At 43.0% G+C, this 144,179-nt stretch overlaps 1 protein-coding gene and 1 long non-coding RNA gene across 6 annotated transcripts; one reads left to right on the top strand and one right to left on the bottom strand.

The window, feature by feature from the left end:
* Positions 1–64,356: 64,356 nt before the first annotated feature.
* On the bottom strand, positions 64,357–127,525 carry LOC142013650 (uncharacterized). 3 transcript variants are annotated; one of them, XR_012645744.1, is made up of 9 exons: positions 127,456–127,508; positions 116,099–116,281; positions 112,868–113,045; positions 101,877–102,040; positions 98,962–99,047; positions 95,284–95,420; positions 84,970–85,123; positions 74,009–74,134; positions 64,357–66,977 (listed from the first exon to the last, which is right to left on the bottom strand). It is a non-coding gene; the product is annotated as an uncharacterized LOC142013650 (long non-coding RNA). The 3 variants fall into 3 exon arrangements; XR_012645743.1 differs by lacking the exon at positions 84,970–85,123; XR_012645745.1 differs by lacking the exons at positions 84,970–85,123; positions 116,099–116,281 and having other exon boundaries at positions 112,868–113,041; positions 127,452–127,525.
* Positions 127,526–128,744: 1,219 nt separating this feature from the next.
* NR2F1 (nuclear receptor subfamily 2 group F member 1) lies at positions 128,745–140,343 on the top strand. Of its 3 annotated transcripts, none has more exons than XM_074995331.1 (4): positions 128,745–128,853; positions 129,829–131,601; positions 133,900–134,427; positions 139,355–140,343. In XM_074995331.1, the coding sequence occupies exons 2-4, from the start codon at positions 131,157–131,159 to the stop codon at positions 139,633–139,635; spliced, it is 1,254 nt and encodes a 417-aa protein (XP_074851432.1). In that variant the 5' UTR covers positions 128,745–128,853; positions 129,829–131,156; the 3' UTR covers positions 139,636–140,343. The 3 variants fall into 3 exon arrangements, with proteins under 3 accessions (XP_074851432.1, XP_074851433.1, XP_074851431.1); XM_074995332.1 differs by lacking the exon at positions 128,745–128,853 and having other exon boundaries at positions 129,604–131,601; positions 139,355–139,542; positions 139,627–140,343; XM_074995330.1 differs by lacking the exon at positions 128,745–128,853 and having other exon boundaries at positions 129,609–131,601.
* The last annotated feature ends 3,836 nt before the right edge of the window (positions 140,344–144,179 follow it).

Raw genomic sequence — 144,179 nt, 5'->3', positions numbered from 1 at the left:
GATGCTTGCGTACACTACAGCCACCAGCACTGGTACTATGTTGTTTGCAGTTGGAGTTTCGGAGCTTGCTGCTCTCCGTAAGGAAGTGAAATGTTGATAACACCTCCCCTTCCTATTTAGAAGTTGATTATATGTACAATAGTTGTCTTTTCTGCAGAACATTTTGTCACGGAATATTTTGTTGCCTTTAGCTGTTATCCAAATGCGCAGAATAGAGGGTGCAGATACTTACTCAAGGATAGAGATTCCCTTGTTAAATAATTAATAACAGTTCTTGGTGTCCACAGTCTCCTTCTGCATCAAATAAAAATAACATTGTTATATTTTTATAACAGAAACATTATCAATTAAAATTATTTTTCAGACTTGAGGAAAAAGAACCTGCAAATCTTTTCTGTCACATTACCCAGTTTGTACATTTCAAAAAATATACGAAATGGCTGAAAATAGTGGTGTGCATGAGAATATATTTTTATCTATATCTCCCAAAGAGAAAAGCTTGCTGAAAAGAAGGCCTCTCTTACAAACAGTATATTTTCTATTTCAAAAGTTATGTAATAAAGTATCTATTCAGCCCCACAAATAATTTTGCAGGTTATTGTTACCCTGCAGCTCACTGAAATACTAAGAGAAATTGCCTTCATGGGTATTTCCTGTTAAAATACTAAAAGAATGTTCATTCTGCTGGTATTTTAGTGAACTACAAGTTGGCGGCAAAATGATTCTGCTCCAGGAAAGAGAAAAGATTCTATTTAATTCTGTCAGGGTATCCTAAAAGAATCCTGCATGGCAATATTTATTTCCACTGGGAGACATACTAGATACAGAAAGATTCCAGGCACAGTGCAAAGACAGAGAGGCAGCTCTGAACTCAGGTACCATTTTTTATGGTAGCTACTAAAGTAACAGTATTTTCCTGCTAGGAAAGAAGAGAAGAGACATATCTGGTGTGACTTACTAATACTGCTCCCTTTCATGTTTGCATATTTCAAATTGTTTAATGAAAACAATATATTTTTTCAGTGAATGCAAGGTGTGTGAAGGGTTGCTGCAGAATAAGTCCTGGCATATATTTTCTCTACAGATGAAATACAGAAAGGGAAGTGTAGCAGAGTGGTTACCCCACTCCAGGAGGACAAAGAGTTAAACTCAACCCTGGGATTGGGCTGAGGCTGAAAGATCCAGTAGCTGGGGCAATTAGCTGCCAATTAGGACAGCAGCTAAGTAGAGCCCATTTGCGGCTGTATAAAGAGAGGGCATCTTGAGGTGGTGGTGGGGGAAAAAAGGGGGTGGATTCTTACTGTGGAGTGGGAGGGCCTTAACTTCCATGAAATCTAGGGTCTTCCTAACACAGAGCAGGGCTGGGGGAGCTCTGGCCAGGCAAGCTCCCAGGCTGCAAGGCTTCATGTGTTAAGGATGGAGGGAGGCACCCAGGGCAGCAGAAGGCAACAGATCCAACCCCTTGCCAGTGGTATGTGGCCATCTCAGATTGCAGTCTGTCCCTGAGATAAGGGGTTAGGTGATCACTGGAAGAGGGTCACTAAGGCAAGTGGGATATAGGGAGGGGTAAGCAAACCTTCTGAGGTGGCATGCTAAAGTTTGGTCTTCTGACTTCTATGGTGCAAGTGCTGGTGATACTTTTTAAAGTCACTAATAGTCCTAATTACAACAGCTTCATTTTTAAATAAATTAAGATGAAGGCTTGGCTGTTTAGATGGTGGTTAGTAGCATTAAGTGCTCTTTTGTTAATCCACAGGTGGCTTTGAGCAAGCTCCCTGCTGCATGGGAGAGAAGGGGCAGGGGTGAGCTTCTGCCTCATCTGTGACTCTTGGCACCTTGCTGCCCCCTGGGCTAGATGATGACTAGAAGTGGGTCACTGAGGCAAGGAGTGGATAGGGGCTTGGCGTTCCCTGGGAGAGGATAATCACAGAGTGTGGGGCACTGCAGCAGGGCAGTGACCTGAGGGAAAGGATCCTGTGATGTGAGAGTGCTGTGGGTGGAGAATAGACAGGGTGGGTGAGAAACTGGCCAGAAGAAGCTGAAGAGAGAATTCCTTGAGTAATCCACAGGAGGTGCCACGTTGGAGAGTCCTGCCCTGTTACATGAAGCAATCAAAACTTCTCACACCACCTTGTCAGTGTGCCTTGCTGGTTTCCGGCATGGTTTGATTCAGCTTCTGTATCGTTTCCTTCCCCTAAATTCTGGCTTTGGAAAGTTCTGGCAAAATGAGTACAGATCTTGACATCTTTTCAATGTCCATTTCTGTGGCTTTGTGTTTACACAGATACTCAGTTTGCCTGACCGCTTCACTGTGCCACCAACCCAGGCTGTATCAGTCTTCACATGTGTTTTGGTACCCCTGAGCTGCAGAATTTTGAGCTCAATACATAATACAGGTGTGGGGTTTATTTCAAAAAGCCCACATCTATACATCCAGTCTGTGCTTCTACTGTGTTTGATTAGCTTGTAGCACATAGCTTGAAACCCGTAGCTTGAGTTGAACATGGTAAACTTTATTAAAACCTGTGGATTGCTCTGTCCAAGTGGCTGAGTTCCTTCCAACCCTGTCAATTCTGTTTCCCATGCATCTCCTCGGAAAGAGTCCCTCCAGAGAACATGGGCTATCTGACTCTAGTTTCACTGATCATGATACATACAGTAATGACTTTTGATCCCTACCAACCTAAGCCATGTTTGATTTGGTGAAAGGCTTTGTATTTAATTGACAATTCTTTCTAATTTATTACTATTCTGACACTTTTTGTCATCAGGTGTGAATCCCGTTTTAATGTTTTTTCAAATATGAAACTCATTTGAGACTAGAGACTCATGGGGAAAAAATAACTTTGATAAATTTTAGGATGTGAAGTTCTATGGGATGCCTTATCATGCAAATGATGCAGCTAAAGTAATACCTTTTTGTTAAGAATGGGCTCTGAACTTTGTGTTCCCTTTGACAAAATTAGGAATCCCTATGGGCAAGTCTAAACAACACTAATGTTCACATCTTTAATTGCCTTGTCAATCCCTGCAGATATAACCGTCACTGGAGTGTTACTTTCAAATGCAAATCGTGGAAGGCAGACCAAACCAAACAAAAATATAAATTAGAGCTTGATGTTAATTGCTTATGAATTAGAACTTTCTAAAATGCCATAATTTTTATTCTGTCCAGATTGATATACTAAATAATAATTAGGGAGCTCATCTCCAAGGCCTGGCAAAGCTCAACAGAAGGGTGGGACTTACAAAGCTCACTAATGTGCTGCATTCAAGCTGTCCTGCATGGACCATGCTACCACGCACTGCAAGATACCTACTTAGTGTCAATGTAATGGATATGTTAGCATGTTTTAGGCACCCACACGAGTCCTGATTTTATATGATTGGACCACGGAGTGGTCACAGAGGTAAATCTCCAAAAGCTACATTTTATTTGATGCAGAAGGAGATCGTGGACTCCATGGACTGTTATTAATTAGTTATCACGGGAGTCTCTAGCTTTGTTAGTATCTGCACCCTCTATTCTGCACATTTGGATAACAGCTAAGGGGAACAAAATACTCCATGGCAAAATGTTCTGCAGAAAAGACAACTATTGCACAGGAGTCTACATGGCGCAGTGAGAACACAGCATGTCGAAGCTCTTCACAAACCACCCCTAAAGTGATTTATCAAACTTAGTGTCATTCACTTCTAGCCTCTGACCATCATAGGATAGGGACACCACTCCCACCCATCCTGGCTAATAGCTATTGATGGACCTCCATGAATTTATCTAGTTCTTTTTGAACCCTGTTAAAGTCCTGCCTTCTGTCAGGGACTTCCACAGACCTTCCGTGCACTGTGTAAAGAAGATTTCCTTTTATTAGTTTTAAGCCTGCTACTCATTAATTTTATTTGGTGATTCCTAGTTCTTATGTTATGGGAACAAATTAACTTCTCCTTATTCACTTTTTCCACACCAGTCATGATTTTATATGATTGGACCAAGGAGCGGCCACAGAGATAAATCTCCCAAAGCTACATGCAACTGAATAGTTACAGTCTAGTTATCTGTCATCTTTAATCCAGTTAACTATAAATGTTATGGAGGAAGAGAAGAAAAGTGAGAGAAAACACAACAATTTGTAATCTTATATGGCGTCATTTTAAGATGTAACTTTGCTCAACATGTAAAAGACTTGGATGACATTGTCCAAATTATTAAACCAATGCAGATCTTGTGCCCTGTGTGCAAGAGATGTTCATATGCAGGGCTTAATTTAGTCTAACAAATTACACAGGTAGTGAAGCCAAATACCATATTTAAAAGTAATCTGTGCTAATTTAATTCACTAGAGGCACTAGTTTTTTGACAATATTCTTGAAATGAAAAAATATTGAGGGCAAAACAATTTTTATTATAATTTTGCTCTTACTTAATGTATCCTCTACTGCCTGAGTCAACATTAAATTTGATGGATAGCCTGCCTTTTAATAGGTGTTATCTGGGATATATACTTAACTGTAAAATGTCTTTCCTCTTCCTGTTTGTTGTAAATGGGAATATGCTGAATCATTAGGTTAGGGATGTTTAAATCAGCTTTGTAGCATTTGTGGCTTTTCTCACATTTATGCTAGCCTTTTCCTTTAATTATCTCTACATTATTATTCTTGGCTAGGTTGCACTTTCCATCATGAACTGTTTACCTTCCAAACAGGCCTTGCTTCCTTCTTATCTTTGCTGGCTTATTGATATTTCCTATTCCAACAGCTCCTTTCCTCTCTGAACACTGTGCATGAACATTCTTCTCCTAGGCAGCCATATCCTCACCTTCACAACTCACTTCTCTCCCTCTTTCTGTCTCTCTTTTGAATAACAAGCTATTTCCTCTCTCATTTCCCCTCTCAGAAGATGTTTTTGGATCCATTCCCAAAAATCTCTGGCATTAAATTATGCCCATTCCACTTCTGTGTTTCCAATGGGCAGGCTTCCAGATGTGTTTCACCAGTGTAGGCCTCTTTGCCTGCAATCCAGGGATATGGGGGGTGAGAGGTTTTTAAATCATGTACATATCTTGTTCAAAATTCCTGGCAGCCTGGGACAGAAGTGACGGGGGTTCGGTGGTGCTTGTCCCCTGGCGACTGGCTTTGTGGTTCATGTTTTCAAATCAACTTCAAGAAGTCTGTTGTGGTATAATATGAAACCTCAGGCTTCCTTTTTTTTATTACAAGTGAAAAGGCTATTAGACTGAGGAAGGAAAATGCTGAATCAGTTATATCTACCCAGCTAAAACACATTTTTCAATTTACCGAATAAGTGTATTATCCAATTATCTTCATATCTCTAACAAAGTTACAGGTCACCTGGAAATAAGTTTGACAATTTTAGTCAAAATAAAAAAACCACCAGTGAAGAGGAGTGTTCTGTTAGATAAAACTAAAGGCTAATTCCTTGGAAATGAACAGTTCTGGAAGACGACACATTTAATTTACTTTTGTATTTCAGGGAAGTTTTATTTTTTTTCCTCTTTAGTGCATGTATAAAATGTAAGCGAAAATACAAACTTTGGTTTGATTATCAAAGCATTATTTTTAAATTATCTCTTTAGCATGAATATCATAATTTATACGTAATTCTTGATAGCCATATAAATTTGTCCATGCACCTAATAATAGCATACTATTATCACAGTAAAAGCCAAGGTCCTGTCCCATCCATATAGACAGGGAAGAGGGTGTGGAAAGCACCTTCATATCTGAGGATTTTTATGGTCCTGATCTTCAGCTTCAAATTATGAGGGAGCGAACTTGCTTCTGGAGGCGCAAGAAGAGAAACAGGTCAGGCAGAAGGGTGCAGGAGAGGGTTAGGGGCATGGGTATAGGTAGGAGGAAGGGTGCAGAAGGGTTTGGGATAAGGTGTCTGGGAGGTAGGGAGTCGGGGTGGAGGGTGCAGGAAGGGGATGGGCCTTTGGGGGTGGATGAAAGTCTAGCCTCTGAAGTAGAGGCTAAAATCAATGACCCAAATATACACATGCATTCATTTTTATGTGTATATTTACCACAATATATTTCACAATTCCTTGGGAAAGTTATACTTGAACACCTAAACTACCTATTTTTGTTAGCTCTTCAAACCCTACCTATTTATATGTGCAACTACCTGGCATGAGCACACAAACACCAGTGGGAAGGCACTGACGTACCTTGCACATTAACTGTGTTCTCCATTGAACCTTGCTTAAGCAGACATGACAATTCTTATATCTGCATCGATTGTGTTTTATCTGGGAGGCCTTGGACTTTCCTTCCATATTCGTTCCATCCCGTATCTTACCCAACTCAGAGAAATTTCTACAAGTATTCATAGAAATTGTGCAAATTTAGGACTGGAAGGGATGTTGATGGATCTTTAATGCAGGGGACTGGACTAAGTCAGGACTAAGTATTATCAAGGCAAACGATACTCAGACCTCAGTGGGTCAGGAGAGAAATTAGTGATCAACTTTACCCAAATTTCACTGTTTCATATGCATGTATATGAAACAATGAATATATACTCTCACACAAACATAACCAGCAAAGTGCCTGACCAAGTAGTCTACGCTTGGTTATTAATGTAGCAAAAGCATGCTGATTGGTTAATAATTAAATCAGTTTTTAATATCATGTGCTGTAAAGAGCCACAGATGACACTTTAAAGAGCTATTTGCAGCTCTCAAGTTTCAGTCTGAGTGTCACTGATGTAGACGATTCCTTACAGGTGTTTGTCTAATCTATTCTTAAACCGATAGGGTGCATGTGCACTACAGCTCCATTTTGAAAGAACGTCTTTCGAAAGGGAATGTCAAAAGATTCTCTTTCTAAACGGAGTGTCCACACATGCCAGCAAGGACTGAAGTTTCAATCTGTTATCTCGAAAGGCTCCCAGAGCAATTTCTAAAGGGAGCGTCCACACACATCAAAGCGCTCTTTCGAAAGAGCAGGGGCAGGAAGCGCCACGGGCAAGGTCACATGGGGGACGAGCCCTTCCAGGACCACCACCTGCCTCCCATGTCCCCTTAAAGAGCCTCCCCAGGCCTGCCCCCAGGCAGAGAAGAGAGAAGAGAGAGAGAGTGAGTGAGGAGCAGGCATCCTAGGCCCCCATGGACCCCTAGCAGCAGCACCCCAGCATTAAGGCCAAGGCCAATGCACTGGCCGCGGTCCTGGCCGCTATGCTCCAGTGGCTCCGGGTGGCCACTCTGCTAACCGCCCTTCCGGAGGCCATCCTCAGGGCATGATGTTCCCAGCTGGTCCCGCCAGGTCACCCGCCTCCTGTGGAGCTTCCCCACAAGCAGCTACTAGCGGGACCAGCCAAATGGGTGATGGGGGGGCAGGGGGTAACTATTTACAGGGGTGGAGAGGCCCTGGGTGGGCCCCCAGGAAAGGGGCCACTTAGTGTTCCTGGGGATTCAACAGGAGTGATCCCCATCACCTACACCCTGCCCGTCCCCCCTCCCCTTGTCCGGAGGCCCTGTCAGGGCCGGACCAGGGCCAGTGCCACGGGAAGGTAGGAGTGCACCTGGGGTGCGGCTTCTGTGGGCTGTGCAGGGTTAGCACAGAGGGAGTGGGTGGTGGGAGCCTCCCCCGGCTGGCCCTCGCCAGGAGCATGTGGGCCAGCTGGATGAGGTTGGCCGCGGGCAAGTGGGTCGGAACAAGGGCAGTGAGGTCGGGCATTTGGGGGGTGGTTCACTGTGGATGGTGGGGTTGGAAGGCAGACCGGGGAGTGGGGGAAGGTTGGAAGGAGGGAGGCCGAGCAGGGAACAGGGGAGGTCGCAGGGAGAGAGGTGGGGGAGCGTGTGGGTAACTGGTGGACAGGGGATGGTTGGGTGGTGGCGGGAGGGGCAGCTGTGGGAGTGGGTGGTGATGGGGCGGCAGTCGGGGCTGGGCGGCAGGCCATGGCTTGGGTCAAGGTGTCAAAGTTAGCTGCCACCTGGTCCCAGGCCTGCCGCTCCATCTCCAGCCACTCCTGCAGCACGCTGGAAAGGTCCCACAGTGCTGTGGTGCAGGCAGCCTCCCCTGTGCCTTCCTCCCCACCCAGGTGGCACCAGTGGATGGCCTGATGGCAGGCCCACGCAGGGACAGCGCGAGGTCTGGGTAGCTCCTCCTCACCCTCGGTGGTGGGGCTGGTCCAGCCACTGGCTACAGGAGCTGTGGATACAAAAGGGGAGAGTGGGGGGGGCCACAAGTCCCAAGCACTAAACCTTGTGCCCCTCCACCAGATGCCCTGTGATGTCCATGTCCCGAGGTTCCCTGTGTAGATGGCAAGGGCACAGGATGCCCCATGCTGCCCCCCCCCGGTCCCTCCACAGCCACCAGTCTGTGGTGCGGTCCCACCCATGTGGTTCTGAGTGCCACGTGTCAGTCCCCCATCCAGGCCCAGGGAACGCAGCTGTCTGGAGTCCACAGGCCCCAGGGTTGAGGGCATTTGCGGGGGCTGCAGCATCCCTGGGTGAGACCGGATGCCCGCTCCTTAGTCCCGGGTTGGCTGGTGTGTGGGCCACTTACCTGCGGGTCCCTCCAGGAAGTCAGGAGAGGTACGGATGGATGGGGCCCGGATGGGATGTCGATGATGAGGGCTGCCTCACTTGATCCCTTGTAATCGCTGGTGGTGCCCAGCCTCCATGGGCACCTGGTGCTGGGCACGGGTCCGGGACAGTCCTCCCCCTCTGTCCCCATCTTGGGTTCCTGCTCCAACTCCAGGACCATTGTGTCCAGCAGCATGGCCAGGGGTCCCGCCTCCTTCAGCCCAAGGAGGCAGTCCAGGTCTTTATAGTGGGGGCAGCTGGTGGGCCCTGCCCCTGACTGCCAGGCTGTGTCCCAGGCCCTGAAGTATCCCTGGTGCAGCTCCTTCACCTTGGACCTCATCTGGTCTGGGGTCCAGGTGGGGTGACCCCAGCCCTTGAGGCCTGTGGTGAGGTGCTGGAATGCCACCACATTCTTGCTCCAGACCCTCATCTGGTGCAGGACCTCTTCATCTGCCCAGAGGGCAAGGAGGTCCCGCACCTCAGAGTCACTCCAGGAGGGGGCCTGGTGCTTGGGGGGACTGGCTGGTATCTTTAGGGGGCCCCTGGGGTGGGCAGGGGTCAGGGGAGCTGGCCATGGTGCCGAGGAGGGCTCTGGGCTGTCTGGAGCATAGTGCCAGGGAGCAGGCTATGCAGCAGCATGGGGTCCCTGCTGCCTGCACACTCTCAGCTTCCTGCCTGAGGGTTTCTGGGAGCCTGCGTACTGAAACGGGGCCAGACACTGGAACCATAGAGCTCCGCTTGGGCTGGGAGTGGCACTGTCGCCTGCCAGCTGATCGCAGCCATGGAGGACCCGCTCTTTCAAAAGAGCGGGCCACAGAGCATCTACACTTGCGCTTTTTCGAAATAATCTTTCGAAGGAGGGTGCTTTTCCCATCCCCAGAAGGGAGGGCAGACGTTGAAGTTAATTTCAAAAGAGCTCCGTGTGTGTAGACACTCCGTAGGTTCTTTCGAAAGAACTCGCTCTTTCGATCTGGATTTTGAATGTACTTGCTAGTGTAGATGCATCCATAGCGGTGTGAATTCCACAGTCTTCCTATGTAATTCTACCTGAAGGAAGTTTTTCCTAATCTCTAATTTAAATCTCCATTGCTGCAATATAAACCCATTGCTTCTTGTCCTGTGCTGCGTGATTAAGGACAACAATTTATCACTCTCCTCTTTATAACAACCTTTTATGTACTTAAAGATTGGTATCATGTCCCCCCTCAATTTTTTCCTCAAGAAAAATTGATTTGCTTACTTTTTCCTTCATGTTTGCTAGACTTTTAATCATTTTTGTTTCTCTCCTCTGGACTTTCTCCAGTTTGTCCACATCTGGACAAGTGTGGTACCTAGAACTGAGCACAGTATTGCAGATGTGGCCTTATCAGTGCCAAGTAGAGTGGAAGAATTACTCTGTGCCTTGTTTACAGCACCCACGCTAGGACATCCAAAAACTGGTTGCTTTTTTTGTGCAATAATATTACATTATTGACTCATACTAGTTTGTGATCCTCTGTAGCCCCCAAACTTGCTCCCTTGTACAGTCATCTCCCATTTTCTATTTGTGCAATGGATTATTCCTCCCTGAGTGGAGTTCTTTAAATTTTGCCAAATGAGGCAGGAGGTGGAGCAGAAAATACTGTCCCGTATTCAGGAACATAAAACAATTTAAACTATTTCTACTACATCAAGATCAAGCTTTTTGTTCTCCCCAGGAGCAACCATTCCCCGCCCCCCATATATAAGAGCATCCATACTGGGTCAGACCAATGATCCATCTAGCCCAGTATCCTGTGTTCTGACAGTGGCCCATGCCAGCTGTTTCACAGGGAATGAACAGAATGGACAATCATTAAGTGATTCATCTCCTGTCACAAACTCCCAGCTTCTGGCAAACCAAAGGCCAGGGACACGTAGAGCATGATTTTGCATCCCTGCCTGACCTTATTAATAGATTTTCATGGACCAATACCCCATGAATTTATCCAGTTCTTTTTTGAGCCCTGTTATCTTGACCAACGAGTTATCTTGGTCGACTGTGCATTATGTGAAGAAATATTTATCATCATCATCATCATCAATAACTGTGGGCTCAGAGCCTCTTGGTGTCTGATGCCTCTCTCACTATTTCCTTCCATCTTTCCCTGTCCGGTGCGGAGGGGCTTCGTTTCTGTAGACTAGCTCCACACCAGTCTGCTATATCATCTATCCATTCTCTGTGGGGTCTTCCTCTCCTATTCAAACCATCCATTATGCCGAATACCAGGGTCTTGATTTTTCTTTCATCATTCATTCTGCAAAGAAATACTCACTTTACTTTATACCCACTCTTCCGTCTTTTTGTACTGCCCTGTACCCTTTCCAGTCACTAGTTTTGCCATCCTCAACTACACATGTGCCCATTTCTCTCACAAACATCCTCAAGTTTTCTTTTGTCACCCCTCACTCCAGAATGCCCTCTGGAAACTAGTCCATAAAGCCAAGATCCATGTCTGGCAAACTGCCTTCAAGAAATCATCTAATCATTGCTACGTGTAGGAGCAGTGTAACTTACTGATCTTTATTTACAGATGTATTTTAACTTTCAAATACTTCACAGCCATCAAATTATTCACTTGAGTACTTACTGTCATGCTTGTCCTCTCTCTCCATCTTTGCTCCTATTGTTTGTCATGCTCGCTCATTGGATTTTTGTCTTAGAGTGTGAGATCTTCATGGAAATCATCATGCCTTCTATGTGGTAGACGATTTTTTGTTTTTGTTTTTGTTTTTTTAATGAAGCACAAAATAGTAGGGTGATAACCTCATGTGGGGCCTTTCCATGCCACCATGATATAAACCATCAATATTAATGATCTCTGAATAATTCATTCATCAAACATACCTGGGATCACATATTGCACAGCAGCCTCATAAGTCTTCCTTTAACATGGTCCCTACTTTCCCTCCCTCCTTCCACAGAAACAGTTCATAAATGTTCACTTCAATACTTTTTTGCACATACAGGGTATTTTAAAAGCATTTTCTCACCTTTCTTTTATGTGATAAAACAGAGTATTTTTAACCTCTTTGTTAGGCACATTATATCTGAAACTCGCTGTTGCATTAAACATTTTTGGAAAATTATTTAAAACTTTTCTGGGGAATTTTAAAACACTGGGGAGTAGGACAACCCAGATACAATGAAACATTTTTGCGGAAAACATTTAGTTTCCTTTTCTGATAATTTGCTTCTGACTCTCAATCCCATCTCCCATAAGGCATGTTCCCTCACAGAATGACAGAATGTATAGTAATGTCTGTGTGGAAATATCTGGGTTTGTGAAATTTCTGCACGCTTGCAGATGGTGCACTTACAGGAGAGGAGAGGTGTGTGGTGTCAGAATTGAGCAATGGCTTTCAAGGACTGTACTAAATCATGAGTGTGGGAGCTGAATGACAACAGGGAGAAGACCATGAAATAACAGGAAACTTCAATGAGTGTTGCAATGAAGATGTATGCATACATAATGCTGACTCGCCCTCACAAGTGGTGAATAGACTAAAAGCACTCTGGCCCAGCCCTGCAAATGATTGTATTTTTAGTAACAAGAACACCACCCTTCACTTGTGCGGCACCTTTCAGCCAGACATCTCAAAACACTTTCCAAGAGTGGCTAAAGTTTATTATCCTCATTTAAAGATTCAGTCACAGATTAAGTGACTTGCTGAAGGTCACAAAGGAGTCAGTGAAAAAGATGGGAAAAAAACAGATCATCTGACTCCTAGGTTTGTGGCCCATCTACTAGGAAGCTCTGCTTTTCCCATCTCAGGAATGTTTTGGTTGGCTTTTTTCAGATTACAAGTAAAGTGTGTGGAGGGTTATGTTATTGACGTTTGCTGCTACATGCTTTGCAAATGTACACAGAGCTGCAGTACTTTGCGTGGAATACTGAGACTGCTGCTCAGTAATTTCTGTTAAAACTGCAGAATGTTTTCTAAGACAAAGATCATGTGACAAATATTTTAGTGCTGCTGTTTTGGGTTTGTTTTTTGTTTTTTGTGGGGTTTTTTTGGCACTGAATATACTGTTTAAATCCTGAAATTAACAAAATACATATATACCCTGCAGGCCTGGGGTGGAAGGTAAGGTAGTGTCTGGATTATAGTAAAATAATTTTCCTTATCATCAACTACAGAGTCAGACACCTAGTTGGCTTTCAGGATGGAAAATCCAGAAGGGCACAAAGAAAAGATGGGTAGTAGATGGGTGGACTGCCTGCAGCTCACTGAAACAAGTAGTATGAAAGTCGCAATCCTCCTGGAGAAGGGAGATCAGGGTTTACAGACGTAGCGCAGAACGGAGAAGAACAGAAAATAGAGATAGATGAAAGAGAATGGAGAAGTCCTGTAGTTCAGCTAAACATTCATGTTATTGGATAGATGTCTGAACTCAGGTTCCAAATTTTTGAGGTTCACTTATCATCACAAATTCAAAAAACAAAGATATAAAGCATTTAAATGCATGTGGGGGCGGGGGTTGAACTGCAGCATGCAGCTGTTCTGTTTTATGTTGGAAAGAGAAAAAAATAACATAAGGAATTCCTTGACTCTGATTTTTTTTTCACTGCTAATGGGAACTTACAAAAACATTGTTTGATAATCTGAAAACACAGGTATATTTTAATTAGCACTATCAACTCAGAGGTCTAGTGTCCCCAGTGAATGCTAATGTTCATAGGAATTATTCCCATGCATGAGTGAAACTCAGAGGCATCATGTTTGAGCATAACCAGCAGCACTCAGTTTAAGACATGAAGCAGGTAGAACTTATCATGAAGGTAGACTTATGGATGGAAAGGCACTTAGTTAGTGTTTCTGAAATAGGGTGCTCGCCACACACTTGTCCTGAAATGGTTAATGTAAATTGAGAAGGAGGCTGACTAACCTGAAAGGCCACACCTGAGAGGATCCAGGTAACTAAATAACCCCTGACTGACAAAGGGAGCCCAGCTGAGAAGGAATAAGTGGGACTGGATGGGTGTATAAGGACAGGAAATTGGTAATAAAGGGAGATGCTGGGGAAGTCCAAGGTCTGGGAGAAGAAAGGAGTGTTTGGGGGCTACCAAAACAGTTACTCCCTGGGAGGATGGAGTTAGGAGGGTTGTCAGCCTCAAAATGAGGAAATGCTGGGTGGTAAAGGAAGGGCTCACTGAAAGGCATAACGTCCTGGAGGGATCAGACCTTGGCTGCCAGTTGGAAGGTTCCTGGCTCAGAACCCAGAGTAGGTGGCGGGCCTGTGCTCCCCTACCAGCTGCCGAAAAAGTGGTGCTGTTCCACAGTGAATGGGAAGACTGTTCAAGATTTCAGAAGAAAGACTTTGGTGCCCCAAAAGGGGAAAACGTACCATGATCTGGCTGGAGGGCCGTCTCACAAAGCGGCAGCAGCAGCTCGGGGACTAACAGAGAGGCTATGAACCACGACAGAAGGGAGCAGAATGGCCAGGGCAGTGGGGGGTGCCATCCTAGCAGTGAGACATGCTCCCCATCAGCTTCTTGTTAACTTTGTATCTGCTGAAGTTTATTACCTAATCTCTTTTTTACATCAGTTGATTTGTACATTCTTTATGGAAGAATTCAAAGAGCACTATCTTTCACATCTTTAATTATTAGCTTCTACCTATTATGCTCCTCTGGTTTTACAATGTGCTGTGGTTTCACAATGTTGTGCTTTTACTTTAGTGGGACTGACTCCTTTGTTTGCTTGGAGTGATAGGCAGAATGAGAGAACCTTTTCTGAGCTTAGCACTGTTTGTATGATGGGAAAATGCTTCTTTCCAAGGGGAAGAAGGTTTCCTCATCTCACACAGAGGGTTTGAATTTTATTTGGTAACACAAGTAATGTTGTATTCCTACAACTAAAATGGAAGAGTTGAACTTTAAACATGAAAATGCATCCCTAGCAAAATTCCCTTAGAGTCAGTGATATATTTGTACCAGTGATACAATTGGCCTTGTGCTTGAATTTAATGGGGATAATTTTGACTATTGAAATATTAACATCTTCTACTTTGCTCTGTAAACATACCCCAAGATACAAATTGATAGATCTGATGGCTAAAGAAGACCATTGTGGTTGTCTAATTTGACCTCCTGCATAATAGAGACCATAGAAACCCCACAAAATAATTCCAGAAAATTGACAATGCACTACCAACTTGTTTAAAAGTGTTCATTTTCCTGGCTCAAACATAAATGCATTATCATTTCAGCCACTTTCAAGTTTGTATTTTCCATCAATATAGCAACTAGGATCAGTAATGCGGATATTTAGAGAAAATACTTTTTCAGCAGTTAGAAGGTTCCCTGTCAATGGTGCACACACAACCAAATGGTACTTTGAGACTGGTGTTCTAAACTAGTGAAGTTTCGAAAATGAGCTAGTGAGCTTGCAGTGTGCCTGAAACCTGAAGCTCCAAGCAAGCTCAGTGTCATTCATAGCAAAACCCAACTTTCAACTTAGAAAATTCTTCTTTTCTTCATGTGTGATATGCAAAGCAGTTCCCTACTTACCCACCCTAAGGCCCCAATATAAACTTAGTGTGTTGCTTCTTTGCTCCAATACTGCCAAAACAAAAAAGTAGTCATGTAGCACTTTAAAGACTGACAAAATAACATATTAGGTGATGAGCTTTCATGGGACAGACCCACTTTTTCAGATCATAGCCTTACCAGAACAGACTAAATATATAAAGCACAGAAGTCCAAATATTGTTGTCAAGGCTGCCCAATCAGAAGAGCAAAGGGGCAGGGAGGTGGGGGGAGTTAAGAATTAGATAAAACATCAAGCTATGTAAAAGAGTCTTTATAATGTGTCAGGTAATTGCTGTCCCTGTTCAAACCATGTGTTAATATCTTGAATTTGAGTATGAATGGTAACAGAGCCGTGTTAGTCTGTACTCCAACAAAGCAGCGGAAATGTAGCACTTTAAAGACTAACAAAATGATTTATTTGGTGATGAGCTTTCGTGGGACAGACAGATCTGAAGAAGTGGGTCTGTCCCACAAAAGCTCATCTCTGAATTAATCATTTTGTTAGTCTTTAAAGTGCTACATTTCTGCTGCTCTGTTTTGTTGAATATGAATGTTCTGAGCGTTCCCTGTGTTCCCTCTTGCTCCAATACTTTGTCTTGAGTTTCAACTTAAAATGTCTGATTTTGGTGGTCCTCTAGATTGGATCTAATTACATATATTTTTTTTGTTTACATTGGAGGAAAAGTTACAGCAAGTTAGTCAATCATACAGAGGAGCAAGTTTAAATGATGTTTTGACTCAAGTTTCCTGTTCAGCGGCAGAATAGGTAGAGTATGCTTAGTGCAGTGTAAGCTCAAGTTCAGTGGTTTTGCCTCTTAGCTAGGTGTGTTTATCCTCTCTTGAGGAATGAGATAGGAATGTACAATCCAAGCTCAGTTGACCCTTGGCTTCCTTCACTATTAAACTCCTCAACATCATGAGTGACTTTGAAATGTGCATCACTGATTTTGTGGGCCTGGAGAGAGAGCATCAAACTCATTGCACTATACATGCTATTCTAATCCAAAAGTTGAAAATACATTCTTGCTGCTGAATTGGAATGTCTGTAAATGGCTATCAAGCATACTAACAAACAGACGTATAGATAACTGATTTGTTCAGGCTCTCAAGTAAATTACTAATGTTCTTTAATTTGCATGCTGCTTATTCAGACTTCTATTGGTGCACCTTGCTACAGCCAGATTAGGAGCATGTTGCCAAAAGAAAAAATATAAAGTCTTCTTCAAATTGATCAAAACACAGAATAGTTCGAAATTTCATATCTACCTGGACTGGTGTGTACTTCTGCAATGCTTAATCTAACTGACATAAGAGGAGCTCCTGGAAGCTTATTACCCCTGAAAGTTCTTTAAAAGCAGATTCTTATTACATCAAGAGGCAAGAGAGATGGAGATGAAAAGAGGTATATGGTCTACTGGGTCTTGCAAGTCAGAAGAAAATGCCCTCATCCCGTCTACCACCAGTGAAGAGAGGTTTTTTTAAAATATTTGAAATAACTATAGATACAGGTCTAGTTTTCTCTTCACTGTTCAAAATGTGAGAGATTTTATAAACCCCTTGCTAGACCAGCTCAATACCTGATTGAAATAACCTTAGAGGGGGAGACATGTTGAGGGCTGAATTCAGACTGCTTTGTGGAAGTACCTCTGTTTTATATGAGACACGCAATCTGTCTCATTCCAACCTCCATTTCTGGGTCACTTGAGACATTTAAACTGAACTTATAATTAACAGCTATTTTTAAACAGTGCAAAAATAGAGCACTGGTAAGGTACAAAAGCATTAAAATTGCCCCAGTTTTGCTTTTCAATAGGACACACAACTGCAATATGCTTCAAGATCAAAGAGAGCTCAGAAAAAAGAGACAGGCCGATCAGTGGGGATAAATTGTTCCCATTATGATGGTGTAAGAATAGGGTTCTTTCAATTGAAACAATTTAATAACCACATTCATTACATTGGTGTCCACTTGGTTTTATCTGAGCAGTTTTTGCATAACTGGGGAGCAAGTTCAATTGAGCTTATTCTCTAGAAATTAAGATGTGCAGGCTTTGACATTCAGAAATTAAGCACTAATAGTCAGCAAAGCAGTTGTCTTGAGATTCCCCCTGGATGTAGCTAGATCTGCCTACTGCTAATTATGTCAAATGCAAATGCATTCTCTAAAAGATAGACCAAAAATTTTTCATTAGCTCATTTCAAGGCATTTAAGGTTGCACCAGAATGATAACAGATACAAGGGCTTTGTATTTGGAGTGTATTTATAAAATCACTATGCAAAAGCAGAGTTAAAGAGATCCAGTGTTATGTCTTGGAAACATTTTCATCCACCATCAACAGCTAAAGCATTTTTAGTGACAGTCTTTAACATCCTAAGCAAAGCAAACAAACAATGTCAGCAGGGTAACATTTCCAGCAACAACTTCATGAAGAACAGGGCAGTCATTGATAGATTTATTTTTAATTCAAATGCTGACCCCATCGTCAGACACCTACGCATTAGAAAAGAGTTGAATTCTCTGCCAACCATTCTTGGCTGAGAATGATTAAGTTTGCCAGTTCTCAACTGCACAGCAAAGTGTAATGTACAAAGTGAAATACAGTTTATCTTGAAATACTTTAAAAAGAATAAGCATACTTCTGCACAAATGTCTCAAAAAAGAACCAAAGCTGGAGTTTACTCATGACATATTCAACCTACCCTATCATTTTCTGTCTGCCATCCTCACTAGGAAATGAAATGTACACAGGAACATTTAAAAGACATTTCCCAGTGTACACTGAATCCTTTCTTGTTTTCTCACTGCTGCCAAAGCAGTGAAGAGTAAAGAACTGTTGAAGCATGCATTGGGTGGCAACTTCATAATAGCACCATTTCTTCTCCCTCTCTCTTTTTTTCAGAAGACAAAGTGTAAAAACTGTGAAGTTATCCTTGCCTCAGTGAAAGCTTTTAAATGGATGGCTTTTCCAGAAATAACAGTGCTTTCCTAACTCTGCTGTTTCCCCAGAAGGGATTTGCAATATAAAAACCATACATGGACTCAATATTGAGGAAAAGAAATAGAGAAAGATAAATATGCCATATAGATCAATATATGAAAGTTAGTTCCCCCACTCCAAAATCTAGCTACAGTAATCCAAACCAATTAAGATGTTGTTTACTGCTCATGTGATTGCTAGTTTGATGCTCTGCTTATTTATTTTTGTGCTGTAGGCATTTTTGGTTGAAAGATATAGACGTGATTTATAAGTAGAAAATTATAGATTTTTTTCTTATAAAACTATTAATCTGTGGTCCATAATAAATGTATACTATGGGTTTTTTTATTTAGACACATCACTGGTATAATTAAAGTATGCTATCTTTATTTTTTCAGTAAAGTCACTTCCAACTGTAGAGCTCAAATAACTGTTCAACTGCAGCATGCAATGTGGTTATAATAGCCTGAGACCACATTTCCTGAAACTAAAACGTAGGAGATAATAGTGTGAAGGTACAAATTAAATGCAAATAAAACAGATTCCCCATTGTTGCTAATCCCCGGATTGGATTTCAGTGAGGAAATTAACTGTAATGTTTAACCTCGTTGTATAGTAATCATTGACATATTATCAGTTACATTTTCAGAGTTTACACAGAAGTTATTGAATAGGGATTTAAGAAAAGCCACCTGTCCATCTCTTTAATAATCAAATGGAATTGTCCTAAGGTAAATAAAATTGAGCTACCTCAGAATGTTTGACACCATACGACAGTGATTGTCTAATTTTCTGACTGGTAACTAGTTGATTATCAACCCTTTTTCATTTTGAAGGTGAAAGCTACATTAGGACTTGTCTAAACATAAATTTACCAACATCTTTTTAGCTTAATCAGTGCAACTCCTAATGTGCAGATTTTAAATTGGTTTATACCTGTTTAGATCAATGTAGCTGAACTGGGTAATTTATGGAGTAAATATCAATCAAAGGCAAGATTAAGTTGATTTAGGGGTTTCCAGGTTTTAACTAAATAGACCTTAAAATAATTTAGTTAAACCTCTTCAACTTTTGCATATAGACAAGGCCTTAATATTAGAGGGAGGAGTTGGGAGGGTTTAGAAAATTCCTATCTGGGGTGTGATTGCAATTAGAATACCTTACATCAATGTGAGAGTCTTTCTTTGAGCAGTTTTTACCTTCACCATGTCAGAAAACCATGTGCTGTGAAATTGGTGGCACAGCTTACTTGGGCTACATCTACAATAGAACAAAACTTCGAAATGGCCATGCAAACAGCCATTTTGAAGAGTACTAATGAGGCACTGAAATGCATATTCAGCACCTCATTAGCATGCCGCAGCTCTTTCGAAAAGGATGAGCTGTGCGGCAGCAAAAAGCAGCAATTTTGGAGAGTCGAGGCCAGCGGCATGCTAATTAAGCGCTGAATGTGCATTTCAGCGCCTCATTAGTAATCTTCGAAATGGCTATCAGCAGATAGGAATAAGGGGATTTTGAAGTTGGCGGAGTCCCTTTGAAAAAGGACCCTTGTCTGCACAAGCCGCACAGCAGTGAAAAGCGACAATTTCGAAGACCCGCAGCCAGTGGCATGCTAATGAGGTGCTGAATATGCATTTCAGTGCCTCATTAGTGATCTTCAAAATGGCTGTTTGCATGGCCATTTCGAAGTTTTGTGCTAATGTAGATACAGCCCTGGTGTGAACAGATATGTTAATGGAAAATATATACTATTGGAAAATAATAATATGTTGGAAGACTATGCTGTGTCAAAGCTTTGATGCTATAGGTATGTCTGCACAGCAGCCTTATTTCCAAATAAACATTTCTGGAAGCCTACATCTTGTCTGTTTCTAAACATGCCACTTTCTCCAAAAGTGGCATGCTAAATAATCAGCCCAAAATATGCTAATGAGGCATTGATGTAAATTTCTGGTGCCTCATTAGCATAAGGTCACATGATTTAGAGTCCGGAAGATGCTCTTCCGGACTCCAAAATGGTGTGTAGAAGCATGGACTCCGGCAGGCTAATGTAGCTTTCACCTTCAAAGTGAAAAAGGGTTGATAATCAAATTTTTGGGAAGAAAGGGCCTCCAGAAGGAGAACTTTCTTCCAGAAAACTTCCTGGGGGCCATGCTTCTACAAGCCATTTTGGAGTCTGGAAGATTGTCTTCCAGACTCTAAATCATGTGACCTTATGCTAATGAGGCACCAGGAATTTACATACTTGCCTCATTAGCATATTTCAGGATGTTTATTAGCATGCCACTTTCTCTGAAAGTGGCATGTGTAGAAACAACCCTACAGTACAGAGATCTTTCAAAAGAAGTCCTTCCAGAAGATCTCTTCTGAAACAACTTTTGAAAGAACGCATCCACACACAAAAAAAGCAGCTCAAAAGAGTGATCTGCTCTTTCAAAAGAGAGCATCTGCACATAGTCCCCACTCTTTTGAAAGAACAGACCAGGGATCAAAAAATCAGGCTCCAAGAGGACTGCTCTTTCAGAAGAAGGGCCCTGAGAAGCATCTACACACATTTTCTTTTGAAAGAAGATTGAGAAAGGGTCGGGGGGGGGGCGCTCTTCCTGGAAAGGGAAAGGAAGAGTGATTTCAAAAGGAGTACCTCATTCTTTCAGTTTATTTTTGAATGAAGGCTTTTTGTGTGTAGACGTTCTGCTGGATCTTTCCAAAGAGCCCCCTTCTTTCAAAAAATCTTCCACAAGAACGTGTTAGTGTAGCCGCAGCCGAAGAAATATTGTGGAATAGCTTATTTCAAAATAACACTGCTACACACAAAAATACATTTTGAAATTGCACTTAGCTATTTCAAAATACAGTATCTACTCACATAGAGCCTATTTTGAAATAGACTCATTGGACGCACTATAGGTTATTTCAAAATAGAATATTCCCTGTCTTAATAGCACTTATTTCAAAATATGCACTATTTCTCATAGAATGAGGTTTGCCAATGTCAAAATAAGCCAACTGCTATTTTGAAGTAATTTCAAAATATAGGTGTTGTGTAGGCAGCAGTTATTTCAAAATAATTTTACTGTGTAGACCTGCCCTAAGTCTGAAAGTCTCATTGGGCAACTTTTTCTCTGAATTCTCAACTATAGTGTCGTGAGTGGAATGCAAAATACGGATTTTTATTTTTTTGAACGTACATCATGATTTCTTTCCTTTCTGTCATGAACAGCTTCTTTCCAGACTTCTACATAATAGATTTAACCTAATAATTCTCTATCTTAAAGCTCACTTTTGACCACTTGATAAATTCAAGGGTTAAGTCCCATACTTCTAGGTGCATCTCATAAGCAACAGTTGAATTGTGTGAATAATTTTTTTTCACTGCTGGCAATGGCAAACCTAATATAAAATCACTTGAAGTCCTACTAAATCTGGCTAGTTCATCATTTCTCTGAAGAAATTTCCCTTTCCCTCTCAACTCCTGTCTTGGTCTTCTATAGGGCCCTCGATCATCAGGACACCAGTAAATTAACACGTAACATTTTTTTCAGATGGTAGTGAATTAGTGACCTGGTCCAAAGCCACTAAAATCAAAGGAAAGGCCTGTTGCCTGTTTTTGACCCAAGTGGCTGTCAAAGTTCAGGGCCATGAGGTTATTTCAGTCAAAAGTAGAAATTCATTATCTAGTATTTTCTTTGATGCCATCTTACTTACATACAAGGAATGTGCTACATTCTGCTTCTCTGAATGCCTGAATACAAAGAGCCATTTCTTAGCTTACAGCCCCCAGGCCTTTGTAATCAACACCAGGCCTAAAACCTGCAGGTTCATGGCCCCCTTTTATCTTAGGTAGGGATGCTTCAAGTTAACTCATTCTAACAGTTAAGTTAATTGAAGGGTGTGGTCATATCCAATCTTAAAGAGATTTTTGATTGGTTTAGTCACTGGTATCTTGCAGCATAACAAGCTTTAGAAACAAGGACAACCTGCAGCAGTCACATATGCTGTAGTGGAGTATTGGAGTTTAGCAGGAAAATTGGATTAAAGCTAAAGAAACCCCAGTGCAGAGAACAGGAAGTGATGACCTCCTGAGGTCCCTGCCAGTTCTATGAGGTGTGTGTGTGTGTGTCTTGTAAATCTCTATCCCTGCCCTTCATTACACTGAGGATGTGATAATCTGTACCCCATGTTTATTCCTTTCATAAGACTATGGTAAATTTTGTAGAGACTGCAACTTTTAAGACACCATTTGAAAACTTATAATTTGTTGTTATTGTTATACTGATAAAACGTGGCAATTACAAGTAAAATAATAAGATTCTGCTGTAATATGCTTAACAACATCAGACAAATCTGGGAAAGCAACCATAAACCAAGTCCCAAAAGACAAAAGGTAAACTGATGGCTTAGGCAGGTGTCAATGAAACTAAATGGACTATCACCCGATTAAGTAGCCATACTTCAGAATCAGAATGATTGTGAGTGAGGAAATTCACATCTTGACAAAGAAGCAACTGGTGGTTCCCATTCTCCCAGACTCCACCTAGAGAGGACTGACAAAGAGGAAAAATATGAAAATAGGGAAAAGATTCCCCAAATATCTCCTTCTCTATCCATGGCAGCCACAGTGCATTAAGAACAAAGAAACAATTTGGAGTAAGGGAGGAATCTCTATCGAAAAGGCGTTGACCCAGGAAGATTACTGAAGTGGTTGTGAGCAAGAGCTTTTACATAGCTTGCTGAGATAGATTTTACCTTTTTATTTCACTATAACAAATTCTGACTTTATGCCTGAGTACTGTTTGTAGTTAATAAACTTGTTTTACTGTTTAATCTAAACTAATATGTCTGGATTGAGATGTTTGGGAAACACCATTTGGGATCACAGGATTTGTGCATATCATTTTCTGTTAATAAAATGACAGACTTTATATGAGCTTATATTGTCCAGGTCAGGGTTGAGCAACACAGGCTGCCATTTCTGGGGATAGTCTGAGTCTGGAAATTTGCTAGTGTTGCTCTGAAGAGCAATTCATGGCTGGCCATAGAACTTAAAGAAGGTAGCTGGGTGTAACAAACATGCAGGAGACTGTGTGCACGCAAACCAGGAGCAGTTGCTCTAACAGCAGAGCAATACAAAAGCACGCCAGGCTGGAGAACAAGGGACACAGCTCTTCAACAGACCAGATTACACACAGCATAATGTCACAGAGGGAAGCAACATCACTAGGTATGTATGCAGTTCCACAGGAGGGACAGACTCTTACATAGAATAAACTGTTGACTCTCACAGGAATCCGACTATTATGGTGATCTTGGAGATACAAAATGTTCCCCATGTTCCATTAACTATCAGTCAAGTCTAAACATTATATATGCTATTAGCTGTGTTGGAAAGCTTACATAGTAACTGTGGTACAGATGCCACAATGCATGCATCCAAATGTCTGAAATTCCTCTCTAGGAAGGTTTCAATTGTTCTGTTTTTTGGAGGGGTGGGAGTTGCCTTCATCCATGGTTCAAAGGAAAGTAGTCATCATTCCTGAGTTAAGGTCTGTGTTAAAATTGGTCCCTTATTTAGCTGTGTATTGAAAGATCTTGGGGAAATTTTATATATACGAGAACCAGCAAACTAAGCAGAAGGATGGTGCACAGAACTCAAGGAATTTGTCTGGCTAAGTGGAAAGCTATTCCCTCCATAATACTGTGGTGATCAAAATCTGTCCCATCAAGAATCACAAAATGGTCTTCACTGTACATAGTATATACAGACTATATAGTTGGTCGATATCATGAGAACGAATGGGGAAATTCATTGTGTCAATTATTAATAAAATACCTAACATTGTTTTGCCCAAGCAAACAGACTGCTCTTACATCCTGCAACACCAGGGCTTTCCAATTCTGCTGTCATATGTATTTGTATGAGGAAAGATAAGGCCTCAGTTTACCCCAGGTACACATAGCTGAACCCTTGAAGTGACTTGCTGGCAGAAAGCTGCCATGTCAGGGCCCAGACCATTTTGCTGATAGAATGCTATCAAATAATATGTTTTGTAAATCTTGGTTTTGTTTGTTTCCACCCTGACACTATGGCCTGTGCATTGGCCAGCACCTCAAGGACTTCAATGGATATTGCTTCTTCATTCAGATCTGCTTTTCTATCTGACTAGCTATTCCCCTCTCTTGTGTTCCCTTGCATGAACAAGATGGGCATGTGTTGCTCTGGCCTACCGGAAATCTGCTGGAGGGTCTACCAGGCAGTAAATCTCCATAACCATTTGTGTGGTAGTTCTGTGGGGCCAGCTGATACCAGTAACACCCTGCAGCATGGTTATCAGCCAAGTAATTTCACATCCTTTCCTGGGAACAGGTATGGGTGTGTGCTTCTGTATTAACTGTTACAATCTTTATCTTCCAGATTTCCAGTATACTCAACTGGGGAGTAGCTCCTAGAGTCACAATGTAAGTAGAGAGCATACGCTTTCCGGCATTCTCAGCTAGCTATTCTGTCTCGCTCTCTGATATGTCATATAGTATGCAGTTATAGCATTTTTTCAGCAAGGAATACTGTGACGTTTTTGAACCATGGATTTTTTTTTGAGTGGTGATGGTTGTCGTCATAACTGTCAGTTGTTGTTTTTTTTGCATAATTTTCTATACCTTCCTTTTTAAAAAAAAATGAGTTGTATTTGTGGTAGATGGGGTGATTGTGTATGTTTGCAATTGCTGAGCAGCTTTATTTGTCAGTCTGCTGGTGATAGAAGAATTGAAAGTACCCTGCTGAATAAGAGCAGCCATCAGAGCTGCTGAAAGGGAAGGGGAAAGCAGAGGGACCACAACAAAATCAAGATTAAAGTTGTGTATGAGTAAATGAAGAGCTAGGATTGGGAGCTGACCTAGATCTTGGTGAATCAATGTATACATTACAAGGTGGAAAAAGTGCTCACTCTCAGTGCCACATGCTGAAACCCAATCAAAATCAATCACCTGGATGTATCTAACACTTGTGAGATACAGTGTTCTACATTACTCTGGAGAGATCACAATCAAGCTGAAACATTAGCACATATATTCTGGTACTACATCAAGATTTAGAAATTATTGGGATAGATGATAGAGGAAAAATAATTCTGATATGGAGTATTTGCCCCCTGACTATGCAAAAGAAGTCATTTTGGGATTCACCCTGTCCATTGTTTAAGTTAAAAATGAACCCCCAGAAAGATTATATGACTTTATTTGCAGCGAAATTGGGCAATAAGGGAGGAGTGTTGCACTTCCAATGATCAGGTGGTTACAATAATCAGAGACTTTGGCTTTATTAAATAGTTATTCTTCATAGGCAAAGAAAAGCTTTCTGTATTTCTACAAATCTGTGACTGAATTCATGACAAATATTTGTTATCCTGTTATAAAAAGGCAAGCAAAGATGGTCTACACATAAAATTATAGAGCGTCTTTTCCCCACACTTGTCTTAATTGTTCTTGTATATCAAAAGTCAAACATCACAGCTGATGTTTTCTGAATTACTGCATTATTATTAGAGGTATCAAAAAAGATCTGTGTTTGTATAGGGTCATTCTGCCATGTTGGTGTGGTGAAAGCGAGGGGATCTGCATTTATTCTACCACAAGAAAAAATATAAACTGGGAGATAAAGTCAAAAAAGAATCTCTGTGTGATCTTTCATAGTGTAAAAAACACACTTCTGCTACAATGCAACCTGAGTTTTCTGTGTTCTCTTCTTTTTCAGTATAATTTCATCTAGTTTTAAAATGAGATACTGGTAGCTTCAAGTACAGAATTATCCACCTACGCCATCAGTGTGGTGGATAATTTCATACCTGCCCTTTTACCTATGTGTGGTGCATTAATACTTTTTTTAGTCTCTGCTTGTTAAGGTATTTTTAATTCCCTTTTGTCTTAATTTTCCTTTTAGGATTGTATTTTTTTTAACATTTTAAGAAAAGGTTTCCAATGACTTCATTCTTGCTATACAGTCCCAGCAGGGCAAAACAGACTGAAAGCAGCCTGAAAGGTGCAGATGAGGGTATCCAATCCAGGAGAATTATCAGGGCACACAGAGCTCCCTTTAGTGTATTCCATACCACCTGCTCCTTCCCCTGCATATCATGAGATGCAGGTTTTGGTGGGAGGCTGGAATGAAGCCACCAAATCCTGCAGCATGATTCTCTGATAATGGTTTAGTTTTAGAAAATATCTAACACACACCTGAATTTTAAAGTATACCAAAAAAACAAAAAAATCTCAAATGCTGCACAATAAGTCAAATCAATGCAAACAACTAAAAGCCAAGTACCCAGTTTTAAATAGCATAACAACTCGGCTAGTAGGCAAGATTTACATGTGGCAGATAATTTTCATCTTCTTTCCTGGTAATGGATTCTGTCCAGGAGTCTCTATATTGCTTAAGAGCGTCCTTTAAAAGGAAAAGATTTTTCATTGTGGTTGCCCCAACATGTAGCAGGTGAGATGCATCTGTCCCTGCCTGAGGAAAAAACTTTCCTTTCTTTTTGCTTGAATGCCTGGAGAGAAATTGGGAGAAAACTGAAATGCTACCACTTAACAGTCAACTCTTAGAATATTAAAGATGTATATAAGTACCTAGGATGAAGGAGCAGAATCAAATAGTTAGCTCCCTTCCTCATAGCTCAGAGCTGTCCTCTTTCCTTCCTCATTCTTTCAACAATCAGTGTCCTACTACTTACCCTGATTCCAGCCTTGCACATGTGCCAAAAGATGGCCCATCCCAAGAGCTCCTCACTCTAGCTCCTCCTTGCTCTTCTGCCAGCCACCCATAAAGTTTCTTCTGAGGACTACACCAGAAAGTTCCTGCCTCTGGTTGCAGTTTTTATAGCTCTGCTCTTCCCATCTCCTGTTACCTCAGGACAATAATAAAGGAACTGACATACGAGCAGACTGAAGTGGACTGAAGGCTAGAAGACGAGGGGGGGCCTCTGAGGAAAACATTTTGGACTGACTGTGCAGGAGCCTTTGCTCTTATCAAGCACTGTTCTTTCCTGCTATGGCATCTCACTGGGGACCCCCAACAAATTAGTAAAATGGTATGTCCCTTGGCTAGCATCATAAGTATAAAGTTCTGCTCATTCCTGGTGCATTCATTCCAGTATTGTACCTGCTGTGGTTTCTTCTCTGTACACTAATACACTTTTTCTATATATACTGCATTCTTTTAAGCTTCCACTTTCAATATCCTTGGGTGTCCAATACTCCGGAAATCCAGTACCATCACATCATACCTCTGGTAGACTCACCACCTATACATTACTTAAATGCATTGGATTTTTTCTGTTGATTCTAGGGTAAATTTCAGCAATATGCTTTCCTTCCTAAGCCTTTCCCGGCTTACTTTGCATGTGTTTTCTGTCTCTTTGAGGGCTTAATCCTATATGGTGCTGGGCATTCTGGCACCAATCTGGTAAACATACTTGAATATACACTTAACTTTAATCATGTGAGCTAGCCATTAATTTCAATGAGGCTATTTGAATGCTTAAAACAAAGAAGGTGCTGGATCCTGCAATGCTTAGGGTTCAGTCCCACCATCTTGTGGGACTGCATCCAAAGTTGGTACTGATATGTCAGTTAACCTTTTGAATGGGTCACTCTGGAAGCCATCATGTCTCTTTCTCAGCCCAAACAATTTATCCTTATTTTCTGATTGAGGAACTCTGGATAATAGCATGGCTGGCGCTGGTAATAGATATAGTAAAAGGACCACGGATAATAACATAATTCTGAGAAGGTGCTAAACGTATCAGTAGTGTCAAACGTTCATGTCCACTAAATGTAGCTCAACTTCCTCTTAGTAGATGCTGATACCAGGCTGTCAAGTAACTACATGTCTCAAAGAATTTTTAAAAAATGTGAAAAAGTTATCCCTCTGAGAATCTGGGGCTAAATTTTCAACTGGCTTATTTATTTCCAATGACCATGTTACAAGAAAATGTGGCACTTGAGCTACATAGTAGATGAGAAAATCTATAATAATGATATTCTGTACATTGTATAGGTGTGTCTCTATCTCTTTAGACTCCATCCTAATTTTTACTGATATTCATTTGTGGCAAAACTAAGGAGTCACTTATTTTGTAAGTGTGGCTTTTATCCCATTAAGTAATTTCATATGCAAAGATTAATTTACTGGTATGCAATGCTATATGACCAGTATGAACTCTTGCCATTAACCAGTTTTGGGTCATTGGCTATCATAGTTTATTATGCAGAATCTGTTTTTCTCTAAGTTAAAGGTTTAGGAATATCTCTTTTTAAACCATTCCAATTTTATAGCCTTTGTTTGTTTAATTAACTTAAGAAGAGAGTCAAAGCTGTTTTCAATAAAGCATTTCACAGGTGCCATTGTGTAACAAAGTTGTTTAAGAGTATGGGAAAAATGCAGTACAAGGAAAATGCAAATCTGCATAAGCCTCATTGTAGTTTAACCCTTTTAGAACTGAGTAGAGCATAAAAGGCTGACATTTTTTCCCCTGCAGATGTATACAGATTGCACTGCAATCTGAACCCTTACTTATTCTACAACCTTGGTAATACTGTGTTCATTTAATCTGTACAACATAGAATCATCCCCTCAAAAAGTAATTCACTTCTTTAAAAAGTAGGAGGAAAATAAATATGGCGCAGTAAAATTGTTGAGTAGAGGAATCTATCTGGACATTTCACAAAACATTTCATTATGCTGATAATTCCCAGAAGTGCTCTCAAGAGTGCTTTAAGCTGAGGATTACTGCACTGGATCTGATGGACTTTTTTTGTAGCCCCTTTAAAAGGCAGTGAACCGTTTTTCTATTTTATTTAAATAATGCCCCTTAAAATGGATTTTTAGAGGTATAATAACTCCTTAAGAGTCAGTTATGCTAAACAGTTTCTCTTGATAGAAATGTTGTAAAACTCGTTAACTGCACAATTTCAGATGCCGGTTTGGTGAACACTAACTGACATGTGAATGGCCAGAGTTTGTAAAATAAATTGAAATAGTTGTTGTATCACACAGCTAGCAATGCACAAGCTGTAGGCCACAAGGGGCTCAAATCTGACAGAAAATTACTTCAAGATGAATGAAAAATGCTTGTTTCTCTTTATTAGTTTTTAGACAACAATGAAAATGGTGAATTGTTTACAGAAGGGCTGATTAAATGTGGGCAGTAGGGCCATGGCCCTACTGCTGTTAGCCTTCCCAACCCCCAACCCCTTCTCTCTGCCACATGCATCTTCTTAGAGGCTATTACGGTCACACATCTGTGTGTGAAATGTGCTCATTTTGACATTCCACTGCTGCTCTGAGCTGTTGAGGCCTTTGTTAGGTAAAACACTGTTGTCAAGCCTAACAAGCAGGTCATGCAATTTGCTGGACACTGCAGCAGCGAATAGCCTGCTATGAATTGCTTCAACATCTAACAATGCTCAGTTCAGTGTTGGAATACATATGTATTTCTTTGTTCAGTCCTGATACTTGCAATATTTTGGAAAAACAATTGCAACTGAGAAAAAATCAGTCCCATGTACAATATTCCAATGCATTCTTTTGTCACTTATCAGAGTACTGAAGTGGGAGTGGGCGAGAGCAGAGATTTTTAGCTGTACTTTTGTGACCTAAATTCATTTTAAATATTGCACTGAAAGCACAGTGGGATGCTAAGTGCTATCCAATATTTTGTCTGATCATTTGGTCCCCTTTCAGAGTAATTCAAATCAAGGCCTTAGAGTCGTTTCATGTGCTAATACAATCTGCTATAGTTCTTCACATGATTAAACTTATGGAGTAATTAATAAACATACAGCACAGCAAAAAAGTAGGTCCCTTTACAGCACTGATTTTAAAAACGCTGCTAGTAGCTCATGTTCATTTAACAGAAATCAGAAGAGTAAACACTGGTAAATTTACTTTGGTTACTACTGTACACAATTGTCTTCTTTGCACCATCTCCTTCCTTGCTCTTTATCCCCTCCCCCATCTCAAAACTTAAACATACACCATGGGGGGAAAAAATCAACCATTAACATGTGAGACTTTGAATGCTATTTGTGGCATTCTGTCACTATACATAATGTACCGCCCCACTGTGAAAGCAGGATTATTTTTTCCTGCAGCAGAACATGCTTTCCAGGCCTATTATGTGTATAAACAATGGCATATGTAATTACCTTTCCAGGGTGGCAATTATTTCTCCAAATCAACAACAAAAGTTAAAGCAGGATTTCACCCCAGCACCCTCCAGGAAAACATTTGGGGATCAAATTTGGGTTGGTTATATCAGCCTTGGAGGGGACATAACTATCAGTCCAGTTGTCAAATGTAAGTGTGATCTTTAATAGTAATTGCTTTACTGTTGGAGACTTATTCACATCAGTGTTTGCCTATAAGCTACTTGCTATGCCCTCTACCCCCTCTCAAAACTTTCACGCTTTTGCTAGGGAGGATTTCCTTGGCAATTCTGCAGGTATGAAAATACCATACCTGTCATGTCAAAATGGCTGGATGGCGAGAAATATTGACCTGATTCAAGCTCTGAGCTGTTTTGCTAGCTAGGAGGAAGGGATCGGTTTTCCTTTGAACTGTTACATGTTTACTTTGCATCAGGTTATAATGCTGCATGCAACTGAGGAGTGCCCACATGTGCATCTAAACATTATTCTGTAACCATTTTGTTATAGTGGACAGGTTCATTTATGTCAAGGCTTACTCCCTTTTCCTTTTTTCAACAGAGCTTAATTCTGCTGAGGTATCTGCTATAAGTATTCCCATTGAGTTCCTGGTTGGTTCTTGGCAATTTTAGGAGATTTACAATACCCAGTAATATTGGAATCATACTTAGCTCCAAAACACAGTTTTTCAAATGCCCCATTTTTTCCGTGATTTACAGCTTTGTTCCTGTGGAATCCAAAACACAAAGTTGCTGGTTCAGGAAAGCCAATAAGCATGTGGTTATGTCCTGTTGATTTCCACTGAATTTAAATGCCTACTTTCCTGACTAGGGAGTGACTTAAGCATACACTCAAGTACACTCCTGAATGAAGGAGAAAATGAAGAAGACTCTTGAAAGATCTTTTTCCCATTCATGATGTTTAGTGTCATGATAGGTTTCAGAAATACTCCTTATGTAAGCAAGAGGATGTTTCCTTACATGTGTCTCCATCTACACTAGCAAGTTCTTTCCAAAAAAATGGGCCTTTTCCAAAAGAACCCCCAGAGCATCTATACACAAAGTACACTCTTGATCTGAAATTGAAAGAATGCAGCACTTTTTCTGGCAGCCCTCTCACTCTACCAGATGAGGAAAAGTGCATCTTTTCAAAAGATTCTTTGGGAGGAAAAATGTGTGTAGATGCTCTGGGAGCCCTTTGTTAGAAAAAGCAGTCCTTGTGGCACTGGATTGTTTGATCCCTGGCCCCTTCTTTCAAAAGAGCAGAGCCTGTGTTGGTGTGCTCTATCAAAAGAGTGGATCGATCTTTCAATCTGCTTTTTTGTGTGTGGACACAATCTTTTGAAAAAAAAGTTTTCTAGGAAGATCTCTTCCGAAAGAACTTATTTCAAAGCATTGCTGTAGTATAGACGCAGCCATTATAAATTTGAAGTGCTCCTGTTTCCAACCCCTGGGTAAACTGTCCCTTTCTCTGACTCAGTCACAGACAATGGAGGCAGCATGAAAGAAAAATGTCTAGAATTATAGATAAGAGCCAGTAGCTGAGGGATAGCCATGTTAGTCTGTATCTGCAAAAACAATGAGGAGTCCTCTGGCACCTTATAGACTAACAGATTTTTTGGAGCATAAGCTTTCGTGGGCAAAGACCCGCTTCATCAGATGCATCTAACAAAATGGGTCTTTGCCCACGAAAGCTTATGCTCTAATGTGTGTGTTAATCTATAAGATAAGAACCTTCTTTAGCATCTGAGTGACTTTTTTTTTTAACTTGTGAAAGTAGCTAATTGACAAACTCATGGATCCAAGTTCTTCATTCTGTTGTGGAATAGGAACAACACTGAGGCAAGCGGTTGAGCAGGTGACAGATTACTTTCCAGGTGAATGCCTCCTTTGCTCAATCTCACCACTCAAATTGCCCTACTGAAAGGATTAGGCATAGTGGGATCAGTTAGGCAAGTTCCCAGTCCTAGAAAAAAACTTACATGATACTAAAATTGTAACTGAACCAAACATGAAGAATATTTTCAAATATATGCATATAATTTTATGTACATTATGGGGAAAACAATTAGTCTGCTTTTTCTGTCTGGTAAAGGAGTAGGGGAAAATCCCACACCAAACAGAAATCACAAATAGTTTGGTTGGAGAATGCAAATGCAGTTTTGAAACCTTTCTTTCTTTTATTTTTTAATAACCATGAACAAAATTCTCAGAAGCCAAACTATGGAAAAATACTTATGCTGCCACCAGTATCTACCTTCAAACTGTCTGACAACCAGTTGAGTAGGTGGTTTTGGAGTTACTGTGGGTGCTGATTCCATCTTTTCTTGGACTACTGTCTTGACTAGACAACATTTTCCTGTGTTTCTACTACAGTTGTTCTGAGTCCCTCATCCTCCTTTAGCTCTGTAGAAATAACCTTTTATGGTTTTGATTAAGGTTCCTTAAAGGCAAAAAATGGTATTATAAGGGTTTTTTTGTGTTAGTCTCTGCTCTTCTCCAATAATACTGTGCATTTCTCTGGTCCCTTTCACATGAGGATCTCAAAATAATTTGCAAACACAAATTAAGCATCCTAACTCCATTTTGAGGTAAGAAAAAGTTTTATTCATTTTCGGTGGATAAACTGAAGTGCAGATAATTACAATGAGATGGATACAAAGAACGAGGTGAGTCATTGGCAGAGCTGGTGAGAGAACCCAAAAGCCCAGATTACAGTCTTTAAACAACACTTTAGGATGATCATGCTAATTTACACGAGTATAAATCAGGAGTAACATTAGTGTAGTCAATTAACTTGCCCCAGGATTCTCTTCCCTAGGTATTTGCAGAATCAGGGAAATGGCTGTGAAAACAAATTTCCAACAGCAACCTATTGCAAGACAGTTTAACTGAGTCTAGACATACAGAAACAAAAGCTGGGGCTACGTCTACACTAGAAGCATCTGTCTACAGAAGTTACTGTTGGAACAGATGTTCTGACAATACTTCTGTCCACGGATCATGTCTACATATAAAAGCAGATCGATCTTTTGACCTACTCGGTCAAACAAAGTGCCCCTGGAGCATCTACACTTTTTTGTTTTGTCTCGTTTTGTTTTGTTTTGTTTTCCCAACTAAAAGCATTTTGTATGGAGATGCTCTGAGTTTTGTTGACAAAACCCCAGTTTTGTTTATAAAATTCTCTAGTGTAGATGTATCCCAAGTGTCACCTGTCCTTGTTTGTCTTCATGTGTTCACTCTGAAACTTGCGTTTGTTTTAAATATTAACTCTTTCATTACTGATCATTTTACAGAAGCATTGAGCTGGTCTGGGACTTCTTAGAACACACCGCATTGTTGGCTGTTCTTGGAAAGGGCAAATCCACTGTTCCTCTCCCACTTTCTTCTTTATTAATAAACCAGGCATGCTTCTGTTTTGGAAGAGTGGCAGCCTTTTCTGGATGGCAAACGGATTCTGAATCTTCCTTGTTTGTAAGAAATGAGGTTGAATATCATAATAAAGATCATGTTTCTCATTTTAGGAAGTTGTTTCTGCTTCTGAAAAACAACCTAGATGAGAGGTTTAGTGAGACACAGGCTTCTCTTCTTGGAAAGTACAAGTACCGGCCTTCTTTTATTTCACTTGAGTACCACCATCAGTTGTTGAAGTAATTCAATCTGATCAGTTCAGGTGATGGGTTTTGACAAATTACTAAACCTGTCATTAAGGGGAGGACAGGCAATAGTGACTGCTCAGGACATTACAGCACTCTTCATTGTTTACTGCAGATAGGATAATCTAGCACAACAGGAGAGAGGGAAGATGAAAGTAAGGTTAGTAAAGGGTGTGTGTGTGCATGTGTATGGTTAAATTTATATAATTTCACTGAGTTCTAGTTAGCTCTTGTGATGCTGATTAGTGGACAATACAAAATGTCTGTGACAGACAAAACCATAGATCAGGGGTCAGCCCTGCCTCTCCTCCCCCATGCTAACATCCACCACCTAAACAGTAAAGCTCTGCATCTTTATTTATTTATTAATGAAGCTGTTGTAAGTAGGACTATTACAAACTTTAAAAAACATCACCGGCACGCTGACATTTTGACCTCTAATACAGTTAAAATTTGACACTATGCCTCAGAAAGGTTGCTGTCCCCTGCTGTAGATTTTATAAAAAGATATGGGGCAGGGGAACCAGAAGTGGCTTCAGTCCCTGTGTACAATAATAGTTCAAAATTAAGTCCTTTGGCTTCGTGAACTATTTTTCTTCACTTCTGACCGGTGGGCATTTTATACCTTTCTACAGCTCCTTTACTTCAGTTTTCTTACTGGCAATTACTTACATTTTATTTCAAATCCAATTTCAATATTGACTACTAGATTTTAAGCTCTGTATCAAATACATATATTTTTACACATGTTGTTTCTATTAAAAGCACTGACAGCCTTAAGGAGAGTGGAAGAGAAAAATCTCTGACAAGTGACGGTAGTGAGTCAATTATGTTAGCTTTGCATGGCCCTCTGAGCTCACATTAAACTCATATTGCTTCTGGTACTTTAAAAGGAACATGTATATTAAAATTTAAAACCAGATAAGAGGTGCCCATAGTACATAACATAAAAAATGCCTTTTTAATCTAGATGTGGATCGCCGGTTGTCCCTTCATATAGGGAATGAGTGCCCCTGCCCTAAAGGTGCTGTTCCTTCATCTGCGCTGTCACCCTTGCCAGTTTTTCATGGGGTCAGCACTGAATGGAGCTTTGAAGAAGAGGGCAAGCTACTTCCTCTGGCACTGTGGCCTAAAGGCCATGTAGAAGACCAGCCAAGAGTTAATACAGTTTGGAGTCGTGCTGGGTCTTGGTACATCCTCCCCATAATTGTTACTTAATAGTTGCAGGTGGATCAAGTCCACAGGAAAATGGTCCCTACTGTCTAAAGAGAAGTGATCTACATTCATCCACCTACATCGTTCCCTGCATGTAGCTTAAATTTACAGAGTGGGGAGACCTCACTTTCTTCAAGGGGCAGCTGTTTTCAGGAAGGTGTGTTACAGGAGACTTCCCCAGGGCAACCTGACAGTATTTCTGCCTCTCATAATTTTTTTTTTCCTGTTTGAGGTGAGGGAGTCATTTTGACTACATAACCAACTGCAGCCACAGTGACATGCCACCCAAAAATCAGTAGAGAAAGGACAAGAGATGGAGTGTACCTAAATAGCCCACATGTATTGCTAATATTTAGATTTAACTTTGTAGTAACTTACACCCAGCTACTCACACTGTAAGCTTTTGGGGGGCAGGAATCATCTTTTTTTCTGTGTTCATACAGCACTCAGCACAATGGGGTTCTGGCCTATTCCCTGGGCTCCTGAGTGCTACCGTAATACAAATGCATAATACGTTTAGAAAAATGTGGTCTATTCAGATCACTGAATCCATTATGGATTCCAATACTGTCCAATTAAATTGTAGATAATTACAGGACTCCAGAAATCTATTGCCAATAACAAGTTGACTGTTCATAATTAAAGGTTCACAGATGGTTTTCTGATCTCAATAGCAGGCAGTAAAATGATCCAGTACAGCACTGTGCTATCACTATAGTCTGTTCTGTTCTGAAGCTTTGTTTATAATGCAGAGATTCCTTCTTATTAAATATGGAGTGCATTCTGTCACTCTTCATGGAGGTATTTCTGTTCTCTGCTCTTACTATCACTGCTTCTGTAGAGGTGCTTTCAAAGAGAATATCTTTCTACCTCTTCCACATGTCTCAATGAACTCTGTCTAGTTTAGTTTGAGGGATTTCTCTGCTCTCTCTTTCAATCATTTCTATTTTCTGATACAGGAGATTATAAATACAACTATTTTAGCTGAAGGTGAGCAAAAGTATTGAAGGATACTCCCATTCTCCTGGTTAGTAGCATCCTGAAGGCAAGAAAAATATGCCATGATCATGTATGTAGCTGATTTTCAGACTTAATAGGCTGATATTTCTTGTAATGAGAAGTAATAGATTTAACAGGATTTTGTGAGCTGATTGACTAATCACAGCTACTTTCCTGTGGTCAGGACTAGCTTAAGAACTTTTGCCTGGTTGGGTACCTCCTGCTGACAGTAGCTCTGCCCCTGTGATGCCCTTCCTCTTCCTGGGACATATCCTTCCAAACTCTTTCCCCTTTCAGGTAGTCTGTGAACAAAAAAGAAAGGCAAATTAATGCTCACAAAGGCTCTATCTATACTGCAGAGCTATTTCGGGATACCAACGTATCCCAAAATAGCTACTCCGCATCTAGCGAACATACCCATTATTTCAAAACCTGCCTCCCCCTTCCTTCAGGGAGGGACCTTTGTGGTCATTTGGAAAACTCCTGCCTTCAGTCTTCCCTTTCCTCCAGAGCTGGAAGTCTGTTCACTTGTCCACCAGCAAGTGAACTCTTCTCCTTCCCTTTTAAGCTCTGACTTTAGTTTGTGCATGCCTTGCAAGTGTGGTCTGGTGCAGCAAACTAAGCTCAGAGCAACCCTTTAACCTCTTATTGTCTAGCGTGTGGCTTTATATTCCATCCGTTCATCCTGGACTTTACCGAGGTGACTGTTCAGGTCAGTTGCATATCAGCAGTCTCACATGCAAATAGCAGATTCACCATTCTTTGCCTGGACCTGTGGTGCATTTCCATTGGTACTTACATAAAAAAGAGTCAATACCAATGATGTAAATGACTGTGTATTTTATTCATTAGACCTGTGTACATGTCCACTGCCGATCCAGTTCATTGAATGTATAGACTGGGGTCAGCAACCTTTCCAAGGAGGAGTGCTGAAATTTGATCCTTTGACCTCCTACATATGGTCTGAATGCCAGTGCTACTTTGTGGCCATGTCTACACGTGCCCCAAACTTCGAAATGGCCACGCAAATGGCCATTTCGAAGTTTACTAATGAAGCGCTGAAATGCATATTCAGCGCTTCATTAGCATGCGGGCGGCAGCGGCACCTCGAAATTGACGCGGCTTGCCACCGCACGTCTCGTCCAGATGGGGCTCCTTTTCGAAAGGACCCTGCCTACTTCTAAGTCCCCTTATTCCCATCAGCTCATGGGAATAAGGGGACTTCGAAGTAGGTGGGGTCCTTTCGAAAAGGAGCCCCGTCTGGACGAGACGCGCGGTGGCAAGCCGCGTCAATTTCGAGGTGCCGCTGCCGCCCGCATGCTAATGAAGCGCTGAATATGCATTTCAGCGCTTCATTAGTAAACTTCAAAATGGCCATTTGCGTGGCCATTTCGAAGTTTGGGGCACGTGTAGACGTAGCCTGTAAGGCATTAATAATCCTACTTACCACAGTTTCATTAATTAATAAATGAAGATGCAGACCTTTACCGTTTAGGTGGTGGTTGGTAGCGTTAGCTGATCTTTTGTTAATCTACAGGCAGCATGGCTTTAAGCAGACTCCTGCCTGCATGAGGGGTGGAGCTGCAGGGCTGAGCTCCCACCTCGTGTGCCAATGAAAATCAGCTCATGTGCCCCTCTTGGCAACCACTCTGGAGGTTGCTGTCTCCCGATATAGACTGTCTCTCTATATCCCATGGCCTGAATTCTGCTCTCGCTGATGTAGATCCAGAGTAATTCACCAGAAGCTAAAGGAGTTACTCCAGATATACACCAGCATGCATGAGAGCAGAATTTGGTCCTTTTTTAACCATATGTAAGCTGGTCAATACCTACCCTGGCCATACAGGTATATGAGCTAGGGACAACCCTAGTGTACCTCAAAGCTAAGTCAGACGTAAGACACACTCTTGAGTAGTACGGCAGTGTGGCTTGGCTCCACACTCCACATTGTGATTGCTCCACTAACTAGGTTTCTATTTTTTTCCCAGTTCCATCAGTCTGGCCCCCGAGATCCCACCAGGGAGTGGGGTCAGGATAGCTTTGGCAGGAGGAGTCAACCCAGCTGCCAGGCAGTGTGGCAAGCAGGGTGATCTACCTCTTAGGGAGGCTAGCCCCCAGCCTTTCCATTTCTGCTCTCTTCCTCCCAGCACCTAGCAGCATGCACACTGCCCCAAAGCCCTGAGCAATGACATAGCAGCTCCAGTTGGGAGACGCAGCTGCAGCATCACCAGCTCTGATGCTCCAAGTGGCGCAGTCTGGGTGAGGGAAAAAAGGTGGTTAGATGGGGGTAGGGGTACCGGGGGGGTAAGGTGGGGTCATGCTTGGCTACTCTGGGGGAGGCACAACCTCTCCCAGCCTTGTCTACTCAGCATTCATGCCAGTGAGCCCAACTGCTGGGCAGCACAGTAGGATCAATGCCAGACTCCTCACTCTTCAGCTAGTCACTGGGGACAGACCTCTGAGCCTCCTATGGCCCTACCCTGAAGACAGAGCCTTGAAACCTCCCTTATACAGCCCCCTTCCCCATACCACACTGCAGAAAGGCCTTCTACCCCATTTTGGTAAATCCACAGTCAGGGCGCTCCATATAGTTTCTGTTACCCAGGTGTGGCCCTCAAGCCAAAACGTTTACCTGTCCCCGACTTACACCTATCATTGGTGCATATGTTAAGCAACAGCACAAAAACACTTGTACCTTCCTAGTTTGCTGTGGAAGAGGTCACCAAATAGGTAGGAGCAAAGGACAGTTACAAGGGCAGGCCAAGAATAGGGCCACAAGATTCCTACTGACACCCAATCATGTTTCACAAATGCCAGGCAGGCAGACTTCAGACACCCGCTCCAGCTCAATGCCTCTGCCAATCCCAACCAGACACTGAATTTATGAAAATGTCTTAAAAATCATGAGGGTTTTTTTTCCCAATACCATTGCTTGGATTCTTTTTGCTCCCAAGTCCTTGAACACTTAGAAGTCACATTTTCAAGCTGTTGTCTGAGAGCTATCAACTTTTTCAAATAAAAGCTGAGAGTCTCACTGAATGACATCATTACAAGCTCTAAGAAAAAAACATCAAATATTGTAAGATCTGTGGCAAAATTGTGGGAGTTGACAGCATTGTTTCACATTGGTAAGGAGTCCTCTACTCGCCTGTCTGGCTGACATTTTAAAGTACTCTTATATACGGTTTGGACAATTCCAGAACAGTCTCACCTACAGCTCACTGAACTTGGCGTCAGCCAAACAGCTCAGCTGAACCCTTCATAATATCAGGCAGGGATCCCTAAGGCAACTCTGCAAAAATAGCCAAAGCAATTTTTGCTCTTAAAAAATGCTATCGTAAAGCAGCAAGTAGTCTTTTAAAGGGTCTGAGGGAACGGACACCAGAAAGATCTTTAGGCTTTTCATTGTACTTTGTCTTTACAACTGGTTATTTCAGTTAGCCACAGTCTTTGGTATGCGTTGCTAGTTTTCTAGAACTTGTGCAGAAGGGCCTGCCTCATCCTTGACTAGCTGCTGTTAAGGTTGTGCTGGCATAGGAGAGGATCCATGGCTGATTATCATGCAAATCAGTCTCCTCTGCTGTTTCCAAAGAGACTCCCAGCTTTGCTTCCCTGTTGATTTCTTTCATTGTCACAGGGATAAGTCTAATCATCTCTTGTGACACCACAGGCTGCAAGGAGTGGTTTTGCGACAGTGATGGGTAGTCAGAAATGAATCTTTCACATAGGATAGAAATACGATTTTATTTAAGAAAATAACCATTCAAAATTGGGCTTCTGTCACTTTAAATTTTAATGGGGATAGTAGTACTGAGGCGTCTGGAACTTTAAATTACAGCTTTCAGTGGCTTCACACTGAATCTCTCAATTATTCTTCTTAACTACTTTCTCAAAGCATGTGCACCATGACATTGATATCACAATTCAAATCTAAATTCAAAACTGACTGCAGGGCTGTGAGGTATGTACTTGCATATATTCTGCCTTGCTCTATCACTGAAGATCAGAGAGACAAAAGAAAGAGTATCATTCCCAGAGCTATAGCCAGCTGTTTGCCAAAGATTTGAACTGTGGCAGACAAACCCTTGTAGTCTAACATGAAAAAGTGACAGTGACCCGCACATTTCGCCCATTAGATTGGCGTCTAGTTCACCTGCCTCTTTCACACTGATCCAACAAGGGGCAACACTCAACTAGCTTTGTCCTGTGTCATGAGCTGTACAAAGAAGAGCCTGCCAATTTGGACAAAGCATTGGGAGAGGTTGGATTTTAGTATGATTATTTTTGTGATAAAATGTTCCTGTTAACCATGCCTGATACAAAGAGCTGTGTTAGGAGTTTTGCAGCTGGTCGGCAGGGAGCAAAAGGGAAAAGTTTTAGTTCAAATGTATGCCTTAATGAAAGGGTCCAATGGAAGTTTTAACTAGGTCACGGTTCAGTGCAGATTATTATTGTGTTAAAACGCGCTCTTCGTTGTTGTGGTCCTAACAGGTTTTGTATGGGAGATTGTTCTTTTAAAATATGGACAGAAGGCAACAATTCTGCACATGTGCTTACCTTTACACAGGTGAGCAGTTTTAACGAGGGCAGCACCCCTTCACTAGCAATCCCAAAACAAGGGGCATGCTCTTTTCCCTCTGTCAGGAACGCCCCTCCCCGCCCCCATTGCTTTCCTAACTCTCTCTCTGTTTATTTGTTTATCCAAGTTTCTTCAGCTCTAGAATAGCTATGAGGCCAAGACTTTCCATTGTATATAGGAGCAATCCCTGTTCAGAGCGCAAAGTCCCAGAATTTAGCAAATGTCAGACTGGGCCTATGGGAAGAATTCCTATACAGAGGGAAATATTTGTGAGTGGCATGTTTGGTGCCAGTCACAGGACTTGTGCTCCAGAGGCTTAGAATGGCTGAGCCTGCAGCTTAGGGTAAGTGGGAGTGTGTGGGAGAAAAAAGACCACATCATCCCTTCTATAACCATGCCTAGATAACTAGGAAGCTGCCTGCAGTAGGTTAAAATCCGTTCAGGTGGCTTGCTTCTATTCCCCTCCTATGTGGTTTAGATATAGGGCAGTGCCAGATGGGGGGAGTTAAAGGGGGGTGCTCACATAAACACACAGTTTCGAGGTATCTGCAGAGTCAGAGCCTTCCTTTTAAACAAATTCAGTTTCTAGGATAGATGTTCATAAGGAAACCTTGCAAAGGTGTACCCAGTGGTGTACCAAAGTGATGCTCTGGAATTTGTTGCAGGTGAAGAGGGGAGCAGTAGTGAGCAGAAATGATTCCTGATAATGCAGAAGGGCAATTTTTTACACCTTATTAAATCAGATTTTTACAGTATTTGCTGAAAACATGAGGTGCTGAATTATATTTAGATAATCGTTCCATAAATAATTTGTGTTTTCTCAGCAGTCACAAAGTCTGGAATTTATGTGCTAATTACAGACCCCAAATCATCTCGCCACAGATTTGCAATTAAAACTGAAATATTTTCATATACAATGTGATCCCTGTATTCAAAGCAACAGCACTGAGACTTGCTAGGTAGTATTTCCTCAATAAGTTTGAATATCTTATGTTTGAAAACAATCGTTTCGCTTTTGCTGTCCTTATGGTTTGATATTTTAAATGCTAAAAGAGTTTAAAGTTTAGTACTGAGCTTTTGGGAGGAAAGGGTTTAGATGAATATTCTTCTGTAGTAAGTCATATACTGCATGAATCCAAAGGAACAAATGGAAATTCAAAGACATTGAGAATGCTATCACTCCTGTGCATAGTTGTCTTTTCAGTATATTGAAAAAAGCCACATACTTTAAATACCATGTCCAACAGCAAAACATGGCAAGAATGCAAATTTAGGGAGAACACTGAATAATTCACTAGCTTGTTACGTGAGGAAAGTTGATTGGTGCCCACTAAAACTTTGCCCATTAAAATTATTTCCTATGATAGTATTGGCCTAGGGATAGAAGGTTTCTAATGTCAATAAAATGGGAGAACAAGGCTTACTTGAACTAATAATATCAGGTTGCGCAGAATGATTGATGTTCTTTAAAAAGTCCTAGATTGGTTTCATCTTTCTTCAGATTTTATCATTGACTTGTTCTTAGTCATGTGCAATCACTAAGGCCAAGAGAGGTAATAAGTGTTTGATGTATGATACTTGAGCCACTTTTGTCAGAACTGTATTTATTTTAAGCTGCACTCATTTTTGATACTCCTAGCATGTATATATGTGTTCCCTATGTTTATTTTTTCCAGATGATGAGATGGGTCAAGAGCTAAGCCAAGCCCTTATAATACTAATGTTGCCAGAAACTGTAGTAAAAAGAAAACAGATCCTCCTCCTTGCAGTGGGACCATTTACGTTACAGATTAAATGTACTCAGAAGTGTGCAGGGCTAGCATCTCCCTGAGAGGACTCCTAGAATATATTATATGTTTCATTTCACTCCATCCTTCACAATCTGCAGCAAACCACAAACATTCCTTTTATGTCAACAGAAATTTCAGTGGGGGAAATATAATTAATTTAACCAGTTGGATGGAGGTGGGGTGTGAATGTCATTTTAACTTCGGTTGTTTCTGAAATCTTTCTCGTCTTCTACTGATAAAACCAGATACCTGAATGAGTTCCTGGTAACATCCTTATCAGTAAAGTTACTCATAAGGGATTGTAAATTTTGTGAGCTACAAAATATTTGGCCAAGAGAGGGAGGAAGGAAGGAAGGAAGGGTTGATCAGTTTTGTGTTGTATCCCTATTTATTTTGGGACCATTCTCTCTTCCCTACTCTCTTCAGAAGAATAGCAGATCAAATTTCTACTATTGGATTTAATTGATTGTATCTCATATATGTTGATATTTTAATGTATGAATTATGTAAAGAATGTGTATGTACAGGCATATGTTATAAAAACTCATAGGCTGTTTCACTCATGATGATGATTTTACCTCATGTAGTTTAATGGTCTCTTGTTCTGGCAGTTTAAACAGTCTCAAAATAGCTGGACAAAATTAAATGCAATTTTTGGCAATTAATTTCTGCAGTCAATAGTATCCTCAAAATGGGCAACTTTACTTGGAACTGGGAGCCACAACAGAAAAGACTGCGTGAGTGAAAGAGCAAGACAATTTATTAAACAATTCTGCAGCAGCTCAAAGTGGCGGGGGATGTCAGCCCCTGTTCCTGTGCTTCAATACTAATGAGAGTCATTGCATATTCATAACCCTAAATAGTCGGCTTTTTATAAAAACTTTTTTCACTGAGGCTTCGCAGCGAGTGCAAAGCATTGCGATCTTCATGTTGTGGCACTTCCACCAAGTGAGTGCAAGAGCAAGATTGATTGTTTTGCAACGCAACTTGACAGGGAACTAAGAGATACCGTCCCAAGGGTCCTGAAACTAAGCTTAGTTTGATTACAGGGCCCCAAGTAATCAAAGAAACAAAAGAGGAAAAAAAGTGTTGGGTTTATTTTTATTTTTTTTACATAAAGTAATGTGCTGATGATATAGTTTTCCTTATTGAGTGTTCAGAATAATTGTCCTTTAAGAGTTTAAAAGAGTCCATATCAATTTTTATCATGGAGGCAGAAGAATGATAGTCTCTAGCTAACTTGTTTCCATGTTGTATGAACAGTGCTGCATGTCTCAATAGATTCAAATCTCTGAATGTATGAAGTTTCCCATCAATATCAATAGCAAAGATTAGTGAACTCAACCTGTCAGATATTAAAATCAGTTCTGCCAAATGTTGTGCTACCCAGAATTCTCTCCTTGCAGATTTCTTTTCATTTTCTTGTCAGTTTCCTCTTCTTTCCATAATTATTACTATTTTTATTATTCATTTTGAGAAACAACCCATCTACTGTGCTCGCAGTCAAATCGTGAGGGTCCACAGCACTCCTAGCCTTTGACCTCTCAGTACCTGTCTGCTGGGGCAGCTATTAGCATCCCTGGAGTCAAAAAAGGAAAACGTATGTTTCAGCACCCACTTTGAAAAAGCCTTGAGCATTTTCTCACTCATAATGATATCTTCAGCTGGAATGCCTGCACATTTCCACATCTTCTTGACAGGCAAGCAGACTATAAAATATACATAAAATTAAATAAAACAGGACATTAAAACAAAGGTTTCAAAATCTGATAACATGCAGGGTTGGAGATTTTAAACAATTTCCAAATGCAGGCTCTCACACGAAAAATCTTCGTGGCTGCAGATATATCATGAAATATTAGTGCTGAGGAGGTTTCTCACTAAATTGTTAAATATTTTAGTCATATGTATACAGACTTTGAAAACAGAAGAATCTTGTGGTTGTGATTGATTGAGGTAACTGATTATCCACAGATATTTTAAGTGTTGAGACATTAAATTGTCAGCCATATCAGTTTGATTGCAGTAAAACATGAAAACATTGACTTTTGTCTAGTTAGAGAAATTTATTTTCCCCAGAATGACAATCCTTTAAGTAGAAACCAGGCAGCCTGCCAGCTCTCCATGTCATACATTGAAGTTTGCAAATGCAACCCATATTTTCAAATGTTTTTCATGGTTCAATTAATGGTGCATAGGTCTTTTGCAAATAGTCCTGTAATAAACAGATTCCCAAACACTGCTTCAATCTTACTTAAGCCTTGTGTGGAATAGTATTTATTCATTATGAGTGAATGAACAGCATATATAAGGGTTTGCATTCAAGGCATACAAGCAGGCATAGCTCTTTGCTTATGTAAAACATTTCTCCAAAAGAAACAGTTACCCTCTTTGGACTGCAGCTATATGAGCAAGTTTGATTAATATGTTTTACAAGTCTGAAGTAAATGCTCATCATAACTGTCAGCAAGCTGACAGCTTTCAAAAAAAGCCTTTGTTCCAAGAATGAGTAATTTGTATGATCTCCTTTAAGATACCACATTCAGAACCTGTGAGGGAGAAGGTATTACATTCAAGTGAATTCCACTCAGAATGTGATTGCTGTTAAATGAGCTTTGTATTCTGGATCCTTGATATATATATATACACACTACCTGACAGATTAGCAAAAGGTTGGGAGGGTTTTATTTGTTGTTGTGGCTTGTCAGTACACTGGTGCATTTCATTATACCCATGTATTCATGGAGTTTGCTACCTGGTTAGACGAATCACAAACATTTGATGCCACATATAAGGTGTTTTAAAATAAAATCCAGGCACTGGGGAATTACCTTGGATCACAATAATGATATTTTTGGTGTCTGACATCAGCTACTGAGCAAGCTGAAAACTGAGGGGAAAATAGATGTGGAACACATGAGATCATCTAATAAATATTTTTTTCTCAACTGTTACCATAATCAGTGTAGGAACACCTAATGGAGGAGTTGCGCTGGTGGAGCAGACCACTGGCCCATCTAGTCTTAGATTCTACCAGAGACAGCCTCCAGAGACAGCCACTGAGATCCCTGTGAAAGTAGAAAATGAGATAATCCACTACTGATCAGCTGTGATTGTGTAGTGGGATTGGAAATATTTCCTTCCTGATCCCTTCAGGCAAACAGAATACAGCTGCAAAGGTGGAAAACTATTCAGTTAAAAAAAAAAAAAAGGTACTCCAGATTTACATCCATGCTTCTGAGAGTAGTTACAGTTACATGTGCTTTTGCTGTGGTGCACTTTTGCATCATAAAGTGCCTGTTTGTCCTTATGTTATATGATTGAACAGAATGTACCCTGGGTATTTAGCCTGATGTAAATCTATGAGAGTGTTTCCATTAACACCAATGAGCTTTGACTCAGGCCATCACCATTTTTTTTTTTTTGCAGTGTGATGCCAGACCTGCCATGTTTCTTACCATTTCAGCTCTTTTCAATCCCTGCCCTCTCCCTCTTAAAGTGAGGTGTCTAAAACTGGTTGCACGTTTAGCACGCATGACATGGCATTGTTTGACATGACATGGGCCATGTCTACACTAGCACAAATCTTCAAAATGGCCATGCAAATGGCCATTTTGAAGATTACTAATGAGGCACTGAAATGCATATTCAGCAGCTCATTAGCACACCACCAGCCGCAGCTCTTCAAAATTGCCATGTTTCTCTGCCGTGCTGTTCGTCCAGACAGGGCTCTTTTTCGAAACACCCCCCCCCGCCCCCCGGAGCTTCGAAATCCCCTTATTCCTATCAGCAGACATAGCAGCAGATAGGAATAAGGGGATTTCAAAGTTCCCGGGGTCCTTTCAAAAAAGAGTTCATCTGTATGAGCTGAGCAGCAGTGAAGCGCGGCAATTTCTAAGAGCCGTGGCCAGAGGCATGCTAATAAGGCACTGAATATGTATTTCAGCACCTCATTCGTAATCTTCAAAATGGCCATTTGCATGGCCATTTCAAAGATTTGTGTCAGTGTAGACGTTGCCATCATGATAATATTTTCTGTCTATTTTGCTGTTCAGTAGATGCAAGTATGCAGTCTGTTGTTGTGGGGGTTGGGGAGGAGACTTTTTTGTTTAACTCTGCTGCTGTTCACTAGGCAGACATTTTCAACAAATGTCTCCTCAATCTTAATCATCAAATGTACCTCCAACTCAGGATTCTAGCACTGTATGGAAGAAATTTAGACTATAGTTGTGTTTTCCTCCCATTTTCTCAACTTACGTTCTCTGCCAAACTCCTCCAGCTTCTTTAAATCCACATGGAGTTTCCTATAATTTATGGTCACAGACCTGCAAGCTGTTCTGCATAAGCGGACCTTCTATAGAGGAGCCCCATTGACTACAATAGGGTTCGACATAGGTATAGGAGACCATCCATGCAAAGCAAATGGCAGTGTCAGAGCCTATAAGTAGCTAAATCAACTTAGTATTGTAAGTCAATTTCATCAAATCATTATCAGCTTCCTCCTTCATATCCTAATATTGGTAAGTATATTAAAAGTGGGAGGCATGATCAATACAGAGGAGGAATATTATATGGGAAGATCTGGAGAACAATGAAGATTAAAGTGATAGAAATGGAATGAAATTCAGCAGTACAGAATGCAAGTGCGTGTACTTAGAATTTAATAATAATAACTTATTTTACAAACAGAGGGAACCTCCTCATTTGGAAGCAACAGAAGAAGAGAAAGATCTAAGTGTGTGAATCAATCACAGGATATCTATGAGGCACCAAAGTGGTACAGCTATGAAAAAGGCAAAAGTCATCATACTAGATGCCAGGTGAGGGATTTCAAACTGAGAGAGAGATGCACAAGGCACAGGTAAGACCTCATTCAGCATTCTTCATACAATTCTGTTCACTCATGTTCCAGAAAGATGAATTCAAATTGGAAGAGGTGCAGAGAAAAGCTACTAGGATGACCAGGGGAATGGAGGGCCTATTTTATAAGAGGAAACTGAAAGCACATGGTTTGTTTATTCTAACATAAAGAAGACTGAGTGGGAATATGATTGCTCTCTACAAATAAATCAAGGAGGTAAATACCAGGGAGAGGAAAGAGCTATTTAAGCTAAGGGGCAATGTTGGCACAAGAACCAATTCAGGATGGAAGTTAGAATGTTTCAAACAATCAGAGGTGTGTGGTTCTGAAACAACATCCGAAAAGCAGTTTTAAGAGAGAACCAGGAAAATTCATGAGTACAATAGTGTGAAGTTGCATTTGATGGTGGGAGACAGCAGCCCTGAGCTCACTTCTGATTTGTCTTGCATTTGTAGACCATCATGCTTTGGGGTTTCAGCTAGCCACCTACCAGGGTCAGGAAGGGATTCCCCCCACCCCCTGCCCCAAATGTCTTCAAAGTTGGATTTTTGTTTTGTTTAATCTCCTTCTTCTGAATCATCATGAGTGGCTATGGCTAGAAATGGTGCAGTGGAGTGGATAGGAAAGGGCAGAACCAAGTATTCTGTCTCTCAGATGGTTTGTCACATCCTCAGGGTCTAATTGATTCCCATATGTGCGTTTGGCAAGGTCTTTTCCCCCAGGTCAGATTTGCAGTTACCTTGTGTCTTTTTCACCTTCCCCTCCAGTGTATTAGGTGCAGGCCACTTGACAGGATTATCTGGGTATATTTCATTTAATCATGTCCCTGCTGCACTGGGAGACTCAAGCACTTATCAACCTTGATCTCTCCTGAACTCTGTTTGTGGAACATAATAGTCTAATGTCCTCTGGGCTGTAAAACTTTTCCTTAATTTTGGTTTTTAGGTTTATTGTGTAGGTTCTGGGTAGTGCTGGTGACCTGCGATACACAGGAGGTCAGACTACATGATGTTGTAGTTCCTTAGGTCCTTAGACTCTGTGGCTCTGTAAAGTAACACTGTTAATCCTTGTGTTCACATCCTCTGTTAAGTTCCCATCCCACTGAGGAGAAACCACTCTCTGCAAAACTTTGTTTCACATCACTTAACCAATTTTCCAGGAAAAGAATCTGTCCCTTTCTCAATGGATATTAATTTCCTTAAAGTTCTCTTTTGATATCTCCTGAACATTTCTGAAAAATCCAAATAACTGGATCACCTTTACCTGCTGTATTATTAACTATTTCTCTCGGTGAGGAAAGAACAGGTTATGAGCTACTTAGAAAAGCTAGACACACACAACTCCATGGGTCCAGATTTAATGCATCGAAAGGTACTGAGGGAAATGGCAGAAGTCATTGCAGAGACTTGGAACTATATCCAAGGAACTGTAGATGGGTCAACTTTACCTTAGTCCTCAGAAAAATCATGGAAGTGATCCTCAAGGAATCCATTCTGAAGCACTTGGAAGAGGGGAAAGTGACTTGCCAAGGGCAAGTCATACCTGACCAATCTGAAATAGCTTCTGTGTTGAGGTAACTGGCTCTATGGACATGGGGAAGTCATCGGATGTGATATACCTTGACTTTAGCAAATCTTTTGATACAGTCTCCCACAACATTCTTGCCCATAAGTTGAGGAAGTATGGATTGGATACATGGACTGTAAGATGGATAGAAAGCTGGCTAGACAACTGGGCCCAAAGGATAGTGATCGGTGGTTCTATGTCTGGCTGGCAGTCAATTTCAAATGGAGTGCCCCAAGGTTCAGTTCTAGAGCCGGTATTAATGACCTGATGAGGGGATGGATTGCACCCTCAGAAAATTTGCAGATGACACTAAGCTAGGGGGAGAGGTAGATACATTGAAGGGTGGGGGTAGGGTCCAGAGTGACCTAGACAAATTGGAAGATTGGGCCAAAAAGAAATCTGATGAGGTTCAACAAGGACAAGTTCAAAGTCCTGCACTTGGGATGGAAGAATCCTGAGCATAGTTATAGGCTGGGGAATGAATGGCTAAGTAGCAGAACAGCTGAAAAGGAAATGGGGGTTACAGTGTATGAGAGGCTGGATATGAGTCAACAGTGTGCCCTTGTATCCAAGAAGGGTAACAGCATATTGGGGTGCATTAGGAGAAGCATTTCTAGCAGATCTTGGCAAGTTATTATTCCTCTCTATTCAGCACTGGTGAGGCCATATCTGGCTTGTTGCATCCAGTTCCGGGCCCCCCAGTATAGAAAGGATGTGGATGCATTGGAGCAGGTTCAGCAGAGGGCAATGAAAATGATTAAGGGGTTGGAGCACATGACCTATGAGGAGAGGCTGAGGGCTTTGGGGTTATTTAGTTTGCAGGAGAGAAGAATGAGGGGTGATTTAATAGCAGTCTTCAACTTCCTGAAGGGGGGCTCTAAAGAGGATGGAGAGAGTCTGTTCTCAATAGTGATAGATGGGAGAACAAATAGCAATGGTCTGAAGTTACAGAGGGAGAAGTGTAGGTTGGATATTAGGAAAATGATTTCACCAGAAGGATGGTGAAGCACTGCAATGCTTTACCTAGACAGGTGGTGGAATCCCCATTCCTAGAGATCTTCAAGGCCTGGCTTGACAAAGTCCTGGGTGGGATGATTTAGTTAGGGCTGATCCTGCTTTAGGCAGGGGGCTGGATTAGGTCATCTACAAAGGTCCCTTCCAGCCCTAGGATTCTATGACTCTATGACTTGTCCTGTGCAGAGAATCATCCCCGAGTTGAAGTGCTCAGCTCAGCAGCAGCCTCCTTCCTTCCCCCACTGCCTCTAGTTGGGCTTTCGTTCTGGAAAAGCCCAAGATTTCTGGGTCAAGCTACAAAAACCCTGCACAGAACTGGCATGGGGAGCCCTCATCACCCATTGCTAAGTTCTGGAGTGGTGTTGGAGGGGAAAGTGAGTTCCAAACCTGTTCATGCCCTGAACTTGCAGACTCCACAACAGCTCTTGAGGCTCAGAACCCATCTCACCCAATCCCTCCACCCAGGTCTTATCCCCAGGGAGCAGGGTCTGCTCTGTTCCATAAATAACCTCCCCTTCTGAGTACCTCTCTGGACAGTTAAGTGAGCCCTTGCAGCCAGGTTACCCCAAAATATAGTACACAATTCATCCTTAAGGCTTAAAGCAGAGGGAGGCAAACTATCTCCCATGGGCCACATCTGACTCATCAGACCCTTCAGTCCAGCTGCAGAGCTCCTGCCAGGGTGCAAGGTCTGGACAGCCTTCCCAGGAGGGGCCAGCCCTAATCCTTGGCAGCATGATGAGGAAGGAAAGCTAGTCCCTGGCCCCTCCACTTCTGATCCCCTGATACACAGCCTCAACTCCCCCAGTGTCTGTCTGTCATGGTCAACACACTGTCAGCTCTAATGCTCTGGGCAGCATGGCTGCTGCTCTAGCTGAGTGATGTGGCTGCAGCCCTGCTGGTCTCAGTGCTCTGATATGGTTCAGGGTGGGGAGTAGGGGGTTTTGAATGGGGGCAGGTAGTCCCAGAAGGGCTGGACATGAAGAAGGGAGTCCTGGAGGGTGATGGTCAAGGGGTGGAAGCAAGGGAGAATAGAATGGATGAGCTCTCCTGAGAGGTGATAGAGGGAAGGGGAGGGGGTGTGGGCACTGGAGCAGTGCCTGTCTATTTAGGGAGACCCAACCTTCCCCAGCAGTCACTACCCTGGTAGCCATATAATTCTTCTACCCAATATGGCCCTCAGGCCAAAATGTTTGTCCACCCCCTCTGTTAAACCATTCCTGCTCACACTGTAGCTCGGAAGACAGGAGGCAGCTGGGTTGTGTTGGTGACTAGCAGCAGCCTGGAGGTGTTAGCTGCCTTTTGACACTGTAAGCAGGGGAAAAAAAAAAAAGCTGCTTCCAATCATGGTGGGATGGGGGAACAGAGGAGAAGATATGAAGGCAAATAAAAAGAATCCAATAATGCAGTATTTTTTTTGAGCAGAGGACTCAGTCAACTTGGTGTTAATTTGAACTTTTTTGCTACATAGGTCTAATTGGTTGCTGTGGAACTCACTTGAATATGAGTAACTTTATGAGGGGTTCCGTATTCAACATACGGAAAAGATGGTCACCCTAATATTAGCTTTAGGTGCCATCTAGTTCAGTGTGAAAAAAATGATCAGTGTTAGTCCAGCATACACTATTCAGAACAAAACTAAAAATCCATTGCACACAATAACAATTATTAAACTAAATTGAAAAAAATATTCACTATCCTACGGGAGGATAGTTTTCAAAGGCTTAACTATATTTTAATTGTAAAATGAAAATCTTCATCCTATAACTTCAAAATGTAGAATTAATTACCTTTTCTTTTTTGAGTAAAAAAATCAAACAAATGATCTAATTCAATTATAACAGTTTCCTGTGTATCTCATGTTCAGTCATTTTTATACCCCAAATTTCACAAAGATAGTCACAAAATTACTAAGAAAACAAAGTGATGTAACTGACTAGACAAAAAAAAATCTCTGAACAAGTAATATTACACTGTTGTAAACCCACAAAAGAGGAAGGTCATGAAGCAAAGATGACATTCTGTCTTTAACTCATGTTGTTGTGTCTAGATTTTGAATTTTTTTAAAACTTTTTGGATGAGAATATTCTAACATCATGTACAGAGAAGAAAAAAAATCCCTCCCTTCTATAATTGTTTTACGAGTTACAAAAGCATTACGTAATTGTTTTATTAATCATACATACAAAAACCAAAAAATCCACATAAATTAAACCTAAGGTGCAAATCTTCATAAAATGATACTTTTTTGTTTTACATAAATTATTTTTTCTCCAATGTTTCTCCATATTCATAATCTGCTCCAGAAAATCAGTTTCCAGTCTCAGCCCTCCTCTATGACATGTTTCTTTGGACTTAACACAGGCAAAACTCCCACTAAAAAAAAAAAAAGAGGCCATATTTTTATAGGTTTTCCCCTCTATAGGTTAGCCGGATGTAGGACATCGGTACACCCAATGGGGTAGGTAGCACACAATTCAATTATCTGACGCACATGTGCAACTACCTTTTTATCAAGTATACCTCTGTGTTGACTACCTGCCAGCGGAGCATGTTTAAATTGAGCTGATGCAAAAAGGCATTTGATGAGTACTCTATCTTACTAAGTTATCCTATATTGATATTATTTTCCAGGTAGTTCCAAAAAATTGATGACTGTTACCCAACAACATGCTACTAGATGTCATGCAAATAGAGTGCACGTTTTATAATCATTCCATGAGCAAAACTACATCAGTGAGAGTTTTTCTGTAAAAAGACTGCTGGATTGAGACCAGAGTTTTAACCCATCCATTATTCATATAAAACACATTCTGGAGGGGGTTGTGCTTCTGGGTCAGAGGCATTTATATGCCCTTTTATTTTCTTTTATTTTAGCAACTATGGGAACTACGGATGTAGCACTTGCTAACTTCTCCTGTTCTTTCATGCTTTAACGTCTGTCTGAAAATGAGTCAAATCCAACCTCTGTAGCTGCCTAAAACATAGGGGTTACAAGAAAAATCCAAGTCCTGTTCTGCAATAGCACGTTACAGACTTGCAAATGAGCTCTTTGCCACACACACACTCCATAATTCCCAAATCTCAGCCCCATCAAAAGGAATATATTCAATGTGCATGTCTTCCAATCTAGGGAGTTGTTAATTTCCTTTTATGGCCACACAAGGAGGAATGCGCAGCTGCACAGTTTGGCAGTGTTTGATCTGTAAGAAAAAATTGCATTGGTGTTAGAGGGTCTTCCCCCATCCATCTTATTCTGTTGGAGAGAGTCCTGCATCATTGGTTGAAAAATCCTCTGGCCAGCCTTCCAATCACTTACTTTGGTGGGACAGGGACATGTGCTAATTCCAGTGAGGACACACTTCTTCATCTTCCTATCTGATCTCTGGAATGCATCTGCCAACCAAGAAGAGAAAGATAACTGTGGGCTAATATTCTCAGTCACCCTAAGGAAACATAGGTTACTGCGTATGCAAAAGTGATCAAACTAGGGGACACCCAGGCAATACAGCACTCTGTGAGTGGCAAGCAGCTAAAATGATCCCTTCCAAAAAGTAATATCTTCCCAGGGTGCAGGGCCCAGAAAAACCGCAGACGCTCTACAGATCATCAGCCACAGAGTTTCAATCTGTCTAATAAAAACAAGAAGTCCTGTGGCACCTTAGACTAACAGATATTTTGGAGCATAAGCTTTCATGGGCAAAGACCTGCTTCATCAGATGCCCAAAAGGCTTATGCTTCAAAACATCTGTTAGTCTATAAGGTGCCACAGGACTTCTTGTTGTTTTTGAAGATACAGACTAACTCAGCTACCTCTCTAAATCTGTCTCTCTTTTTTTAGCAATAGAATTAAAATTAAAAGATAACTTTATACAAAGTCCAAAAACATATAGCTCCAGTTTCCCAAATAGTCAGCCTCATGCCCCATATTGATTCAGCAGAATTAAACCTGCAACACTGAGGCCATGTCTAGGCTAGAGGGATTTGTCAGCAAAATGGGTATTTTGTCAACAAAACCCGCCAAGCAACCAGATTCCCAAGGGTGTTCTGTCAATAAGACAGAACACAGCACTTTTGTCAACAGCCGTACCCTGCTCACCACAAGGAAGAATGCTGCCGTTGAAAAAATGCCAGTCTGGACATTCCACAGGGCCTTCTGTGGACAGAAAAGGCTTCTGGGATACAACTCAACCCTTTCTGCTCTGCTTGCAGGTGTCCGTTTTGCTGGCAGAGCAGCTGGGTAGTCCAGACGCTCTCTGTCTGCAGAACAGATCACTCTTTCAATCCACTTTTGTGGTCTGGCCACTATCTGCCGATAGAGACTTTGTCTCAAGATATCTTCCGACAAAAACTTCTGCCGACAAATCCCTCTAGTCTAGACATAGGCTGAATGTCCTGAAAGATAAGATCCATTAAGGCTCTGTCTAGACTGAGGGCTTCCGTCAAAAAACACTTCTGTTGGCAGACATTTTGTCAACAGAGTGCACGTCCAGACTGCAGATCTCTCAAGAGAGAGACAGCGTTCTTTTGACATCCTGTACATCTTGTTCAATGAGGCAAAGGGGGTGTCTTGATATAGGGGGGCATTTCTGACATTTGAGAAAGGCTGGAAAAGCCTCTCCCAACGGAACTGTCGGCAAAAGATACGCAAACGCACTGTGCAACTTGCATATCTTTTACGGACAGTTCTCAACAATCTAGACGGAGCTTTAAAAAAAAGCAACATATTTCCTGCTGAAGCCCTGCATCTTCACTGTGTTTTCTCTATAACTATCTACCACACCACCTCTCTGGCAGCCTAAAACCCATAATCAAAGATGTTTTGATTTGTATTTTATTTTTGAGAAGTTGTACGTGATATTGTTTTCCCATTATATGTGGATTTTTTGAGGAGGTACTGATGTGGTCTTTTAATTTGATTTTCCATTCTGGGTTTACTGATTGTTTTGCTGGATGTTATAACTGGCTTCATTTGGTTAATTATAATAATTTTTTCTTAAATATATGAAAGTTTCTCAAATACTCTACTGTAATTAATTACTACTGGTTGTCCTATAGTTAAACATACTGTTTTGTTTGGGGAATGCCATTTTTCTCATAAAATTCTGAGATGATTCAACACACTTAGTTTACATACTGTAGCTTAGGAAGTTAAGCAATAAGATGCCACAGAATTACCATTTTTTAATCCACTGATGCCAAACACTAACCAACCTATAAATGCAGCTATAAATCCATAGCCATATGTAGCAATTATATATGCTGTCTGATCATAATAACAAAGTAAATCATTAATCAGCAACAAATGTGAATATCAAATCAAATATCAAGGTTATTAATGCAGTTTTTACTCAGTTCTCATTGAGGTAAACATCCACTGTCATAATTTAAACAATTAAGTAAAGACTTAAGGTTTTGGCCCTGTGCTAATAGATATATTCCAAGCTTTCATCTCTGCTGTTAGACACTCTATGATTCCATCATCAGTTAATCAGAATATTTGCTTTAATTCTGTGGTTTGAGCACTGAAGTTTGAAGACATTTCCTAGAATTACAAATATTTCTAGAATCAGCAAATTCTAAATTAATTAAAGCTATTCAGCCTGGTAATCTTTATTGGAAAGTTGTATTTAATATCTATTATGAGATTAAACCAATTTGCTGATGAAGAATTATATTTACTACTATTGCAATAAGACTACATATTTATGAAGAGGGAACAATTAACTCATTATATAATGCTGAATCCTATGATCCTTACTGAGGCAGAACTGCTGATGAAAGATACTTTTGCCTGAGTAAGTTGAGAGTAAGGACTGCAGAATTTGATTCTAAGACTAATTTTCCTTCAAACACAGAAAAAGGGAAGCAAACAGAAGTTTTCTTTCTGCCCAGCATGACTCAGTGGTTCGAGCATTAGCCTGTTAAACCTAGGGTTATGAGTTCAGTCCTTGAGAAGGCTGGGGCAAATAGATGTAATAAAAAAAATCCACCAGGGATGGAATAGGCCCTGCTGTGAGGGCAGGGGACAGAACTTGATGACCTCTGAAGATCTTTTCCATTTCTATGAGGTAGGTGTATCTCCATATACTTAACACATTGAGTCAGTGCTTCAAAATGCTATTGTTCACAGGACGTGAGCCCTGCATTTGCCCAGCCCCTGCCCAAGTAAAAAGTAATCCGATGATCACAACACTGAATGATTTATTTGAAAAATATACTCCAGAGACTGTGGATTAGACAATGTAGAGCTTAGCTACCATGGCCGTAAACTAGCATTTTTGCATCTGATTCAATGAAATCAAAATTTGTGATTTTGACGGCGGAATTAACACAGTATCTATTATTCAAGAGTATACATTTAAATAAAAGCTTAAAAGTACCAATGAAGTATCTCTGAGCTGAGAGGCATTGAATTTACAATGCAACTATGATGCTGGCAGACCAGGAGCCAGCTCATGCCAATACTCCTGGCCCAACTGAGCACTGGCAACTAGTAGCTCACCTATGTGTTAGTCTTGTTGAAATAGGCACTGGACTTGTGTATTTTTCAAATTGAGGAGCATCCCCCCTCCATTAAGGGGAATATGCAAGAAAAATCATTTAATGGCAGACAATGCATCAGGTTGTCTCTTTTCTGTTTTCATAGGTATATTATGAACCCTGTCTCAAATGGAGGTACATGATAGTCTACGTTATCTGGAAAGAGATACACCACCTAAAAGTTTTAAAACTACTGAACTATCAGTGTGCATAGTGTTTAGACTTTATGAAATGCTTTTAAGTTGCTGCCTGCATCAACCTCATTTGTGATTGCTATATGCCATGATATAAGGTAATGCTTAAGTGTTTATTCTATAACTGTAAAATGTTGGTTCTGAAACTGTGGTATTCACCACACCAGGGGAAAAACCTTCCCATAATGCAAATTCTGGGTTCCTAGAGAAGGTGTTATCTCCTGCCCATCACAAGGACTATTGAATCCAGTGGAGCATTGTGGAACAAAAACTTGGTTACCACCCAGCCCTGAAAAGGATACAAAGCCCTCATCCTATCATATCTTGAACACTGGGGGAAAGGAATAAAAATGCCTCTTCAGGAAACTTGTATTATTCCTATGCTACTTGTTTGGAAGAACTTTAGTACAGAAAGTCACTGTAATGATCACTGTGACAGTTTGGCTGTGGCAGAACAAGTAAATTAGAGATTTGACAGATGAAGGGTAGCCCAAATTCAGCCTTGGTAATTATATATAGTACATAGTGTCATTAATGAGGAACTATTCAGATTGCAGGTGGATGGGTAGAAGTTTATTTTGGCAATGGATCCAGCATACTGAAAAAACCTGTTCTGTCCACTAACATTTTCAAAAGGCCCTCCAAAACCCAACACATACAGAATTTGATGAACGTGTGCTATATGTCACTTACCCCAGAAAAAGTGTTGGGATCAGTTTCCTACTTCTCTTCACCTTCTAGAGCGATTTACCCCAGTGCAATCTGGGTGTGACAGTACTCAGTCAGTATAGTAGTGTGTATATCCACTTTATGAATGATTATCCAAGTTGCAAAGCAATAACAATTAGGCTCACTGAGCTTATTAAAATATCCAAGAAAAAATCATGATTTTCTGGATTTCCAAGGTAAGTATGGCTCTCATAACTTAAATTTCCTGGGTCAGGAAAATATAATACAAAAGGTCCCCTGTAGCCAAGAGAAAAGCATAAAATAAAGATGAAAATATATGGAAGAATTAATAAATTAGGGTTCTACAAATCAGATCTGTAGTCATTTTTCTTGATATTTATTTTAAAAGGGTGATTCATGGTTTTCTAGAATGTTCCTGCTCCAGCATTTCTTTCAAAACTATTACATTGTTCCATTCTGTCTAACAGAGAGTTTCACGGTCATTCTCTCTCATACAACTCGTTCTCAAGATAAAGGAGGAAGATGAATGCTCAGGCAGCCAGCACCACTACTGTTAGCATTCAAAAATATGATTGCCTTTGCTCAAGTTAGCAACCAATGCTTGCCCTGTGCCACATACAGAGAGGTGCTCATTTTATAGCACACTCCAAAGAACCCCAAGCACCAAGTCCAGGTCATAATATGCTCTTGTAATTCAGTGGACTGGCTGCACTTGACAAAAATCAGCTCCGATCATTTTCTCTTTCTTTCATTATGGCTAGGTCTACACTAACCCCTTCCTTTTGAAAGGGGTGTGGTAAGGAGTAAGGTTGGAAAAGGCTAATGAGGCACTGCTATGAATATGCAGTGCCTCATTAACACAGTGGCAACCACAGCCATTCGAAAGTGCCACTTTCAAATCATGTGCCGCCCGTGTAGATGGGGGCCTTTCAAAAGGACCCCCCATCTTCAAGAGCCCTTTATTCCTAAAACCAAATAGGATTAAGGGGCTTTCGAAGATCATAGTGATCATAATGTAATAACAGTTTATATTCCTGTGGTGGGAAGAACTCCTCAGCAGTCCAACACTCTGGCATTTAATTTCAAAATGGGGAATTATGCAAAAATGAGGAGGTTAGTCAAACGGAAATTAAAAGCCAGAGTGACTAGAAGAAAAACCCTGCAAGCTGCATGGAAGCTTCTCAAAGACAGTATAATAGAGGCCTAACTTAAATGTATACCCCAAATTAAAAAACATACTAAGAGACTGAAAAAAGAGCCACCATGGGTTAACACCCATGTAAAACAAGCAGTGAGGGATAAAAAGGCATCTTTCAAAAGGTGGAAGGCAAATCCTAGTGAGGTAAATAGAAAGGAACATAAACACTACCAAATTAAGTGTAAAACTGTAATAAGGAAAGCCAAAAAAGATTTTGAGGAACAGCTAACCAGAAGCTCAAAAAGTAATAACAAAATGTTTTTTAACTACATTAGAAGCAGGAAGCCTGCCAAAAATCCAGTGGGTCCCCTAGACAATACAAATACAAAAGGAGCAATCAAGGACGATAAAGCCATTGCGGAGAGACTCAATGATTTCTTTGCTTTAGTCTTCACACCTGAGGATGTTGGGGAGATTCCCAAACCTGCACCGTTTTTTGTGGGAAATGAAACAGAGGAACTGTCCTTGATTGAAGTGTCATTAAAGGAGGTTTTGGAAGAAATAGATAAACTTAATGTTAACAAATCACCGGGACCGGATGGCATTCACCCAAGGGTTCTAAAAGAACTCAAATGGGAAATTGCAGAGCTATTAACACTAGTTTCTAACCTGTCTGTTGGATCCGCTTCCATACCTAATGACTGGAAGATAGCTAATGTGACACCAATATTTAAAAAGGGCTGTAGAGGTGACCCTGGCAATTACAGACTGGTTAGTTTAACATCTGTTCTGGGCAAATTAGTTGAAACAATAGTAAAGAATAAAATTGTCAAACACGTAGAAGAATGTAATTTGATGGGCAAAAGTCAACATGGTTTCTGCAGAGGGAAATCATGTCTTACTAATCTGTTAGACTTCTTTGAAGGGGTTAACAAACATGCAAACAGGGGAGATCCACTGCATACAGTATACTTAGATTTCCAGAAAGCCTTTGACAAGGTACCTCATCAAAGGCTCTTGTGTAAATTAAGTTGTCATGGTATAAGAGGGAAGCTCCTTTCATGGATTGAGAACTGGTTAAAAGACAGGAAACGGGGTAGGCATAAATGGTAAATTTTCCACATGGAGAGGGGTAACTAGTGGTGTCCCCCAAGGGTCAGTCATAGGACCAATCCTGTTCCATTTATTCATAAATGATCTGGAGAATGGGGTTAGCAGTGAGGTGGCAAAGTTTGCAGATGACACTAAACTGTTCAAGATAGTCAAGACAAAGGCAGACTGTGAAGAACTTCAAAAAGATCTCATCAAAGTGAATGATAGAGCAACAAAATGGCAAATGAAATTTAATGTGGATAAGTGTAAAGTAATGCACATTGGAAAAAATAACCCCAACTATACTTACAACATGATGGGGGCTAATGTAGCTATAACTAACCAGGAAAGAGATCTTGGAATTAACGTGGATAGTTCCTTGAAAACATCCACGCAGTGTGCAGAGGCAGTCAAAAAGGCAAATAGGATGTTAGGTTTTATTAAAAAAGGGTTAGAAAATAAGACAAGGAGTATCTTACTGCCCCATATAGATCTATGGTACGCCCACATCTTGAACACTGTGCACAGATGTGGTCTTCTCACCTAAAAAAAGATATCCTGGCACTAGAAAAGGTTCAGAAAAGGGCAATTAAAATGATTAGGGGCTTGGAACAGGTCCCGTATGAGGAGAGGCTAAAAAGATTGGGACTTTTCAGTTTAGAAAAGAGGAGACTGAGGGGGAACATGATAGAGGTATATAAAATTATGACAGGTGTGGAGAGGGTGAATAAAGAAAAGTTATTTACTTGTGCCCATAATACAAGAGCTAGAGGACACCAAATTAAATTAATGGGTAGCAGGTTTAAAACTAATAAAAGAAAGTTCTTCTTCACTCAGCGCATAGTTAACCTGTGGAACTCCTTGCCAGAGGAGACTGTAGCTGTGTCTACACGTGCACGCTACTTCCAAGTAGCGGCACTAACTTCGAAATAGCACCCGGAACGGCTACACGCGTCAGGCGCTATTTCTAAGTTAACTTCGACGTTAGGCGGCGAGACGTCGAAGTCGCTATCCTCATCAGGAGATGGGGATAGCGCCCTACTTCGACGTTCAACGTCAAAGTAGGGACCATGTAGTCATTGCGCGTCCCGCAACTTCGAAATGGTGGGGTCCACCATGGCGGCCATCAGCTGAGGGGTTAAGAGACGCTCTCTCTCCAGCCCCTGTGGGGCTCTATGGTCACCGTGGGCAGCAGCCCTTAGCCCAGGGCTTCTGGCTGCTGCTGCTGCAGCTGGGGATCCATGCTGCAGGCACAGGGTCTGCAACCAGTTGTCAGCTCTGTGGATCTTGTGTTGTTTAGTGCAACTGTGTCTGGGAGGGGCCCTTTAAGGGAGCGGCTTGCTGTTGAGTCCGCCCTGTGACCCTGTCTGCAGCTGTGCCTGGCACCCTTATTTCGATGTGTGCTACTTGTGTAGACGTTCCCTCGCAGCGCCTATTTCGATGTGGTGCTGCGCAACGTCGAAGATGAACATCGACGTTGCCAGCCCTGGAGGACGTGTAGACGTTATTCATCGAACTAGCCTATTTTGATGTTGCTACATCGAAATAAGCTACTTCGATGTAGGCTTCACGTGTAGACGTAGCCTGTGAAGGCTAGGATTGTAACAGAATTTAAGAAAGAGCTAGATAAATTGATGGAGGTTAGGTGCATAAAAGGTTATTAGCTTAGGGTAGGAATGGTGTCCCTGGCCTCTGATTGTCAGAGGCTGGAGATGGATGGCAGGAGACAAATCACTTAATCGTTGTCTTTGGTCCACCCCCTCTAGGGCACCTGGCACTGGCCACTGTCAGCAGACAGGCTACTGGGCTGGATGGACCTTTGGTCTGACCCAGTATGGACATTCTTATGTTCTTATGCAGATGGGAGGGTCCTTTTGAAAAGACCCTGTCTCCATGGGCAGCGTGCAATTCGAAAGCAGCCCCTTTGAATCGCTGCAGCCAACATTATGCTAATGAGGTGCTGCACATTCATGGAAGTGCCTTATTAGCATCTTCTGACCTCGCTCATTACCATGTCCCTTTCTAAAGGAAGGGGCTACTGTAGAGGTAGCCTGTGTTTGATATTCTGAAGATGTTGGTGTGTGCACGTCACCTTTGGCAAGGGATGGAGAAGATGGGACTTCCCCAAGACTCAAAAAACAAAACAAAAAAATTAAGTGATATCACATTTGCACTTACGTGTTGGCATGGCTTATTTTGATGTAGCCCATTACAGTGAAATGAACCTTATGTAGAAGAGTGGATGTTTAAGCTATTGTATCTTAAACATATATTTAATTGAGCATGCATTGTTATACAATGGCCTAGATCCTCTGCTGCACTGAAGATCATTTTGGTGGAGTATATACACGGCTTCCTGTTTCTCAGACCAGATTCTTGCTGTCTCCACTCCCAGCATAGATTAAGACACCTTAGAGCTTCTCTAACCTACCTAAATTAGAAATGGTCTTCTCCTGGAAATTGCAAGGGCACAACATGATCTAGCCATCTCTCTGAACACACCCTACCTTCAACATGCCAGAAGGGAAAGGATGTCATACATGCTGAGTACGCCAGCTCTCTAGAGCCCTGCAAATCCATGGATCTCAGCTTTATAGCCTTGGGTACTGGCATCCACATCTCATTTTTGCAGCTACAGATGCAAGTGCAAATTTTATATATAGAACCTTGCAAATTTGTGGATATTTGCTTTATATCTGTGGGCATCCACATCCATGGATATCGACAGGTCATTTTTAAAAACGTGGATGTGGATACCAGTTTTGTATTCACACAGGGCTCTACAGCTCTGCACCAGCTGAAAGCATCCCCCCACACACACACCTTAGGAATAAGTACCCACAGCTAGCCTGCTTACCTGCTAGTTTAACCTCCATGCACTCCAACTGAGCCACCTGACTGGACAAACCACCTCATTGGCCAAAGGGATCAGCTGATCTCTTAAGTGGAGCAGCAGCAGCCAAGTGCTGATTGCTTAAACCATTTGCTCGTGCTCGCATCAGCCTGGTTGTTTCTATTTCCTCTTCAGATAACCCAGCTCTGAAACTAGGCTCCAGTTCATGTCTTCTGTTCTGAGCATTGGCTCTGGTTTCTGGCCACTCTCTGCTGTTCTATCTATTAGGCACCCCAGCCCTGGTTCCCAGCCATCCCCTTGCTGGACAAATTCTCAGTGGCCCAGATCCAGCTGGTTTTCAGTCCCTTTGCACTACAAAAGGAGCGTAGTTTAATTTAGTGCTGCTGTACTCTACCTTTCTACAGCTTACTCCTTTAATATGTGCACTAGATTACATCGCCACTATAGAGTTCTGCCAAAGTCAGGAGTTTTAAACTTTTGTATGACCCTGAGGAGCCATTGTTAGATACAGCATATAAATGATTAAAAGATTAAACTAGATAAAGGACCCAATTTTGCACTCAGATACAGAGCCTACGTCTCTAGTAGAGAGTTTTGTCTACAAAACCCATGTGGTGTCCTTATTCCCAAGCTGTTCTGTCGACAGTAAATTGACCGAATGTGGCACTTCTGTCAATAGCATTCTGCTGCTCCCTGCATGAGGCAGAATGCCTCTGTCAACAGAAAGCTGTGTGGATTCTTGGGCGGGTACGGGGGAGGCTGGGCTTTGTCAACTGACAGAGCTTCCAGGACACTGGAAAGCCCTGTCTGCTATGCTTCGGATAGTCCATTTTGTCAGGAGAACGGCTGGGCAGTCCAGCTGCTGTCAACAGAGTGGATTGCTCTTTTGATCCACTTGGCAGTCTGGCCATCATCTGTTGACAGGAGTTTTGTCAGAAGATATCTTCCGAATGAAATGTCTGACGACAGATCACTCTAGTGTAGACATAGCCAGAGACAGTTGCTGGGAATGAATTCACTGTACTGAAAAAAACCTATCTGCTAATGCTGCCTTGATGGCAGTTTTACTTGGGTTCAGAATTGGATCCACATACTCATTTAACTCAGTGTTGCCCAAAGAATGCCCCCTGTCTCCCTTGGGATACCTGGGACTACCCAGGAGAGAAACATAAGAAATGTGTGTAATGAAATGAGTAAAGCAGCCCTTTCATGCCACATGTCTGCACTGGGGACTAAGGGCACACAACTGGTGTTATTTTCTCGATGTGGGGTTTAGTTCTGAATCCTTATCCCATGGACAGGACGTATAGATAGCACTAGATTTCTGGCCACTGCACCATGCAACTTTTTAGTTGCATCTACGCTACAGTCCCCTTTCAACAGGGAAATGCAAATGAGGCAAATCAGAAATGCAAATGATGTGTCTATATACATGTCTCACACTTAATTTGCATAATCACATGCTCGAAAGAGAGTCTTTCGAAAGAAAAGCAGCAGTGTAGATGTTTTTTTTTCAAAATAAAACCCTGTTTGAAAGTTTCCTTCTTCCTATTTTTTTTTCAGAAGGAAGGGTGCTTTCAAAAATAAAGAACCCCATCTATACTGCTGTTTTCTTCCAAAAGACTATCCTTAAAAATGTGATTATGCAAATGAAGTATGAGATATGTAAAGTGGCACTTCATTTGCATTTCCAATTTGCCTCATTTGCATTCCCCTTTTGAAATGGGACTGTATTGTCGACGAAGCCTTTATGTTTTATATTAAAGTTTCTGATACTTTGTCCCCCTGACAAAAGAAATACATACACAGAATATGGAAATTTCAAACAACAGTAAGAGCAGTAAAAATTCAGTTTTTCTTTTTTACTTACTTGGTGTTAACTTAATGATATGTGACATTGCTATCAGTGCTATGCAATAAAAATGAAATGGTGCCCAATATGCACAGATCCTGTGTAAATTTCAAATGACAACAGCAACAACAAAAATTATACTTTCTCTTTCCTTTCTTATGCCCTTTGCATTAACTTAAGGATATGTGACTTTGCTATCCATGCGCTGCAGTAAAGCTGAAATTGGTCGCCAATGTGGCTAGACAGAGCTTTTAAATACAACAGAAATAAAATTATACTCCTTTGCATCATGTAAAGGGTACATGATGTTAGGTACACATTTCACTTCACTGCCACATCAGAAATAATGTGCCAGCTGAGAACCTATATTTCTTGTCTTCATCAAGAGTAGCAAAAAATGTAATTATGCACATTTTTTCATCTCTATTCTTTTTATAAACATTAAATATCTGGTTTTAAAACAGTTTTACATGTATATTAGATTCATATTGTGTTTATACATTTTCCTAAATGAATGCATTTATAGTAACATGTTTGTGTCTGAAGTTACTCATATAAATAAAAATATACAGTCATTTTATGGGATAATAGGCAAACAGACATCTGCATGCAACATTTCCCTCATTAGATGTTATGTTCGCATATTTTATGACTTTGCTATGAAATACAATGTGTTGATCTGAAGCCTTCTTCAATATAACTTATGTATGTTAACATCCCCAATGCTTTATTTGTAATTGGAGAATTCTTTAATAAAAGATTAGTAAACATTGCTGTAGCATTAGGCAGAGTGACCTAAAGGAATAAGCCTGAAGATTTAATGTGAGCTAGAGCAGTGAGTCTCAGACTGGAATCAGTGAATTGTTGGTGGTTCACAGAATACTTTCTGGTGACCAGGTGTTGCTGGTTGGTCACGTGAGGTTGTCTGTCCTTTTTTCCAGCTGATAAATTGAATTTTATATATATTGTATATAGATATTTTCCTTACATTATTTTTCTATGTAACAAGTTCTGCGATCACATGCGATTCTGAAGGGAGGAGTTCACAAGCAAATCCCTCTATGATGTGGTCTTCGCTATTAAATAAATATGAGAGGCCCTGGTCTAGATGAATGCACATAGAATGAGCAATTTTAGTTTAACCCCTCTTCTGCCACTAAACTTGCCATGTGTCCTTGGGAAAGATATTTAATCTTTCAGCCTCAGTTTCCTCTTCTATAAAAGGGGGAGTAATGATCCTAACTCTCTAGCTCATAGTGATTTTGTTTAGGAAATTAGTGAATGTTTAGCAGTTTTAGGAAGCAATGAACAGTTAACATTTGTATTTCTATTGTACAATTATATTTAAGTATAGCTGTCACTATTAGAAAATAATTTTGAAAAGCAATAGTATATTGCGAGGCCAGGTAGCCATTGGCAAAATCAGGTCAAGGATGCAAACCTCAGCAAGAAGAAAAGAACTTTGTGAATGTACATGATGCTATGAAATACATCTGGCTTTATACACTAGACAATCAATCAAGGAATTAGAAATGTTGTTAATCTGTAATAGGAAATCCTAGCTAAAGTTACATATACCGCTGGAATGCTAACAAGTCATTCTACAAATGCACCATCCATGCCAAACTATTGCACCAGAAACTACTAGGAATTCGATCTCCAGGCTGGTCAGTCTGCAGGAAGTATCTGTTCAGAAGGTATTTAATGATACTAATTATGATTCATAAAGTGAAGTGTATTCTTCCCAAGCCATCAGTGCTTTTATGTGTGATTGGTCAAATTGTTACACTGTAAGGATCCAGATATGACAAATAAATACAAAACTGAGAAGTTCATTTTTCCTCTTTCATTTCTCAAACCAGGAAACAAAATATTTTAATCAGAAAATTACTCTTTTCAGAGAGAGTTCTGCTACATCTTACTCCAGCCATGATGTTTGGATTAAAAATTATTGGAAATCATAACTAATATAATTTAAATAAGCTGTTAAAAAGCTATTAAATTTCCCTAATGCTCCTCATTTTTTAAAAGGGCTCTTGGTTTGATTCATGAACAATACATGAATAGCACATGATTCATTTGGCAAATCACTTAGTAAAACTTAATTTTTTATTAAGTGGATATTTCAAAACTGCTATCAAACTGAGTAAAATCCACTGTATCTTGTAACATTTTGGCATATCTTTTTAAAAATAGTTATGAGGGTCAACCTTACATAAACCAAAACTGGCAGAAGAGTTTGAATTTCCACAGCAGATCAAGGAGCCAACAGGAGCTGAAAGATACTGTACCGATATGTGTAAAGAGTGCTTTTAAAGTTCTATATGACAGATTGTTATCAGAACCTGTCAGATGTACCTGAAATCAGAACACACTACTCATGATGAGATCCATAATGTGTAGACATTAGTCCTGCTGAGCAATGAATAGACTCAGTAATAAATGAGAAAAAAATGCATTGTAGTGCTTAAGTATGTGGAACTTAAGTGCACTGTATTGAGATGTGCAGTAAATTGTTATTAGTATATTGGTAGGAAGGTGGTATAATCCGAAGTAATGCACATGGAGCTGGGAGCCAAAAATTCTTAGTTCTACTCCTGGGTTGAGTTGGTTTGTGGCTTGAGTCGGCCATTTTTAATGCCTCAGTTGTCCCATCTGTAAAACAGGGATAAGAATATATTACTGCTGAACTCTCAGGGGTGCTGTGGTGATTGATTAGTTTCACTAATTTTTCTAGACTATAAAATATTATTTCCTACAATCATAATGCTCTGAATATGGTAATAGCTATTACATTTGCTTAACACTGCATAAACTATAGTGTAAATATGGCAATCCTTCATCTCCACCACAGGTATTGGAGAGATATTAAAACATGGGTGAAACAAATATAGCCGTTCTTAATTTCTCAAATAAACCATACAGTGCAAGCAAAATCATATGCTCGGAATCCAAAGCATTGTTTCTGCAGTGGTATAAAAGAGGCTGGATTATACATTTCAGTGCCAATGTGCCTTAGATCTGCTTAAAGAAGAATTCTAAATTATGGTAAGTATTTAAACTGATAAGTAGAGATTTTAAATGGGCCACAATGGGATTAATGAATGAATATAAGGGTCTTATTCTAACATATAATTGTAAATAGGTAACATAAAAAGTAAGTGTATAATTGTTAAATTGTACGAAAATTACACCTTCTATAGAATGGGAAGCAGGAAGCTAGGGTATGAAGAGGCTCTTCTTTATATCTGTAGTGATTGCCAGAATACTCAGGCTTCAGTAGAATTCCCACTATTCAATTCAAGAGGCTGTCAAGTGAAAGTTCCCCTACTTCTTCAGGGTTTGTAAAAATCTTATTTAAGTATTTCTATCATAGGACTTCCTGCAATTCATACATCCAAATAGTCCCACTACAAGCATATAGTATGTTCAACATAATAGATGAAGTATTATTCTGGTATACTTTTAATTAGTCCCTTTTGGAAAATGATGTTGCTGTTAGGGTTAAGTTAATCAGGCCCTTAATATGTTCAATAAAGCATCAGGATACATATTTTACCAGATAATCCTCTTTGGAATCCACATTCAACTATTAAGTATTCCTTTGACTAATCTCTGTAATCCTCAGTTGATGTAGGTCAGTAAAATAGTGTCTACCCCTTGTATGAGAAAACTAAATCTACATTTCACATTAATTCTTTTTACATTTTTGGTATATTTTCCAGAGATGTTCTTTTACTTGATGCCATACCAACAATACAGTCACTGCACCTGCTTGAAGACCAAGATGGGGGCATTACTTGTTCTAGCCATGAATCAAGGTAGATCAGTCAGACATATTTATAAAACTATAATGTGAAAGTCAAGACTTAAATCATTGTCTGAGTACTTAGATCACATTAGCTCACTCGTGTTTTCAGTCACTGCATTGGCAATTGGTGTTACATCTTTGCATGCAATGAATGTTAACCATACTGGCTCTACGTTGTCCAAAATAATCACTGAGACTGTTCGTTTATGGAGAAAATGCTACTGCATTCTTTGACAATGTTTTATGTGTCCTTGGCTGATAGAACACACAAAGTGTTTGACTGGGCACATTTATCTGAGCAGATATATTAAATAATACTTTACATGGGAACATGTATGTCATAAATTTTGTAATCTCTTTAAAGTAGGATAAATTTGTGCTTTTAAAATCATCTTTGTTCAAAGCCATCTTTTTATTCCAACAGTCATAAAGGAAACTGATTTGTGCTGCATGAACAATGCCAGAATCATCATTTTAATGTTATCCATATGGGCTTCTAATAATAGATAAGAGACTACACTTGTATTGTATGTCTTAAAGACATTTAAAACCTTGATAAGGAAAGGCTGATTTCATTGGCCCCACAGTTAAAGGAAAGCAGACCCTAATTAAAACAATTCTGTTCTGAATTAACTGCTTTGACATGTGCTAATTGACAGTTCCTGTGAAATGGTTCTAATTAAAGTCAATATGTCTTTTTCAATTAAAAGGAAATTAAGAATATACTAATATACATTAACAACTTAATCTGCCTTCCATATCCCATACATCACTTCCTTTTTTTTTCCCCCTAATGTTATTGGAGAACCATCTGACATGCATCTCCTACTGTTTGGCTACAGTAGCTCATTATTACTCCACTAGAACACAGACAGTGGTGAATATCCCTTAAAGCAAGAAAATAACCTTCCTATACTTTAATTTGTGCCATTCCTAAGATTTTTGGCTGATTAAGGGTAAACCCACCTTACCACGGCAGAGTATAAGGACATGTTTAGAAGGGGATAGTCTTACTAATTGCAGACTAGGCAAGTGTTCTCAATGAATCAAAGATTTTACAACAGGTCTTAGATGTAATTAAATACTGCCAGGGAGAAAAGAAGCTTGACTGTGTTTTTCATCATTTGACCCAAGTAGAGGCAAGGACTTGATCTGAGAAATATACAACAGAATACCTCTTCCTCATTGTGCTCTGTTTCACAAGTGAAGCCATGGTGGCATTCTCAGGCGGGAATGCTTTTCATTCTATAAGTACAGGTGGAAAGAGGGATTGACAGGTCACTTAGGGATTCCTTTTTATTGTCAGTGGAAATAGTGGGTAGCTGTTTATAGCCACAAAATTAATTATTGAAATGTATATTTTGGCTTTATTCCAAGGTTATTCCAATACCAACGTTATATTGCTATCAACTTTATTGATAGGAATAGCAATATTGATCATTTCAGGCATCAGTAGTGATGTGCAGAGCATCTACAACACACATGGAACTATAGAGAAGCTCAAGAGGGCCATGATGATGACAATATTTTTGTTACTGGGATGAAATTAAATGCTTTTGAAGGAGTAACTGGGGGATTTTAAGAAATGCCAGGGTACTGTTTAACAACTCTCCCATACACACTGTTAAAATATGATCTTAGTTCTGTTATACACCTCCTACCTTCAGAAAATTATAATTCAACCATGAACATTTAATGTGGCACACAAGGAACTACTATGTTCCTACATCTAGTACAGAAGCCAATGTACAATGAAACAGACCCTCAAAAACATGGGGCCCCCAGGGCTGTGCAGTCCACTGCTGGGTCTGGCACCATCCCCACCAGCATGTGGGGGGACAGGGGGACAGTCCCACTGTAGAGAGGGATGAGGGCAGGGGCAGGAGCCTCAAGAGAGCTGGCAGGAGGTGGCAAGCAGCGTGAACATGAGCTAGAGATCTGCAAAAGAGCATGGGGAAGCCATGCAGCCAGCCAGAGAAAAGCACTGCTTTGAAGCAGGAAAGTGCCACTTCTCTCTGGCCTCCAGCTGTGTGGCTACCCAGTACTCCTCTGTAACTTTCCAGCCTGTGTTGGTGCTGCTGGCCACCACCTGGCAAGTGGCAGCTGCCTGCGGGATGGGGAGGACAGCCCGTGGTGGGAGAAGGGAGAGTGCAGTTGGTGGGGTGGAGAGCCTGCAAGCTACCCAGTCCACAGGAAAAAGCCACCCTTTGAAGAGGGAAAGTGCTGCTTCTCTATGGCAACTGGGGCTACGTCTACACGTGCACGCTACATCGAAATAGCTTATTTCAATGTAGCGACATCGAAATAGTCTATTTCGATGAATAACGTCTACACGTCCTCCAGGGCTGGCAACGTCGACGTTCAACTTCGACGTTGGGCAACACCACATCGAAATAGGCGCTGCGAGGGAACGTCGACATGCCAAAGTAGCACACATCGAAATAAGGGTGCCAGGAACAGCTGCAGACAGGGTCACAGGGCGGACTCAACAGCAAGCCGCTCCCTTAAAGGGCCCCTCCCAGACACAGTTGCACTAAACAACGCAAGATCCACACAGCCGACAACTGGTTGCAGACGCTGTGCCTGCAGCATGGATCCCCAGCTGCGGCAGCAGCAGCCAGAAGCCCTGGGCTAAGGGCTGCTGCACACGATGACCATAGAGCCCCACAGGGGCTGGAGAGAGAGCGTCTCTCAACCCCTCAGCTGATGGCTGCCTTGGCAGACCCCGCTATTTCGATGTTGCAGGACGCAGATCGTCTACACGTTCCCTACTTCGACGTTCAACTTCGAAGTAGGGCGCTATTCCTATCCCCTCATGGGGTTAGTGACTTCGACGTCTCGCCGCCTAACGTCGATTTCAACTTCGAAATAGCGCCCAACACGTGTAGCTGTGACGGGTGCTATTTCAAAGTTGGCACCGCTACTTCGAAGTAGCGTGCACGTGTAGACACGGCCTGGATGTGTGGCTGCGCAGCCCTCTCCTTCTGAGTCCTACTGCCACTGTAATATTGTGCTGCTGTTGGCCGCTGCCTCAGGAGCTCCTTTTCCACTTCCTCCACTCCCCAACACGGCTGAGCCCAGGGTTCCTGAGTCTTGACTCTTCCTCTTGTTGTGGTCACCTAGAGCAGAGGCTGGGTGCCCCGACTCTGGGATGGTCTCTCCACACTGGCTGTTTCCCTTGCCCACTTATAATTTCAGCAAATACAAATTATTGAACAACAATTAATTAACAAAATACCAGAAGAACATGGAACAAATGGAAAAAGTTAGTAAAAAACACATCACTCCACTCTGTGGCAGGGAGACCTCACAAACTGTCTCTGGAGTGTAAAGACAGTTCACTTCTGTCTGTTCTTTGAAAGTCCAAGGCCTCCTTCTCAGGCCTTGATTGTGCTACAGGTCAGGTACTTGCTTCAGGGGTCAGGACCCTTCTCAGAGGATGGGACTCTCCCCAGCGTCCTCACTCCCTCATTGGTCTGCCCCACCCTGTCCATCAAGCTCAGCTGGAGAGCTGGCCTCTTCCCATTGTCCCTGAGGGCTGCCAGTCTCAGTCTTGCTAACTTCAGTTACAGGTTTTGTCATGGAAGTTCAAAATGACTATAAGCCCAGGGAAGCAGAGGAAATAACATTAAATAAAATTTTTTTAAAAAATACAGAAAGTTATTTTTTTGATGAAAGTAGAGACAATGAAATCATTTTAACTGGGAAAGAAAAGATCATTGTTCAAATCATCAATCTTATTTGTAACAAAAATAGTGCAATATCAGAGACAGGAAGAGTAGAGGTGAATCACTAAAGAAAACTGTTGATTTACTTTTCATGTTGTTTTGACAGAAGTATGGATGAAGACGCTAAAAGCCACTACAATAAGAAATTAAGTGAATTCTACCCAGAGGACATAGACACAAATCTTTCTGGAGATGAAGTGAAACATTTAATTCATTTTATCAAAAATGATGAGGTCTGTGCTTTGAGAGCACAAGTTGATTTATATAGACAGACACATGACAGTTTGCAGGCAACTTTTCCAAATGTAGATACCATTCTGAATATATTTTTAACAATGCCTGTCACAAATGCTTCTAGTGAACATTCTTCTTTTGTATTGAAATTAGTTTGAAATTATTTGCTAAATATAATGAGTCAGGAACATTTGACAAGTTCAGTAATTGTTAAATTGAAAGTGCCCGTTTACAAAATATTACTTATGATGACTTAATTGATGTATTTGTAATGAAAAAGTAGAGAAAGGAAGCCACCTGAATATATTTTTTCTCAGATTGAATAAGTTTCTTCCATTCATGCACTATCTACACATTTTATTTGTACACATTTTTCATGGTAGCATAATGCAAATAAAAGGCTTCATCCAGACCAGAAATTCTCAAACTGTGCTGCAGGAATTTCACTCAGGTGGACTAAGGAAAGAGTATTATGTGTTTTTTTAATAAAGTGTTCTTACCCAAAGCACTTACAATAGTTAGCTAATGGTACAAACAATATTTGGAAAGATCATTAAATGGTCCACTGAGACCCTTAGCAATTTTTAAGTGGTCTGTAGAAAAAAAAAAGACTACAAAAACAATCAAGGTTTCACTTTATTTTCATTTACTTCTTATTACTTACATAAGAAGAGGATGAATTCAAAGTAATGAAAAATGGAAGGGGCAGAAAAAGTGAATATTCTTTTTCTTGGCTGGGTCCCCAGGAGAGCCCAAAAATGAAGCTGAGCACAGGGCCCTACTAACTTTAAATCCTCCCCTGGTCTCGTACTATACCAGTACTATATCTAGCTATATTTCACTACAAATTTGGGTTGGCTGTGGCTTTTTAAAAATATTTGTTCTAAACAAAACTTGAATCTTTAGAAAGATAAAACTTCTGGTAAATCATGTACAGCCACCTGTCATATTTTGAAAACAAATTAAATGGCAGGAACTTAAATTTTGTGAATGAGCTTCAGAAATTTTGAAGTGCTCTTATAAGATGTGTTTCTCACAATATGTTGATTAAATCTAAATTTAAGCAAGTAACAATTCTATATTTAAGTATTTAATAAAACAGAAATAAACAGAGCCTACAGAATTGCAGGCTATTCAACTATTCCTAATAAAGGACAGAATTTTCACAACGGGTCTCTAAACTTGTATCTACAATATTCAATGGGCAAAACTTGTATTTTTTGTTTACAAATGAAGATCACTTAGCCATTTAGTTATCTGATCTGTAAATGCAAATACATGTATGAAAATTTTAAAAGTTTGTCCCAAAACATCTAATATGATCAAACCATTAGCTACAACTGCTCCACAGTGACTTTATGAATATTAGAGGTGCACACTTGGGCTGGCCCAGCAGTTGAATGCCACTCACTGCTGTGAAGAAGACTTGGCCTCTTGCTTCTCCAGCCAGCAGAGACTAGAACTTCTACCTTGCAGAATTCTACTCAACCTTTGTGATTGGGTAGGCCCAACACCCCAAACTTTCTGTCCAATTAAGAGTTGAATCAATGAACTTTTGAGATATTTTTATCAAATTCTTCATACCTAGATCGATGGTAGTTTATTCAGGATTTAAAGGGAAAGTTATATGGGGAGGAAATTGAGTATTCCCCCAAGTTAAAATAAAGGACATTTAATTAATAAAGTCCTGAGCCTCAAAGCTATTGAGGTTGCTATTTGTTAGAATCAATAGAAGGTAGGTGCCTAAATATTTTTGAGAATCTGAGCTAAAGAGTTTATTATGCCACTCTTCCAGGTAGTTCAGTTGGATTGCTTCTGTGATTTAATATTATCCAACCAACCAGATAGTATTGCTAAATTAATAGTAAAATTACAACAGAATCTCAGGAAATTCAAAGACAGAACATTTTTACCTTATATTTTGAAAGCCTTGCCCAGGTAGCTTCACTCCCTGCAGTAAAACTTCTCTGAATTTGGTCCCACCAGATCTTGTATTGTAGAAGAGGACCAGTACACAGAAGGACACTTCTAAGGAACACCTACATGTGCAAGAAGTTATGTTAGTGAACTAGTACATAGCAGTTTCCCCTCTGCATTTTTTTCTAACCATCAGGCCCACATGGAACTGAACGAGACCATCTAATAGATGAAATAGATCATCCAATCCAGTCCTTTACACTGAGGCTGGACTTAGTACAAGGATACCACCCTTGGCAGGTGTTTGTCTAACTTGTTCTTAAGAATTTACATCAGTGGCTATTCCACAACCTGCCTATGTAATTTATTCCAATAATTAACTACCCTTCCAGATAGGAAATTTTCCTAATCTCTGCATTAAATCTCCTTTGCTCCAGTTTAAGAACATTACTTCTTGTCCTGAGTGAATAAGAAAAAAAAATCCTCCTCTTTATAACAACCACTTACACAACTGAAGTCTGTTGTCATATTTCCCCTTAATCTTCTCTTCCCCAGACAAAACAAACCCAACTTCATTTCTATCTTTTGCATGTGTCATATGGTCTAGCTCTTCAGTCATGTCTGTTGCTCTTCTCTATATTTTCTCCCCTTTGTCCCCGCCTTTCCCAAAGTGTAGCGTCCAGAACTGTACACGGTACTTCATTTGAAACCTTATCAATGTCAAGTAAAATGGAAGAATTATATCTTGGCTGTGTCTACACATGAGGCATTTTCAGGAAAAAATGGGTTTTGTCAGAAAAATGCACAGAGCATCCGTATGCAAAATGTGCTTTGCCAACAGTCTGCCAGCAACATTATACTTCTCCGTGTTCAGGTATAACACCTTTCTTGACAGTTTCCTGTTAAGAAAACAGCCATGTAGATGCTCCAGGGCCCTTTTGTCAACACCCTGGGCTTCCGGTTCACCGTGCAGATCTGTTTGCACTTCTGGTCAGCCATTCTGTGGAGGGACGGCCAGGCAGTCTGGCTGCACTCTGTCAACAGAAAAGATTGCTTTTTTGATCTGCTTTAATGTGTAGATGCAATCTGTGGACAGGAGTTTTGCCGGGAAATCCCTTCCATAGTGACTTCTGTCAACAGATGCTTCTCGTGTAGACGTAGCCCTTGCATCTTGCTTACAACACTCCTGCCAATACATCCCCGAATGATGTTACTTTTCTTTTCTTTTCTTGTGAGTGTATTACACACACTTATAGTTGATTTGTGCATTAAACAGTTTTAACTCTAAATCAGTAAAGTCTCTGGGATGAGACGCAGGTCCAATTTATGACTGATTGTACCCATTAAAAATGACATGGCACTTCTCACCAGAGGAATACTAATATATTAAGTCTAAATAGGGACCCCAATCTGTGGTCATTTATCCACATGCTTAATTTGAAGTAGGCATTTGTGCAATATTCAAAAATGTGCAGAAGTACTTGCAGGATCAGGCTTGTACATTCTGCCTTTCTTAAATCTATCTTGCTGATTCAGTTGCATGTGCTGTTCTTCACTTCTTGCCCTAAACATGCATGTTGTGTTTGCATGTGCCACACTTCATCCTGGAGTTGGTGACATTTAATGCTCCCTTTCAGGAAAATTGAAAGTGATAATAAATATGCAAAAGCTTTGCAATGATCTCCTCCTGCTGTTTTGCATTTCTTTTATTAGGAGCAGTAGTATTTCTGTCCAACCTCCTCGATACTTTTTTCTTTCCAAGCGGCAGCAGCAAGAAATAGGAATAGGCACAATCACATCTACATACTCTGTGTATAATCTTTAGAATGCTCTAGAATTCTTTGGGATAAAAGGAACTGTATACATTTTTTGTATAGATAAATCGTCACTACTACTTTTGGAATATGTCTTTCCCTTTCTACATTTGATCAGATTGTTTCATGCTTTTTTAAAATGCAGGGAAATAATTTATCAAACTATAACTGAAGCTTTGACACTTCAAGCTCTTATGAACATGCTTAAGGAGGAACACAGAAGTGACCACACTAACATCAATAAAACTATCCTATGCATGTTTGCAGGATTGGAACCAAGGTAAAACATTCACTACATACAGAATCCTATTTTCCTTGTGTAAAAACTTAACCTGGACTCCATCCTACAAGCATTTGTGTAATCCTTCCTCATGCAAGTAATCCTATAAAATCAATGAAGCTGCTTGAATGAGTAAGGGCTGCTCACATATGTAAGATTTGCAGAATTGGGCTTTATATCATTATACATTCACAAAATCTTGATGCAACATATAAATAAATTATTAAAGATCTGAGTATTGGGGAAAGTAATAAAATTGTAAATTAGCTTTCTCTGCTTGAACAGCCGGTTGTTTTGCGGTGTATTCTGACAAGGCTACCCTGTACATTAGTAAAAATAAAGTGACACACACACACACACACATATCCAAAATACCTCAACAGCTTCCAGATTCTGTGAAACTTCCAGATTGCGGCTATCTTTGACTTTATATAAATAATTAGTGAACCATTCTTTCTGTTTATGTCCTGCCTAGCTAAATCAGCGTTGTTTGCCTGGGGAAGAAATGGCAGTGTTTTTAACGAAAGCCAAACACATCCTATAAATTCTAGAGTTGAAGGAAAATTTAGCTTGGCAATAAGTCTGTTCAAAAAACAGCATGTGGGACACAGGATGGCCGGGTCCATGCAAGACCGCCCTCCTAGTAAGGCCTGGTTCTGGTGGAGTACCTATCCAGCTTTTCCCTCCCACCTTCCCCCACAACACTTATTGTACATAGTCACATTTTCCTGGCCTTGAGTTCTGTGAAATAACAATGTATCCTCTGCTAATACATACATTATGAGAACATACATGATGAAAACATTTTGTTTTCACTGCTTAAAACAGAACAGAGAAACATGTTTTCCACATTTATCCATTACTGAGCTGGCAAAGTGACATGGGCTGTTGTTAGTAGACAAACCTAGTAAGATTATGTGACTCAGGACAACCGTAATTTACAAGCCATTCTCCATGTCTTTTCAACTTTTGTGAACTGCATGTGTTTCCTTCATAGCTCAGATCCAGTGTTTCCCCTAATTTTATCATCCATGGGTAGAATAAATTTTGTCATGTGCACCAAGGCATGTGTGGATGTGCACCACCATAGAAACACATGCTGCCATCTGTGGTCAGCTGTGGATGCTCTCATAAAGAGCTGGATGGCACCCGAATCTCCCCTGGGTAGCCACCCAAGCACTCAACTTACAGGGAACACTGTTCAGATCATCTCTCTGTGACCACTGTTTATTTTGCAAATTCCTGGGCAAGTGGTGGTATTAATTTTTAATTATTAAATAGAATTATTATTTCATTAAAGTTAACCCTTTATCAGGGAAAAAGAAGTACAAGTACTTTTACACTGACTAATCTTGTATTTTTATGACAGTCTCATTTGGAGAGGTAGATTAGTTGACATAGGCCACAAAACAGCTGTAGTTAAAGTTGTATAACATTTTCATTCCAACCTCTTATACTCATTAATTCAGACCTTTATGAAACTTTAATTTCATGAACTAAACTCCTCCAGGCTTGATCTCTGGCCAAAAGTATAGAAGGGGCAGGGAGGATGGTAGTGGGGTGTTTGTTGACTGGGGGGGGGGTGTTTATTAAGTTTGAACAAGAATAGTGTTTTCTGTCTTTTATCAGAAGAAGTATAATCCTTTCCTCTAACTCCTTTCCTAATAATAAAAAATAGAAAATTATATTAATAAGTCTACAAGCAAAATAAAGTGATGCAGGAAGTTGAAATCTGGCATGGAAATAGCATCCAGTCTTATTAAAATTGCCTTCACATATTATGATGAAGCTTGAGATGTGACTGGTTTTGTGGAGAGAAAGGGAATTTGGACAGCTACATGCTGCATAGGTTCAACTGCTTTTTTGAGTAGGATGGTCTCTTTAGCCCACAAAGTGCACGGTAATCAAAGCTGGGCTGGACATATCTATGCTGACTAATATAGATGCCTAATCAAAAGTTTGCTGCTGATGTACCTGATGAGAAGCAGAGAATTTGGAGGTTGTCTTGACAAGTCACGTGCATTTATACTGTGCAAAAACATCAGGAGGGCTTCTTCACTCTTTGTAAGGTGAGAAAGAGGAAGTATTGGTATTGGGAATTTTGGGAGTTCTGCTGCTGCTCGGATTCACAAGGAAAGACCAAATTCAGCATACAGCTTCCTCTTACCATAATGTAAAGCAAGGTAAGGGTTTGGCTGTGCCAGGAAAGTGGGAAGTGCCTGGAAGGGGATTGCTTCTCATAAAACCATACAGAAAAGGGATAGATTCATCAAGCAGGTGGAAGCAGATGACTGGGGGCCTCTCTCCCTCTCCCCATCCAGGATAGCTCCAGCCCCAAGCATCTGACTCTCCCCACACCCCGAGATGCCCTTTTCAGAGGGCAGGGGGGCTGACTCTCCCTTCTTCCCCCTTTTCCCCTGATTTGGACATTCCTGGCTCTTCCCCTTTGTCAGGGAGTGAGGGGATAGTGTGTAGATTCCTGCAGTGTTCACTCGGGCTGGAGAGTACAGGAGGCAGACAAACCTGGACCTGTCTCAGCCAAGTGACATGCACCTTCCCTCAGCTGTGCATGCTGGTGCTGCAGCAGCCATGGAAAGGCACTTCTTACCTGGCCCAAGGTACTGCAGTGAAAAAGAGCTGCTCCCCTCATCCCCAGCCCCACACTGGAGCAGTGATTTAAATGAAGCCAATAGATTTTCATTTTATTTTCTAAACATGAAAAATTAAGTTAAGGACCTGAGCGGTGCTGGGTAAATCTTCTAGTTTCAAATATAGTGAATATTGCTGGGACCAGTACTGTCTCTAAAATCCAAATAAAGTTTTAAATCTACCTACTGTGTGCCCTTACGGCCATAGAGGGAAACTGATATTATATTAGGGGGAACAAGGTAGATGAGCTCATATATCTTAATGGAACAGCTTCCTTTTGGTGGAAGATTCAGGCTGTACACAGCTGTTCTTTACGTCTAAAAAAGTAGTCTGTGTCACAACTAAACGCACATTAGGATTGCTAAGAATAACAGGTTTGCACACTTTACAGGAGACCAGTTAATGTGAGGTAGCCAATTAATATCGCTCCGGTCATGAGACAAAGGATGGTTAATAAGTTTCAAAGAGTTGTAATGAGGCATAAATGCCTCTGAGCCCATGATTTTGGTGGTGGAGCTTTGTGACTTTGTCCTCACCCACAACTATTTCAGATTTGAGGACAATTTGTACCTTCAAATCAGTGGCACTGCTATGGGCTCCCTCATAGCCCCATAGTATGCCAACATCGTTATGGCTGACCCGGAACAATGCTTCCTCAGCTCTCGTCCCCTAGCACCCCCTCCTCTGCTTGTGCTATATTGATGACATTTTCATCATCTGGACCCATGGGAAAGAGGATCTTGAAAAGTTCCACCATGATTTCAACCTCAGCCTGGACCAGTCCACACAAGAGATCCACTTCCTGGACACTACTGTGCAAATAAGTGATGGTCAAATAAATACCAACCTATACCAGAAACCCACAGGCCGCTATGCTTTCTTACATGCCTCCAGCTTCCATCCAGGGCACAGTACACAATCCATTGTATACAGTAAGACACTAAGGTACAACCGCATTTGCTCCAGTCCCTCAGACAGAGACAAACATCTACAAGACCTTTACCAAGCTTTCCTGAAGCTACAATATTCACCTAAGGAAGTGAAGAAACAGATTGACAGAGCCAGATGTGTACCCAGAAGCCACCTGCTACAAGACAGGCCCAACAAGGAAAACAAGAGGACACCACTGGCCATCATATTCAGCCCCCAACTAAAGCCTCTCCAGTGCATCCTCAATGATCTACAACCCATCCTGGACAACAATCCTTCACTCTCACAGACCTTGGGAGGCAGGCCTGTCCTCACCTACAGACAGCCTGCCAACCTTAAACAAATACTCACCAGCCACTTGCAAATTTGACTCCATCAACCAAGGATTGAAGAGACACTGGGAGTGGTTGGCCCATTACAAAAGCAGTTTTGCTGCTCTTGAAGTGCATACCTCCACATTAGCTACTGTTAATGGGCCACATCCCCCCTACTGAACTGACTTGATTTCCCCCCTTGATGTTCACAACTCCACATTAACTGCTGCTAATGGGCCACATCCTCCATGACTGAATAGACCTTGTCAATTCTGGCCCTCCCCTTGACTGAAACTCCCTCTTTAAATCCTCCTCTGAAATGCGCCCCCCGCCATGCAGCTGATGAAGCAGGTCTTTGCCCACGAAAACTTATGCTCCAAAATATGTTAGTCTACAAGGCACCACAGGACTTCTTGTGGTTTAAGTTTCCCATGTGTAGTACCTAGAAGTACTGAGATCTTATCTGGGGTGAGTGAAATCTCTATGCTACAACCTCTAGCTCACATGGTAGAGTGTAGGGCTTTCAACCCTACACTAGCAGGTTCTATTCCTGGTGCCAACAACCCAGGCCTGTCAGTGTTACACGTTTGCCTTTTTAACGGGTGTACAAGTTTTCCTTAAGAATGGGGACTGAGAGATCTGATTTGATTTGGAGTGATCACTTTGTGAAAAGTATTTGCCCATAGGTGATGTTTTTCTTTTTTTTTTTTTTGGTCTTCTATCACGTCTGTGTGAGCATGTAATCACATTGATGTAGCCCAGGTAAGGCACTGGTGCATTTTGTCATAAATTCTTTCTCAGGGTGCATGAAGAGATTAACACATGGTGGAGCCATCCTAGTACCCCCAGTAACTGCTGTTAAATGCAACGTTATGGGCAAGGATGAAAGTAATTAGTATGGCAGTGTGTTTGGGGTGGGCATCTAAACGTTGTCCGTTGTCCATTATCCTGGAAATAGTTGAGGCAGGCAATCTACAACAATACTGTACACAGGACATTGCATTATTAGATGAAGGAATACTACATGGCCATGTAACTAAAAACTAATATACAGACCCAGTAATGAAGATTTAAGGCTGCACACTTAAATTTAAGCTTGGCATTTATTACCTTTTGATACTTTGCAGCTATGGCCCTGGTCCTGCAATATGGTCCATGCAGGAGAACATTAGATTGCTGATGACTGTGTCCTAATGAAGTCGGTTGAATGTAAGTGCCCATTCACAGGCGCACTACTTAAGGCAGTGATGGACAATGTAAGCTAGTGAGTGGGCCATGTGAGTGACCCTTCTTTATCTCAATGGGCCACAGGAAAGTCATTACCAAAAGGGTCTCCCAGGATAGGGTAGTTTTGCAAACTGCACTTGAATACCTAGAATTTGTGGGGTGTGCCGACTGAACCATAGCAGTGCTCTGATTGGATGCAGACGGAGCACATGGCTCTCACAGTCAATGTTGTGGGCAGTCAGCACTTAACATTGCTTTACAAGTGTGCCACTTTAGTGATATTGGTAGGAAAAACAACTACATGGGCAGAAACCAGCAGAATTTGTCAGTCCTGTGCATGGGCAATGGTAAATAAAATGTCTTTGTGGTCCACGCAGAGCAACCTGATGGGCCACAAATAGCCCACCACTGAATGCATAAAACCTTATTCTCACTGGTGATGATATCAGTGGGACTACTGGGGTGAGCACCCTCTCATGAATGAAGATAAAGGTTTTGCCACCTGCCCTATAGTGCTTTGTATGGAATGTATACACCCATCCTCAAATGCAGTCTGATTCACAGAAAATGGGCACGATTTATGCAGCCTTCTCACATACTGGGTCAAAAACCAAAAGGGCCTTCTTCCGCCTAAAGCACTTGTAGAGAAATTATATCTCGTTTGTGCATGCATGCAATAAATGGTGTCTATTTTCTAAGAATAGATCTCTAGAAAAGAAAAATTACTTGATAACATATCTTATACCCACTTTCTGAAATGTAGGAGCCTGACTTTGAAATGTAGCACTAATTAAATATAAACTATTCAATATAATTCTTACAATTCACTGGGACAAAAGTCTTCCAAGATGACTCCATGGTTAGAGGGAGAATTCTAAAAAGCTGTGTTTCAGGATCTGTGATATAAAAATGACACAAGCACATGCAGGCAGGGTATGGTTTAAAATAAGCTGTGCTGTGTGTGTGTGTCAGGAATGCTGAAGCAGGAAATTGCTTGGATTGCAGCTGAGACCTTATGTTGTGTTTAGGTTTGTGTAGGAAAGGTGAGCCCTCCCAGTCCTTTATCACTGTGACTGTGATTAAAACATTGCCTGCCTGGAACTAAGTGTAAGGTGTGCATGCTCTTCAATCACCTGCCAATCTTTCGGTTAGATAATTTGCAGACTGTGAGAGAAGACATGTTCCTGTTTTCACTATGTGTGCAAAAGATCGTGCGCTGGCCAACTAAATGGAATAGAAAATTGAGCCTTTTCGCTGGTTATGCTAAAGCTTCCTCTGTACATCTGCTCATACTGTACAAGTGGCAACTGCAAGATCTGGAACTACCACACTTCTGGAAACTTCTTTAAAAGAAGAAAAAGACTTATTGTAAAGCATTACAGGAGAACCCCGATTAGCCACCCTTCGATTAGCTAACATTCTACTTTATCCGACAGGACAAATGTAAGAATTTTTAAGAATAATTGCATAGTGTTTTCATTGGCATTAGTAATAAACTGAGTTTGTAGATGTGTGCGCCTGTTTTTTCACTAGTATTCCCTATTATCCAATATTTCCATTATCCGATCATCCTTTGATCCTCTTTAGTTTGGATAATTGGGGGTCTACTGTATTTATATATTTGACTCACGCACAAATATATGTAATATATGTAATATGCGCACCAAAAAGAGACAACCTACATTCACCTATCATTCGTAAGAAATGAGTTCTTTGCAGAAAACATCTGCAATCTAAAAGAATTTCCTATACTGCAAGCAGGGGTAGATGCAAGGTCTTTAAAAAGGTATTGAAGAAGCAGCAGCCAGAAGTGGATAAGGGAGTTACTACCAAATAATGGAAGGCCGCCTCGGTAAAGAATCCATAAAGCAGATGGGCAAACCAGTGCTTGAATTAGCACAGTCTGAATTCTACTGGATTAAGGCAATATCCAAGAACAAATAATAATCAGCATTTTTCATTTACCAGTACAGTGCTGTCCAAAATTCTGTACTTTCTCTTATTTTATTGGTATTCTGTTTTAAATATGCTGATTTACAATCAAAGTTGTCCTGAACAGGAATGGTGCTAAAAGCCTTGTGATATAAAGGTTCAGGTATTCTACCACATGAGAGGGAAAAGCTGGGAAATTTCAGTTTTAACTCTAGACTGTAGAACTGTTGTTACAGAGACTTCCTTTGAGTCTCCTCTGTGTTTCCTTTCACACATAAGAGGAAGAGAAGGAGATAACAGGAGGAAAATGGACAGTCTCTGCTTTGTCAACTACTACTGGAATTCTCCATCACATCTGACTAGTCAAACGTGAATAGTGTGGCTTTACTCTCTTGAGTCTGAGGAATTTTAATTGTTGTTGTGCCTACACAAGGGTGTCTGTATAATAAGAATAAAATACATGATCATTCTTGTCATTGTACATCTTTGCAGCTGTCGTAGGTTTACAATAGCAGAAGAATTATTTTAAGCATCGAGTGAAAATAATTCTCCTTCCCAAACTCTACCATTGTGAAAATAAAAAGCAGTCGAGTAGCACTTTAAAAGACTAGCAAAATTATTTGTTAGGTGAGCTTTCATGGGACAGACCCACTGCTGTCTGAAGAAGTGGGTCTGTTCCACAAAAGCTCACCTAATAAGCTATTTTGCTAGTCTTTAAAGTGCTACTTGACTGCTTTTTATTTTGATAGTATATAGACTAGCACGGCTCCCTCTCTGTTACTATTCTATCATTGTGCTGTGACTTCACATGTAATAGCAGTGTAATACAAAAAGCTCTCTAGAAAAAGGAAATACAAGACTAACAGGAAAAAATGATTTATTGTGAATTGTTGAAATTTGTTTTGGGGTTTTTTTAAGTTCTCAGTGCCATGTCAGAGTCCAGTTTACAGACAGATGACTCACTCTATAATCTCTCTTTAGGAACTCAATCCTGCATGGTGCTGAGCTTCTACTACAGGATGAGGAGTCCCTCCTGCAGGAAAGCTGAGGATGTACAGCATTTTCCAGAAGACTCCATCCTCAATCACGGTTTTATCAGGGTTATTGTTTTAAATACCTTTTTAGTATAATATTTTCCGGTGCTCCTTTCTGGTTTGCTCTGTGAGAAAACTTGGTATTCTTACACAAAAGATGTAATGGTAATTCAACATAAAATAATACTATTATCCAATCAAGAACATAAATCATTTTTTCAAGGCTATATATTATAAAGACACTCCTCAAACCAAAACTTAGGGTCATCTTGACATTTGTTTTTTCCCGCAGGCTTGTTCATGTTAAGGATTCTACATATTGAATGAATGCAGAAAGGCAAGATCAGAAATGAGCATTTTACCTTAAGTTTCCTAGTATTTCCTGTTGGAATGATTGATTAGTCTTGTAATGTGATAGACGTTCTAGTCAAGACGAAACTGGCTTGTATAGCAAATGCAATAACTGTTGAGCACTTACCTCTTCATATGTCTATTGTGACCGTATTGATCTGAGACATTTATGACCTTTGCTGCCTGAGCGAAGGACACCACGTCTAAATTAACAAATTCTTCCTAAGGTAAATTCATTTTGCACTTTGGAAATGAAATCCTTGCCCTGTTCAAGTTAACAAGGGTTTTACCACTGGCTTTAATAGGGCCAGGCTTTCACTTTGGTGGGTTAACTTGTATAGATTCTTCCACTGCAGCATGTTACGTTGTTAATGGGTGAGAAAGGGTTAACATAAAACACAAGATTTCCCCCAAAACTCTTTGTACCTTCTTTATTAATTGTATTGATCTTTGAGAAGAGCCTGGAGACTCCAGAGAGGCTGCAAAGTATCATGATGAATTGCTACTGTAGTGTGCTCCTGCTTTATGGCTCCATCCAGCTTTTCTGAGCGTCACCAAACTTCTTTAAGATTTTGAGGGACTTTAAGGAAATCAAGAACAGGCTGTTACAGAGATGCTACAGTAACAATTTTCCAGTTGCAATTTCCTGCCTTTTGGGGTGACATCTTTAGAGCCCCCTGCAGACACAAAATTTGTATCCACATCTGCATCCCACACCTGTATCTCCAAAATTGAGCTGGGGATATCTGCATCCATATCCACAGAGGTGGATGCCTGTGAATATAATGTGGCTATCTACACATTTGCAGGTTATCTATTTATCTGAAATGGGGTGCTCTTACTATCGCTTGAGGATTTTCAGTTTTGTAGCATCTAAGGCTACATCTACACTAACAGATAATTTCAATTTTATTAAATTCACTTTTATTATGCTGGGTTTTATGAACTGCATTTTGAGTATCCTCTCTTCCCACAAAGTCCACACAAAGTACAGTTAGTACTGCCATGCTAGAGTGGCCAAACATTGACTGTTACAGCAGTGCCTTGTGGGAACCTATCCCACAGTTCCCTCAGCCACACATTCTGTGCCCTCCCCCCAGGCCCTGATGCACCCCCACTATTGCCAGCGCTCATCCTGCTGCCTGGTTCCCAGGTCCCCACAGTTTGGGGGGGGAGCCAGGAAACTGACTAGGGCTTTTGTGCTGGTCAGTTTCCTGTCTCCCGCAAGTGGCTGAAAGCAGGGAGCCAGGTGCAGCAGCGCCCACAGTTTCTCAGCTCTCTGCCACTTGCAGGAGCTGGGAAACTGACAGGGCTACTGCACTGGTCAGATTCCTGACTCCCGTGAATGGCAGGGAGCTGGTAGCCAGGTGCAACAGCACCAGTCAGCCTCTGGAAGCTAATGAATTGGATTCAAAGACATGGCACTTCCACACTAGCTTTCATTCAAACTGTTAAATTCAAAATGGACACTAACCCACCTGGTTCCATGATATTATACTATCGATATTAGTGCTCCCTAGATCGAGCTAATGGTATTTACGGTGAAGACAGTCACTTGGTACAATTGAGCTAACTGCCTTAAATTCAAACTTATTTCCTAGTGTAGATGTAGCCTATGTGCTTCCTTAGAGATGGGAGTCATTTTAAGAATCTAAGCAAATGGATTGTGTTACAGGGACTTTGTTCACAAGGAATATTATGGAAAGTACCTAGCTACACAAAATATGGCACTATGGTGTAACTTCAATCTGTGACTTCCATTTGTAAATAGTCAAAATTGTCATTACACGTATGGACTCACATTTTATGGATACAAAGCTTTTGGGCATGAACTTGAACCATTCCATCACTGCAGGAAGGCAGGCAGGCAGGAGCCTTTTGAAAGTGTGCATTCAAGTTGCACCTATGACATCAGGATATATTCATGTGTGTTCACAAGTTTGCATTTGCACAAACAGAACATGGGAACAGCTGAAAAATTTGTTTCAAAAGCTACAAGGTTATTTCTGAAGTAAACTGGAAATCACTGAGGCTTACGTTTTAAATTAAGTAGAAAGGTGGAGCTATCAAAAATGAACACAAGCAATTAAGAAATGTAAATGAACACATCTTAATTTACGCATTTTCTCCACAGCATTAGAAAAGTAGCCATGACAATGCTGAGCCCATGAAACACAGAATAGAATATGGACTATAAAATCTATTAATTCCTGTTTGTCATCTGAGGCATTTTCTCACAGTCCATAGTACATCCTGTGTTTCCTACCCTCTCCCAGCATCAGAAGGACTGGCTGTGAGGAGGGTGCCATTTTGTGTTGCATTATAACGTTTGCAGGTTTTGGAACAGGTAGCCTGCTAGCAGGGTCCAATTTGTGGTGCAGGGGGCTGATCTGTGGCAGACGGCATTGGGCCTGGCTTTCAGTATTACTTGGTGCCACAGAAAGAATTTTGAGCATCGTTGTCTCCTGCCGGTTGAAGCATGCTCCATTTGGACCTTCATCTTTTTCATAAGGAAGGGGACAGAGCATATCAGTTGGAGCCAGATCCGTGTTCTAACCTGCATGGATGTTACTGCAAATCCTGCTAAGTACCTGTCTGCATCTTTATATGCCTTTGAAAATCTGGTCCCCAGTAATTGAAACTGCAAACTGCCAAGACTAGGTGTCATACAATTTAGCTTCCACACTAAAATAGGATGATATTAGTTTAAATTGTATCATACTATATGCAGTGCAAATGTCTGCACTTTTTGGAATTATACTGATATTTGAGTCCTATTTCTGCCATTGCTTTACTGTACAAATATGAGGCCTAATCCTGAAGCCCATACAGTAAAACCCCAAGTTACAGGAGGGTTGTGTTCCTGCAACGCCCGCATAACTCAGATTTTCACAAAAGTCAAGGTGGGGAACCAGGAACCAGGATGCAGCTTGGTTCCCAGCTCCCTGACACCTGAGGGACCTAGGAAACTGGTCAGTTTCCTGCCTGCTTCTCCCTGCCTTCCCCCAGCCGCTCGGCTGTCAGCCTGACAGCCATGCAGCTGTGGGAAGGCAGGGGAAAGGGGCTCTTAGACTGCCTAGCTGCCCACAACAGCTAAGCAAGCTGACAGCTGCAAAGCAGCTTCCAGTTGTGATTAACTCACATTAAGGTGAGTTACACACAACTTGAAGCCATGTACTTTGAGGGTGTACTGTGCTATGATCTTGATGTCAGTAGTACTGTTGTTTTGTCTATGCTAAGGATGTCTAGCAGTTTTTCTGCTGTTGATCTAGTAGCTCCACCACAGCTATGGCTCTGCACAGCATAGCAAGGCGTGCCTGCGGTCCACCTGTGCTCAACCAATGGCAGGAGAATTGCTAAAATTTCTTCGTGTAGTGGACACCTTTGCCTGCCGTGTAACAATTCTCATGAAAAAGGATTGATGCCGTTCTTCAAAATTTTCACCTAGCTCCATGTAGCATAAATTTTGTTCTGAGATTGGATGATTTATTCAGCCATGTTGTTTAGAATTCAGATTCACTCTGGTTAAATATGCAACACCAGAGCTGCTCAAAACAGTGCTTGAGACAATCCTGGTAAAGACAAGTACACCTAATCTTTGCTAATGCTTTGCCACCAATGAAGTTGCATTGGTCTGGGACATGAAGATTACCAGTCTGTGTCAGAGAGATAAATACCAGGAAGGGAGAAGAGTTATACAAGCACCTGTTGACTCAAGCACAAATAGATATAAATTGGTCATCTACAACGTTAGCCTTGAAATTAAGTGAAAGTTTCTAACCATTAGAGGAGTGAAGTTCTGGAATAGTCTTCCAAGGAGGGGGTTGGCAAAAAAACTAGCTGGCTTCAAAACTAAGTTTGATAAATTTATGGAGGAGCTGGTATATTGGACTGCCAACAATGGCATTTGGCCCACCAACACCTGCCAGTAGCAAAAAATCCCCAGTATCTGGATATGGGAAAGTAGTTGGGGAGAGTTCTCAGTTACTACCTTCTCATTCTTTCCCAATTATCTACCTGGGGGCGGGGTCTTGCCCGCATATTCAGAATGTCACTGATCATCATATTTGAGGTCAGGAAGGAATTTTCTCCCAGGCCAGTTTGGCAGAGACCCTGAAGGGAAGCAGGGAGTCACTTGTAGGTTTCAACTAGTGTAAATGGCGAATTCTCTGTAACTTGAAGACTTTAAACCATGATTTGAGGACTTCAGTAATTCAGCCAGAGTTTAGAGGGTCTATTTCAGGAGTGGGTAGGTAAGATTGTACGGCCTGAAATGTGAAGGTCAGACTGGATGATGATGATGCTATCTTCTGACCTTGAAGTCCACAAGCCTGTTTGGTTTGGTGAAAAAATACAGCAATTTTGAGAGTAATCCAATAATTTCAAATTTAGCTCCTTCTTTCATCTAATTCTGTGGGCCAAATTAATCTACATCATAGCACTACTTACTTTAAAGGAACTACAGCATGGATTAATCTGGCTTCGAACTACACACAGAGCTGAACTACATCACAATGCAGAAATAGCTGGACTTGCACCTGCTCACCTGATTAGGCTATGGAAAGACGGCTCAGTATACAAGAAGAGTATATTCATCATGATAAAGATCTAATTCACAACATTCTACGCCTCTTTCTTTACAATGTGTGTGGGTAATGGGATGGAGGAGATTTCTCGTGTTCTTTTCACCTATGGGTATTATCTTTCTAATTGCATGTGGATGCATTTCACTTTTTATTCTACATGTGTAGATTTTTTCAAACTGTTTATTGGCTGTCTGAGGTGTTTGGGGGTTATTTTGCTATTTTTTTTCCGACCATTCCCCAAACTTTAAACTTACCACGTAAAACTCATGGACATGGATCTAAAATGGAATAAGTAATTTCTTGATAGCTTCTTGCTAACTCTTTAAAGCTCTGTGCAGCTGCTGATGTGTGTTTGTGCTGGCATTGCAGAGTGGAGCCCTGGGAATAAGGAATCTGATTTCAGAGAAATAAGAGCTAGCTTCAAAGAAGAAAGCAACTCTCCCCAGCTGATAGAACTTTTACTAAAAGAAAACAACAATGAAGTAAGAAACACACTAGTAATATCTCCTGTTACTCCTCTGCAATCCTTTTCAAAACTTTCTTCTCATCTATCGGATTATACACTTCCGTCTCCAAATTCTCTTTTGTGATGTTTTTTACCTTTTCTGTTAGTTTAGGTGTCTGATTGTAGATTTCAGTGTGAGACCACATTACTTCAAAGCACATTAGATTAGTTATTAAAGGGGAAAAATAGCTCCTGTAATTGCAATATATGTCCTTGAAGGTCTCTAGAGAGTGGAGTAGCCAATCTGAATCCTATTGGATGTATGTTTTTTTAATATAGATTAAGAAGGTATTATACACTAATAATAAGCTACACTGGATTTTTCATTCACTGATGCCATGGTATTTAAACATCACAGCTAATGTGGTTTAGATCATATTGTTCCTGGAGTGAGATGGTTGAAGTAAATTGGGCACCAAGACATGTATTCTAAATTTTAAGCAAAGCCTGTTAAATACAGAGTGTGAGAAGCTGTGTTGATAACCTCTTATTTATCCCTCTCTCTTGGTTTAAAAATAGAATTTGTTTAAACAGAAGAGGATAAAGCAGTCATTTGGGGTCCCATCCTGCCCCAGTTTAATTCAATGGGAATTTTGCCATTGTCTTCGATGGGAGTGGGTCCAAATTCTGGATGCCATGGGCCTTATCTTTAGCTGATGTAAACTGGCATCTCTCCATCATCAGTTTTTGCCAGCTGAAGATCCGGCCTGATAAATTTATTGAAACGATTCCCAAGATGCATAATTGATGTACAATAGCACTTTTGCCTTTATTTATGTAAAATGATTTTTTTTTCCTTTCTGCTTCAGCAAGCATAATTTGATAGCAATAATCATTATATTTTTCCGTGGGAAAGCTCTCAAATAGTTGTTTTTTTGAGTAGAGGAGAATGGCACTAGTTTGTTTAGTTATTCTGACTAGATGACGAATGAAATGTCAGAAATAATTCCACAAAACGGTGCTGTATAATCCCACAGGACGAACGCCTGCATTAGAAATCCCACTGCAGGTTTAATTTGCAAAACCGAAGCCTACTTGCAACACTACTTATTACTTTCGTAAAACAGTAATAAAGTAACATTTACAAATTATAAACCCAGAACAAAGAAAATGGCTCTGGAATTATGAGTCATTACTAAATGACTAAAGTACAGTTGATATATTTGTCCTCGTAAAATCAGGATTTAACTGAGAGCCTCACTACAGTCCTTGTCACACAAGGTGCTGAATAGCCTCAGCTCCCATTTGGTTCAAGGAGAACAGAGGGCACTCAGAACCTCAGAGAACCATGCAATTCTCATGTAAAAATTGCATGGCAGTTACTCTGCAGATGGGGACAAGGCTTAGTGGTTTTCTGACTCTACAAGTGACCTGGAAATGTTTTGAAGACAAAACAAAATTGTACTTAAAAGTCTGTTTAAGCTCCCAAACCAGTGATATATTAGATATGTTGCAGGTCTATTATTGTGTTTGGTCTCCTCTTACTAACTGCAACATTATCCCTTCTTGGTAATAATAGCAGGGACTGGAGAAGCATTTGGTCAAGGCCACATGGAGCACAGGGTCTTATATTCCAAGGAACAGATGAAGGCAGCTTCCCATCACCCAAGATGCTTCAAATGGGTATTCAGTCCACAAGGATACATAGAGCAACACATTGTAACTCCAGAGTGATCCAGAAGGAGCAAGCAAAGATGTGATGAGCAGAGAGGTATGTGGGAAAGACTTCCCTGGGGAAGAAAGAATGAGTTAGAGAATAGCTTTGGGTATATGAGTGAGAGGAAAGTGGGGGAGGGAAAGTGGCCCTATTAGATCTCTCAAGGAAAAAAAAGGTTTCTTCTAATGGACTCTCACCCAGATAGATAGATTTCCAGGGACACACATAGAAGAGACAGGGGGCTGGAGTTTGGGTGATGTCACAGAGTGAATATCTTCAGTGATAGACCCAATACAGCCTAAAGTGCTTGAAGGAAAAAAAAATGCAGAAGGACCCACTGGGGACAAAGTTTGCAGTTGAAAGGGTTTCTTAGATTAGAGTCCCCTCTCCCAGGGGACAGTAGAAGGTGTTCAAACAGCTTCCTTCTGACTGGATGCACATGATGCCTCCATCCCATAGGACATGCAAGAGGACATAGAAAGCTCTCACAGCTCCTTCTCTTGGGGAAAAAATGTCTGAGGATGCAGATAGCAAACTAGCACAAACTGCAGAGGGCAGGTGAATGAGAAGAGGTGTCATATTCAGAGGGAGAGGAGATCTCCACTTCTTGGGAGGCAGTAAAGACTGACATTTTCTTTGGTAGGAGTCATGAAGAGGAGACCCAAGGGCAAGAGTCAATTTAAGTTCAAATATAATCACAGTTTTATTGCTGAAACACCACACACCAGGGACTTACTCCTACATTTACATGATAGATCTATTCCATTTTTGACTTTTACAATCCTTGTAGATCTAAAACAATACCAAAAAAAACACAATAAAAACAAAGAGGGAGCCGTGCTCGTCTATATACTATCAAAACAAAAAGCAGTCAAGTAGCGCTTTAAAGAGTAGCAAAATAATTTATTAGGTGAGCTTTTGTGGGACAGACACACTTCTTCAGACCATAGCCAGACCAGAACAGACTCGATATTTAAGGCACAGAGAACCAAAAATAGTAATCAAGATTGACAAATCGGAGAAAGAATGATCAAGGTAAGCAAATCAGAGCGTACAGGGGCCGGGGGGGAAAGGTCAAGAATTAGATTAAGCCAAGTATGTATACTTGGCTTAATCTAATTCCTGACCTCCCCCCCCCCGCAACTCTCTGATTTGCTCACCTTGATCCTTTTTTTTCTGATTTGTCCTCCTTGATTACTGTTTTTGGTTCTCTGTGCCTTAAATATTGAGTCTGTTCTGGTCTGGCTATGGTCTGAAGAAGTGGGTCTGTCCCACGAAAGCTCACCTAATAAATTATTTTGCTAGTCTTTAAAGTGCTACTTGACTGCTTTTTGTTTTGATAATAAAAACAAAATATTTGAAAAATCAACCCCTGCTTAGTCACCAGAGATCAAGGTTCTGTATTTCCCTTTGCAAGAACTAATGATATCACCTCAAAACTTAAAGCATGGCATTTTCTTACCCTTCCTGCTCTGGTGGTCTTAATTTCGCTCAGTGATTTGAGACATAGAGAAAAAGCAGACTAACAAATCTTAGCACAAACTAGTTACTCTGTTTAAAATAAACTAGCTGTCCAAAAAACATGAGGGAAAGGCATGCCTGTCTTTGCAGGTGCCCAACACAGGGTGTCAGTTCCTCCTATGTAGAAGGTTTTTAGTTCAATACACTCGATATTCATACGTTAATGCTAAAAGAAGTGGACTAGAAGACATTTTTCCCTGAGTGTAACTTACTCCAGATTTTATTATATATCTTACATTAATAAGGCATTTTTTTTGTCCTGAAGAATTTCAAATGTTTTCTAAACCTAAACTGAAATGCGTACTACACACGTGTCTTCTTTTTCTGTACAGCAATAGTCACACTGTTGATAGGCTTAACTTCCAGAAATGCCCACTAATAATTTTGTAGACACAATTTTGCACCAGTAATTATCTGGGGATGGAAATAAAAGCAACTATTGGACAGATGTCTACCTGGGTTGCTCAGACAGAGATGTTGCTAGATCTCTACTTGCCATCATCTATCCCTCCAAATTAATTGTAGGTGCACAACTAGATCCACAGAAGTAGAGGCCACTTCTAAAAACTTTGGTTAGTTTGGAGAGTTTCTCCACCCTGATGTGACTATATTTCAGGGAGAATGCCAATTACTAACTGATGGCTGTTATACTGTATCTAAAGGTCTCTCAAACAATGTTAGAGAGCAAGCTGGGTCACATGCTGAGGCTCCTCCTCACTTACAGCTGCTCAGATTAATTAAAACACCTTTAAAAGACTGTATACACTTTTACATTTATACTGTCTAAAAATTGTTTGCATGGACTAGGGTTAACACAGAAGTATAATACTACATTTTAGCTATCTTTTTAGCTCCACAGGGATAATGCACACCACAGGGGCAGGGAAGAGAGAGATGCTTCTTGTGATTTCAAGTAGAAGAGAGTTTGGTCCATTATGCTCTTCATTAAAATGTAGTCAGTTTATCAAAAATTTGAGAATTTAGTCTAGTCTATCACAGAGATTAGTCTTTTCTAAAGTAACTGTGGATGGTTTCAATTTTCCATATAAATGTCTAATCCTTTTTTGAATCCTGCTAATCTCTTGGCCTCAGTTATATCTAATGGCAGTAAGTTCAACAGGTTAATTATGCTCTGTGTGTACATAGTCACTGTGCTCACTTTTAAACTTGTTGCCTTTCTGTTTCATTAAATGACATCTTGAGAAAGTAAATATTAAACCCCGACTTGCCTTCTCAAGACTGTTCACTATCTTGTATATCAGTATCATTTCCCCTTTGGTGGATCACTTCCCTAAATTGAGCAGTCTTCTCCATCTCACCTCAGATAACAGCCTCTCTACCTCTAATCATTTCTGTAAGCCACAGCCCCCACTGAGGGGCAAAAGAGAAAACAGTGCATGCTGGAGGCACTGGTAGGCTGTAGGAGTTCCCAGTGCAGCAACCTCTGCTGCACCTTTAACAGGTGCAGTGTACATCACACACCTACACAACCAGCTCTGTTGTACTGGGCTGTGAACACTCCTAAAGATTTGTGATGCACTCCCAGGCAAGGGTCAGAGGACATATTAAACACAGATCCCAAAAACCTTTTCAGTCTGCTAGGATTTTATCATCACTGCTGGTACCATGGTCCTTTGATCTTCCGTTGTCTTTTAAAGATAATAGGGACCAATACTTTGGTCTACTAAATATGGTGACACAATTCCGGCAGCATCATACCCAATATCCAGTGCATCAGAAGAAAGTGATTACCATTACCGTGATGCACAGGTCTATATATGGTGGGAGAGGGTGCAAGTATACACAGACCCACACCCACACCATATATAGAGCTGTGCATATAGATACACACACTTAGGCTGATCTAATCTTGCAGTATCCTAAGTTCTGCTTCAGGTTTTGAGATGAGAAGACTGGAGTTTGTCCTGACCTGATTGGAAAGACTAACAATAATGCAAGTGTGACAAGGGCTCCTCTTACCCAGGCCACTGCTTGGGTCTGTTTCTCACCCCTTCCCCCAGGAGCTGGGGTTTTGCAAAGTGTCTCTGTCCTAGGGGTGCCCAGCTACTCCTCCTGGGGCTCCCTCCCCAGATGTTCCTGAGCTGGAGTTGGTCTGACTCCCTCTCAGGCTTCTGTTCTTTTGCTCTCTCGCTCTCTGTCTCTCCTATACCACTCCTCCCATCACTCACTCCCCTCCCCACCTTCCAGCTGTGGAGTGTTTTTAAGGGCCTCCATCAAGCCAGCAGTGGAGGCAGCTGGCCCCAATCCACCTGAGCCAGCTCCCTTCCAGATGCTTGTAATTGCCCTGCTGCCTGCTGCTTGTATTTAGCAGGTCCTTTTCCCTTTTTTGGCTGCCCTTCTGCCAATCTCCTGGGGCCCACTGGCCTGACTCTGCAACACAAGGTTAAGAGAACTAATACATTTTGACATTATGTTGGAGATATGTTGTCATATAAGAAGAGTATGCTTACCTGTGTACCTGTTGCAAGGAGAAACTTCAGGGGGTGGCAGAGCAGAAGATACGGACAGCTTCCCATTATCTTTTCTTATGAACGTTGTTCTTGGGCTCTGTGGGGTAGCCAGTGAATGAGATGGTCTGTGCATAGCTCTGTTTAAAAAAACAAAATAAATTTCATTGTTCCATAAGAAAAATATATGTATTGGCTTAATATTCATTTTTCACATATCTGAACCAAGGCTGCCCATCCCTTTTTCTTTTATTTTTATTCCTCCCCCCATCCCCCGCCCCATGGTGAAACTGAACTCCTTTGACAGCAATAACTTGAATGGAGAAGATGGGTGGTAGAGAAAAGAACACACTCTTTGCACTTGTAATAACATGTAACACGTTAATCTTCAAAGCATTTTAGAGATATTAAATCACCTCGGTCCTCTGAGGGAGGAAAGGAAATATTATTAAATTCTGTGTCTAAGTAAAATGGGTATAAGCCCCTATCTGCATAAGATTATACCTGTTCCAAAGTAAGGTTAGATGTAGTTTGTTTGAACGCATGTGCACTCTCAAAATTTGCTAACACCAGTATAAGCAAGATGGGAAATTCTTAGTAAATTTGCCCTTGTGGAGAAAGAGCCATAAGCATTTGCCCAAGGCTTCAGCATCTGTGTTTGAGATAGAAATGGATCATGGGAACATCAAAATCCCAATCTGCTACTCAATCCACAATTCTGCTATGCTAGATACATAGAAAATATCCCTGAACAACTTCAATGTAATAAACACTCTCCCTTTCTAGTGGTGCTATGCCTAGGAATTAGAGTATGGCAGGAGTATTACTTCCAGGGTGTACAACACATTTCTTTATTTTTCCCCTTAACAGACCAAAATCTCAGCTATCCTGGAAATTTTAGTCTATTACAGTACTTCCTAATGGGGCAAATGTGTCAGTGATGCAAATCATTCCACAGAAGCAGAGAGCTGTGTGTTCCTGAAGAAGACCTTGACTGTAAATAAATATTTTGAGCAACTCTAACATAATGCATAGATCCAACAGGACAAATAAGCCTATATTCTGAGATCACCTCAGGCCCCTTCCTGCTGCTCAGGCATCACAAAACACCCACACGGGAATAAAAGACTTGCTGCTGTCCCAAATCAGCTGACTCAGGCTCAAAGTGCCAGGCTAAAAATCGTTGTGTAGTCATTTTGGCTGAGGTTGGAACCCAAGCTCTAGGTTCATTCACCTTTTGCAAGATCACGGCCATGCACCTACCTAAACCAGCCAGACCAGTACACTGAGTTATCTTAAAGATGGCGTAGCTTCAGCTCCCAGTCTTGCCAGTGAAGGGGGATTGGAGGGTATGCTGGAGGTGTGGCTAGAACGCTCCAACTATCCATAGGTAATATAATAGCCCCTTGAAGATGTTACTGATGGCATAAATTAAAGTATCTCTGAGGGATCACAGGAGAATAAAGGTGACATACACGTTTATACCTGTCATCATTGGGCCTAGACCAGGCTCAGTGGTCAGGATCAGTGAATTTGCTGATATATTCTAAGCCAAAAAAAAAAACCCACACATACAGCTATGCTAAAAGACTATATCAACTTTTGCAGTGGAAAGCACTTTATACACTTCAATATACACCATGTCTTACCACCCAGTACAAGAATGCCTATAACGGAAGATAGGTTTGTTAATTACATTATAGTGCCTCTGGTGGTTTAGGTGGAGCAGAGATACATAACCTCCTAAAATATCTTCTGTAGACCCAAGATAGCAACCACTCTCTCTCTTTTTTCAGAATCCTTTTAATTATTTGAATATGCTAATTCTTTTTCCAGAATTCAGTTTGCCAATATAGTTTGCAATTATTACTTTGCACAATAAATTCATCATTTTTGAGCCACTGTCTCTGAAAAACAAATCACCCTGAATGTGTTATCTGTGGGAAATGAATTTGCGTGTTTCATCCAGATATGTATTTTAAAATAACAATTGAAACAGTGGGAAGGAGAAGTGTCTCCAATAAGAGAGCAAAACACTCAAGATAATTTTGTCATAAAATTCTGAATAAGCCGTACTGTCTCTGTAACAAATCTCCTGGCCAGAAGCCTGTCAGTGGACTGTTTCCAAGATTTCAGTCTGAACGGCAGCCAGTGCTCTACAAAAGAACAGGCCCAAGATGGCTTATCACCTTTCACCTCTGACTCTGCTGCCTGGCATTCTGTGAGCTTGCAATCTTGTGAAAGAACACTTAGCTGTCCTGTTTACAAATCGCCTCTTCTTTCCTTGGCTTGGAAGGACATAGCCAGGTCATCTGACCTTGTGTTGCCACAGAAATCATGGACTTCTGACTCTTCCTGTTGCTAAGACAAGAAGTAGCAACATCTGAGCGGTTGGCTCTGGTTCTGGACTGCTAGGCTTTCTTTCTTCACCAAATCCACTTTGTGCTGTAAACCCTGCTCAAGTTTTAACATGCAGGGTCATATTGGAAGCCATAGATGTTCAGAGCTCTTCATTAATCTGCCTTGCATGAAGAAAAGATGTGTGTGGATTTTTGTTTACCTCAGCTTCACAAACTCTGCTCTCCTTTATACAGCTTAAAATTGTGCCAGCCACTTCATGCAAATTTTTCCTTTATTAATTCAATTTCCAGGCTGATATTTTTGTCTTTGTTACAATTTTCATCTAAACTAACCACTTATTTGTTGGGTTTCTCATTTGAGTCTTGAGGCTTTGCTCACCCAGTAGCCAGGAGCCAACTGCTTTATGTTCTGATGTTTGTTTGAGAAAATAATGCAATAATAATTAGAAACAATGAGTTAGTGCCCGTACTCTTCTGATTCACAGTAGACCCTTCAGTCCTTTCTCTCATGTTACCAGTAGGCAATACACTGTCTCATACTGGCCTCTTCTGCTAAGTTACATCCAGTAGTGGGTCAGTATTATTCCATTAACTTCAATGGCCCAGCACAGAGAACTTAACTCTCCAGTATTTGTAACTCCATAAATATTTAAAGCTGATTCTTTAAAATCTCTCCTGTTTCTGATGTAGAGACATAAATTAGGAAATGGTTACATTTAGGGTTGTATGCAGTGTTGTAGCCACGTCAGTCCCAATATACTGCAGGGACAAAGTGGGTGAGGTAATATCTTTTTTTAGGACCAACTTCTGTTGGTGAGAGAAAGAAACTTTCAAGCTGCACTGTATAGCTCAAAAGTGTGCCTCTCTAACCCACAGAAGTTGGTCCAATGAAAACATTTCCTCAACCATGTTGTCTCATATTTAGGCATGTAATCTAACGCGATAAAATTTCTCCTTTTGTATCTGCCCTTTGGCATGGCAGAGGGTTGATCATGAAACAAGTAGCATAGATTTACATAATATACAACTGATTCTGTGTAAATCTGACTGCGGTATGTGAAAACAATGTCAAATACAAGGGAAACTAGAGGATCCACCTTGTTAGAGTAGCCTCTTAGTGTTAGAATACTGTGCACATCTGAGGCTGTCATGTATGATATCCAAAAAGCTGCTGCCTCTGCATCTTCTGTAGATACTATCAGTTCATACTCTGAGATCAAGCCAAGGGCACAGTGTGGCTCTTTGCATGTCAAGATGAAAATCATCAGTCTTGCTCCCTTTTTAACCAACAAGTTAATAGGAGATGATCAGTAAACATTACCCTTCTCTCAGTGGCACTGACGTCTTGAAGGGAGAATCCTCCAAAGGAGAAAGGAGTGCAGTAATGTCCAGTAGTGCAGTATCTCCCTGAAAGGCCAAGAAAAGGACAGTGGAATTCAGACACAACAAAAATTATCCCTCCAAAGACTACATGTTTGAGAGAAAAAGTAATTGCTGAAATAAGGCTTATAGGAACAGCATCTGAGAGGGCAGCTTACACACTGAATGGAGGTGTGCAATAGGGCATGTGTTTTTGCATTTGGCCTTTGGGATTCCTCTTTTACGTTAGGTACTGCGGTTCATAGCTGAAGCTGAAGGCAGTTCAAAGGTGTCAGTTCCCTGTGGCTTGCACTTTCCTCCAGCTTCGTCAACATGCATATTGCTTCAACTTAGGCTTCCTTAGGGATGCTTAGAACTGCTGGCCCATCCCTGAGCTGAGCTGCAGGAAGGACAGACACCTTCTACCCCTTGCTCTGGTGGGGAGTAAACTACCTCAGCCCTTGTCTGCGTGCACCCAAGGGCCCTGTTTGCCTACCAACCCCTCTGGTTGGTGAGTTTAGGCTTCTTTCGCACCTCATTCTTGCCCCTCCACCCTTGCTCAGGGTTTAGCAGGGTTACACAGGCCCTGTGGGTGATTAAAAGCTAGGTACACATGATCCCTTAAGGCATGATTCTGTGGTCTAATTGTACCCCTTATTGTCAATGGGGGTATTTGTTAGAATGATTATCAACTGCAGACTGGTGCCCCTAGGCTCACACCTCCTTACCAACATGTAATTTACACCACCATGTCACCTATGAAGTTGGCCGATGGCATCTGAGTGTAGGAGGGCCCTCTGGTGACACTCACAGCCCAGTATCAGAGACACAGCCATGTTAGTCTGTAGCTTTGAGAACAACATAAAGTCTTGTGGCACCTTATAGACTAACAGATATTTTGGAGCATAAGCTTTCGTGGGCAAAGACCCGCTTCTTCAGATGCATGAGTGGAGGGGGGTGGCTTCAGAGGGGTATTTAAAGAGTGGGGTCCAATTAAGAGGGAGGGCCAGAGCTGACAAGGTCTATTCAGCAAGATGGAAATGGCCCAGTATCAACAGTACTTATCAAAAGAGGAAAAAACAAGTCAGATCAGACAGGGGGATGTGAGCCATTGTCAGCGTCTAATGGGGAGCTATCAACACCCAAAGCAGAGAAACTGTCTTTGTATGCTGCGAGCCACTCCCAGTCCCTGTTTAATCTATGGTTAATGCTTGGCCACGTCCACAGGATGAATGATGGAAGGATTCCAAAAGACATCCTGTATGGTGAGCTAGCCTCTGGCAAAAGACCTCCCGGACGCCCCCAGTTGCGTTACAAAGATGTCTGCAAGAGAGACCTCAGAGAGGTAGACATCGAGCTGGACAACTGGGAAGAACTAGCAGACGACCGCAGCAGATGGAGGCAGGGGTTACACAAGGGCCTTCAGAAGGGCGAGATGAAGGTCAGACAGCTAGCAGAGGAGAAGCGAGCGCACAGAAAGCACAATAACGACTTGCCAGACACCCACTACATCTGCAAGAGATGCAGCAAGGACTGTCACTCTCATGTGGGTCTTCATAGTCACAATAGACGCTGTAAATGAAGTCCTCAATTGAAACTTTAAAGGGCGCGATCCATAGTCTATGCAGACTGAAGGATGCCTACTGCCTACAATGGAGTTCAATTTGCTAATAAATTGCAGCTCAGAGATTTCTCTCTCCATTTGATTTCTGAAATTTCTGAAACAAAAAAATTTCAGAAATCAAATGGAGAGAGAAATCTCTGAGCTGCAAATTTATGTGCAAATTGAACTCCATTAACCATGGATTAAACAGGGACTGGGAGTGGCTCACAGTTTACAAAGACAGTTTCTCTGCTTTGGGTGTTGATAGCTCCCCATTAGATGCTGACAATGGCTCATATCCCCCTGTCTGATCTGACTTTTTTTTTCCTCTTTTGATAAGTACTGTTGATACTGAGCCATTTCCATCTTGCTGAATAGACCTTGTCAGCTCTGGTCCTCCCTTTTTCTGGGACCCCACTCTTTAAACACCCCTCTGAAACCACCCCCCCTCGACTCGTGCATCTGATGAAGCAGATCTTTGCCCACGAAAGCTTATGCTCCAAAATATCTGTTCGCTATAAGGTGCCACAGGACTTTTTGTTGTTCTCACAGCCCAGGGAGACTAGCAGATAGGAGCCTAGAAATGAGCAACTAACAGGTGTGAGAATGTGCAGTTAAAAACAGAATAGTCCTAGTTTTACACAATCTCATGGCTCCTGAGGTCACAATTACTCTAGCTTAAGTTCCTTTATATATCTGTAAGCTAAGTGTTAAGGGGTCTCACTTTGAATCCTGTCCTGTTTTGTATATACATGATGCCCTAACATAGCACACGCCTTTGATTCATTTGCAATATAGTGTATTCTTCTTGTTCAGGGCTGGAGAGGGGAAAAAATAGTTGTTGAGTCATGCAAATGCCATGATCAGAATTGTAATTATAATACAAACAAGCAAATTTTGCGTTAAATATATAGGCTTAGCAGGAAGTCTACAGGAGACTGACTTTATGAGTAACAGAGGTCCAACTTACAGATGTCAGTCTGTACTAGAAAGGCTATTGGTCTGATGAAGAGGGTGTGTCCCATAAAAGCTCATCAGTGAATAAATCATTTTGTTAGTTTTTAAAGTGCTATATTACTGCTGTTTTGTTTTGTTTAAATATAGGAGTGTTAATGAGATAACTATTCCAACAGATAAGCTGTTAATGAGATAACTATTCAACAGATAAGCACACAGGCAGATGTGGACCCTGCTACACTTTCCCATGTGCCAGTAGTCTGAATAGGTTAAAATGTGTCCTTTTATTTATTATGAGAAACAGAGCAGACACTTACACTGAAATATGTAGACTCCAAACAGACTCAGGAGAAAAGAAAAGGTCTCTCATCCTTCTCCTCTACATATCCTCGTTAGGAATCCTCTCCATTGCTGGTCGTTTCTTTTCTCAGACAAGACTCTGCTCATCCACTGGCTCCTTACTTTAGGATTATTCAGTACTCTGCATGTTGAGAATGAAGAGTAGGCTGCAGAAAATCACATTTGAAATCTGCTAAACGCTTGGTAGGATGCACAGGTTCAAATTTTTCAAAAATGGTCTTGGCTGAAATTTGCAGAAGGAATCCCATTGATGGATATGCTGCAGTACTATCCTGTACTTCTACCCCTGTGTAAGGAATTAAATTGGCATCTCACCTTAATAATATCCATATCCCAAAAATCTCCTAATGTAGATACATGTGTTCGGGATATCAGCAAAGCCCTTGAAATATTCTTTTTACTCAGAGCTGGAATGATTGCCAGGAGAATAATTGTTTATGAACAGGAAATCAGAAAACAAAATTAACATCACTGAATGGTGTTCAGGCCTCAGTGACTTGGCATGCTCAGCAGACATCACATGTCAGTTAAACAACAAACATGAAATTTCTCCAAAAAATAGAGTGGTGTTCCTTGAAAATCTTTGACCAAGCTTATTGTGGTTAACTCCCTACTTTGTATACTTGTGTGGGAATGCCAGGTTATGACAGTTAAGTTTCTATTTTGATATAGTAGTATATATGAATTTTTGTGGGGATTCTCTTTATCAAAATCATTTGCGTTATTAAACTTAGAAGGAAAAGTGCATGACCTTAAATTTAAATCTACGAAACAGACATGAAAGTCATGTTTTTATGAACTGTTAGCATTTCTGATTCAATTAAAATGTACCAGTTCATCCTCTAGTCCAAATTAGAACACTCTAAAGGTTGCACTAAGTATGGCTTTGGCCACCTCTGAGCAACTAATGCAGAGACTCAGGCCTATGGCTCTGGCAATATGTATCTGAAATGTTACCTAATCCTACATGAACAGCACATTTTAAAACACAGCTACTACTTGAGACTGAGATTGAGATTGAGATTGCTCATTTCCACCCCCCTTTTCATTTCAATTATATAAACTTGGCTATGACTATATGGTAAAAGCGATTAAAAATTGAGGCAAAAATCCCTTGTATCTACAGCGTAAATCTCTATTTCATAATCTGCATTCATTTCCTGTGCCGAGTTCTCCAGAGATATCACTGAGAACACTTTGTGTCACTTGAAGATGTCAGGAGGAGTTTTTTTGCTTTTAAAACCACCTTCTCCACCTAGTATGTGTGACATCTATTCTATTCTTTTATACCACTGCAAATCCAGAATAAGTCAGTAGAAGCCAGGGAGTTACTCCTGATTCACCCAGCTGCAAAAGAGAGCAGAATTGCTTTTGATTCTGGACATTTAAATGAGCGAGTGGTTGACCAAAGTCATTTTGTTTACATTTAAATTTTGTTGTTTGGTTTACACGTTCATGGGAATTCCCATGAACCAGCACAGTAAGAAAAAATGCTCAGAAGACAGGGAAGTTGTGGAGATCCATATGCAAGGAGCAACTTCTTTGCATCCACCCTCCATGTACACAAGAGTGGCCAGTATAAGTAAACCAGCCAAAAGAACTTAGGCTCCCACTGGCTATATGTCACAATGCAAAGAACTTTGTAATAATCTAATTGCAAAAGAAATAATAAACCACTGTCACAGGTTACAAATAACTGAGTGTTAACTTCCTATTTGCAGAAACAGTACACTAAGGAACAGCACCGTATGTGTGTGTGTGTGTGTGTGTAAGATGTCACAGTATACACATAAGAAGCCAGAATGGAAAATGGCCAGAAGCAAAGAATCTTTCAGCACAAGAATTGCACTGAATGAATTGCCAATGAAACCCATAGAAACAGCAAGAGAACCAGCCTCGTGAAATTCATGCCAAGCTGAAGAGAGAGAACTTGTAAAGTACGTGCAGGGAACTCAGTGGGAAAAAAAGAAAGGCATACACATAATGTTGGACCTCCTGCATGTCACAAACACAGCCGTAATAGCTGAAAATTACTAAGGAGGTGGCTCACTGTAGGGTTCAACAGAGTGATGATTACATAAATCTCATTGATTTCCTCCTAAGATTCATGCTGCAACAGATGCAACATGCAGCAATGGATGCAATGGTGTGGGCATAGTTACACTACATTTTTCCAGTTTTCTCCTTATTCCGTCATATACCACACCTTGTCCGCCACTGAAATGCTACTGTTAATTTTTCATCTCCACATCTTTTGTTTGCTTTTTCTCATCACACTGATTGCCTCGAGAGACATGCAGCTGGACCAAAGGCAAGTGAATTTTATATATGAACCACTATCTAGACTTTTGATCTGCCCCCTTTTTTCCTAGCCTGCCACTTACTCCACTTAATAGTAAACCTCAGAAAGCTTTGAATTTTACCCTCTTGATCACCCCTTAAATCTCATTCCTAAGCCCCCTCACTCCCTTCATTAAAGCAGAGTAGTTAAAATTTTATAAACATCTTTTTTAGGATTATGTGCTTAATCACAATTTTAAACTGAAAGGAGTGGTCGATGATCTATACTCATGATGTAATCAGGAATTTAAAAAATAATCCCATAAAAGCTGTTTAATAACAATTTAAACTACTGAGCACTTAATTAAGGCTGTTAGAGGATTAGAAACTAGATATAAAGGTGGGAAAGGGGTAAAGCTGAAGTCTTTCGATCGTCATTTTTGGATTTTCTGTAAAATATATCGACAGGAATGTGTCTTCAAAAAAAAATCTGTTGTGCGGGGAAGAAAGAGAAAGATGTTGGTGAAGGATTTTTATTTTTCCTTTCAAATTCTTTGGGCCAGTTGAATCCCAGTCCATGCCTTACATGGAGCCGAAATCAGCAAAATGTGGTCCAGAACTCAGATGTTTAGACTTGCTTGTCACACGTAAAATGGTAACTACTGTCCAAGTGCAGAGTGTCCACTGAGGTCAGTGTGCCTGGACTCTTAAAATGGCTTCGGCCAAGTCAACTGCTTAAAAGCTATGTCATCATAGCAGTTTCTGCTCAGAGAAGAACAGGTAGGAATTACATTGCACACTGTTAAAATGTTCACAACCACATTTCATTTTTGAAAAGGCAATTTATTTGTCCAGAAATAAAGAGTTGATTATATCTCTTATTACTGTTACAAGAACTTGATATATCACAAAGGGGAAGAGTTACAACATGTACCAACTATCAACCAGGAAAAATGAACCTGATTCATAATTCACTTTGTGAATGTCTAGTTAGTCAATCAAGTGATTTGTAATCATAAAGGCTGCCAGGAATTGAATGAATAATGGACCATACTAAAATCCTTGGATTTTTCTAGTATTCTTATTTCATTGTGACTTTTATTGCCATTTCTGATAGTTGTCTTTCTTTCAGCAGAACAAATTAAGCTATGCATATTTACTCAAAGGAATATTTTTGCCTGTTTAATGTGCATAATGAATATACAAATGGAATGACCATTGTATGTAACAACCAAATGCTTGTTTTTCTCCACAGAAGCCAAACCTTTTATGATGTAAAGCTTGGGTAGAAACAATCTTTCTCTCTTTCCCTCTGTTTTTCCTCCTGAAAGCGTTTTTGGGGTAATCAATCTTAACACAGATCATATTGTTACAGTACATTTTCTTGAATTGTTTTATAACTATGGAAATGATATAATTCATACGGCATAGTGTCTAACTGCAACATCTTCACCCTATTTCCCTAGCTAAAACTCATATTGTACTATAATCTTACAGGCAAATAACATGTGACCTTCTAAATACAGATTATTAACAGTAATCAAATAAAAATATAATACCATTCTGAATCTATTTGTGCAGAATTTTTGTTGTTATAATATAAAAATGTAGAATTTAAGTTCATTAAGTTTTTCTTTGTGGACTTTTGCTATAGGAACAAGATGTTTAAAACAATCATTTGAGATCGTGCAGAAAGACCAGGTCTGTGCACTGTTTATTAGATATTACGCTGATGAACTTAAATTTTGCCCCCTAGTTTGGTTCCCAGGCTCTTTTCAGTCTTTGATTTTCTTATTATAGGTTATTTTAGATATCCTAATGTTTGAACTGAGCAAATTTGTGATCTCAAAGTGACCAGAGTGCACACAATGTGAAATATTTTATTAATGGCATCTTCCTATTATATGGAGTTTATTTGTTCTACACTCTTGCTGTATATTGTGTTGTGAGTGTGCATATCTGTATGTCATTTTATTCCTTAAAATAAATAGAAATAATAACCTTTAACCTATATTTTTACAATTGCATAGGTGATGTTTAAGACTGATGGATGCTAAGGACTTTACGTGTTCTCTGTCTACAATCCATCTGTGGGATTCCAACTCCTCTTTAAAACCAAAGATTGGTTATTTTTAAAAAAAATCTGTAAACAATATGGCAATATCTTCCACCAGCAATGAAAGGCAACCAGTCCCAAGACTGAAGTGTGCTAACTGTCAAGCACACTCTGCCACTACTAAATCACCAAGTGCAGAGTGAAGGTATCTTCTCCAAGGATCTCCTCCAAACCATTGAAATCAATGGAAAGCCTCCTGTGGATTTCAGTGGGCTTTGGCTCAGATTTAGAAACGCAGGATGTAATTATCTACACTAAAAAGTAGCCAAGAGACTAGTGTTAACCCAACCTACTGTTACAGAAATGTCTTTGCTACCTTTTTAATGATCAGAGAGGAAGAGAGCTGAGACTTCACATCTCATCAGAAAGTAGTAGGATTTTTAAGGGACACAGATCACGGCATGAGTTAAAATCACAGTGTGGGTTTTAATTTTTAGAAAAATACAATTATACTAAACCCATGTCCAGAAGACATTATTTAAAAACTACCCATGAAAATGTTGTTTTAAAACATACATACATCCCACAGATATTCTCATCACCAACATGGAAGCAGCAGGGTAGTGCCTGAGAATCAGAAAGTGAAATTTGACTAAAACCTGGCAAGGTGAAATTGACTGGCCTGTTGGATGTTCATTATCCAAACTGAAAAAAAAAAAGTAGCAAAAATACTGAGAAAATAAAGTTTTTTAAAAAGTGCTTATGGTTTAATATTCTAAAATGTTAGGCCACATTCCTCTGTCTTCACTCAGCAAGCAACACTCCTATTGATGTAACTGTGAAGTATCATTGTTAAGGAGATTTATTTTTTCATTTAAAATCTATTATTTTAATCTGGCAGTGTCATTTTTAAAAGGGTTACAGATTTAATGGGAAAAATATATTTCATAATTTTATGTCAGCAGCAGCAACTTTGAAATATCATGACCAGTTCTAGTACTGATTTCTTTTCAACTCTTTTTAACAAGATAGTAAGACAGCAAATCACTTAAGCAGGTGATTAAGTCCCATTGCCATCAGTGTGCTTAAGTTCTTTGTTACGTTGGGGTTTAAATGCCTGGGAATAGTGCCACAGGGTTTGATTACACGGCACACTCAAGAAAGTTAAGGCAAATCATTTATAGTTATGAAGGAACAAGACAAAGCACACTGAACTCCATGTGGATGCTTTCATTAGGAAGTAAAGTGTTCTTAGGAGGATTAAGTTACAGAGAACTGAGACCACTTACTCCTGAGATCAGAGTGTCTATGCAGAATTTAACAAGCTCTAAAAATAAGCACATTTGACTTAGTATCTTAAGTTGATTCATAATTTTCCAGAGTGTCACCATGTAGACAAGCCCAGAAAGATAGAAATCTGTTTAGTCATAAAAGGTCAAAATCTGATCACTTTATTCATGCAAATAGTTGTATTGAAGCCAAACTAAGAACTAAATTGATTCCCAGGAGCTGATTACACCTAGGCCACCGAAGTGCCATCTTTTGGTTTCATTCTCTACGGTCAGAGCCAGATCTGAAGAGGCGTTTGAATGGCGTTATATCCCCTTACCAATTCCCTACATGCTGCAGGACCTTCAGAACTTGTTTCATTACTACCAACAATTTTCTCAGTATCCTGAAATGTAATAAAATTGAAAAGCTGCTTGGAGCCAAAATGATATTCCTTTGTTTCTATTTAACATAGTGGAAAGTTGAGAAATGATTGCTATAAAAATATTGATAGCTACATAGGCTTTAGAACTGTACCTTTGTAATATCCCTGTTTTGATAGTGTCTGTAACTATACATAATGAAGCACCAGCACCATGGCAGACCTGTATTTCAAAAGAGTGGGCTGTGGCGCGTCTACATGTGCACTCTTTCGATTTATTATTTCGAAGGGAGAGATATCCCTGATACGGGATCGGGGTCTGGATTTCGAAGTCTGAGCCCCGTTATTTCGATTTTCTTTCGAAAGACGGGTTTATACGTGTGGACGCTCCCCCTAATCTTTCGAAAAAGGGCCTCTTTTTTCGAAGTTTTCTGCATGTGTAGACACAGCTTAAGTGTTTTTGTCAAGAGTTTTGCGATCTAGTTGGAGACATGTGACTCTACCTGCAAAGGTTACCTAGCCTAACTACCGGACAAGATTTGTTGGGTCTACACCAAGCATGATTGAAACAAAATTATTTGATTTCCCATCAAATTTTCAATAAAATGATACGTTCCTGTGAAATGGTTCAGTTAAACTGCATCAACATTTTCTGACAGAAAATTGTTCAACTCTCTTACTGACTTTATGTGGTTTCCCTGTAGCGGCAGCTTCTTCACTTCATGGGAAGGTGGTCTGCCATGTCTCCTAACACCACTTACACTGCAAGTTCACCTTGAAGTCCCCAGGCATTGCATCATGTTACTGGAATCCTGCTGGGAGTTTACCTCCCAATTAAGCTTTACAGAGATGCATATTTTGCGCACAAAGACATTTATCTTCCACTAGAGACCAGTGTCTGACTGTTTGTGGTGCCAGATTCTGCATTGTTTTGACATTTATTACTGATTTGTTCCCAGGTAGGTAGTACTTGCTGGCCAAGCATGATCTAAGAGAGCAGCTGAACCAAGTAACAAACTGCCTTAGAGCACTCAACCAGAACAACATCTAAAAGGCACACAGCGAAGCCACATCATTTACACTAAAGGAAGGCAGTGCCTCTGGGCCTAGGCACTACAAGCTCACAGGCTGCATGCAGCCCTTATATCATTAGAGGAATATAGGTCATGCTGGATGAGGTCCACATAACAGACTGTATTATGGCCATGCATACATGGCCCACAGTGATAAATAGGTTGAGAACCATTGATCTAATGACCTTTCAACTGGTGGGTCAGTCTTGTGAGCTGTGTTGGCCATAGCAGTGTTTCACACAACCATGTGGGTTCCAGGTGCTCGCTGGTCAGTAGCCTATGTCTGTTCTCTGCAGGGTAAGGTTGCTCACTTTGGTTCAGATGGTTATTATTAAATGCTTTGGACAGTTTGAATGCACATCAGAAAAGTCTTTATTTGAGGCCTAGTAACCAGCAGTGCTTTAGATTACTAATGTTCATATACAGGTAAAGCAATATTTTAACTCATTTACATACATAAAAAGAGCTATGTCTTTAAAAAAAAAATAGAACCTTTCCATCCAGCACTGAGTCTGCTTTTACACTGTTGTAAATAAGAAATGACTGCACTGATGAGTTGTTGTTGCCTGAAACTGGTATGAGATCAGCATCAGACCAAATGTCTTTATCTTTTGCAACTAATCAAATTAGCAACCTGTGTTTTAATCACATCATTTTTGCACTCCTTTGAAAGTAAAGAGTTTAAAAAACTAGCTTCAAAAAATGTAATCTTTACACCAGCTTCTTTGAAAGAGGCCAAATCAGATGACACATAAATCTTCTACAAATCATCTACATGGGAACAGATGTGTTAATAATGTACAGCTATAGAAAAAAATGTTGGCAGATTCAAACACTGTGGGCAAAGTGTAAGCTTTTACTGTGTGTAAATCCAATACTAGCACAGGAAAACTCTCGGTTTTGCCCAGACAGACTGATCCCAAGCTCACAGCTGGAACTTGTGTGTGCGGTCTTGCCCAGCAGACCACTAGAATCCCATGCTGAGGTTTAATCTCATCTGTATTTGAAATGAAGTAAGTGACACTCAGGTAAACAATAACCTATATTTAGGAAAGTAGACCTGAGTACATTTTTGAATAGCACATTGTGTTAAGGGGCATGCCTTTTCACACACACTTTTAACAAGCTGTAGTGCTATAATGTATAGCTAGTATTTGTCAGGTCATGCAGTTGTCCCTTCAATAGACAGAAACACTATGCTCAGATGTATGTAAAAGGTCAATGTTTGCTAATCTCTCAGGCTCTGCTCCTCACCAGTCCTTTAGGGGATGAAAGGATATAGCTTTCTTTTAATTTTGGATGCTATCAGAATTAATCTGACTGGTTTATTGTAGATGGCGGAGAAGTCGGAGAGGGGTGGTATTTGAGTTATTCTTCTGATTCAGTTTTACCAAATCACGAATGACCTTTCTATCCAAAAACAGGAGTTGCTGAGTGAGCCACAAATGATCACAAGCAAAGGTAAGAATCTCAGGCAACATGGGCCATACTTAGAACTTGTTTTTCCCCCATTATACATTGCTCCCAATTTTCACATAATATTTTAAACTAATATTCCTGCTTGATAACATCATTTGCTGCTAAACAAAAATAAGAAGAAAACCCTGCTTTTAGAGTAGAAATTTTCTAGGAGCTATTTCATGTCTAACCATGACCTTTTCAATTCTTTCCCATTGAAAAGCATCTCAAATGTGACGGCTATGCAGTACCGGGCTTCCTTTTAAAAAGAAAAGTGGGGAAAGGGGCCAATGGAGAACTTCTCCCTGCATCCCCCCTAGCACCAGTATTCCCAGAATACTAGCAATTCCCAGGTTACTGTGGTTAGAAGCTGCTGTGCCTTTTTCACTCTTTAGGCAAATTAATTACTTAGCTATATGTCTAATTTCTCAAAAGCCACCTCGGACCTAGGAGTGGTAAAGGAGACAAATTAGAACTGGCTATTGCATGCCCTGGAGGATCTCAATATGCAAACGAACACAAAATATGCTGCTTAGGCATGAGGGAACATTTTCTACAGTCAAATTGAGGAAAATCAGGCTGGGTTCCCATCCAAATAGTATTACTTTAAAATGACCTCTGGTAAGGCCCATCTAAATCAGAAGTTAGATGCTAGCACCTCAGCACCCCACCCTTGCAAGTGTTAAAAATCAGTTTTGTAAATCTGGTACCTCTTAGACCTACCATATAACTCTGATAGGTGCCATTGCATGCAAGATATCTGCAGTATGATCTCAAGGAGCTGTTGGGAAGCTGACATGAGGATGCAGAGCTGAAAAAAAGGCTGTGCACCCAGTGAGGTCTAAAGTTGCTGTTACAGCGTGACTAACAAGCAGTCCTGCTGTACCTTAAAGACTAACCAATTTAGTAAGTCACGGACTTTCCTGGGTAAGTCTGCCTGGGGTAGCTTTGCACAATCCCAGGACTTTGCACATGTCAATATTAGTTTTTACTATATGACTAATTCCCTATAAAGGGTTTTTTTTTCTATCTTTCTGTTAAATTGTCTTCGTATCAGTTTACTTTTATCAGTATTTCCAGATCTGAAGAGGTGGGTCTGCCCCATGAAAGCGCATCCCCTAATAAATAACTGTGTTAATCTTTAAAGTGCTAGAGGACTGGTTTTCTGTTTTGTGGAGATACAGTAGGGTCTCAACATTCACAAGGGTTCCATGTTGGGAACCCTCACGAATGTTGAATTTGGCGAACATGGCTGCGCTCCTACCTGGAGCCCCAGGGAAGCAGCCGCTCCAGCTGCTTGTGAATAATTGAATTCACAAACCATAGGTTCACAAATATTGAGACTTTACTGTCCAGACTAACAGAGCTACCTCTCTGTGAGTATTCCCTATAAAGCGTCATATGAGAACACTAAGGCAATACAATTTTCATCACCTCCCTGTTCAAACAGAGTTGAGTAGCCAAGCAAAGTTTGCAGGTGATAAAAACCCCTCTACAAAGGTAAGGGCTGTAGAGTAGTGTTTCTTAGACTGTATTCTGAGGACCACTGGTGTGCTGTGAACAACTCCCAGGTGTGCCACCAGTGTTTGGAAAACACTCATGGTATACATTTTCTGTTATCAAAACCAGATACAATGTTACTTCTTCATTGCTATGACACCTGATTAAAGTACTTCAGTTTGGTTTTTGCTGTATGTGTTGCTGTTTGGGTTTTGGATTTTGGTTTGGTTTTGTTTTTGTTTTTTTGTTTTGTTTTTTGTTTGGTTTTGGTTTTGGTTTTTGTGGGGGTGTTCGGTCTGACACCAATTTTTTTTAAGGAATATTTTCCATACAAAAAGTACTATTGTTCGATGTTCCATAGTCCCAAGAAAGTTCAAGAAATGCTGTTGTAAAGGAAACAGCCCCACAGCTGGTTTGGGCCCACAGTGCTCCAGTGCCTAATGGCCCTCTCTTTTAATGGGCATTTAAGAGGGTGGCTGTCTGTCGCCTGCTCACTCCTCTGCCTTATCCAAATGTTTCATGGCCTTTTTTCAATCAAATTGCCCTCTTAATACTTATAGACAAATTGATCTGAAATAGTTAACTCCCTCCGCCCCCACATCAGCCCAGGGACTGGCAGCCTGACATAAACCACATTTCTTTGCAGTCTCCCAGACACACGGACAGACAGATCAATAACAGATTAGCTACACAACAACCCTTCATATACAAAAGAATGAACTCTTGGGTTTACTTCTCCTACAAAACCTCAACCAAGTGCTAAAATGGGAATAAAATACTCCTTGATTTTCAAATAGCTGTTGATTATTTGCATGCAGGCATCTGTTGAAGGCTTGGTAAGGCTAACTAGCTTTTAAGTCAGCAAACTCAATATATATATATATATATATATATTAAGAAGACAAGGTTTGAATGTAAACACAAACTTACTTTTGCAGCTGTCCCCCACCCAAGTGGGGGCGGGGCACTTCTTTATGGCTTTCATGGGACTTCAGGGTTTTGTGCTTCTATTTTTCCAGGAATGGGCTGATTTGTCTTAGGCTATTACTGTCTATTACTGCTGGAAGTCTCAAAGAAAGGTGGGAAACGGCGAATTCTGGCTATCTGCCTAAAGAGAAATCAATGAAACAAATTAATCCTTCGCAGGCTGCAATGACACAGTAATCCATCATTCAGAGCTGCTTTTATACACCAAATCAGAGAGCAGAGGAGAAAGCCCTGGGGGACATCACAGACAACAACTTACATCAACACTGGGAAAATACGAAGGAATCAGTTTATTTAAAGAGGATAGATTTCAGTTGATTGCCTATTTCATCCTATAAAGATTTTTCTTCCATCCTGTTGCAAGCCCATGGGCGAATGGCTCTATCTTCTGAACACTCAGCTCTGGGGGTGTTGACTTCCAGCAACTCACTGTGAGTAGGAGCTGAATAATTAGGACTTTACCCATGGTGGGCAGCTAGCTGGGACGTTACACAGTCAGCTCGGGTTCCAGCTGGCTGCATCTTCAGGCTGCTCCCCCGGCAAACTTCCCTGAGGTACCTCATTGAGATGGGGGGTACGAGATTGGGTAGGAAAGTGCTGAGGCTCAGTATTTTAAGCTGTGATGGATTTAAGCTCTAATTCTCTTCTGCCCCAGAGCTGCAATCCCCGTCCGCTTCAGGCAAAGTCTCCCCCTTATTTCTGAGCCCAGTGGAGGGGCCTTGGCAGCCTGGTGCCCTCTGTGTAGGGCTCACCAGCAAGGACCCTCCCCAGAGAAGCGAGTTTTGCACTAGTCTCAGCCAGTGTCAATTACTCAGAGCCTCAGCTGTCTCAGTGTTCCACCCTTGAAGCTACCTGTATGGTGCCCTGGACACCTGCGCAAAGGGGAATCCGTCGATTGGAAACAGATCCTGAATGAAATGCAGAAGTTTTAAAAGAAAAATCTGGTTTCCAAAGGATGACCCGTAAGAGAGAGCCGGGGGCCCGAAAATGAGTCAGGTGGGCGAGAGAACCGCTTGGCATCAGCAGGGCCTGGCCCACACATCTAACCATGGCTGGGAGCTGCGGCCGATAAAACCCCCTGCAAGGAAGATGATGTTTAAGGGCAGGTCTTCAGATGAGCCAGTTATCAAATTGCACCTTCGTCCATTATGTGCAGAGACGTGCCGCCCATCCCAGCTTGAGACGCCACAGCCATCACCAGCTTTCCTTGCCTGCTGAAAGAGCTTGGCCGGAGGAGGCTGTAAGTAATGGAATTACAGAGGCGAGAGTTCAGAGCAGGGCATCCATACCCCCGAGCCCGCAACGTGCAACCAAAGGCAAGCGATCAGTGGAGCCCCATGTCATAAGGACTCCCACGGTACCTGCTCTCGCCTGTCAAAGCCAGTGCGCCCAGTACCTACCAGCTGGAGCCCACGCTTGGCTGCTGTTCAAGATAGCAATGGGACCTATGGTTAGAGCAGAGAAGTCTGTGTCTGAGTCCCATTTTATTCCAGGTTTCCTGTGGGCCCTGGAGCCAGTCGCTTAACCTCCAGACACACTAGTGTCTTCATCTGCAGACAGTGGAGAAGACCATTTCCTAGCAAGGGTGGAGCAAGGCGTGGGTAAAACGGTCCTGCCCAGGCCTCAAGCTGGTCTATCCCATCAACAGAAGCTGTTCCACTAAGGGAGCTGGCCTCATCCTCACTGCTAACCGCCTTGGCGCCCTTGACTAAACAGTGCTCGGGCATTGTTTGTGTTCTCTTGCTAGGCCCTTGCCTAGCTCTGGCTGTTATGATTTCTGAGCACTCTGGGTTCTCTATGAGCTCCCCAACCCCGGCAACCCTGTCCAAAGTTTTCTCTCCCAGTCCGGCATGGCATAGAATCCTGGGGCTGGACAGGACCTCAGGAGGGTGAGTCCAACCCCTTGCCCAAAGCAGGATCAACCCCAGCTAAATCATCCCAGCCAGGACTATGTCAAGCCTGGACTTGAAAACCTCTAGGAATGGAGATTCCACCAACTCTCTTGGTCACACATTCCAGTGCTTCACCACCCTCCTGGTGAAATAGTTTCCTAATCTCCAACCTACACCTCCCTGGCTCCGGGCTAGCGCTGAACTGGTGCGGGGGCGCCAGGGTTACCTCCTAAGTGGAGAGTTTCTGCAACATATTATGCAATCTACTGAGGCAGGGGGAAGGCTGGCTGTGCTGTTGGAAAATAAACACTGAGGTGCTGGGGGGGGAGGGGTTGGTTGGTTCCCAACAGCTTAGAAGTAACGTGGATTGTCCTGTTGGGTGAGAGATTCAACATCCTGGGCACTTGGGCTGCATGTTTTAGTCTAGCTTTCCCTTACTGCGCAGAGATGGATGCTATAAGGAGCTGGGGCTGCGGTTCGGGTCAGCTGAGGTATGCTAATTGGTGAGTCTAATTGCTTCAAGCAGTCCTGCCTCTAAACATGGAGAGTGCAATTGATGGACTCAGTCTGTTCCTAATAAAATGAAGAAGCACTGAACTAAATTCCCAAGAAAGGTACCATAAAAGTTTCCACAGTGTAACTAAATGACTTCACCTCTACTATCACCCCTCAGATGGCATCTTGAAGGAAAGCAGACTCAATTCAGCCTCCATATTCATAAACTGGCTGGGCTTAGGTCAGTAAATCTGGATTGATTTAAAAAGGCGTTTTCATCCTTCCAATCAAATGACGTCATTGTTAATTAGACGTTTTCTTCTAACAATGTCACTCTCCCTTGCCTAGCCTGCTCACACTTTCAGTGGACTTATCACAACATCTGGATGGGCAGGTTAGCCTTAGCATTGTGAAGAGGGAAACAAGAAAGGAGAATCTTCTGGCTGTGGGGTGGTTTTCCTTTGGTGAATCTTTGTCTCAAGGCAAATACTCTTCACTGTACGACTGTCGAGATAAATAACATCTCTATATTTTGGAGAGATGATAAATGTCTTGGAAGGGTCTCCCGGGAACCTACTCGCATGAATTTACAGAATTATTTTGTTGGTTTGTGTTTTTTGTTTTAGTGGTTCGCGGGAAGTCCCAAAGAAAATGATTTAGAGGCTACAGAAGCTGATCTGGAAGAACTTGCATAGTGTAAATATAAACAGCCAAGTGCCACCAAAAATAGTCGGTGGGGTTCACAGCACATCCTAACCATGCTCACTCATTTATCCCGTTGACATACCTGATGATAAATGTAGTCGGAGGATGGGAGGGATGTACTGCTTTCAAAACAAAGTGGAGTCACCGGTTTTGCTAGGTGCATCGCAAGACAAGTGTTTGCAGCCGATACATCCTTGAAGGCATTTCAAAGTAGAACCCATTTAGTGCTTTTACAAAGCACGTCTCCTCTTCTTGCTCTGCTTGTCTGCTAGAGGAAATCATGTTGCTATTATTTCTCTGTTTCTCAATTAATAACCAGCCATGACTTGTTATTCCTTACAAGTCTCAGAGCTCCTTTAACAGGCCTTATAATGAAACAAACACACCAATAAGTAAGCCGCAGGATACCAGCTACACCCTTCAAGGTACAATCTTGTAGCCTAATAAGGATTATGAAATGTGTGTAGTGCTTAAATAACACTGTAGCGTGCCATAAAGCTGCACTGCCATCTCTCTCTTTCTCTCTCTCTCTCCCTCTCTCTCTCTCTCTCCAGGGTGGCTATAAAATAAAGGAGCCTCCTGTTTAATTAGCTACAGCAGGTGTTTCACCAAGTGCTTTGCACCCCAACTGGTGACCTCCTCAGACTTTCCCCACAATCCTCTAGAAATCCCTCCCCGCCCACTCAGGATGCTTCAGTCCTGTGCTTCATGGGTCTTGCTCTCAGCATTGGCCGCAAAGAGCCGGGTCCCAGGTGCAAACCGGTCCCCTAAGACACAGCTGGCAAGGAGGGTTTGGGCCACGTTCTACGCTATTCCCTCGGTATTGTAAGGCGTCCTCACGCCTCTCTTCCAAGCCACAGGGTAATGCTAGTCAACGGGGCTACAGCAGCCCCGCCATCACGCCAGCTCTGTATCCCCTCGCAAGCTTTGCCTGCGTCCCGTTTTATGTATTCATTCCGCTTTCCTGCTTTTCCACGAGTTTGCGCGTCTAGATCATTGGCCCTAGCGCAGGTCTGCTTCTAGTTTAAGGACATTTCTGTTCTGCAGGTGCCAGTGCAGATTATATGATGTAAAACACCCCTGAAACCCACGGAAGGAAGAGCTCCAGCTCTCGTATGCACCCTTTTGACCCCTCACACACGCCTCTAGCTATAGCTCTGTTCCTGCGCAGGGCGTACATCTGGTCGGTCTGAGAGTGACGCATGCAAAAGGGATTTCTTCATGTACCGCTTAATGCCCAAGCTGGGCTCCTGCCATATCTAAGCACATTGTCATAGTTACGCCTCTGGAGCATTATAATATAGCACACGCATAGAAGAAAGCGATGGCTGCGGCTATACCCACCGGCCACACAGGTACACCCCTGGCCTCGCACGCACAGTCCAGACACGGGGCCCTCGGCCCCACGCAGTAGCGGGGCTTCATTGGTACGGATGCAGCCAGGGCTCGGGCAGGGGCTGCTGGGATTGGCAGTGGGCGCTGAGAGTGAGAGGAGCCGGGGGTGCTGGCCCGCAGCGCCTGGGCCCGGGGGCGGGGGAAACTGACGAGGGCTTGCTCGGGGCCGCGCGGGATGGCCCTGGTGGGGAGAAGCTTCCAGGCTCGAACGCCGAAGCCTTGGCCTGCCCTGGGGAACCGTTCAGCTGGCACCTGAGCGCCGAGCCGGACTGGGTGTTCGCAGAAGGACCGCAAGGCAGGCAGAGCCTCCGGCCGGCCGGCTCCCGGGGCAGGATCCGCGCCCACAGGGGCCTCGGTGGTGGGGAAGGGTTGGGGCTTTGGGTGGCGAACGCGGTGCAGCCCTGGCCCTGCCTATGGGCAGCAGTAACACCCCCCACCCAGCCCTGGCCCGTCGGCATCCTCCCAGCGGGAGTGCCTGGCCTGGGCTGAGAGAGGGGCGGGAGCCAGGGGCTCCCCACTCTTGCGCTGCCCTCTGCACCTGGCTCCTTTCATTTCAGCCCAGAGAAGGGCGGCTCCCCCCTCCACGTGGCTTCTGGAAGCGGGTGCTGGGAAGCGCTGAGCACCTGGCGGGGCTTCAGCTACAGATGTGGGTGCCCAGCGTGCCCCAGAAGACGCTCATCACTGCCAAAGCTACTGATTCCGCGGCGCCCCCGAGCCACCGGAGGTTAACGACTTTCCTGCAGCTGCTTCTGCCCAATTCAGGGCTCTGGGCGCCGGGCAGACAATAGCAGCAGCTGAAACGCCTGCGATCTATCACGGCAAAAAAGAAAAAAAAATGCACAGTAATGCGGAGTAATTGCTCTTTCCGCTTGCAGAGGGAGCCCAACGCTGGAAAATCCAGCGCGGGACCTTCCCAGCTGTAAACAGCTCCCACGCAGAGCACCCCATTCCCCGCCGCAGACAGCCAGACAGACAGACGGCCAGACAGACAGACAGACAGACCGAGAGAGCGCCTCGGCCCCCGAGGGCTCTGAAGATTCATTCCAGGTTGGAGCCAGGGCGCTTCTTTCAATGTACGTTAGCTCGAGAGGGGACAACGCAACTTTTGTCCTAGGTGGGTTCGTAAGTATGGACTCCAGCCCGCAATAAAAAAAAAAAGCCACTGAGGGTGAAAAATGAGAGGGGGGGCGGGATTGGCTCGATAAACGCCCCATTCATTAAAAACGGGAAATGATATTGATTATACCGCAGAAGATTGTTCTTAAAATCTGTAATTTTGGGCTGTAGATGCGTGTGTGCGTGTGTGTGTGTGTGTGTGTGTGCGCGCGCGCGTTATCACACACACACACACACACACACACACACACACACACACACACACATGAACATCGTCTCCGAGGGGTACCTGTTAGTCTGTAGCCTCCCGAAAAACAAGCAGCCCTTGCAGCACCTTAAAGACTAACAATGTTATGTCGTGGTCTTTAAGGTGCTTCGCGACTCTTGTATTTTCTTACCCAGGAACACGTGTATGGGAATTGTGCGTGCATAGCCACACACCCGCTTTCTCTACGGATCTACGAAGTGCGTGCATCCATCCATAGGAACCGGTCCAGGGGCAGGACTGCAGCGCCGTATATACCGTCTGTCTATACTTACGCCCCACCCGGTCTCCAGGGAGTCGGTGTGGAAGCGGGTGTTTATTTGACGTGTTGTACGAACGCTCCCTAATCCCAGGGGGTAGCGCACGGACGAACGCAAACTGAGATGGGGATGCTGAAATGGCAAACTCTGGTGAAACTTAAAACACTGGGGAGCCGCCGCCGGATTTCCTTAGGTAGAGACGATTTACTGCCTGTGTTCCTGGGGGAGGAGGTGTGTCTGGACTCACCCCCTTGCTGAGACGATTCAGTGCATTAAAGGGAGTTTTCCACCTCCGGTCCCTGCTCCGTTCAGCCTGCACTGACTGCTCACCTGCGCAGCCCGGGTCACCAAATTCCCCCCGCGCCCTCCTTCTCCGAGTGGAACTCGCCACTGCGTAGCTAACCCGAAAAAACCCTGCTAACCCTATCGCACGCCACGGGCGTAGACTGCCTCACCCCCATCGCTGCCAAACACAACCTAAGCTGGGTTTTAGCTGTGCCTCCATCTTTACAGGCAGGTTCCATACGTGTTGCCCCCGTCCGAGGATCCCAGTCCATTGCTCTTTTCCCCAAGAAAAGTCCATTGCTCTTTTCCCCGTCCTTGTCCCAAAAAAAAAAATACATTAAAAATCATTGCGATCTCCCTGTCAGGTCATCGTACCGTTATCCCCACCTATTAACCACTCCTCACAGGGCTGCTGTTAAGAGCTAAATTAAGTTTACAAGTAAAGTATCCTATTTCATAGCGTGATCGCACTCCGCAACTCCCAGCAGCCAGCCATAAACCTGATGGAGATCCCCGCTGCAGCAGGCGCCTTTAAAAGTCCAAGAAGGAAAGAAACTTTGCTACAGCTGCGATAGGGCAGGATCCGGGTCAGTGTGCGGTTAACCTGATGCGCCGGAAAGAAGGGCGAAGTGTCTTGTCAGGGACTGGCTGGTTTGACACTCTCCCTGCATGCAAAAATGCCCTTTAAAACGAGGGTCTGGCTAACCCAGGGGATGAGAAGAGCTTTTTTGGGAGGGGGGCAGCCAATTGTCCATAACAGCTCAGTAAGCTCCTAAATCCAGGGGAGAGAGAGAGAGAGAGAGACGGTCCTTAAGAGCCCCAGCAATCGTGTTCCCAAAAGGTTGTCTTGGGCTGAGAAAAGGTTTCGTACTGGGGAGAACTGGACACCCTGGAGTGATAGGAAAATAAAAGAAGTTCTATGTAGGAAATAACATCTCTGTATGGTAAATAGACTGGGGCGCTCTGCGTCAGGGGCGCCTAAAAGCCTGGGGAAGTGAGGGAACTAATTCCTTCAGAACAAGCGTGCGTGTTCTTGTTAGAGGAAAAGTGTCCACTTCCTCTGGGGAATTCTGATACCCATCGCCATAAATAATTGTGCTAGCCCGGGACTTTTCACACCGCCTGAAAACTCTCTTTTCCTGCCCTGCCCTGCAACCCTGCACCATAACAGGCCAGGAGCCAGCTGTTTAGGCCCTTACAAAAACAATTTTATGCGCTTGGAGGCGGCATACCTGGTCACGAATATGCCCAGAAAGCCCTGAGAGCACATGAATGCCTATTTTGAAACGTTACCTTCCCAACCTGTCCATTTTCTTGGTTATAACAAAAGGCATCCCAGGTACCTTCAATGACTCTGAATTACTTCTAAATATTTGGTACACAAATTTAGCAAGCCTCGAGGAGATTAATTTTCCAGAGTAATCCAATTAAAGGCTTTCCAAACTAATCTCTTCTCTTTTTTTTTTTTTTGCAAAAAAAATTGTGTAAAGCTGGAGGAAAATCGTTTTTATGACAGTGATTTATTGCATTAGTTTATTGCATAGAACCACTGCCTGCCTGCATCAGAGATGACCACTGCTAGCCAACAGCGCATCACCCGAAGTTGAAAACGTATATATGTATATACGTTGTTCTGCTTTGCAGAAGCATCCATCCATCACGGAAACCTGCCCTGAATGTAACATGTCAGGGAGTTGTGTTGCTTACAAGCACGGTAGACTTTTTAAAGTGCTAATAGATTTATGGTCTCTTTTCCAACGCCCATCCAGAGTAATTAGCACATATGTTCTAAATAGATGATAGTTTTGTGAGCAATAAAGCAATTACCCATCGCTGGAGCTGACAGTTCCTTCAACTAAACTCCAACCAGCAGCTAATTGGAAAAGTCATTTCAGCTCCATTGTCTGCAATTAGTCCTGCTAAACTACTACACCCAAACTAACTGGTTTGAGGTTTATTTATTCATTTCTATTTGCATTTACAAACGTTTACCAACTAACGCTTAACTTTCCCCGCCTGTTCGCCGAGTCTCTGGGGCTGCTTTTTTAAGCATGAGCTCGCCTCCCAGTTCTTTTCTTTCCATCAATCCTGGAGGGTTCAGTGATTCATAAACATTTGCCCACGATGCGGAGCCCGTTAGTTAAAACAATATTTCCTCAGCCGTTCGGGAAATGGAGCCAGTTTAGCCAATTTGCGGGAGGAGGTTAATGCTGCTAAACTACCTGGCAAGTCCTTCCAGCTGCCGCCCTGCAGATAGGGATACCTGCGTGGGGGGGGGGGGGATTTTTCCCCTTAGCCCCCAGGTGCAAACCAAATAAAGAAGGCGCTCTGGGGAACCCTCTGCAAAGACCGCTCAACGGTAATGAAAGTCCCATTCAGCGGACAGCAGCGGGCGTTTACTTTTCAGCGGGAGGGTTTGGGGAGGCAAATTTGCAATGGGGAAAGTCCTGTCGCTGCAGCTGTCGGGACTTTTCCTTTCGGAAGAGGCAAAAGAAAAATGCAAAAGAGTTACATGGTCAGGCTCGTGCACAGGGAGTGGAAAAAATGGGTTAACCGTAGCTCTGACGCCCCACCGGAGGTGCAAAATATATACCGGCTGGGCTGCTTCTACTTAATTTCATCTTTATTGGGCTGGGCTCCTTCTTGTCCCCAGGACTCCCAGGAAAATGCAGCCTTGGGCGGGGAGTGGGGAAGGGCTCTTTAGCTCTTCCTTTTACACCGCAGCACTTCACCAGGGGGGCACTCCAAGGAGTTTGCAGTAGGTTTCTGAAGTCAAGACTCCTGCCCCGGGCTGAGCTGGATCCGCAGCGCAGGAGATTTGCCTCTCGGGCTGGAACTTGTCGCCTTAGCAACAAAGTATATACTAAGAGGAATTTCCAGCGAAAGCATCCTGGGCACAGGATGGAGTGGGGGGAGCTGGGGGCTAGGAGCTGGAGCAGAGTCCAAAGGCTCAGGACTCCTTCTCCAGCGAGGCGAGGCTCGCTTCTAACAACTCCAGGCTCGGTCCACATTTTCCTTTTACAGAGCTCTCTAAGAGGGAGAAAAGCCAGCAACTTCCCTTCCGGCTCGCGCAGGAGAGGAATTCCCCGCGCCCTCGACTGCAGTCAATAGCCCCGCTTCAGGCAGGCAACTTAGATGTATTTGCGGAAGAAAAACTTAGCTCACAAATGTCTCCCACGCCCCTTGAGGTGTCTGTCTCCCCTCTGCTCCGGGTCCGGGCAAAATGAACCAGCGCGCGCTCCTGCATGCACAAAGCCGGGATGTGTGGGAAAGATTTAAAACACTCGGGGACTCGCAGTCCGCCTCGTTGTGGAGAGCCCCTCCCGTGGCAGGGCTGTCACCTCAGCCGCCTGGAGCAGTGCAACTTTCCCATCGGGAAGGGACTGTGTTAGAAAGCGCAGCTCCCACCAGGAGCCTGCGAGAGCGACTTGAAGGTCTACCTCTGCCGTCTCTAAACAGTCTTTTCCACCGGGCTGAAAGAAGAACAATCGGGGCCCTGTGAATTAGACCGGTCAGTTTAAACTTTAAGCTACACGCACCGTGGTGTGTCAGGGGCCGTGTGCGGACGGGCCATACGACACCCCCCATCTCTGTGCCTATGTGGAGCTAGAGACCCACACGCTCTCTTCCCTAGAAACACACATTCCCACACGCAGTCCGAGCGCCCAGGCGTGTTCGTGGGTCCCAGAGCTTCCATCTACTGCGAGCGGTTAGACGGTGGCTATTCAGAGCTGCTGAGCCAGAGAGAAAATAGGAGTAGATCAAAGAAGATTTCAAGTGACCTCCTCGTCCCTTTCACGCCAACCTGAGCCCCAGAGTAGCCAAGGATCAACTCGGACAAAAGCCCCTTCCTCTTCCCTTTCAGCCCCAGTGCCAGGGGTTCACAATTAACCATATAATTCTAACCCCGTTTGGCTGGATCCTGCAAGGTTGCGTCCTACCCCGCTGGAGACGCCTGCTCTTAATTCCCCAGAAGTGTGTATGGACAAACGCCACAAATCCCGAGCAGCTAGTTACAGCTGGATGCGAATTGCTAGAGCGACGTGTTATGTTTAGTCTGTTTCATTGGAACCTGGCTTCGGCCACATGCATCCCTTTGCACGCCTGGAATAAATATATCCTCCTGCTGACAGTTGAGGGAAAATGCTAAGGTTTATTACTTAGATCAACCTTATGAGGAGGGACACATGATTGTATCACCACCGTCGTTACCAGCAGCACTCCTGTATTTCCCGAGCAACCCGTTTTCACAGTGTTTTATCTTATGGGCAGGGATGGAAATGACATTAAATACTTAAACTTACTCGAACAGACCTTAGACCGGGGAAAGTCCGTTTCAAATCTGTTCCTGACGGACTAATCCCCGCCGTAAAAGACAGAAGAGCTTTGGCAGGTATCTCTTAGGGGGAAAGATTATATACTGCCGCTGATTGTATTGACAGGACAACATAGCAAGTTTCAAACTCGTTTCCAAGCGCCTACTTTTCCTCCAAAGCCTCGCCCATTTTACTTGGTGGAACAGTAAATAACCCCACGTTCGCCCTTCACAGAAGGCAAGGGTCTGAAATGTGGTCAGCTGGGTTGCAATGCAGAGAGTCTCCTGTTAAAGGCTTTGCGCACATGTATTCCTTTCAGCTTCAAGCCCTCAGCTCAAAGCTGCTTTATTTGTGCCGCAAGCAAATATTGGGTTCCGCGTTCACTAGTGTGAGCGAAATGATTCCCAGATTTCCCTTATCTGGAAAGGTTTGATTTGCATCCAGAGGTCATCAGTTTCCTTTCCTAGAGGTTGCTTAGGAACTGACATGATCTGTAAGACAAGTGGCCCTCGGGATGGGCTTTCCCACCTTACATTCCTGCCAGTCTATTTAAACCCAGGCTGCTTTCGGCAGATGCAAGCATTTCTTTGTGCTGTGACAGACGGGCGGACGGACGGACGGAAAAGTGAGAGGGCGGGGGAGCGTACGAAGTTGTGACTCAGGGGCCGGGTTGCAGCTCGGCAGTCCCCCGCAGAACTTTTGCTAGCTAACAAATGACAAAAACAAGCTAAAATGAGTGCTCGGCACTGGCTGGCCGGCAGTGCCGGCAGATTGGCTTTGGGGAGGTATTTGGCTGGCATTCCGCTTGATGCCAACGTTGCTTAAAATAATTGTAAGGGAACTGGGTGGGGGGAGGGACGGAAGCTTGTTGCAGTGGCGGGGATGTAAGAGCACGCCGGTAGAGACAGGCTGGAACCGCACCTCTAACAGGGAACCTTTGGAACGTTCTACCGACAGATCAGAGCTACCGACCTTTCTTCGCCAGCTGGTCTGCACGTGGTGCCCGCCGAGCCCGCTGAACGGGGCTGTTTCTGGTGGCCCCGCTCGCTAAAGGCGCTGCTGGGTTTTTTGGTTTGGTATTTTGAACTTCCAAAAGGGGGTTGTTTGTTTTTAATATCGCGGGTCAGGGGGCGTTTTGCAGGATGTGGATAACGGTTTGAGGGGTTGTTTGTTTTTCTTCCCCCCCCCAAGCCAGCTTTGTTCAGTGTGATTTACCAGTGCACAATAGGGACTGATCAGGGTAGGCGGCGGCTTTCAGAAATCAATTTCAAGGGTGATTTGGGAATCTGTCTTCAGAATATTTTGCCTCACTGTATAGTTTAGAAATGGGGAAAAGGTCTCTGTACACGAATCCTAAGTATAGGCACCCATAGATTAGCACACACGCAGAGGGAGGGAGGGGGATGATTTCACATGTAGGAGCTGCAATATGGAAGAGAAGTGGCCTAAAAAAATTAAGTGAGGAGTAAGCAGCAATGGCCTATGAAGCCACAAGGTGCATGCAAAGGTCATTATAATTCACTGAAAACTACTTTTTCAAAGTAGAGGGCAAGTTTCTGTTATAAAAACAAAATCCAGTGCATAGACCTAGTATTATAGCATTAGAAGAACTAGGCTGGGATTCAAACCTGACCAGCACAGGGGGAAAAAAATTGCATGGCTTGGCTGAGGATAAAGGCCCCAGCGCAGCTCCCGATAGAGAAGGCCTAGCTGGACAGGCCTCTTCCTAAAGCCCTGACCTGGCATAGTTAACGCTAGAGAATCTGAACAGTCCTAGTATGGACAGAGTTATAGCCAAGGGCGCCTTGGCCTGGCAAAGGGAAGCTGCTCCTGACTGCAGGAGAGAAAGAAATGGAAATGTTTTCGCTATAAATTCAATTTGCAAAGCCGCCACGTCAGGGAAATAGAGCACTGTGAATGGCACTAGAAATATTAACTGCCTGCCCCTGTACCACACCATAACAGGCACCGTGTGCCAGTAGTTTTCAGAATGCAGCAACTGAGTCGTGGGCCAAATACCCAGTATAAGCCTGTATAGTTATTCGGGTATGTGGCCCCAGGAGTGCAGAGTTCACAGCATGCTTTGAACAGGGTTCTCTGGGTGTGTGGTAAGGGCACCTCGGAAAAGGGGGTTCTGCGCATTATAAAAGCTTTTGAAAATGGCATCTGTATGTTTAAAATGTATTTTCTCATCAGAGCAGGAGCTGATTAAAAGCTGTTTTACACAACACCCGCTCATGGTGGCATACGATAGCAGTATATGGAGGCATTGTCCCCACTGTACCCAAACCCGCCTCTGTGTCGACAAGGGACTATACAGCTGAACGCATCTTTGCGAGGCTTAGCAGGTGAAACAGGTGTGGAACATTTAGTTTAGGACATAGAGAATAAAGCTCTCTCCAGAGCTCACCTCCCCCCTCAGACTTGATTCCCCCTCCTGTGCCCAGGCTCTTATCAACCACCCCTCCTAGCCTGGTCCGTACATTTCCCACCAAAGTAGCTCGAAATGTAGGTTACAGATTCGCATCCGAGCTAGACAGTGAACTTTCGCTTCCGGGAGGTACAAGGGTGTAGACAGAAGCCAAAGCAGAGAGTCAAACGGAGTCCATTAGTGGGGTTCCCCGCAGCACCAGCCAGCAACACAACCGACCACGTCCACCGGCGCTCTCCTCGGCAGAACGCAAGTTCTCAGGCGCCCCAAGGAGGTTAAGCCGGTGAGAAGGTCCGAGCTTGGCCTGGTTGTTACCGTGGTCCGTTGTGGCCCCGTGGTGGGTGCCAGAGGGCAAGGTAAGAACCCGACCAAGCTCACTTCCAAATCCCCTTTGAGTCGCCACCCAACCGAAGTCTTATTCTGCTTCGTGGGGGCGGGGGATGCAACTTGTCAAGAGCACCTGGGTTTGACCCGGACGTCGGAGGGGAATGAGTCTACCTCTGCGGGTAGGTTCACTTGCTCCCAGCCTCACGCAACGGGGCAGAGGAGCTGGGACTCTTCGGCGGCAATCAAACCAGCACTGAAGCAGGTCTGCCCGTTCCCCTACGTACCGGCCTTGGGAATACACAGGCCGTTGAGTCTTTCTTGGCAAACCCCCGTCACCACCCGCCCTACGAGAGCGCAGTTAAAATACCCCTCGGAATCGGCCCCATGTGAAAGGCTTCTGGCTTCCTTCTTCTCGGCGTCTGTTTCTCAGGTCAGTGGGAGCTTGATTGAGGCTGCCCCTTTCATCTGTTGACATTATCTCCCGGATAAACAAGCTGCCATCGATCTTTTCATTAGGTGATCAAATACCCACCAGAGCAGGTGAAAAGCAAGAGCAGTAGCACGCCTGCATTGCCTTCGCAGGCATCCTAGCAACATTATTGGAGGTAACCGGTCTGTTCAACAATTACAGGAAATGGAGGCATGCGCACCAGCCGAGGCTATAACATTTTCGTACACGCACATAAGCAAACACAAGCGTTGTCTCTTACTGAGGGACGGGAGTATATAGATGCCCGCACTGTATCTGGGGGTTGGCTGGCGAAACAGGTCTCCTAAGAAAATGCTAAAATCTGGAAGCTGTACATGGCTCCCCGCTCTGATGCCTATCATCGGCCCCAATGTGCCTGAAACACAGACATGTCGGGCCAGGTTCTCTGCTTGGGTTGCTTGTCGAGGCTCGGGGAAGCAGCCCGGATGCTCGAAGCAAAAGTTATCTCTGCGGAGTCCTGCCGCAGACCCCCATCCCAGTGGGTTCCCACTGAAAGGTAGACAGACGCTGCCGCCCAGGCTAACCCCTTTAGAAATAGGAAAAGCAGTACTTGCCTGGTGGAGCCTGCTTTGGCCGGGACTCTGGGTGCCCGCTGAAGCGATCCAGCCACGGAGGAAACCTTTTCAAGGAAGAGCAGGGCACAAACTGTTGGGTCCGTCCACCTTCTCTCTGGCTCGCTCTCTCTCTCTCTCTCTCTCTCTCTCTCTCTCTCTCTCTCTCTCTCTGCGCCTTGCTCTGCCTCTTTTACTCCCTGTCTCTTCACAGGCTGGGGAGTAAAATCTAGATGATATACAGACCGAGCTTGCTTTTTTTGTCTGATTTAATCTTATTCGTTTCACCTTTTCACTGACCAGGAGCAAGGAGCGAGAGTTTATTTGGAAAGAGGGAGAGAGAGGGAAAAAGCCCACTGTTGCATAGTCAATAACATCCTTTTTATCAATGCAATATACAATAGGGGCGGCTTGGGCAGAGGACTCATTGAAAATCTCTTCATTATTTCAGGACAAAACCAAACCGTTTATTCTGATTTGAGAAATCAGCCTCTCGGAGGGGCTCAAACCCTTGCATTTGTGCGCTTGACAGAGAATAAAATCATTATTAAGGCACATCTAAGGCGCTTTTCTAAAAAAAATGCACAGGACATTACATTTAAGACAAAAACTCCTGCAATATTTTACAGCCCCCGGCTCCTGGCAGGTTTTGCTTGGGCTCCACACTGATTTCAAACTTTGAGATGAGCTGAGGGGCATTCGTTCAGTTTCTTTCTCCTTTGTCACAGCCATTCGACCCAAAGTGCCCAGAGAGAGCACACCAGGGGACGTTTGCAGGGCAGAAGGGAAGGGAGCCGGGAGGCTAGAAGAGGAAGACCATTCAAAAGAAGGGTTCTTGTCTCCCAACGCGGCATCTGGAAAAATAAAATAAAAGTCCTGCAAAGATGTGGTGGCTTCCCGCTGCTTTAGAAAAGACCCGGGCTTTGTGCACCAAGGAGGAAGGGGGGAGATGGGGACCTTGCTTGATTGCAACTCCTAGGCTCGGTTCCTGACCGCTAGATGGCAGCCTGATCTAGCGATTCCACCATTAGCCGTGTGTGTGTGTTTGAGAGAGAGAGAGAGAGAGAGAGAGAGAGGGAGAGAGCAAAGCCCCCTCCTCCTCTCCACGCACAGACTCCAACCTCCACTCTCTCTTCCTGGGACTTGCGTTTACAAGCATCGATCTCCCCAGACAACAAAACGAGAACTTACTTGTGTTTTATTAATAATTATTGAAGCCTTGCCGGCTGTTGCAACAGCCTGGGAAAGGGACACGACTGGAAAGTGTAATCGTCATCCTCATTAATAATAAGAGCCCTTCCAGGGGGAAATGGTGATTTCGGGGCTCGTTTTACGACACCGAGAATTCCACCAGTGTCACTGGGAGTCATAAAAACTGCCAAAGGAAGCAGGATATTTTAGGTAAGGAATGGAAGGCGGCACCCTGGCATAACTAAAAAGAAAGTTGTGTGTGTGTGTGTGTGTGTGTGTGTGTGTGTGTGTGTGTGTCTATACGTACAGTAAAGCATTGCTTATATATTTATATTTCTGCAGAGCATTGATTATTATACCAAGCTCTTTTTTTAACTCACTCATTAACATTTTGATAGAGTTTTTCCGTTGGAAACACACAGCGATCTAATTAATTAACCCCCCATTAAAAAAAACTTTTCAGCGTGAGCCAAAATAATTTCCTTTTAATTCCCCCTTTCCCCCTATCGCCATGCCCCTCCCCCTCCCCCCGTCCTTTTGATGTGTGTGTGTGCGTGTGTGAGTGTGTATGGCCATAGACGACCCATACTAATCAGGTCTCAAAGTAAATAGCAGCGCGGGGCGATCTCAGTGTAAATGGTGCTTGTCAGAAGAATCCCCTGCTCTCTCCCCCACCCCATTCCCCAACGCAGTCAGTAGGTAGCAGAGAATTTAAAAAAAAAAAAAAAAAAAAAAAAAAAGAGGGGGCCTCTTAACCAATGGAGTGAAGGAGGCTTGGCTAACCTTAGCCTCCCATTTTCTCTCCCCCCAATTCAGGGCTCTGACCAGTCAGTCGCCTTTGATTATCAGTTGCCAGCAGCCCCTCTCTTGGCTCCTTGACATGAGCTCCATATAAGGCAGCGATCTCCATAGAAACGTGTCAGTTTCAATAGTAGTGTCAAAGTTCACTATATACAGACATTCGCGCAGATCCCCCTTTCGGAAACATTGCTCTGCTGGTCTTCCCGTTTAAACGCATTCATTTTTGGGTCTCTCTCTCTCTCTCTCCCTCTCTCTCTCTCTCTCTCTCTTTCTTTCTCTCTCTCTCTCTCTCTCTCCCCCTTTCTTGCATATTCTATTAGTTTTTTTTCTTCAACTCCCTCTTCTCCTTCCTTTTCTTCTTTTTTTTTCCACCCTCCCTCCCAGTGTCTTTCGCTTCATCCCTGCCGAAGAGAGGTGAAACTAAAAAATAAATTAAAAAGGGGAAAAGGCAAAGAAGAAGAAGAAGAAGCCCAGAGAGAGGGAGAGAGAGAGGACGCGTTCATATCTCAACAGCATCATTTTTTTTACCATTGTTGTCCTTTTTTTTTTTTTTTTTTTTTCCTTTTCCGGGAGAGGTTTTGGTCCTGCCTGATGAGTTTTTCTCCGAAATACTTTTTTTTGACCCAGCCCAGCGAACCTTTTTTTCGGCGAGCTCCGGCGATTCTGTAACCCGCCTCGTGTTTTCTCCCAGCCGAAGAAAGAAGGGGCAGGAGAGAGGGGAAGAAGAGGATTTATTTCTTCGACCTACTTTGGATCTCTCGTTTGCTGCCTGGGCCATTATTATCCCTATTCTATTTTTTCCCCCCTGCTCTTCGCCGTGAATCCGTCTCCTCTGCGAATTAGTCACATCCAGCGGCTTTTGTATTTCTTTGATAAAGAGGGAGAGAGAGAGAGAAACAACAACCAACAGCAACAACCCCCTCAAACTGTCTCAGCTGCGAGCCGTCCTCGCTCGCCTTCCCCGCGCCTGCTTTCCTGAATGGCTGACTGCGGCTTGCCCTGGACCTGGCCCCCGGACACTTCTCTCCCCTGATCCTCGGAGCCTTCCGCGCGCTCTTCCCACCGCCCTCGCCCAGCCCTGCGCCCCCCAACGAGCCCCGAACGCCGGCGGCGGCAGCGGGGGACAACCACGGCACCCGCCCCGGCCGGGCCCCGGCAGCGAGCGGCGGCTGCGGCGGCGGCGGCGGCGGCGGCACCGACCTCCTCCTCCTGCTGCGGCTTCCTCTATGCCCGCGCATCCTTTGCGCTCCTAGCGCTCGGCCTGTGCGGCGGGTGCGCGCCGCGAGTGTGTGTGTGTGTCCGCCGACCGCCGGCCTCCCCCGGGCGCCTCTCCTGCATGCCTCTCCCCGCCGCGCTGCCCGGCCGGCCGCTGCGGATCCGGCAACTTGAGCGAGCGGCTCTCTAGGGGGCCAAAGGGCGGGCGGGGGGAAGCGGAGAACAAGCCCCACCACCCTCCGGCCCTCCCTTCCCCCCGGAGAGGGAGCGAGCGGGCGCGGGAGAGCGCAGGGGGCGCAAAAAAAAAGAGGAAAGCGCAAGAAAACGGCTCCAGCAGCTCCGAGCGGCGGCGGCGGCGGCTGAAGCGGCGGCAGCCCGGCTCCCTTCTCCTTCCTCTCTCCCCCAGAGCCGAGCCACCCACTCCCCCCCGCCCCCCGCCTCTCCCCGGCAGCCCTCCGCGAGAAGCGCCGCTCCCCAGCGCTCCCCGGGCCCGAGATATGGCAATGGTAGTTAGCAGCTGGCGCGATCCGCAGGAAGACGTGGCCGGGGGCAACCCGAGCGGCCCCAACCCAGCAGCTCAGCCGGCCCGGGAGCCCCAGCAGCAGCAAGCGGCCTCGGCGGCCCCGCACACCCCGCAGACCCCCAGCCAGCCGGGCCCCCCTTCCACCCCGGGCACGGCGGGCGACAAGGGCCAGAGCCAGCAGGGCTCGGGCCAGAGCCAGCAGCACATCGAGTGCGTGGTGTGCGGGGACAAATCCAGCGGCAAACACTACGGCCAGTTCACCTGCGAGGGCTGCAAAAGTTTCTTCAAGAGGAGCGTCCGCAGGAACTTAACGTACACATGTCGTGCCAACAGGAACTGTCCCATCGACCAGCACCACCGCAACCAGTGCCAGTACTGCCGCCTCAAGAAGTGCCTCAAAGTGGGCATGAGGCGGGAAGGTGAATATTTCTTCCCTATTCTACTCCCCCTCCGGCCCCGGCCCCGGGTGGGTTTGGCAGCCAGCCCCAGCTGGGTACCCGGGGCTGGGTTTGCGCGCCTGGCCTCCTCCTCCTCCTGCGCTTCCCTTCCCCCGCCACCACCGCCCGCTCCCCTTCCCTGCTCGCCGGGCTGGGAGCGTATGATGATGAGCAGTCGCTACATATTTATCATTTCGCCGGTATCACCAGGCGCTCCCGGGCTCTCCCCGTGGAGGTGGTTTTGTCTATTGTTGGCATGAGGCTGGGGGGGTCGTTCTTTACAAGGTGGGGTCCCTTCGATCCCCCTCCCTCCCTCTAACACATTGAACCCCCCCCCCCACACACACTTCGCAGTAGATCCATTTCCACCAGCCTCTTTCCCGAAAGAAAGATGAAAGACGTGTAAGGGGGGGGAGGGAGACAGGCAGGGGGAAGAAATATGCTACTGTATCTCAGGTTCCTTGTGCTTGCCAGTGTGGTAGAGTGTCCTGCCTGCAAGATCTGGCCTTGCTTGCGCTCCAGGCTCTCAAAGGAAAGTTTGTGGCTGCACCGTGTCTTTTTAGTTCTGTCGTTTGCCGCATGCTGCTCGCTTTATTTCTCCAGCAAACTCCACCCTCTGTCTAAATGCTGCATACAAATGACAATTCGCAACATATTTACCCAGCCTTCCGATTTTAGCAGAATTCAGCCCCTGTCCCTGGCACGAGCTCCCCACCCTTTCAAGTGCTCTTTCTTTCCGAGTAGCCCTTGATGTTTGCGTGTAATATGTCTGGTTTCCCTGTTGCGAGATTTGCTGCCCTATGGTCTCGAAATACCTTAAGCCGTTTCCAGTTACAGTTCACCTTGTGACGATCGTTAAAGATGTCTCGTAGGCAAAGAAGCGAAACAGCCAAATCTGTGGAGTCTGGGGGGGAGGGCTGACTACTTCTGTCATTAGTTGGAAAATTGTATTTTGTGTGCCACCAGAAAAGAAAGTGAGTTCCCTCAGCTCTCGCAAGTATGACGACTTCATCTGTAGCTTCGGAGAGCTGTTTGTAGGCGTCTGGGGGGTGGGGGGGAACCCAACTTAGGACTGTGCTTTCCTTGCATAGAAAAACAACTGCCAAGTTCAAAACTAGAAAGCGATGGGGAGAAGGGGAAGAGAGGGGAGGTTCGGAGGGCTCGGTTGGATTTTCATCAATACTAGAATAAATGATAAAGTTACGGAAATGTTGCAAGCTCTAAACTGGAAAGATAAATTACATAGAGGGGAGTGTTATTCATAAACCGCAGGGGCTGTATCTTCTCCTTGAATGACCTTTGTTTACATGGCATGCACATGAGAACGCTGGCACTGATGAAGTAAAACATACCCACACGAAAGAAAAAAAAAAGACTTTGGTCAGCTTAAGGAACTCCAAGCATGCTTACGTTTTGTACTGGGATGGTTAATGAAGCCAGTGGTTTTTGCAGTTGCAAGCTTGTGCATTCACTGTGCAAAGCTGGCTACAGGCTTTTGCAGTTGCAACTGCGCAGCAAAGATATTAATTACACCAGCGCATTTTTCTCCCCCACTAATGTTTGGCTACTGTAAGTTCAGACCCTTTTTTCCCCCCTTTCGAATATTTAATCTTTCTCTTCCTTCTGTCAGTGAGAACTTTGCTGGGCACCTCTCGGATGTTTGCTCGGTGTAATAAAAAGTTAGCAGTGGTTAGCTGAGGGACTGTGACCTGATCCAGTTTTAAGTGGCTGGCCTTTTGGAAGAATATGGACACAATTATTTTTAAAAAATGGCTTTTAAATCCACCTGCTCCTCGGACAATGGACTGGGAAATAAGAACGAGCTATGGTACCTATATTTTTACCAGATTTCTTGGATTTTTACCCCAGGCAGCCGCCACCATCCGAAGGATTTATTTTATTTGTGTTTTGTTGTTGCAAGTGGGGAAGGCGGGGGGAGGCAGGCTCTCTCGTTGTCTCGGCTGGGGCATTTTTTTTTTGTTCGCTTTTGTTTTTCATTTGCGTTTTTTATTTCTTTTTTGGCTGTGCTGGTGATGGGGCCGGGATGCCCGTGCAGGGGCTGAGGGTAAGGAGCCGCAGCCTGCTCTGAACCCACTGCTCCGTGTGTAATCTGCTGTCTCTAGCTCTCCGTACGTGCGCGTGTGTGTGTGTGTGTGTGTGTGTGTGTGTGCCGGTGGGGATCAGCCCCGCATTGTCTCCTGCTCGGCTGTACCGCGTCAGGCGATGTCTGCCAGCCTCCCGGATGCACATTTCCTCTCCTTTTCTCTTTCTTTTTGTCAGCGGTTCAGCGAGGAAGGATGCCTCCAACCCAGCCCAACCCAGGCCAGTACGCGCTGACCAACGGGGACCCTCTGAACGGGCACTGCTATCTCTCGGGCTACATCTCGCTGCTGCTGCGGGCCGAGCCCTACCCCACCTCGCGCTACGGCAGCCAGTGCATGCAGCCCAACAACATCATGGGCATCGAGAACATCTGCGAGCTCGCCGCCCGCCTGCTCTTCAGCGCCGTCGAGTGGGCCCGCAACATCCCCTTCTTCCCCGACCTGCAGATCACCGACCAGGTGGCCCTGCTGCGGCTGACGTGGAGCGAGCTGTTCGTGCTCAACGCCGCGCAGTGCTCCATGCCCCTGCACGTGGCCCCGCTGCTGGCCGCCGCCGGCCTGCACGCCTCGCCCATGTCCGCCGACCGGGTGGTGGCCTTCATGGACCACATCCGCATCTTCCAGGAGCAGGTGGAGAAGCTCAAGGCGCTGCACGTGGACTCGGCGGAGTACAGCTGCCTGAAAGCCATCGTCCTCTTCACGTCAGGTGAGCCCGCTCGGCGGGGGGGGGCGAGGGGGAGGTGGGTATCACTAGGCACCAGCCAGAGCAAAATCAGAGGAGCCAACCTCCCGGCTAATCCCCCCCCCCATCTCACCCCCTCCAAGCCGGGGGGTGGGGTTTGGGTCCAGGGTAATAACCCCCAGCACCACCGATTTGCAAAGCAATGTGGCTCCCCCGTGTATGGGAAGATCTGGATGTGGCCGGAGTCCTAGAGACACCATATGCCTTTATTCCCACTGCCTGGGGCTCTGCTGCTTGTGTTTCCTGGGATAACGGGCTGCGTGAGCGGGGGGCGGGGGGAGAAGTGGAGAGATCGGACCGTGTCTCTGCGGGTGTGAGCCTGGCTGTGGGCCTGCGGAGGCGAGAGAAGGGATGTGGGTTTCTCGTGGCATTTGCTCGGGTGAGGAGGTTCTCCGGGAGAGTGTGAAAAGGGGGGCAGGGGCACAAATAAATCATAAACAATGCTGATTTACTGCGGCCTGATCTCCCCGTATCGGAAGCCATTGGTGGTTTGCAGTCGCAGGGGTTATTGAGGGTGGTAAAAAAAATGGGTTCGGTCTAAAAGACAAGAGCGAAAAAAAAATAAAAAATATAGAAACATGAAAAAAACAACCCCAACCCCAACAATAGAATCAGCACGTCGCGGGGGGAGGGGCAGAAAGGGGGGGCTAAAGGCCAGTTTACCAGCCTAGAGAGAGAGCTTTCTGCGATGCAAACCACACACCTATTGGAATGTTAACAGATTGCCCGGTAAAAAAAAAAAATCTCAAATTAAGTGTAGGAGGTGGTAACATGCACGCATGCATGCTAACAATTTTACTTATGATAGATGGTTCAAATTAACTTGCAGGAAAGTGTATTAACTTCGCCTTTGAAGTGCTCTGGCTGTAGCCTCTGTGACTATAATACAGCTTTTATTATTGTAACCTGCGAGAGGGAAATATATAAACATCAAAGACTAACAATTTGCATATATATATATATATATATATATATATATATATATATATATATAGGAAATACAAACAAAGCAAGATAAGAGGCTATTCGGTGCTATTTTCTGGTGTTAAGATACTAGGTTTTTCTTTCTGCCCTTTATTTTTAAACCATTCCTCCCATTTTTAAGCAATAAAAACAGCCCTAATAAATCTAACTTGAAACTAGGCCGAAGCAAAATTAAAAGCATTCTTGAACATAGATGGCAAATCGTTCAAAGGCCTTGCTTAACTGTGAGCAGTTTATAATCCATCAATATTTGTTGCCTTCCATGCATGAAAAATAGTATTTACATGGTATTAAAATGACTCTTAAATTTGCACAATATTGTAATGTAGCAAATGTAGTATTAATATCGATTTGAACATCAGATAATTTATTTAGACAGGAGCATCTAATTTGTATGCAGGGTGGTCAGAGACATGTACTTTGACTGCCCCCTTTTACTTTCAGTGCAAATGCAGTCTTGTGGTGTTGGAAGGAATATTTCTTTGCACAGGATAAAGTGCAGATCTTAAAGCAAATGGGAGATTTACTGATTAGCCCCCTCGACATTTTAATGCATTTTATCTTAATAAGTCTTGTGGATGGAAACATGTTTTTCAAAAGTGACAAAGCGACGGGGCAGCATTTATCAGCCTGATTTAACTGGAGCCTGGCTGCAGACTTACATTCCATCCTCAGTCATTCCAGTGTGTTCATCTGCAAACAGACCATTCCCTGAGAACCTTTCCGCTTTTAAACACGTACGGAAAAATATTGCAAACTAGAGAGAGAGCTGGTGTGAGGGTTAATAATTATTAAAATAAAAGGCCCTTGGAAGGCGCTTACCCCAAGTGAAGAATGGATTGGGTTTTGCATCTTTTCTCCCAAAATGTGGACCTCGGCTAGACCTGTGAAGGGGGAGCTTTTTATTAACTCCTTCCTTATAGATTAAAAGTAACGCATTCAAGGATGTAATGAAATATTTACTAAGGGGAGGACCTTGCTCTAACAATTAACAGAAGCGATGAATAGAGTTGAGGAAGGGAACAATAATATTATTTTGCAGCAGAATAGCATGAGGTACATTAAAAGCTGGAAATACAGCTGTCAGTAGTAATTTGCCCCCTTCCCTTACCCCCAAACACACATTTCCACTTTGGACTAAACTTGTTTTGATTGCCAGCCAGAGGGGAATTCATGGGAAGGCTTTCTCGAAGTCATCCAACTTTTAAGCAAACTTTGACTGATGGAAAAGACATTTTAGACATATTGTCCAAAGCAGTTTACTAAGGACTAACTATTTAAAGCTGGCATGTGGCTATCGTGGTGTGTTTTTTACATTTGGGGTCCGGATAGTATATTTAGTCTTTAAAATTCTGGACACCGTCCAAAAACTGGGTCGTGACCCAAAAGTACTTCTCCTTTTCCAAAAAAAAAAAAAAAAAGAACTTAACTTGATTAATGTATGCACCTACATTTTTCTTCTAATAAGTAAAAGTTCCCAGGCAAAATAACATCAAGCCAATAAATCTATTTGCAGTGCAATAAGAACTTTGATTTCCAGTTCTATGCCTGCTGATTACAGCTATATTTTCTGAACACTAAACTCTTCTGAATGCATCACATGAAATACATTTCTTGCGCTACAAAGGATCAGGTTGGAGTGTACTGAGCAGCAATGGTTATTTATTTACATAATTTCTTTTCCATAGACTGCAGGAAGAAATACTGAGCTCTCCCTTATTGACACATGGCCGCATAAAAAGTGAGACACACAGAATTTCCACACTTGCCCTCCCTTTCTTAGCTGAGATGTTATTCACGGATGGCAAATATCTATTGCATTACTTCCTGCATGTATTCCATGTCTCCAATAAGAGAAGAGATTTTTATACCATGGAGTGTTTAATTTTTTTTTCATCTTGGTTTAAGTGGTTGGGGGAGAAACGTCCGGGGTGCTACATAAAATTCAAATAAACACATATGCCAGGGGCACATCAAAAAAATGAAGCGGCAGTAGATATTATTCATATTAGAAAATTGTTTCTTTGTGTCTCACACGGCATCTCTGACGTATTCTTCCCCCTTTTGGAACATTTTTTCTGCCAAGTAACTTCCCAAGCTTGATTGTCCAGTGACTCTGCTTTGTAGGGGCACTTATCCTAAATATCTGATAAATATTTTACTAACGTTAAGGGTATGACATATGGGGCCTAAAATAATCTGCCGGGCTACCAGTAAGAGCCCTTTTATATTGCATTGTTTGGAAGTTGAATAGGCTCCTATTGCATAATGAGCAGATGATACATGTAAAATACCAAGATATATGTAAATCAGATATATGTGGCAATCAGCATATGAACAGGCCCGTGGTTTTGATATATATTTCAAACAGGACCAGGCCTTTTCTTTCGACAGGGGCATAGATGTAAGTATGGTAACCTAGTGCTTTAGATGTTGCAAAATAACACTGCATTCAACGTACAGTATGGATTAGCAAAGCAGTCTGGCCTGGATAATGGTGTATTTGAGGATGCCTAGTCCGCAGCTCAAGTCAAAGGGGGCTTTCCTCTGAAGTTCCTGAATCAGAGCCTGTTTTATTTGTATTTTTGCTCGAGGCTATCCGAGAGTAGATGAAGGTGTTCACAAATCTTTTTATATCCCGTTCTTGAAATGGGGAGACATGAACTTCAAAAATCCACTTGCCAGAGATTTTTGCTTTGAATAATTTGTTGTGTCTTTCCAGGGTCACAATTCGACATCCCCATTTGTGTGTGTCCTTTAAGGGGCCATGACCATGTACCCATGCCTACACAGGTCTATACATTCGCCAGGCCTGGCGCTGATCTTTACTAAACCGCGCTGCAACGGGCTGCACGCCTGCGAGCCTTGTGCTTGTAAAATATTTAGCGTGAATCTAGGTAGCAGTGTGGCTAGTTGAGCCGGAGGGGCGAATCCATTCGATGTCACTGGCGGTTGAAGCCTTTCCACTAAACAGCTGGTGCACCATCATTCGCTGCGGTGGGCAGCTAGACAGACAGACAGACAGACAGACAGATGCGTTCCAGTTTGCGTTGGCAGCCGAGCGTGCAGTTGCCGGGTGCGAAGGGTACATTCTGGCTCTCGCTAGGAAATGGAAACCTGGATGCAGGCTGTGTTTCTGGCGCCGTTTAAGGCCAGGCACATGCACTTCGGCCGCTTCCAGCGCTCGGGCTGATGGCTGTAGCCGTCTGCTTCGCTGAGGCCGGAGTCACTGAGCCCCAGGCCTCTGCATTATTGTCCCGTTCGCCGAGAGGTGACCGGTACTCAACCGCCGGCTCCGGCGAGCAGCGCCGCGCGGCTCTGGCATTACGCTGCAGATGCCGGGCCGGCGCCTGCAAAGCCCGTCCTGCCCAGGGCTTGTCGTGGGCCGCAGCCCCGGCCGCAAAGGCGGCGCGCTCGCCCGACTGCAGGGCTGGGCGCGCGTGTTCGCGCGGGTCACATGGAGCAGCGCTCCAGACAATGGCTGGGCCCGGCTCGCCGGGGGGACGTTCGACCCGGTGCGACACTCCGCGGGGCGGAGATGGAAACAAAACCAAGCGCGTGAGAGTCGCGTTCCTCCTCCCCCCCCCCCCGCCCCCGCGGCCCCAGACACAGGACAGGTTGCTGGGGCTGGGGCTGGGCTGGGTGGTTCAGCGCCCCCTCCACACACACACACACACACAGCGTCTTACATTATTTATGTCCAAGGTGGAGGAGGAAACACAAAGGGAGGGTCGGCCTGCGCGTCTCTCTGGCTGGCGGCGTAGCTGCGGGGCCGGCCCGGGCGGTGGGACGGTGTGTGTGTGTGTGTGTGTGTGTGTGTGTGTATGCGCGCGGGAGCGGCCTTGCTCGCTGTGTAACTAACGGTTTCCTCCCCTTGTCTCCGCCTGCTGTGTGGCTGCCTGGGCAGATGCCTGTGGCCTGTCGGATGCTGCCCATATCGAGAGCCTGCAAGAGAAATCCCAATGCGCCCTGGAGGAGTATGTGAGGAGCCAGTACCCCAACCAGCCGAGTCGCTTCGGCAAACTGCTCCTGAGGCTGCCTTCCCTGCGCACCGTCTCCTCTTCCGTCATAGAGCAACTCTTCTTCGTCCGCTTGGTAGGTAAAACCCCCATTGAAACCCTCATCAGGGATATGTTACTGTCTGGGAGCAGCTTCAACTGGCCTTACATGTCTATCCAGTGCTCCTAGAGCCCAGCCAACACCCCCGGTAGAGACACTGAGGACCAACACAACCAGAAATAAAGGAACCGAGTAAAGTTGGGGTGCAGAGAGGGGGGGAAGCAGACAATAACCAACACACCCAGAAAAAAGAGAAAGACTCGTGTAGGACCAGAGCTGTGACCCTGTTGGAAAGGAAAAGAAAGGACCTTGTGTCTGTGGAAAATTTTGGAAAAAAAAAAAAAAAGGACCGAGGGGATTTTACTAAACCCAGGAGGAGAATAATGGATCTTCCAGGATTTATTGTGGACTGATGTGGATATATTCTGTACAGAAACAAGCAAAACTATTGACGCTGAACTGAATCTTGTGTAGAAAACACACACACGCAAACACTTACCACGAACATTGTTATCCATTTTGTAAAATATTAGTCTTTATTTTCATTTTTTGGTAAAATTTAAAACATCGTATGCGCATAAAGAAAAAAAGAAACCAGAATTAGGGGAAATAACATTTTCCAAATAATTATAAAAAGCAATTGTCCTGTGTCTATGTATCTATATCTGTTTTGTATTTTTTTCTGGTTCCAAACCAGGTTTCCTGTGATTCTATACTAATAATTTTTGATATAACCCTTTGCTTCTTATAATGAGTGCGATATATGTTGTCGAAGCTGTTCTTCAAGAATTAAAATTGAAGTGAGAATTTAAACAAAAATAAAAAGAATTTAGCAAAAAAAAAATCCATTAGTCTTGTTGCTTGACCATGCTAACAGAAGTTACAAATATGCAGGTGCCAGATGTAAACTGCCAGGGGAGCCAAAGTTGTATAAAACACACAACTCTCCCAAACCGACTTGACTGTATGATTTAGGATTTGCCAGACGGATGGGAGCATAGACAGCTCGATGGCACAGCCGAATCAATTGCTCTGCGATTGTGTAACAAATCTAAGCTGGTGCTCTCTGGCCAGCGCGGTTTGAAACACCTGGCTTGGCAGCTGAAGTCTCTGCTCAGAGTGCAGACTGCTGTTTCCTTTTAGAAATCATGGCCCAGGTTCAGAGTCGCTATACGCGACCAGCGCTGCACGGTGGGGTGCAATATAAGGCTTATATTGTCGTCATTGTGCCTGTTCGTTTGTTAAAGGCTTGGTGGCTTGTTGTTCCCCCCCCCCCCCCCCCCCAAGAATTCAAAGGCCCAACAAGGCGTGTTGTGATTGTGTGTTGCACTGGCTAGCTGCTGAAAGGCAGCGTGGTATTGTTTTTTGCCTCTCCTCCAGTCGTTAAATGTATAGGGTATTCCCAGCCCATTAATGCAGACAGCTAACTGGAGGGTTGCTCGCTGGGTGGTGTGCATGCGGGTATCTCTCACACACACACACACACACACACACGCCCCACCGTGTGGCTTTTTGTGTGGTAGCCACCGCCAGTGAAAACGTGCGAGGTGTGCAAAAGCCCCGGTTTTTTAATTTAAAAAAAAATCGTTTCCATAATGGAGCCCTTTTGAAGATGAAGGCTGCGCACTGCTTCGAGCTGGTGGTGCTGATCTCTGCAGCAGCTTTCAGTGCATTAATGTTTTATAGGATCTGAGACGGAGCTGTAAGAACACATACTGCCAAGGGAGCTCTTTCTTAACGTATTAATAAAGCTGGGGCTTTTAACAATAACATCCCCGCGCGCACCTCCCGCGCCCTCCAAACCAACCCGGATGAGGCCAGCTTTTCAGGCTGCGGCGGGAGCGGCGATGGCTTTCGTCTCATTTACCGTCCGGAGTGTCCAGATATTTTTTTTCGGGGGGGGGGAGGGGAGTTTGCATTAACAAGATGCTTCAATCCAACTCGCTGGGGGTTTTTAATATTCTAGGCGCAGCAGATCCGAAGCCAGAGCCTCTCTATAGGGTGAGCACTTAGCGCAGGAGACCCAAGGCTGCGGGCAGACATTCCGGGGCGGGGGGGGGGGGATTGTCAGTTTCAATATGGAGGCTCCCTACTAGCTTCAAGGGCTGTGATTATTGTAACCCTGGGCACAGGAGTGGGGAAATTAGACGCAGTTCCCCTCTTTGCACTCCACTCACCTGAGCTCTGGGCGCCAGCTCTGGTCCTCATTCTGCTCGCCTTCCCCAGGCACAAAGCTAAGCCACACCTGCCCCGCCCGGCAAGAGAAAAAAAAGGAGAGAAAGGCAGATACTGAACACAGCCGCTCAGCACTTGGCAACCCTGGAGTAATCCCTTAGCATTGTTTTGGGTGGGGATGGCTCCTGAGGGCTGCGGTTTGGCTCTGTGCAAAGAGCGCGCTAGCTCGCCTCCAATGAGATGTAAATATATTCATTACAGTGTTATCCCACTGATGAAAACAGATCAACTTTTTCGTGGGTCAAAATGTATTTTTGCAATTCATTGCCCTGTTTCTGAATCAGGATTGCTGCGACCTGAGCAGGTGAGATGAGGCGAGACATGCAGTTAGTGCCCTGTGTGGGATTAACAAGAAGTGCTGAATTCCCTTTTTAAAGTTTTGCTGATTTACGGCATCGCGTTCTGAAGTGTGAACTATAAACTGTTTCTTGTGGTCGGGAACCTTTTCCTGAGCCACTTTCAAAGTGCTTGGGCAGTCCTAAAGGTCCTGAAAATGTTGTACCATTTGTCACAGTCACGCCGGGGTCGCTGCCTGCAATGTTGAGGTGCAGAAGGGCCAGGGTCCCTTCCTGAGTTGCTGATTCCTTGTTCTCCCCTACCACGTGCTGTTTTCAACCCAGCTCGAGTTAAATGTTGAGCCGGAGACCCCCTTCTCTGACACGGTTGCATCTTCCTTTGGAAGAACCCCCGAGCTGTGAGGGCGTCCCTGGCAGTGTTAAATGCTGCAAGGTTTGCGCTTCTAGTTGCAAAAAAGCACACCGCAACTGCTTCTTTGCAAAGAAGGGGTTTGGAGCTGGGCGGCCCAGTAACAGGCTGTCCGCCTTAGAAGTTTGTCAGCAGCAGCAGGAAGCAGAAACCCAGCAAGCTGAAAGGTGCGCACACGTGCTAAGACAGCGCTTTAGAGGGGCCTCAGAGCCGCATGCACAAGGGGGCGAGCTTTGCCCCTTAGGTATCAGCTCGCTGGCTTCCGCCCACAACCCCACGAAACCCTTTCTAGGGAATGGAATAAATATTTGGAAGTCGCCCCCGCCCCCATTGGCAAGGCGAGCCACAGCTGAGGATGTCTCGCTAGGCCGTCGTGGGACGCTCGCTCCTGACTCTTCGGGGAGCTGTCATAAATGGTGCAAGCCTGATGCTTTGGCTGGGGCTGATCTTGTTGGCGTAAAGAGAGGCGGGGAGGGACTGGAGCTGACAACTTGCGAGGCGAGTTTTGGCCGTTCTGCGTCACCCCCCCCGAACCCGCGGAGGAGAAAGCACTGGGCAACCTTTCCGGCCCAGACGAGGGTGGCCTCGAGGTCCCTTCCACCCTTCAGCATGAGGTGGAATTTAAAAAAAGAAAAGCCTTGAAAGTGGCGCCTTTTACTGCACACTTAACACCACTGAAGCTAAGAGGCGTTGCAGAGCCCGGCTCTGCGCTCTGCAGAACGCGCTTGCAGTACGAAGCTAATACTGGCGAGTGTGCAAAGCGCGGTAGGGCTGCCTCTGGCTTGAGGTCACTTGAAATGGCCTTTAAAGGGAAAGTCATGAAGGCAAAGTAAATGCACCTTTGGCCAAGGCGGAAGGCACCTCTGTTTGGCTGCGCTCTCCAAGAGCAAAGCCGTTGGAGCAGCTGGCGCGAGCTGAGCACTGGGCAGCCTCCTCGCCCCAAATTACCTGCCCCAGAGGCGAGCCGGCCGCTTCCCTGGCAGCAAAGTCGCTGGCGGAGCGCCTGAGAGCTTTCCCTGCTCGGAAGCGGCTTTCAACTGCTGTGGACACCGGCTTCGCTTGCAAAGCACAACGGGGGGCGCGCGGGGAGGCTCCCCAAGGACAGGCGCGAGGGCCTGGTGGCGCAGCCCAGCGGAGCAGACAGGGCGCGGGAGAGAGAGCCCTGCCAGTGACACCTCCCATCAGCAAGTGAGGAGACCGTGCTCCCGAAACAGTGGGCCCGCCTGATGCGGAGCAGGTTCGCGCAGGCACCGCCTCGGCGCTCGTGGGATGCGTGGGCTGGTGCAGAAGCTCGCTTGTAGCACCTTTGCAGCCCTAAATCAGCCTCCCCCCTAGGGTGGGCAGTGGGAAGGCCCCTCTTCACCCCCCCCCCCACGCTCCCTCCTCCTCCTTCTCCGGCGGGGTTACGCTTATGTCAGACGCCGGGAGCTCCCTCCCGCACCTTTTAAAAGATCAGACGTGGCCCTTGGCTAATGAGCGTCTCTGGCGTTGGCACAGCGGGCAGAGCAAACCCAAACTAATATTTTCCATTGGCTCCGTGATTGCTTTCCTGAAGCGTTTCCCTCTCCGCCGGCACCCTGGCAAACCAGCTGGGGTGCCCAACATCAGTGACCTGGTGAGGCCTCCGAACGGAAAAGGGCTTTTATAATAATAATAATGGGGGAGAGGAATCAGGGACCACAAGTGGAAGTTAATGAACCTCTCGTTCAAGGGCTCGCGCAGGATCCACGACC

This window comes from Carettochelys insculpta, chromosome 5 (assembly GCF_033958435.1).
Source record: "Carettochelys insculpta isolate YL-2023 chromosome 5, ASM3395843v1, whole genome shotgun sequence".
NCBI classification, from domain to species: domain Eukaryota; kingdom Metazoa; phylum Chordata; order Testudines; family Carettochelyidae; genus Carettochelys; species Carettochelys insculpta.
This window is presented reverse-complemented; position numbering and strand designations above follow the sequence as displayed.

Bases quoted from the DNA above. Each gene is read 5' to 3' on its own strand.
- NR2F1 (XM_074995331.1), top strand. From the start codon at position 131,157: ATGGCAATGGTAGTTAGCAGCTGGCGCGATCCGCAGGAAGACGTGGCC. The intron at 131,602-133,899 runs GTGAATATTTCT...TCTTTTTGTCAG, and splicing joins AGTGGGCATGAGGCGGGAAG to CGGTTCAGCGAGGAAGGATG. The intron at 134,428-139,354 runs GTGAGCCCGCTC...CTGCCTGGGCAG, and splicing joins CATCGTCCTCTTCACGTCAG to ATGCCTGTGGCCTGTCGGAT.